Below are 140,916 nucleotides of genomic sequence, written 5' to 3' on the forward strand. Positions count from 1 at the left end.
TCTGTTGCCGAAAAGATGCCGACCGCTTAAAAGCTGCTGACCGATGACAAGTTAATGTTCACTGTCAAAGTGAACAAAGTTCATAAAGACAAAATATTTACCGTAACCACAGAAAAAGCAGTAAGAAAAGAAAGTGTTAAAAAATAAGTTTAAATAAAGTGGAATAAGCTAAGGAAAAACAAGATGTAGGCAGTAAATGACAGAAGAAGATGAAATAAAAACAATAGAATAACAGGAATTCCAACATTTCATATGATTTTAGTTTGAAATTCTAGCATCTATCATATCAAGTCACTTTAAGCCTTTCCTTTTAGATTTTAGGTATGAGGGCTTTTATTGTGAATACATTATTATTAACTTATTGTTATTAAAGAAGACTTTTATTTTGAAAGTTGCAGGGTCATTAATGAGAGCTCATATTAATCTAAATGACTTATTTATTAACTTATTTAATAACATAAATACATCATCGTTCAGAGAACGGCAGTAACCTTGTGTTAGTAAAAGTACACTCTATGGTGGAGGGTGCAGATGAAAAACATGATTTCACAACTCATCCGAGTCGCTTCATCAGTCTGAAGAAGCGACTTGGATGAGTAGTGAAACATTTCAACCTAACAAGAAGGAAGTCCAGTTGCCATGACTCAACTTCCAGATAACTTCCTCTGGATGACTAAGAGTCTTCACTGACATGATTTCCTGAGACAGGAGACTTTAAGAGTCGTCTGTGCTAATTACACGTTTGAGGATTGAAAACTGTGGTCACAGCAGCGAGATATCAAAGTGGGCCCTTCGGCTTGTTGGACAAAATCTCACAAGAAATGTAACATGAGGGGCAATTTAGGGAGCTGAGGGGGACTCCCATCACTGTGAGAAAAGTCTATTTGTCTCTTAGCTTAGACAAATAGGTTTTCATGATCAGGACAAGTATTCCTACACTTAAGTGAAGACATTATGGAAATGACGTGTCATGAAAGTATGACGATACAGGAAGTAAAACACATTTAGAAAGTTGAGGACTAGCATTACTACTAAAGAGGACTAGTTAACGACAGAAGAAACAGGCAGAATAATAATAATAATAATAATGATAATAATAATAATAATAATAGTGTTGCAGCAGATGATGATGCTCCAATAATTAACAAACTGAAATACTGTGTTCAGCTAAATGATGCAGCTCAAATATCTGTGCACTGCTGTCAGTGTTACTCTATAATGAGTCACAGGAGCCTACAAGGACCTTTACATAACATAAGATGTGTTTTGGAGCACAAATGAATGCATACAGCATCTTTACAGAAAAGAAGCACAGCCTTACATTTAGGAAGCTGCACAGTTGTCTGATGTGTTTAAATGTGTGTTTGTCTCGTTTCCCTCGCTGTTTAGAAAATAACCTGCATCTTGGGACGGACTAAAAAGGAAATGTAAACTAAATAAAAAGCAAATAAAAATAAAGAAAAAAGCCTGAGGTATTTCCTAGGTTATTATGTCGTTAATAAGAGCAGAAACACAGGAGTCTGGATCGCAGCCTGGTGCGCGCCGCGCACAGAGCCCTCAGTGTAGTCTCCGTGGTCCGGCCCCCACAGTGACGTCTCCGGGAGAGTGTCGAGCAGACAGAGGAAAGCAGCTTTAATTGCAGGGCAGAAAGAAAAGCCAGCGATGGCTTCTCTCAGGCAGGAGCACCACTATGGGCTCTGCTGTGGCAAAAACAACAGAAACAGCCCCAACAGGACGCTGTACCACGTCAAGCTCACGGACACGGCCATCAGAGCGCTGGAGGCTTTCCAAAACCTCAAGGTACATGTGTGTTTGTTTTTTTATTATTATTATTATTCTCGTGTGTGTTTGTGAGTGAATTGATTGGGACACTTGTCAAACCTGTCGCTTGTGCACGTCTCCTTCGTTTTAAAAGAACTTCTGTTGTGTTTGGAGACTGCGGTTCCTCCGCTTTGGTTCAACTTGAAGTGGACGCGCACTCCGTCAGGTGTGGTGTAAATAATTAAGTGGGAGAAGTTCAAACAAGTTTACAGTTACTTGTCGCTGCGTTGCCTCTGAATCAGTCGGCTACAGTGCTGCTGCTGCACAGCAGACCAGATCTGACCAGACCTGTGACTGTCGGGAAAGACGAGCCCCTCAGCTGTTTGCTGGGAAACATCTGAAGTCAAAGCACAAAGCCTGTAGTGAAGACCGTGAACGCCACTGATGCCCTAACTTTAACATTAACACCCAGTTTACAGAGCTCTCTGAATGTGTGCACACATCTCATTACTTTTCTCTCTCTCTCTCTCTCACTTTAGGGATCCTTACCAAGTGAACCATCCATATGTTTCAAAGGAAACCAAGGGGTAAGTTTCTTTTGACGCCCACTAGTTGTAACTCAGCTCATTCTGATGTTGATGTCAGTCTAACAGCAGATGTTTAAACCTCTCTTTGCAAAGCGGGCGTGCAGAAATGCATGACAGAGCATTAAGCCACTCACTCCCTCACATTTATTCTAATAATGCTGAAGGTCGACTGATTTCTTGGGCTGTCCGCTGCCGTTGGGACACAGTGCTGCTCAGATTGGGAGCTTGTGGCCGGTCGTCTCCGTCAGATAGGAGGCATGCAGGTTACTGGGTCAGGCTGGTGGCTGTGGAGAGGCTTTGTTAGGTCAGTGAGCGGTGTTGGGAGAAGTGCTGGAGGGAGGAGGGAGGCACACACACACACACACACACACACACACACTGACGGAGCCAGAGTCAACAGCGGGGAGAGGAGTTATTGTAAACCAGAAGAGGAGACTTCAGCGACACAAAGTAGCCTCTTCTGCATCTTGTTCTCATCTGGGGGAAAGTATTAGCAGTTCTCCATGACCCCTGAAGTTGAGCCGTAATGTACAGTAAACTGTGAACTATGTGTGTGTGTGTGTGTGTGGACTGCTATCGTGAACAGCTGTGTCCTTGGGGAATACTTTACTTTTCAGTTAATGCTAATTGCGTGGCCTGTTTGGAAAGAGTTGCAACCCCCTCTCCTGTCATGTCAAGATGAGCTGAGTGTTGGGGACTTTCGTAAGGGGGCTGTGGAGAGGGTGCTGCTCTTAGTATGATTAAATGTGTCATCCCGAGGTACTTTTTAACAGTTAACAAAAAAAAAGGGTGTTGCCACAAAGGTATTTCCTTTTTTTTTTTTTTTTTAAAGTATTTCATCTTTAATTTTCCCTCAAGCAAACAAGACTTCCTGTCAGTCATTGTTGTTGAATAATCTGGTAGTCGAGGCTTTCGAAGTAGTCAAGGAAGTGTCCAAACTGGCTGCTGCGCAAACAAAAGCAGTTTCCACTGGTTGAGGGGGGTCAGGTGTTGGAGGTGGCTGGTGTGGGGGAAGCTGGTCAGCTTGGTGTTTTCAGTGAGGCACAGGACATTGACAGCAGTATTTCTGGCATTAAATAAAAAAAGAAACGCTGCAAAACCACAGCTTCACAAACATGAACTCTTAATTAGTTAATGCTGAGAACTAGTCAGCCATAAAACGTGAAATATTTTAAGAGACCTGAGCAAAGCCTGGGCCTGTGTCTGAGGTTTCAGACTGTTAGCTCGAGGGATTGCATCAAATTTCACCCCCTCCTATACGAGGCACAGAGACCTGAAGTTATCAGCCAAATGAATGTTTAGGGTTAATTACGGGCGCTATAATGCTCTTGATTACAGTGTGAAGCATCATGACTTCACTTTGCATTAGCCTTCCCCGTGTCTGCCCGAATGTGTGTTTTTTTTTTTTTTTTTTGGCTTGTGTGTGTGTGTGTGTGTGTGTGTGTGTGTGAAGCTCTGGCACACTTTTGCTGCAGTAATAGCTCGGCTGATGATATGAACTCTGGCCTGCTAATTGTCCTGTCCCATTCTCTAGTTGGAGTTCCACCTTTTTCTCTGTGTGTGTGTGTGTGTGTGTGTAATGAAAGAGCGAGAACACATCAGGCACACCTGTGTTATGTGTGAGAGTAATATTCTGCCTTCTGGTTTTTTTTATGCATGCGTTTTTCTATGTGTTAAATGTAGGTGTGGATCTTAAGTGTTACTCCGATGTGTGTGTTTATGTTGTGTCCTGTGTGTGTGGCCTAAAGGCATGATTTATTCATGTCCCACCTCCTTGTTCCTGTTCTGCCCGTCTGCCTATTGTGCAGCAGTCTTTAGCCTGGCAGCACCAGAGTGGATCCCCTGAGGACCCCATGTGTGTGTGTGTGTGTGTGTTTGGTTTGTCTGTGTATTTTAAAGGGAGAGAGGGAATGGAGAAATCTTTACCACTTGCTTTTCTATCAGCATGTGTGTGTCTGAAGGGTTTTTTTGCCCCTCGTGTGTGTGTGTGTGTGTGTGTGTGTTTGGGCTGCTTATTCAGAGATCCCTAGAGTCCCCTCTGATTGTGTGTTGTCTCTTCTGATTTGAATAACAATGAGTGCGGGAATTCAGACAGTGTGTTGTCACACTGATTGGATCGCCCAATATGAGTGGGGTTTTTTCAGCCCTTACAGTCAGTCCAGATGTGTTGTGGCCTGCCTCAAGGGTTTGTGCCCAACATAATAGAAACTTCCCTGCTGTGGATCTAATGGAGTGGAAACTAAAATGGAGAACACTGCAAACATATTGCATCATAAAAACAGAATTTAAGTTTAAAATGCAGACTTTTAACTCATACCTATTGGTTTTTTTTTACATGGTAAACACCACTGGTATTTCCATTTCCCTAGAAGCTGCGTTAGCAAAGACAGGAAAATGCCCTTTTAATATGTGCATAAATCATCTTGAACAATAAAATTAAAAAGTACTTAACGGCACATGAAAGAAAATAGGCCAATTTAGAATGTTTGCACATGGGCTTTTACGTTGCGAAAGAGCTTTCGCTGCATTTCAGTAATCTGTTTACTGTATATGTTGTGCATGTCCCTCGTGTGAGCTGTGTTTCTGTTCGGATCACATTAGACAGTGTGTGCCCACAAAGAGCACACGCTGTTCTGATGTTCTGTTCTGTGTTAAATACTGGTGGTTAGAGTTTGCAATTCTCCCTCTCAAAAGCCAAAAATGAAAATCTAGCCCAATGGATTACTTTTTTTTTGTTGTTGTTGTTTTTTTTGTGTCCACATTATATAATTATTTAGCGAATGTGAGAGTGCAAGACGAAAGCAAGTGTCCCTCGTAGAACAAGCAGCAGAAGCCGCGGCTCTGGAAAAATGGGTTCTCGGTTCAAATAAGCAGCTGGGAGATATGGAGCACATCTTGGGTCCCCTGAGGAATGTGTCCCATTTCATTTCCTCATGTGAAAATCTGCACCATAACTTAATGAGGCATGAAAGGGTGCTTGTTTCCCCTGCACTTGTGTCATGGGATGGTCCTGCATGTCGACAAACATGGCATTCTCAGCAAGATCCCACCTAGCTTAAGGGGGGGTTAGGAGGAGGGGCCTGTGTCGAGCACAGTGACCCACAATTGGATGAAGTTGACAGTTTAGGCCTCAGGCACCTGCCAGAGATGTATCGTTCTTGGCACTGGAGAGGGAATCCTCGGGGGACGCTTGTAGCACAGCACCTCTTCCTTCAGACCCAGCCTCCTCTCCCCCAACACTGGAGCTCGGAGCCCTGTCCCTCTGTGAAACTACAAATGAAAAGGAATGGAAGGTGATTACAGGCTGGGGCTTGATTACATGCACTGCTTCCCACTCAAGGCAACCACATTAATCACCCAGCACCAGCATGTGGAACTCAGCTAGAGAAGACGCCGCGTAGCTCCGAGCGTTGGCTGATTGACTATAGCATCATAAACACACGCGTGCCTTAGACACACAACATCTCCAGTGTCTTCCTTGGTATGGTTCTCTCTGTCTCTGCCGTCCCTCTCTCTTCCACTGGGCTGCTGATAAAGACGTACATTGTGTTTTGTGCTGCCGTCCTCCATTGTGGAGGGGACTCCTCTTTAATGGCGTGTCAACTTGTGGCCCTGGGAACGATTCAGCTGTTTTGTTTGTGATGAGAGGATAAGATGTAGTGTTTACTGAAGAGTGGTGAAGATGAGGATGCTGGCTGGCTGTGTGTGTCTGTCTCTCTCTACAGCAGTGGCGTGGATGTTTGGCTGATAGTTAGACTTTGGCCTTTCTGCCTCCTCAGTCTTATGAGTGGCAGTAATGCTGATTACACCCTGGTGAGAGGAGCTGGAGCTGAGCCTCTCTTTGCTCACGCTGGATTAACACTGAGACACACACACACACACACACACACACACACACACACACACACACACACACACACACACACACACACACACACACACACACAGTTTGCATTAGCACCCAGCATAGAGTGACTTGCCTCCTGCCGCTTACAGACAGAGGTGGTGGCGACAGGTTTCACTCCCTCCTCCTCCTCCTCCCTGTCCACCCGCACCTCCTCCCTCTCCTCCTATCAACCAGAAAGGGGAAGCAGAGCCATGGCATCCCACTCTGGAGCCGAGGAGGCCAGAACAAAAGACAGCCTGTTTTCAGAAGGCCATTACTCAGGCTGCAGAGGATGTGGAAACAATAGGCTGCATGAGATCTACACCCAGACCCCACATTCAACCAAAAGCTAGCAGGAAACATAAGCCCTGTGCACCGACAGCAGTCTCTCACAGTTTTTGTTCAATCAACTTTATACTTTGATAAAGCCAGGAAAATGAGCATTTCCTGTGGCTTCAACATGTGGAGACATTTATGACAGTTGAGAGTGAACCGTGGCTCATTAAGATAGTGTCGCCACACATACTGACAGTCTTGACTTTTATTATGGCAAGCCTTTAACTTTGCAATCTTTTCAGAAATGGCAGTGTGGGTTAGGCTGTCTGACAGGTCCTTCTCAAGTGCAAATTCAAAATCCTATGCAGGTTAGTGGTGTAGGCTGGTGACTGCAGGCCTCTGAAGATTTCTAAATATTGTAGAAGGTCATACACTACCTCAACAGGCATAAAAACAACCATAACAAAGTAAGAGAGGAATGGAAAGAGAAATAGTGAACCAAAAACAATACACATAATGTGAAAAGACTAATTTTACACCCTGACTGGTGAGTTGGACTCCACTGTTACTGGATGTACATATAATATTCATTACTCTGTACTAGGTACAGAGATGAACAATGTTTTTGAAACTATCCATAACACAATTAAGTATTTAAAAAGGAATTTGTGAAGAAGTGAAGCAAATCAGGGCAGTATCTCACACCTTGCAATGTGTTGACAACACAGAATTAACAAAATGGTGGGTCATACTGTTTGTTTGTTTGTTTGTTTGTTTGTTTGTTTGCATACACTGAAATATGATTTATAAGACCATTAAGAAGATTGGGAGAGAAACAAGCTTTTACTGATTTGCATTTCCTGTGGTTCAAACACTGAGAAGTAGGTGAGAGTGAAAAAAAAACAAAACACATAACATAGAGCGATGTATCCTCACATACAGGTTGTAGAAATATGTGTCAACACGCGATCACACGTATCTTTATGCATGCTAATGTTTCTGGTTTTCTCAAAGAGGTTCCCTTCAGCAGAAATCCCAAGAACTACAAGTACCATCTCCCCCAACCTTAAAGTGCTGCAGCTGCAGAGTTCCCTTATGTAAACTGATGGGGTTAAAAGTTGAACTGTCACATTTATTCAGCCTAATTCAGAATATGATTCATATAGAAAGAACAACAGTGTTGGAAGCCAGAGGGGATGATTTTGTGTTGATCCTTTTGCTTGTGTGAAATGGAGGAAGTGTCACGCTCACTGTGGTTCAGTCGTAAAGAGAGAAATAAAAATCGAGGCGACATACGTTTATTACTGTATAGCAGTTTGAGTTTTGTTTGAGTTCCGTGGACAGATACTGTTGACGGTGACACGCTGGTGCACACAAATGTTTTCACCTAATCAGGCTGATCAGGCCTCTTCATGTTTGATTGACATGTTTCCCCTTTAAATTTTGTCGCACTTGTCAAGGTAGGACAAATTACACCGGTGTGATTCTCATTATGTTGCTGTCACATCAGCGACAAATCAAAGTGTAAACGTTTATACATCATAACTTTCCTTTAGTCTCAGGGTGCACTGAGCCGTAACGGCGTCATCGGCAGCCATGGTTTGCGTTAAGAAAGAATTAATTATTCTTTTCAATATTGTTCCCAAGTGTAAAGTCACTTTAATAACATGAATTACTAAAGAATAGAGCCTTGGTGCAAAATGTATTTAACTACCTTGGTAACTTGTGTATGTATGTTTTGCTGCTGCCGTTTTCTTTCTGCTTTCATTCAAGAATTGCAAAGAAAACGAAGGGATCCACAGATTCCCCCGAATGTTTGACTTGAAAGGAAGACGATAAATATTTGATTATTTATGGTCACTAGAATTCATTGAAGTGCCAGGTCCTTTTGTAAGAGGGCCTGTCTCGGTTTGAGTTGCTGTGTGCCTCTCAGGATGCGCCATGCTTTGCTGCGGGCCCCAGTGGCTGAGAAAGAGAGTGCTGGTTGTAGTTTGCACAGCTGGTGTCTAAAAGTCTGCCCATGGAAGTCCCACTAACCACCACGGCTGGATGAGTGCCAGCAAGTGTTCCTCATTGCTCTGCACGACCGCACAGTCCAATGAACACAGAGCACATAAATGATTAATTATCCTTCCTGTGGAGGAAGATTGGAGGAAGTGTCCTCTGATGATCTCGGACTTAATGGCGTAGGGCTTGTATGAGATGTGGATGCTGCCTTAACAAGCGAAACTTTTTAAAGTTCTTACTTATTTGACACGTTTAATTTTCACCTACGAGTGCTTTACATCTGCAGCTCCTCCCGGCGTCCTCAAATAGACGTGTGAACTCGCAGGATTTCCAGCACTGACAAAAATTATTGCAGCGTAAAAAGTGCTCTCAGTTGTGTAAACTCGCACAGGATTTTAACTTCTAAGTTTTGTGACTTTGAGTGTGTACTTTTTACAGATCGGCCGCCATGCTGTGCTCCTGTAAATTGGCGTCTGTCCAGACTATTCAGCCGTACTTTGCGTTAGTCCTAATAATGTGGCTACCCACCTCACATTTGTATGCCTCCATCCAGCTGTCAAGATGCAGTTTACATGCATGTCTGTCCAGACACATTCTCTAATCCGTTCAACGTTGAGTCCAACAGGACTTTAGTGTCGGACATAATGAAATTCCCTTCAGACGAGAATAGGACAGACATGAGGTCACAGCGAGCTTGACCATCCACCACCAAAATCAATTCATGCTTCAATTTGAGTGTGATGAGTGATGTTTGTAAGGCATTAATAAATAAATAAATCCTCATGAATATTTTGTCATTTTTGAGGCACAAGAGCAACGTTAAAGGATTAATTGATTATGGGAATTGTTTGTGATCAGTTTTGTGTTGGCTCAACACGAAGTGAGTCAACGTCTAAGAATTTCAGCACTCAGGCATTTGATTGTATGTTTGTCTGGTTTCACAACAAATGAAAAGTTTCATAAACACAACGCGGTAATTGCTCAAACTGATTCGGAGGTGTAAGATGATGAGCAAAACAAAGATGAGATGACTTGGTGTTTACGATCAGTATTAATAGGCACCACCAAATACACACACACACACACACACACACACACTGAGACTTTGTAGATTGCATGAAGCACATGCATCATCTTGTGAAAGGTTAATAAAAACACCTTGTGACAGATAATCTTTTTGACGATCCTCCCCAGCGTGATCACGTTGGCTGAACAGTCTCTAACAGTGACACATCGAACATTAATGTAGAGGATTAATGCCCGTGTCATTGAAGGGCTGCTCACAGGCAAATGTTACTTAATCCACCCGTGGAAGCTCGTTTGTATCTTTAAGCGCTATCGGAGCTCAGCTGTGTATAGTTTGTATAAATTCCTGTGGTAACTTTGGGGCTGCATGCGCACACGTGCAGTGGCTTGATAAGAAAATAGAGCCAACGTCTGTGTTGTATCTAAAGTGACTCTTAAAGACTGCACAGTAGTAATGAACCACTCTGCTGAACGTGAGCTGAACACCACAGTTCACAACCTTGTAAAGTTTAATGCTTCAAAATGTCTTACTCAGTCTATAATACCTTCATAAGCACAAAAGGAATTTAAAACATGTTTGAGCTTATCACTCATTTACCCTGTGATCTGCAGGATTTGACTTTAAACACTGAGTCATTACGACATGGATTGTGGATGTGATTACAATTTATTCTTAATCAACATTTTGACACCTAGAAAGCCATGATTGCCAGTCAGTGGCTAGTGGACATTCAGGCAAATATTCAGTGCGTTTGCCAAATTAAGTATGTAGAAACCTCACTGGTTAAAAAAAAAATGTCAGTTTCAGTTTTCTTAAAAAAAAAACAATTTAATATTTTTAAATGGCACAAGCTGAGAAAACATTCCAGTTAAGTAATATTGTTTTTGCTCCAACTTGTACATGTATAAAAGGGAACAACTTGTGCAACTGCTTTTAGCCAGCATGTCCCTAAAAAGCCCATAAAAACACTTCACACATCATCACATTTTCCTGAGACAATCTCTCTTTTGCGGTTTGGGAGATGGTAAATGAAGAACTTCACTACTGTAGAGTCAGACCCAAACAAAGAACTGAAAATGATCATGTTCACCAGCTGGTTGCTAACTCTGCATGGAGCCGAGCTTAGAGCAGGGCTGTGTGACAAAGGGAACTCCCCCATTCATATAACACATTAAGATTACCGATTGCTGATATAAGAATTAGAGCAGCATTAACAAAGACTATGATGTAAGGACATTATACAAACTTTAATATCTTGCACCTCATTTTAATAACAAGGGGAAAAATGCACACTGTGTATGTGACACTGTATACTATGTCAGATTATCCTGTCCAGCCCCTGTAGCATCTGTGGATCCCAGTGTCACTTCCCCACGTACTGGTGCAAAAATGTGAACAGACTCATCATATGGGATGATGGGACCACAACAGGAGGTTGTAAAGGAAATCCTCCCCATGAAAACATGATGCTTAAAGTTGCTCCCCATCCCCGAATAGATGGCACAGCAGCCTACAACATGAAGGATGGGCTTGCTGTGAAACTGCTGACCCCTCGCCACTGTTATGAGGCAGTGAAGAATACTTGTTGTGATCCTCAGTGTGGATCTTCACTGAGACTCGAACTGAGACTTATCGTACTTTGTGTATTCAGTGCAGCTCCTGTATTCATTTCTCTCATGTCCTACAACTCGAGCAGTGCATTTCCCATAACGCTAAATGAAAATACCAATGCAGAACTGAAGTATTGCAGAATTCTGCTCTCGTAAACATACAATTACATCTTTTTCAGTGGTCAAATCAGTGTAGATCCAGACTCTTTTTTCTGATCCTCATTTTTCCTGATCTGTTATTATATGTCTCCGTGTGCGTTCGCTTGTGCATTTGTCTGCCCTGGAGGTTGCAGCCTTGGCTCTGCTGTGCTCCACTGAGTCTGCCAAGAGATCTCATGGACGCCTCAGTGGAGCAGACTCTTAAAAACACTGTTTACCCAAGGAGATTTATTTAAAGTTACAGAGTGCAAAGTCTCACCCTAGATCCTGTGTGTTTGTGTGTGTGTGTGTGTGTGTGTGTGTGTGTGTGTGTGTGTGTGTGTGTGTGTGTGTGTGTGTGAGAGAGTCTGTTACTCTTGGTATTTACCTGTCATCTGGTTTCATGATACTTTCCCAACCACTGAGGTCTCTGACCAACAAATAAAAGTGACTCCTAATATAAATCAGAATTTGAAATTGCTGGTATCAACATTTATGGCGCCGGGGCTTTATTGGTTTCCTCTACAGTGTTAAACATAAAAATTGTCAGTATGGACATCAGATATAGAGTAGGAAGACAGAGTGTGTTGCCTCATTTTGGAAACATACATTTAAATTACGTATATATGTATTATGTAATTGAGTTGTCAGTGATGGTTAAATAGTGGTTGGTCAGAATGCAGTTAGTCCTGTACTGTCCAGTACACCGGTCCGTAACAAGATACAGTTATGAAATTGGGTGTAGTTCCTCAGGGAAATTATGCCTGCAATAGCTGAACACAGCTCTTTATTTACACATCCAGCAGTTGCAGAGCCATATTAGCCTTCATGTGGACTAATTGTAAGTCCAGTAAACACACAAGATGGTCTTTTAGCTCTGTTCTTCTTCTATATACAGATACTAGATTATCACCTGTTAGTGTCTCTGCTGTTGCTCTTATGGAACAGTGAGTGGAAAGTCACTGTGCCAGAGGGAGTCACTGTCAAATCCAAGCACATTCATGTTTGATTGCTTTCTGTATGCATAAGCTTTCCTCTCTGGCTCAGGCACAGTGGAAGATCTGCACACAAGATTCAGTGGCAAGAAAAAAGTATGTGAACCATTTGGGATTTCATGGTTTTCTGCATTCATTTGTCACAAAATGTGATCTGATCTTCATCTAAGTCAAGAGTATTAACAAATATAATGTAACTAAAGTAATAACGCCAAAGAATTCAGATCTTTCATGTCTTTATTGAGAACAACCATGACAATCTCTTAGTGATGGTAAAAAGAAGTATTAGATTCATGAACACAGATGTTAGCCAGTTCCAATGATGCCTTCAAATCTTTGTCACATTCATTAATAAATGTTCGTTGTGCTCTTGGGTCATTTTGACTGGTTGACCACTCTTGACTTGGATGAGTATCAGATTTTATGTCAAATTAATGCAACCATCGAATTCCCAAAGGTTCCAATACTTTTTCTTGCCACTGTATCTACTGATGTCTTAAGATGCATTTTAATCTATTAGGCTGGTGGTTGAATTATCTTGAGACGTTTTGTGCTTCCATGAGGATAAATGGTGGTTTAACAGGTTCACGATGTTTCCTTTTCTACAAGCTTATTTGTATTTTATTAGCCCCTCTTTATCTTTTTCATTTACAAATGGTCAGCATACTATATGATTCATCAAACGCTGTATTGTTGTGCACAGTTAGCAGTGCAGCTTTTGGGAACTACTAGCAAACCCTCCAGCTATTCCTTCTAGAGCTGATAACTACACTGGTCAGAGTTTTTGGGCTGAAAGTTGTGAAGGAAAAAAAAAAAAGCTTCATTGATTTATATTGATTGCAAAAACCATGACTTTGGACAGCCCTGTGTTCCTGGCTGCAGTGCATCTGGCAGCAGAGTTTCAATGAAATTCTGCTGAGCACATTATTACTTTTTTCTACATTTACAGTTTGAAAGATACCAAATGGCGCATGAACTCTTGGGAAACACTGACAAGTCAAAGCAGCTGGTTGGTAACAGGCATGTCCAACAACAATAAATTGTAATACATTTACAATACTTTGAGTGTGTGTGTGTGTGCACACAAATAATGTTTACTGGATGTAGACAAAACGTGGTACAAACACACAGGAAAACGTGGAATATGAATGACTGCATATTTGTATACATGCGTTTAACTGCTTCTTTGCTGTTGCTATACAGATGACACAGCTGTATTTCCTTTTTGAATTCAAATTACACTAATGCCGTTGTGATCACAGTGGCTGTTGTTTTTAATCTATGCTTATGCTTCATATAAGCAGCTTTATCAGTCATTTGCTATGCTACATATGCGCACACATTTGACTTTAGGGGAATCTGACTGTTTTCTGTGGTTTTCTTAATAGTACATCAAGATCCCGGCCCCGACACCAGAGTCACCTTCTGCTCTTCGCGTCTTCTCCTTCTACTTATCCAGCGACAGCAAAGACCAGCCACAAGCCAGCTTTGACTGCATCCATCAGTATGTTTCAAGGTATGGAGTTAGTCAATTAATACCTGCAATAAGAGTAATTATTATATTTACTCTATAAATATTATATCAAACTCAATATCCCAGCTCCAGAACCGGGGAAACTACCAAGAAGATTTTTTCCATGTCAGTCAGCCAAAGTCTTTACTGCAAAAATCAGAGCTCACTGTTTGCTCTACATAGAGTGAGGATGGGGCACATGTAATTTCCTGTGCCTTTCTCGGCTGACCTTCTCAATGCTGAGACCCGTGATGCCTTGTTTATGTAGCTCAGAAAGTGAAGGTTAAACTCTGTTACTGCTCCTCCTGCCAGATGCCTTGATCTGAACTCAAACTGGCTCGTTGTGGAGCCAATAGCAACGGTGCCACAGGGTAGAGTACGATTTTGCTCTCTCTGCCCTCAGCTGTTTTGATACTTTGGAGGATAGAGAGGAGAAATCATGTGTGCCCGAGTAATTGTGTTGTGAAAATAAAAATTGGATGTTAGGCTTTTCTCTTTCTTTTTTTTTTCCCCCCAGTGATATCAAAAACGAAATTTGGCAGCACAGTAAATCCCTGATTTATTTACAGCATTAATGAAGCCCAGGTTCATGTATTAAACTTTTGTCCAAGGTGATCCTTGTTTTGCAAGTGTGCAGGCCAGGAGCAAAGCTAATCCTGGTGGTTTTCCACAAGTCCTGTCCTGCCGTGAACCAGGATATCAGGCTTCCTCACATATAACAGGCTTCAGAGCTATATCTAGCCTGTGACATAACATACAGTAACCATAGAAGTGTCTTAGCTAGCTTCTACCACAAAGGGACGTTATGCCGCATGGACTCCATGCTCTAAGAGTGTTTTTACAGTGTTTACTGTGCAGCAGGAATCCATGCGGTACAGTGACGATGTGTTTATGTTTTGCAGTGACGGTCGCGAACAGCTAGAAGGTCAGGGTGTCATTCAGGACAAGATCACCGTGTGTGCCACTGATGACTCCTACCAGATGACCCGTGAGAGGATGTCTCAGGTGGAGAAAGACAGCTGGAGCCGCTCTGCCATAGAGATCAAACCTGGAGCCACACATCCAAGTAAGAATAGGCTTCGAGTCTCCGTGGAGCAAAAACAGGATCAGAAGATGACACATTTGCAGATTTTAATGGGGAAAAAGCCAAATAGCCTTAAGCTTGGTGAGGGATCAGCAAATTGGAGTGTGCGCACTGATGGCTTATAAAAATAAAAATAGAAATATAATAGGAACTATAAAAGTAATAGGAATGTTTGCCTTACTTAAAAAGTATTGCTGTATTCATTGCTCAGAGCTGAAAACCAGATATTTTCCTGTTGTGATGTGTAATGAAACCAGATGTGCAGGCCCTATTTCTGGTTATACAATAAGACTAAAGGCTAACTCTCGTCTATTATGTTTATTATTTTGTGCCATTTTAGGGTTTTGGTTGACCCTCGTCTATTTCGTCTCTCTTCTCACATCTGGCTTTTGTGTTAAGATGTTTTAAATTGGTCAAAGTCATTAACTTCTGTCTTTAAACAGTCATTTCAGAAAACAAAAGCAGCGGTATAGGAGAAAAAAAACTGCTTGGGGATTTATCAGGGTTCTGTTTGAGTTCATGTGCATGTGTTTAGTGAAACGTGAATCACCAAGGTTAACATACAGTGTAGTCATCATATGAGAGCTGGAACGTAGGAGCTACTATCTTTTTTTATTTTTCCTTTTCTTTCTCTTCACCAACCTTTGCTGTGCTTATGCAATATTGGTCTTGGCTCGTTTCTAGACCCCTATGTCAGTGCTGGAGCTCCAGGGAAGCTGAAACTCCCAGCGATCCAGACCAAATTTAGACTGACATTGTGTAACATCAGGTCTTAAAGTTAAGATGACTTACTGTAATAAATACTGTATACCCAAAGGGAAGCATTTAATTACTGCCCTCTACGTTCCCTCTTTCTGCCTCAGATACTGTTAGTAGACACGGTGCTTATTATCAGGCATGCCAAAACCTATACGGCGTGCATCTGACATTCCATACACCCTACACCACGATTATTACATCATTTAAAGTATTTTTGTCATGAGTAATTGATAATGCATAGCGTTAATATCTCTTGGCAGGACATAGTTTTGTGGTTGAAAAGAATGCCTTCTTTTCCTGTAGCTCTGCCCGACTCTGACCTTCAAAGCACAGATTAACCTGTAATGGGATTAGCACAGAGAGATGGCTTTCACTGCTCTTACATGGCCCATTTTTCTGCAGCAGGGTTGTAAGAAAGGATCAGAGTTTACATCTAAACAAATGGCTATGGGCGAGCACGCACAGGTGATTTAAATATAGAGATTCTTAGGAGATATTTTACGTAATATTTTTCTCATCATCAAGCAGTTATTCCGTCCATGGAGCAAATTCAAATGTTGAAAAGGCAGTGGTGAGAGTTTTCAAATCCGACTGCCTGTCTATTGTGTTGTTGCTGATTTAGTTTGATCTCCTACATAAAAATGTGAAATGCTGTTTTTTAAATGCGTGCGCCACCCTTTTCATGGAGTTCCAGTTGTAAACTGTCTTTGCTCAGGCTCAGAAATCTAATGATATAAAGATTAAGTTTCTCTAAAATGTCAGAAACCATAGAGGATTAAAATTTGTATGGCTTACTGTTACTTAGTATCTGTTACTGTTACTTTGAGAGTGAAGACTGTGTTTTGGACATAAAGACATAATTTGTACAAGTTGTAGACCTCACACCAAACGGCCGAGTATCACTTACATTTCTATAAATTCAGTTTCTCTGTGTGTGCAGGTAAGTGTGTGAAGTTCCAGAAGAGGCCTGCACCTCCTCCAGCGTCGGACAGCAGCTTCTACAAGCAGGCAACCAACAATAGGAGGAATGGTGGCTTAGTCCCACCAACCCATAAGCCCCTGAGAGAGCGCATTATCCACCTGCTGGCTCTCAAACCCTACAGGAAACCAGAGCTGCTGCTGTGGCTGGAAAGAGAAAGAGCCAGCCCCAAGGACAAGGCTGAGCTAGGTGCCATACTGGAGGAGGTAAATACTGTGTGCGTGTGTGTGTGTATCCTCTACAGCGGCATATAAACTGTATAAAATGCTAAACATGGAGGGGATTAATATTTTCAGAGAGGATGCAAAGAACTTCTATACTATTACTAATATTTACCCCCAAACAAATCTACATTTTTTTTTCACCTGGACAAGGTTTAATATAATACATTGAAATGAATTTGACCCAAGATTTGAAAAGTAAAGATCTTCATTCCAGCTTACAAACACACAATCTCATGTTGAGAGAAGCCAGCGGTCAGTTGCACTTGCCTGCACATTTTGGAGTTATTCCTAAATTTGTGTTTTTCTGCTGACGTCATTGATGCGCGTGTTATGCGTGTGCATGAGTTTACTCACTGTTGATAGATTTCGAAGTGTGTGCATACATGTGGTTTTTCTATGTGTGTGTGTGTATGTGTGTGTAATTAGATCAGCGTTGTAATTGTCTCTGCACAGTGTGTTTGCATTGAGGCAGGCTCCCTGTCAGGAGCCCACAGAAAGATAGATGTCCTCTGAGAAAGGCAGTCTGACGAGATTAGAGGGGAGGTTGAAGTCACAAGGAGCAGAAATAAGAATCTCACATGTGAACTGAATCAGAGAAAGAGTTTTGCTTTTCAGGAATATGTATGCACCACTTTGAGCGCGTTCTGGACTACAGTTAGTGACATTGGTTCCGTTTGACTTTCTCGCTATAAATAATGTCTGTGGGTTTAAAAAAAGATACCTATAATTTCTATAATTATGGTATCCGGTTTATCCTGGTAACACAAAGTTGCATGAAACCCAAATGTGATGGTTGACAAAATATGAGCTGTAACGTAATTACTGGATTTCAGAGTTCTTGTCATTTTAATTTAAAATCAAAAACGAATGTCATATATTTTCAAATAAAATGATAGTGGCATGTTGGCATGTGAACATGTTTTCATGTTTCCTAAAACATCAAAAAGAAAAGTAGATAAATCCGAAGTAAATCAGACTGAGAATTCAAGTAGAATTAAAAAACATATATTTGTTTTGTAGGTGTCAAAAGTGAATCCCAAAGACAACAGTTATCTGCTCAGAGATGACTTCTACAAGTACGTGCAGAAAGACTGGCCTGGCTACAGCGAGGAGGAGAGACAGCTGATCAGCAGGCTTCTGGCCAGGTGGGTCAGGGGCAAATAAGATGCAGCCCCCGCTTTTACAATAAACTCAAATGAGCTCTCACGCCGCCTGTTTCTCTGTGACATGGTGTGTGCAATTTTCAATATGTCCCGAATCAACACCAACTCTTTCCAAGTGTTGGTGAGAGCACTGCCCTGACCTGTGTTAACTGTCATACATCACATAATGGCAGTTTATTTTCATTTACCATAATTATTTCTCACAGCTCTCAGCGCACAGCAGATAGCATTTCTGTCTGCCACTGCTTCTCCTCTCCACCACGTCTTCTGTCTTTCCCCACATATCGCTGTGGTGTTACAGGTGCTAATCAACACTCAGAGGCAGAACTTGTCTGTACCTGCCACCCAGGGAATCTGACTTTTCCATGCTCGGCTTCAGTAGTTCTCCTGTCGATTCACATACCTTTGCAGTGTCAACAATTAAAATAAAACATTTCAAATATACATGTTCTTTCTGTCTGTTCGACAGGAAATTGCAACCACAGGGGAGCAACCAATCAAGAAATAATCAAGCAAATGTGTCACTTCTGAAGACATCAGAGGATACAGCACTGCATCACAGCACAGTGAAAAATCCTGCAGTGGTAAAATCCCAGATTGTTTCCATTAACCCTTGAACAAGTGCATCTTTTTATCTTTTTTTTTATTCTGGATTCTACATATGTAATAGTGAATCATTATATATTGACAGAGGAGAGGTTGTGAACTGTATTTTGTGTGTAGTTTGACCAGTTTGATCAGATTTATATGATAGGCTGCTGGTTGTTTGGATGAGAATATTAATGTCTCACTTTAGAGATAAAGGTACATTTCTCTGTTTTTCCTGCTCTCACAGAAACGCCCCGTGCCTTTTGACTCACTGGAAAGTCCAGCTGTTAGGAGACAAAGACTCACTGACCAGAGGTTGCAACAGCAGCCTTTTGTAAATGGACTCTTAGACAATAAAGGAGGACATGCCAGTGCAGATGCTGCCCTCAATCCCAGCTTCCACACAAAAACTGAATTTCAAAGGACAAGTAACCACGCTGGTAACCAAAATGACTCAGCAGGGGGCCACAATGGCTTTCCTCTAATGCACAAACTGTCCAGCACATCTGACACACCTGTTTCAGAGAGCAGAGACAAAGAACCCAAAGGAAGCAGTCACCAGCCATGTCAGGGTGACCCTGATTTCACCCACCAGCAGCCTGCCAACAGCCAGCACAAAAAGAAGAAGTCCAAAAAGCACAAAGACAAGGAGCGAGAGAGGTTAAAAGACAACCAGGGCAGCGATTGGTTGGAAACGAGTCCTGATCTCAAGCAGAACCCAGACAAACTTGACAGTAAGGCCCCTTTTGCTATTCATTTTCTTTCACTGATATCAGTCGAACACAAAGGTGTAGAAAGAGAGATCTTGATCATTTATTAACTAATATCGTCGCAATAGTGACACTTCCAAGACACCCTCGTGTTTGTGCCTTTATAACAGGTTAACCACACACACACACACTTGGAGCAGATGACCAGGGCTGTGTGAGGTCTCTCCAAGCAGTCGTTTGTGTCACAGCCCGCTCGTGCATTTATACAGTATTATCTCATAAGCATGTCTGTGTTTGCTCCCTTAAGCTCACTCTCTTGGGTCCTCAGTGTGTTATGTGGCTGATTGACTCAACAACAGCTCGAGCAGTGCTTTGGGTCTCTGAGCTGAGATGTCTCCTGATACCCACAAGCTCTTAGCTAGTCTGCACACAGGCGGGCAGGAACACACACGTGCATGCAGCCTCACTCACACTGTGGCTTTGTGAAAAACAAAAACACATTGCTTAACATTGAGACAAACTGTCATGTGGATGACTATATCGACTTAACTCAAACTAATGTTTTTTTTTTTTTTACATTTGTGTTTTTCTCCAGATCCTGACATCACAAATGCTGTGGCCCTGGAGGAGAAGCCAGACTATGTGCAGTGAGTGTAAACATGTTCTAAAATCATTTTGTTTTTGTTCTGTGTGGTATAACTAGTGTGGTTTCTATTTAAGAGTTAACATGCGCATGTCACAATCATAGCGATCACTGCTTTTTTTAACTACATGCTTGCTATTTTTTCTATCCACAAGGGGAATTCTTCAAAAAAAATGTTTCATGGTCATGTCACTTGTTTGTGTGTGTATTTTGATGTTGTTTGATATTTAACTAGTTTAACCCAAGTTTTGAGAAACATTGGGCTCCAGGGGTGAAGAGTAGGGATTACCGCTGGAGAAACATTAGTTTTACATGCTGGCTTATGCTGCCATCTCGTGTCAAAAAGAAGCACTGTACAAAATGAGGAAAAAAAAAGATTTAAAGTTAATGCATGGTGCATAGTGATTGTAATCAAGATAATAACATCACACGAGCATCGACACTAATAAATACTAATAAATACTAATTACTAATCTGTGTCTCCTTGTAGCACATACGGCGCCATAACAAGTTTGGAACAGCGTCAGCGGTACCAGGAGGATTTCTGCGCAGAGTACGACGAGTACAAAGACCTCCATTCGCGGATTGCCACCATAACTCACATGTTTGTTCAGCTAGGATCCAAGATCAAGAACCTGTCTCCTGGCACGCATGAATACAAGGTAGATATGCACCTATATTTCACCTGATCTCACATTCAAACACAGACATGTGGCACGTATAGATGCCAACGCAGCTGCGCTTATATTTACAATTTCATGTTTTGTTTTTGTGTCATTCAGATAATGGAAGACCAAATACTAGAAAAGTACAACAAGTATCGAAAGGTAAGTCAAGCTGATGCTGCCATTTTAATGGCAATGCAGGGACGTGGCCAGGCTGTTCTCCATGTCAGATCTTAATAGACAAGATGGCCTGTTCGTTTATTGGGTAAAAATAAGGAAATATGCAAACTTTTTATTAAAATGCTTTCTCCTCTCTTCACAGAAGTTTCCAGGCTACCGGGAAGAGAAGAAACGCTGCGAATATCTCCACGAGAAACTGTCCTACATCAAACAGCTCATCATAGACTACGATGTCTCTCAGGCTTCCACATAGCATCAGCTCTCCCCTGCACATCTCAATCGCATCTACATTTCATATGTAAAATGCAAAGCGGCCTCTTTGCATAAAACAACGTGTGTCAAACCAAGTGTTTGAGCGTGAGAGTGAAAAAAAAGACACAGACTGCTTCTGCTGGGACTGTGACTCCTGTATTTCTACATCTATTTGTTTTCAAGTTATTAATTAGTTAATATGATGCAAATGTTACACTGATGTTAAAGGGAGAAAAGTCCTGGGGTTATGAGAGTTTAAAGTCGGCACAATCTTTGAAAGCATTTGTGCATATCACATTAGAGCGCCTGGCAGATACCCTAATACTCTTAGCCAGTCTTGTTACAACCACTCAGTGTAAGTCATTTTGTTGGAAATACGTTAAAAGGTCGCTGATCTGACTCTAACTTTTTCACTCTGTTTTTGGCGTTTAAGTCGAACATTGCTTCAGGCACGTCCAAGCGAGATTTCACTATGCACCATAAAATGTGTGAACTTCTTCATGCCTATATCAAAGATGCCTCACTAATGATGAATGATTGAAGCAGCCCACAAAGACTGAAATATTGTGATTTCATCTCAGATTCTGCCTTCAAATCTTATTCTTAAAATGGGCTGAGATCATTCCACTTGTCCCCAGTGCAGTTTCCTTTAAGTTTTCAGGACCATTATGCTGCATTCTTTGACAAGATATTGACACTTGGAAAGAAGTGTAAATAATCTCACTCTCCGACAGGAAATATGCTAGGTAAGAGTCAATAATAGATTTAGATCTAGAGTTCTACTGTTCATCTTGCACATTAAATTAAAAACAGCATTTTCAAAGCAGCTGAATCCAATGAAAATTAACTGGAAAAATAATATATGTTAATATTCAAATGAATCTGCTGAAGTACAGTACAATGAGGTATTTGTTGTCTCCCAAATGCACTTGTGTTTATATAAAGTATTTATTTACCACATCCCTTTCTTTTGAATGACTGGTAAAGGGACCAAAAAGCAGCTTTATTGGCTGTAGCAATAACTTGGTGAGGAAAGATGGGTTTCCTCCTCAGAACATTTACGGACATTGCTAATCAGGCACTAAGTCTAGTTTAAAGTATTTTAACCCACTGGAAAGATGTGTCCTTCTCTCGTTTCCTGCTTAGAACTACTGATGTATTTATTTTAGAGCATTGTCCTCTGTCATGTGTTGCCTGTCTCCTCAGTTTGATGCTTCAGATCCTATCAGTTCAAAGTGTTTGCAATCCGAGCAGCTGGTGGAGCGATGGAGAGTTTGTGTGTAGATGACAGATTTACTAACATTGTATGTCCCTTCTTTTTTTGTTTTTCCCTGTCTGACCTCAAACTGTTGTGGAAAGTTAATGGGTAAAGCTTAATCCACGTGTTAAATTAGTGACTACACTAAAAAGGAAAAGAAATAGTAAGACACGTTACTCTAGTAAGCTGCAAAGCAAGTGGTAGAGTGGTATTTGTTCACATTGTATTCCACTGTTGAGTTATTTTAGTTGACAGTAATGTGGTATCATTTGTTTGAGAATTGAGAAACATTAACGTGGGGGCTCTCTAGTGTACAGTCAATGATTTTGGAGTCGCGTCTTCAGCTTCAGGGACCTGTTGTACGTTATAAAAGTGTACATTTGCTGAATCTTAACCAGTTGTGGTACTTGGGTATTTTAAATACCTTTATATCCTTCAGTTTCCAATTAATAATCGGTGCCCTTTTAAGGTGCAGCAGGCTAGTGAAACGTCCATCCAGATTGTAATTGTTCATTATGGTTGCAGCTTTTGTATTGAATGTTATCACAAAGCCAGTGATGTAGGTAGGTAGAAGCCTTAAGATTCAACTTTTATAGGACACAAATCTCCAAACTGCCAAAATCAGCATGGAGTCATTATCCACTCTCATCTGTTATCTGCCTTATGTTAGATGCCACATTTATCCCTGTCTTAGCATTTTACTGTAAATGAATGCCAACCATGGCTTTCTCACACACGTGACTATTACTTTCTTTTGGAAATATTTTATAATGGTATGCACAATTTGATTGGCTATGATGTGTAACGTATTCATTCAGTCAGATTTATAATCCTGGTACTCGTGATGAGGTGTATATCACTCCGATTTCCAGATCTGATTGGAAAAGTGATCTCTGCTATGTTACATACACACAAAAAACATTTCTTAAAATAACTCTGTAGCTGTCAGGTGATGGCTGGTAATTATGAGAAGGTTTCAGAGAGATGGGGTATAATGATGCAAGTGGTTCACCAAGGACCATACTTACCTGTCAGTTTGATGGGCACTGTCATTTTCTCTGGTTATTGAATGTGATGGGGGGGGCTTTCACTGGCCTTTCTTACAAAATCACTAAAATGAACTAAGTCATAATCACACGCTACAGTTAAAGGTTCATGAGGTGTTTTGTTTTTGGACTGGTGCTGTACACCAGTGTGTACTACAGTGTGTGTTTTTTTTTTAATGTACTGCATATCTGCTGAAGGGAAGGTCTGGTCTTAGTTACAGAGGATTGACTAAGACTAAGAGAGAGTATGCATAAAGAACTGCCTTTTACAGCTGTATATTATCTCTTTCCTGTTGTGCAAGGTTCAGATGAATAAAAAATATGAACATGGCTTTTGCTTTGAGGTGTTTTTGTATTCTGGAGTGACTTTTATATGCAGGTAGCTTACATCATTCACAAATAAACATCCTGTTTAATCTTTTATTTAATCACAGCGTTGTTCAGCCCTGCAGGCCTCTGCACTGTTAATCAAACATTATTGACTCCACATGGTGAACAAAACGGTTGTAAATAAATAACTTAATGACAGCACCCAGTAGAAGACATCTTGTAGTCCTTTGGTGTTGTAGAATAACACCCCTGGTTGGTGTTTAACCTTCATTTTCTGAGCTTACATCACTGCAGACTTCTTCAACATGTAACTAACTAGCTGGTGAACCCGGAAGACGCTTCCTGTCAGGACGCTCTGACCTTTGCTGTCACCTGGCAACACTGCGGCCATGGAAACGTTGTTGTCATGACGACCGTGAGACGCTACCCCACCAAGGCTGCTAATGTGACACAAATTTGGGCCAAATCAAGGTACGACTGCTGGTCAACTTTGACTTTTTCGGGTTCCCTGAAAAATAAAAGTTAGCGTTACGCTGTGTCCCGTTAGGTTTCTGTTTAAATCTGTAGATTGCAGCGTTAACAGACCTCTGTCGTTAATGCATTAGCTTAGCTTAGCTTAGCTTAGCTTAGTTAGGCCCGGGCAGCAATATGTCCTCAAACATTAGCTTTAAGTTACTGTACTGTACTTGACAGTCAGTTTAGAGCATATTTAGTTTAGCATATTTAAGGAGTTACATTTCTTATGTGATACTATTGTTCATAAAGAGACACATGTTTTTGTTGATACTCCACAACTTTCATTTGACGAGCTATAGCTAATATTTACTTTTGCATCAGATTCAGCAGGTTACATAAAAAAGTTATACGTTCCTGTAATATTAATGTGTGTTTGTTTATTTTGTGTCCATGAAGGGCTCATTGGACTCAGAAATGGAGGCATCCTGCAAATCCAGAGAGGAAACACCTTCTTTGAAAGTATCTGGTGCAGCACAGGTACAAAGTTCATGACATGAAAGGTGGAAGGTCAAAGACTGGACAAACCATGACTGTTTCTAAACTGCATGTCAAATCAAGTGAAAAGTATGCATGTAGAATAATTACAAAAATCTCCTTGCTACTAATGAAAATAAAACGTTGAATAAATATTGATGAAGTGGTTCCAAATGAAATAGATTCACATATGAATGTTTCACCGTTGTGATTTATTTCTCAGCTTCCAGAGAGCACAAACTGCTTGTCATGCTCAGAAGACGGCAGGTACCTCAGTCTCGGCCACTCCCAGGGCTTGTCTGTTTGGTGCGTGTCTTCTCTTATCTGTGCTGCAGACTGGCTGCAGGACAGATTGGAAATTACATCTATTCAAATGACCACAATGGCTGAGACAGCCTATCTGCTTGGCACTGTTGATGATATGGGTGAGTAGTATGCCTTGGATCAAGCCCCCATGCATCACTTCAGTTTTTGTTATGTGTATCATCCATCTCCAGCGTAAAACAAATATTTCTAATTTGTCTGGTTTTCATCAGGTGACAAATGGCATTTGTACTCTTCAAATGCAAATGTCATGCTCCTCAAGTATTGCCTTTGATAAACTGAAGTGAAACAATAACACTACAGTTAAGTTGAAACCTCCAAGAGGTGAGAAAGAGTAGAAACACGTTCTTTGTTAATATGGTATTATCAGCTGCCTTTGTCTTCCACTGCAGGTGTTGCCAGAATCTTTGCATATCAGTGTGACAGCATTCACCTCCTCAGTGTTATTAACATCATGGTGAGTAATATCACTCACCGTTGTATTTCACTATTCTTATTCTATCACCTCTTGACATATTGAGATACTGTCTGATATTTACTTTTTTTAACCACTGAATATTTCGAATTAGTCACTGAAGACACAACAGTGTAATGTTTTTTTTTTTTTTTATCACAAAACACTATCTATATTTTGGTTGCATGTTATTTATTATCCTTGCATTTGTTTTTTTATAATATACTGTAGGAAGATATCAACAAAAGGAGCGTTTGCTTGACATTTGAACTTTCAGAAGGGGGACATTATGGAGCTGCATCATTCAAATGTAAGTAAGGGCTTTACTTGCTGTTTGAGCTGTTTCGATTATGTGATTTTAAGTATATCTACTCGTAACGGTCTCAGGTAACGGTGCTTTTTGGCTCGAAATCTATCACATCCCCTCAGAAGCCTGGCTGAAAGAGTTAAAGATAGCAGTGTCACAGGCGCAGGTAGGGTGCTACAGTATAATTATTAGGCTGGTTTGATTAGGTTGTTTAATAATATTATTGGAAAGTTAGAATGGATGAAAAAAATGTTTTTTTTATCATTAGGACCCAAACTCCTCTGGAGATGTGGATGTGAAATGGTCACCATTGTCTGTGGCAGCTAAAATCAAGCCACCCAAAATTCCAGCAGGTACATTTTCATTGACATCAAAAACTGTACAACTGTAGCATAATATAATCTAACAGAGCACTGATGAATGTATTTGTCTGTAACTTCACGTCTCTTGTTTGAATGTGTATGTTGCTATCAATTCTGCTGTTAGAAAGTAAAAGCGTGAGAAAACACTCCAGTCGAGGGTGCAACCAGGTCAACAACCCACCTTGTTTCTGATGTTTTGCAGGGACAGGCCTGGAAGGTCAAATAGACGTCTTACAGCCAACAGACTTTTCGACACATTGTTTGGCTCTAGACATAGACACCAACAGCTGTCAATGGGAGGAAGAGTCTTTCAGTACATATGCAGGAAAAACTAGGTAAAAACTAGCCCAAGGTACAATAAACTCAACACAAATACAATCACAATTCACTCGAGTTTCTGTATAATAAATTAGTTTACTGTTTTCATGGTGTATTTTTAACTGGTCTACTTAACATGGTGTATTTGAATGTAAGTGCATATTTTTTGTTGTTGAATGAAGTGACTCCCTCCAATTCAGCCCCTTATTTTCTTTTTAATATATATGTTTTGGCTCTTGGATTTTTTTAGACATTGCACCTTTCACTTTCTTCTGCCTTGTGGGCAGTTTCCTGGTGACTGCAAAGCAGCGTCTCAGCCAGGTTTGTAATGGAGGAGAGGTGATGTTGGGCTCTTCAGTATTATTTGAGTGTTGAACTTGTGAACTTTCTGTATTAAAGCATAATGTAAAACAGTCGTTAGTGTTCACAGACATCCCACTGAAAGTGGGATCAGATCAACAGACGCAGCCGTATAACACAGCTCATTACTGTCTATGGATTTTATCCTGCATATTAAGAGCTTATCATTATCTAAAAGCTATTTTCAAGTCTGCAGTGATAGACCGTGTTACTATTGATCTTACCTTTAGTCTCTGACTTTTTCCGGCAGAACAGCCAGTTGCTGTGTGTCTGTGGTGGAGTGGCAGCCATCATCTACTTCAGTATGTGCTACACAAAGCAGCAAAGAACAAACCAGGTGGGGTATTTATTTGCTTAGAAACAAATGTGATGTGGTTATAGACTGTAATATGTAATATCTTTTTGAAGCAGATGTGGAACCCATGCCAGATGTGCTGTGCCCAAATGCACAGAAAATCCTCTGCTCTGCTGTTAGTAGATGTACCCGATACATAGCTCTTGGACTTGATGATGCGTTAGTGTGTGTCTGGGACAGGAAATCTGGTGAGCAAATCTTATGGTGACATGACAGACTTTGTTTTGTTTTTTTTTGTTTGTTTTTTTAATTATATCTGTATCTATTTTAGCACATTATCCACATGGTCAGAACAACGTGATAAATAGAAAAGGTCAAGAGAAGCTTCCTGATCTAACTTAATTTAATCAGTATCCAACAGGGACATTTCAGCATTGTATATTAAAATATTTCTTCTTTTTGTGTATTTTGGGCCAACAGCGTCAACATTTACCATTATTTTTCATGCACTTCACATTCCCACTGAGAATATTTAATTAACAGGCACTTTTTTACTCTTCACAATTTTACTCTTTAATCCTAAACTGTGTCCAATGAATAACAGACTTTAAATTTGCAACATATTCTTGATTTGTTTAGCTTGTAGTGATTAAACCTCAAATTAGCTTTACACATTTTGAGACATTTTTGAACAGAATGAGGAGTGTGGATGTTGTCCCCCATCATTTCCACTGACAGGGCATAAGCAAGTGATTTCTTAAAGGCCAGTATGAACAGAAGGAACGGTTACAAGGTTGCAAGTAAGCCTTAATGAAAGGTTTAATTCCTAAATAAAAAACACAATACAAGAAGCTCAAGGAGGGTTTTGCTTTATATCCTTGCTATGACCAGTGTCTTCTACATATATATTTGTGCATAATGCTGTATATTTCTGACATTACTGTGCCAATTTGATGACTTTTGAATTTTTTTTACTTAAGCTGCTGCTCTACAATTTGCCATTTTGGAGTCTCACTTCAAGCTCTTTGATACATATTAGATCATAGATATCAAATAGAACAAATAGTTACAATGTGAAAAGTCCTTATAGACAGATTAAAACTAAGACAAACCACATTAGTAGTTTATGAACTTTATCTCCCTTCGTAGCAACCACTGCAAAAACTGACATCTTGAAATACTGATTTATCAGTATTTCAAGATTATTTCATAATCAGTGTTATATCTCTATTTCTGAGTGACTTCACCCCCCACATACAACCTTTGCACAGCACTACACGTGTGTGTGGCTGACAAGCCTGTGTGTGTCTCTTTACCTGTCATTTTCTTGTCTTTCCCTCAGGGTCTCCATTGTCTGTTGTCTTAGTGTCAGCAACAGACAGTGCCTTCCTCAAGATGGATTTTGTTGATTACTGGCCTGTGTCTACTGATGATTGCCAGACTTTTACAACAGCACAAGTTCGTCTTTTAGTGGTTTGTAAAAGTGGAAAAATCCACACGGTCACCACAGGAAGAGGGGCACAATCCTGCACATTGCTGCTCACTGAAAGGTTACCTGAGTGTTAGATTTTCCATATTTTATGTCTGCAATCCTATTGTATCAAACAAAACACTTTATACATTATTTCATATAATTTTACAGGCCAATAGACAACCAAGACCTCCCAACGATCACAGCTTCAGTGCCATTCCTGCAGTGCTTGGTAGGTATACTGAAGTTGTTTATGAAAGCAATATAACATCATCCAAGATACAGCATAATAATTTTGGTGTCTTTGAATCCTGCTGTCCTATTTTTTTATGTCCTAACTAGTCGCTTGTGGTCCAACGAAATGGAAAAATGTTCCTCCAAGATGTCATTAACAACAAAACTGTGTGCTTTTTGGTTCCTCCAAAAACTCATCTGATCACGACTCCCTGTAATCCTGTTTATACTCTGAACTTCAAGCAGCATACTCTTTTCATACGAGGTAAAGCCAAAGCCAAAATGTTGTTGTGTTTTGGTTCATTTGAACAAAACCAAAGAAAGGAGTACCAATGATGGAGTAACAGGTGATGTTGTAGAGAAGTCAGATTAATTTCATATTAAAGTTTATATTAAAGTGGATATAGCAATAGAAAAGCTGCAGAAAAAGGTCAATATAAAAAAGAACAAATACTGTAGTTAAATATATTTCCCACTCAGGTGATCAAGGCCCCGGCAGCACTGCATCTTCTAAAGAAGACGGCCAGAGTCAGCTTTTCATTTTTCATTTTGGAGAATCTGACATCCTTAAGGAGTATATTGTGCCATTTCACTCACCCCAACAACAAAAAACACTGAGCTTTGCCTCTCTGGAGGAATTCTGCAATCTCTACCTTCAGCAAAGGTTTGTATTCTTTTTGTTTTTACGCCTCTATTATCGGAACATGTGGTGTCCAGTTAACTTTGACAGTGGATGTTAAAGTAGTGTCTTGGGTTCTTTCATGTGAAGAGTGCTTTCTGTGGAGGAAAGGAACAAAGCTATAACACAGACATGGAAGCAACTACAGGAATCTGCAGTGGTGGTGCAACAGAGGCGAAGCAGAGCGACAACCAGCTGAAGAACTGCAGCTGTCATATTGTATGTTGGGTTGTTTTGAAACACTGTGTGAATTTATATTCTAAAACTGCATCAGTACAGCAACAATATTATGTTTTTACTTTTATTCTTTAGTAAATGTCTACATTTATTAAGCTACCCATCTAAGTCTCACATTTTGTTAGACCGCCTTTAGCTTTGATTGCAGCATGCATCCACAGTGACATCACCTCAGTATGATTTTGCAATGTCACAACATTTTTTACCGTCCAAAGTTGCATTCATGTGTTAGGGTAAATCTGGACTCATCAGGCCACATGACCTTCTTCCATTGGACAGTTCCTAACCCAGTTTTAGTAGTTTCATCAATCTCCTTAGATGTTTTCTTTGCTTGATGCCAATAATTTGACTCTTCTGAAACAGATTAACATCTTTTTCACGACCACAGGATGTGTCTTCTCACTTAGTTACTACTTAGCTACTCACTGCATCAGTTAGGGTTCAATAACTTGTTGCCAGCTGAAACATAATCATCCATTCAGTAATTATCCAGTGGATGACTCCTGCTTATCCAATAGGCAGTTATTTACCTCGAATGTAACTTCAAAATATTGCCTTGAAAATAATCTATTTGAATTTAGATTTCAATTCAATTCGGTTTATTTATATAGCACCAAAACACAACAAAAGTCATTTCAAGGCACTTCGCACTGTAAGGACTGTAAGACCTTACAAAATCGAACTGTATATAGAATCATATAGAAACCCAACAATCATGTTGGAGCAGCGCTAGGCGACAGTTGCATCTTTGGTATTTCCTGTTCAGTAGTCAGTTCATACTGTGGCATATCTCTTCTATGGTATGGCAACTGATACGGATTTTAATATCTGTGTGAAAGCCCCATTTAAATAAATAAAACCTTTGGGGAGCGTTGATGCCAAAAAGCCCCAAGTTATTCACTTGCACAGGTGCTCTATTCAAAGAGTCTGGCATGTGTTCTGTACCAGAAAATGAATCAGTAAGAATCAGCACCTGTAAAACAGGCAGAAACTTTATTTCCTTGTCTCTCAAGTCTCTGCCTTGCTGTGGTGTTATACTTAATATGCCATAAATTGTGATTCTGTCCCAGGGACCTGCAAAGTTTTACTTTCATTAGCATTTACTTTCACCCCAGCATAAACAGGCAGTGACTGGTAAAAGTACAGGACGCACAGCAGCATAAATGACTTTTTTTGAGTTTATAGTTATTATTTTGAGATTAATAAATGATTTTTATCTGACCTACATTATACCAACATCATGTCTGTTGTGTAAACAAAAAATTATTGAGAAAATAAATGTTACAGATACTGTAAATAAACATTTTTAATATAATTTAACTTTATAATTAACTGAAACTGACTAAGAAGAATTAAACCATGCAGAAAAACGTAGTGAAAGGTAGATAATATATTATACAGTTGTATTTAGATGACATATAGTAGAACATAAACAAAATATTCTTTATTTTGTAAAATGCAAGATAGAAACTGATGATGGATCACACTTAGCTTCTCATTTATGCACGTTTTAATTATTCCACATTATGAACAATCCTTTACTCCATGGAGCTGAGAATTAAATCTTTGCTGAATATCCTATTCGTCACAGAGTAGAAATGGCCTTTTCATTGCAGCAGTGAGTCATCACTGATAATAGGCCGCTGTCTCTTCAGGGATCCACATGAACAGAGAGACAGAAGCATGATTGCATAAGAGATCTGCACATGCATTGCAAATGCCACGGTATTGCTGTGCAACACTAATTTGTTTCCCTCTTAAACATTTCCAGCAGCCATGGATTCACCGTAAACAGATTCACAGTGAATAGATTTACTTCAAGTTGACCACTCACTTCAGTTTACAGAACATTTAAATGCAAATTTACTATACAAGCTTGTGTTATGCTCTGTGTTTCAATGTAGCACAATCAGCAGCCATCTACCCATCTGTTACAGATGTAGTGACAGTTTATATATTTACTTACTACATTGTTTTGTAAAACATGAAAGAAATCCATGATGGCTCACACTTACGTTCACATTTATGTGTATGAACCTACTGTACATGTCTTTGCCCTCTGTGTTTCTAAAGTTAACCAAAATAATACTAGACTATTCAATGAATACAGGATCCCACATCTGAATAAACAGTATAAACGGTCAGGAATCCACTGGGCTGGACTGGTTTACTTCTCTTTCTGCATCATTATATACAGCTAAAAAGCTCGACTCTGCTTTGCTGTGACCATCACCGCACAACATGAACCTCTCCTGGCTGGAATTGTTCACCTCTCTTTTCATGGGCAAAGAGCTGCCACCACACGTGAAAGATCCGGTTACAACTGTGTTGTTATCCAGGTCTGATGCTGTGGTAGCGTTGTAATGTCTCTGGATGCCCTTTCTGAAGTGAATGGTGAACAGGCCGTAGATGACTGGGTCTAGGCAGGCGTTAACGAGACCAAAGATGAACAGAATGTGGGTCAGTGAGTGGGAGACCTTCCCCTCCAGATCATCAGGGAAGAACCAGTACCACAGGCCCAGCAGATAGTATGGCGTCCAGCAGACGATGAAAGACAGCACAATAACAATACTCATCTTCAGAGTTCTCATTCGAGCTCTGGGGATGTTATTCTTTGAACAGCGCAAATGCACTTCACTGGAGGGCACTGCGAGCAGAAGAGATGGCAGATGATGACAGATTTAAAATGAGCCAGAGTTCTGCTAAGCATTGATTCATTTTAAACATACTCTTACCCTTTTTTAGTCGTTTGGAGATCTCACAGAAGATCCTGTTGTAACAGGTGATCATGATGACCAGTGGCAGCAGGAACAGGCAGCAGAAAGTGAACATGTTGTAGGCCGTTTCATGCCAGTGGATGACGAAGCTTCCACGTGTCGTGCACTGAGTGAAGTCCTCAGGATGGATGATGGTCACGTTGTGAAAAAGGAAGATCTGATAACATCCGTTATTATAAACAGCTCAGTCCAAAGAATTCACAGTACAGAAATAGAGGTTGCACGTTTTGAACAGGTCACTTTTAATAAAAAACACATTAAAAGCAGGTCTAATGAAAATCAGTCCCCTGCCCCCTGTCCTTACCTGAGGAACCGACAGCACGATACTCATTCCCCACGCCACAGTCAGCATTACTCTGTTCCTCTTTCTGGCTTTATTGATGGCCAGAGGGTTGAGGATGGCCGACTGCCTATCCAGACTGATCACCACAGTAATAAATGCGCAAGAGTACATAGCCTGCAGTTTGAGAAACATCAGTAGCCGACAGGCGAAGTCTCCGGCGAGCCACTGGACTGTGATATTCCACACAGCATCCACAGGCATCACGATGAAGGTGACCAGGAGATCAGCCACTGTCAGGTTGATTATCAGCACCGTGACGTGGGATTTACGTTTCCCATCACCGTGTGCCGCCCACAGAACAGCCAGGTTGCAAAACGCAGATATGCCACAGAGCATGAAGGTGATGACCACTCGGACTTTTGCTGCTGTGGTGAACGTGGGCAGCTGCAGGGTGTCGCCCTCCGATGACCAGTTAGCAGGGTGTAGGGAGCAGTTGCAGCTGGTGTTCAGCTGGCGGCCCGTCGTCAGGTGATACATGGTCCCTGCAGAGTCACACAGGGTGGTGTTCATTTTCTGAAGATTGCGGAGGAGGGAACATCCTGCTCATCCACCCTGAAGAAGCAGCGCTGCTAACGAGAGTAAAGAATAAAAGAGGTCATCAGCAATGTACAAGAAGGATGAGTCAGGGGCCAACGAAGTGGGAGGAGAAACACAAATGTGCCATTAATGAATAATACAACAGCAAAATGCATATATGGAAGACTCTTTTTTCACATTACCATTCATCATTCAGGTGGACGCATTTAGATATATATTGAGTTACATAATACAAACTCCTCACTGTACAGGTTACTCACGCATTTAAGCATCATTGTGCAAGTTTGCACAAGCTCCTATAACTAATGAAGAAAAAGTTAGATTTCAAACTTTCTGTTAATAACCAACGATGGTTAGAAAAAGAGGAGCACCATCCTCGACGTAACCTCTCATGAATCAAAACATTCACAGACATAGATAGAGATCAGTGATCTCTATCCTATAATCATATAATCATATAATCATATCGATCCCAGGAACTCAGAGAAGACTTTGGTATCAAGTCTAAGGAGAGTAACGAGACACCCGTGAAAGATTTTTGGTTCCACATATGCAGAATTAAATATATAAGATATTAGATGTAAATTCAAATTTAAGTGGAAAAAATAAAGTCCAAAAAAGAAACAAACTCACGTCCATGAGGAAAAGTGGAGACGTGGTAGTTTTTGCCTTTTGCGCAGGTCTCGGATGCCAGATGTTTAGCAGGAGCGGAGCTTCGTCGGGGTCTGTCTGTCTGTTTGTCTGTTTGTCTGTTTGTTTTCCAGATGATGCTGAGCTGCTGTGACTTCATTAAGATTCTCTCATAGCTCCTCAGATCCGATCCAGCGCGTCCTGCGCGCTTTGCAGCCGCTGCGCCTTTATCCACACTCCAAAAAGTGCCGCCGCACAAAATCATTTTCCGGGGTGTGGTTTGGAAATCAACTTCAACTAAGGCAAAGAATATATATGGTGTTTAGTTTTTTCTAAATAACTTCCAGCAAGAAAGAGGTAGATAGAAGTAGATAATTAAAAATTGTTATCATATTGTAATAAATCTATTATTATTACCATTACAATACCTCCTTAGACATCAAACCTTTTACTTTTGTAAATATGTCTTCAACAAAGGCTCCAAAGGTGCAAACATGTTTTGTTTGAAGTGTTTATGAGAAAAGCAGTATTTCTTTTCTGAAGTATACATCAGTGTGTTGTTGTTACATGGAAACAGTAATTTAAGTGCTGCATGTGTTTATCAAACCTGATGCAATGATGTCATTTTTAAAAAGGATTATTAGGTAAGATCTGTAGGTAAGTTTATAAAACTTGTTTTGGTATTTGTTTGTTGTTTGAAATATATATTACTGTTTAAATGATATATGTGCTATATGAAATACCCTCTTACATAAGACATGATTCATATGACAGGACAGAGAGAATCAGCTGCTGGTAAAATAAGACTCTCTCTGATTGGGAGAAACATGACTGCTCTTTTACTCTTTCTTCACTTTCTCTACTGGGTTGCTTTTACAGAGAACATGGTCCACAGTTATTTCTGCTTTACTGTCTTCAATGCTGTTTGAGCAGAATATGAGTAGAAAGTCTGTTATTTCCTCTTCTCTGTAAATATGGAGCTGGTTCCCGCTGCTGTATTATTGTTATATAGTGGTTTTGTGCCAAACTACTTCTTGAACAAGTGGGTACACATGGAGAGTAACCAAGAAAAAGTCTGGCACCCCTAATCAAATGGCAAATTACACTCCAGTTACACAAACCTGATCAGTCATGCTGATTGGTGAGCTTTAGAAGTGCTTGTAAAAGCATTATGTTACCTTTGGACAGAACCGTACAAGCTGTTTTCCATCTTTAGGTTTTGGAGACACCTTCAGTGTTTGTTTTTTCTTTATTATTTTTAACGTTATACAACACTGAACACATTGAAATGTTGGCAGAACAAACCAAAACGTGTTAAATAACCCAGAGTATGTTTTAATATTTGCTTATCTTATTATATTTCAGATTGTCCAAGTTATCTACAAATCATTATACCAAGATTGAATGTCACTGCATTTGAGAGCAGGAATATGTCACAACTTGTTTAAGGAAAAGTCGTGCAAATGTTGGAATGGTAAAGAATAAAGTATTAGCATAAAGAAAATACACCTGGCTGTGGCACATCTTAATATATCGGCCCTGACAGAAGGTGTCTACTTTGTCTAACGAACAGAGATCTAATAAACACGCCTGAGTTAATCTAACTATTGGGCTCTGTTTCCATGGTAATATCTCCCTGAAAGCTGAACACAGGATGAGATTAGGTGGCAGGGATTCACCGATTCACATTCCTGATCCAGTCTGGTTTTACAGATGTAAAAATACAAAGGAGAAAGAATTAGGGCCAAAATGATATAACCAAAGGCCATGGCTGTGTGTGAAACAAAGTGAGGCTGTGACTAGTGTCATGTGTTATTGTTTGACGGACTATGCGCAACATTTTATCACAGCATGAACGTTGTTGTGATTTTCATGCATCTATAAAGGCCAGGGCTGGATCGTGATCTCATTTTGATGAATAATTAGTTATGTGCCCTGAAGCTTTGTGATCTGTGTATTTCAGTGGTTTACCCTCTGTCTACGTGAGTCTGTTATTGAAAAGTGTGTACGTCTGCACCCCTGCAGCACATTACTCTGATTCATTCTATTCTATTCATTTTATTGACGTGCACAGTGCATGTTCGGTGCCATGTGAATACAATGATCTACATGTTTTACACCAAGAAACGCCAGTATTGTTATCAGTTGATATTGTTATTAATTTGCGTCAGGAATTCATTTCAGTTCAAGTCACTTAACAGCAGATCTATCTTCTTAAAAAAAAAAAAAAAATGTTGTATACATTTTTCTGCTCTTCTACTTTGTTTGCTATTGTCATATTGTGTTTTCACATGAAAGCTCGAGACTTAAAAGGTGTGGATTAAAATGCATGGTGAGTCACTAAATTAGCTGCAGCTGAGGTTATTTCCTGAACCTCTGACCTGTTCATTTACTACTTCACAGATTGAACACATCTGATCCAGGTAATCAGCAGTGGGAAAGGCAGGGACGGCCGGCAAAGAAGCAGGACAGTGTGGTCATCACATGCTAATAATCTGCATCTGAGTATGGTCTGTTTTTCATATCCACCAGATGATGCTACTATATGCTTACAATCCTTCAAGCAGAGGGAGCAAAGACAGCAGGTAATCAGGCAGCAACAACAGACTGATCATGCACAATGAACTACAAGTGTGTGAGAAACTCTCCTGACGCCGCTTCCAGCCACCTTTCTGACTCTACTCTGTAGATGTACAGGAACAACATACGACATTTTGATATTAAGAAACACTAAGTAATCTACTTGTAAAGGGCTGGCAATACATGAGCTGTTCCCCTTCCTCTGTGATGTCCTTGTATCCGTGTTGCAGGATCTGTATTGTTTTACTGATATGGATTAACTTCCCTGGTTCCAATTTAACATAGACAGTTATGTGGTGGTCAAGATGCGATCAGGAAGGAAGGGAACATGTTGACCCAGAACATGCTGTTATTTGTCAGCCAAGTCCTCTGGGTTCATTCATCACGAGCCCTTGGAGGGAAGTCGTGTCACATTAGAACTCATTGCTCTCAATTCACACTCAGTTGTGTTTATAAGCTTTAATAAAGGAAGGAGAGTCAGTTGAAGTTAACTGAAGTGGAATAGAAGAAAAGCAAATGTAATAGGCTTTGAATATAAAGATGATTTGTCAAGGAGACAAATGTGTGTTTTAATGTCAAAATACTACTTTAACGTTAAGTGAACACCATTACAGGTGACATACAAATACACATACACAATATTAACACATTTACCTCAGACTTTGCAAGAAAATAATTCATGCAACAGCAAGGTAAAATAAAGCTACAGTAGGATTACAGTTAGAAGGTGCTTACGTGAGCCAGCAGATCTAAAAGTGTCACATTTAAAGCAAAAAACATTGTTATGAAAGGATCATAAGTCAAACAACAGCTGAAGCTCCGGTGGAATCAGGAGACAACCTCCATCCTGACAGACATGGAGAAATCCTGACCTCGCTATAGTGGCTCAGATCAAGGAGCACAAATATTACAACAGCATCATGGCTGCTCTGAAGAAGACAGCAGGAGCAGTAGCAGCATACGTCCCATATAGAGAAGCATTAACCTGTAGTCAGCTGCTGGAGATTCACCCTGACACTCTATCAGCAAGGAAGGACGGTTTTGAACACTAAAGCACTGGTAAAAGAAAAAGGTCAAATTTGCTCTTAATCAACAACATGAAAAGGTCAAATCCAAAAGACAGTTGGACAGGACACCATAACAGACAAGGTCCTGGGAGCAACGTTTGGCTGTAAAGCTGCCACTGACACAGATAATCTGTCAAAGACTGAATCAGACTGGCCTCCATATCTATATAGTGTTTGGCTCGGGGCCTCAGTCACTACATTTTCTGCAGTTAACAGTGGGTAATGATGACCATTTGTACCCTCTACATTGCCTGGTGATTATTCAAGGCTCTTTGGAGGCAGTGTTTTCCTGACACATAGGCTTAAATTCACATTCATTACACTGGTGGCAGCAGTAGGATCAGTCCAAAATGTCAGCGCTGGAAAATAATCCACTTTGACCTCAGACAACCAGATATCTCTCGCTCTCCGAACACAAGTGACTGGTACAGGACTTGTAATCTACAGCTGAACAGTTTGAGATGCTTGTGGACAGTAGGGATGATGTAAATTCATAGGTCTCCTTTAGTCTAGCTGAGCTCGTGAGGGGCAGCTTGTCCCTAGGCTACATAATGAGACAGTCAGGGATTTTAACATTGCACTTGACTGACTGCTAAATCCTACCCCTCAGCAGATTTTAACACATGACAAGGTTTGTCAACTGAAGACCTTTTTATTATGCATATGGGAATGGGGATTTGTGTGACAGGTGGCAAAGTTAAACCCTCTACTCTGGAAGATATTTAACCATGCTGAGTTTATCAGACATTCAGAAAATAGATTCATGATATTAAGGCTCATGGAGTCAGAGATATCGCCTCTGAAAGTATTGATTCCTCCGTCATGCTTCACAGAGCTTGTAAAGCAGACCCTTTCTTCCTCCACACTTTGACCTTTGCCATAAGCCAAAACACACACACATAGTATTTACTCAGACGCAGGCCATACCTTTGAGCCTACTTTGTTATGTTGACTTCTGCACATTACAACCCACATTCAAATGAGTGTTTTCTTCTGTTTGTCTTCAAACAGGAAAGAGAGACCCATCTGTCATTAACACTTCAGAGTTGATGTCAGCAAGTCAGACTTATCAATCACCTGTGAGCCTATCTGGATTCAATGGATTAATCGTTGTTTCATATATTTTCTAATATGTTACGTTGTATTGGACCAACTAATCAGGATGATGTGAAAAACATTTGGTTTGTTGACGTGCATGCTCCATTATCATCATCTTGTTCTTCAATTAGTGCCATCCTAAAAGTGGTGATATTTATAATGAGGATCAGTGTATATGTCTTCTGACTTGACAGTTGTCCAGAAGACAATCACTGACACCTTTTGAATTTCATGAGCTGAAAGCTGTAACCATTTGAATTAAAACAAAAAGAAATTCAACATTTCTCTGTCCATGTCCATCATTTGTCTTTGTTTTGCATGTGTCTTGTGTTATTTGGTATCTGTGGTGAATTGGTCTCATTTTATTAATGGTTTTGGTTGTTGATGTGCACGTATTTAGCACTTGGTGAGTCTCTACAGTCTTTGAACGTCCCCACCCGAGTCCTGATCCTATTTCTCAGTGTTTATTCAGTCAGCGTCGCTCTGAGGGTGAAACAGAAAGCAGCGCGTCAGCAGCGCGTCAGCAGCGCGTCATCGGTCACAAGACAATACAGGAAGTAGCTCTTAGCAACAGCTAGCTGCACTATGACGATACGAGGAACTTAACAGCGGCGAAGAAAAAGTGTGTCGGTGCCAACAGAAGTCAATAAATGTGTATAGTGTAAGACTCTGTACAACAGCGAATGTTACCAGCATGGAAAGAGCTATCAAAGTCGTTATTTTGTCGGTAATTTTCACAGTCTCGCAGGTAAGTTTCGAGTCAATAAATATTGAATCAGAGTGTTACTAGCCAGTAACTTACCAGGCCTGACAGTTTGACTTACCGTCGAAAACCGTGACAGCCATAAGTACTGGTACCTGTTTGACTTATGTCCTCATTATGTCCACAATACACGGAGCTCATATACGAATCAGAAAGAAGAGCTGTCCACTAAATAACGACCCAAATGATTGTTGTCATCGGCCAACGCTAGCTCTAATATTAGCCTCAGCTACCATCGTCCAAGCTTGGAAAACAGAGTTTATGTGCTGCATCAGTTAATATTGATAAAAAAGTACAAAAGAAGGATTAAATTAAATTTTATTCGACGGCGATGAGATTTATTTTAGCTAACTTTTGGTTTGGTGGACCGGGATTTCCCCAATGTATCAAGTTAAAGACAAGGAAGTGGTTTATGTAGATGCGCCAGTCACAGTGCCAGGAGAGAAGTGAAACCAACCCGGAGCAGAAATATGTGATCTATAAACAGCTATCTTCAGACTGAAGAGGCTACTCAACTATTGCAGATGTGGAAAAATAAACTGTCTGGAAAGTCTGAGGACCTAAACCTGATGAGCTCAGCTACACTATTCAGACTGCTGAAAGTACTAAGATGTGTTCAAGTCACTCTGGTCTTTATTGCCCCTCAGCAGGCTTTGTGTTGGGTGGTTGTTCATCTTCCAGAGATGTAATGTTGAAAACATATAAACATGTAACCCAACAGTCATAAAGCACTACATACAATTACATGCAGTTTGGTTTTAATGCTTTCCTAGGGGCAAGACACCCCTTAAAACGAAAGCAGTATCTATTTGAGAGACAAGCACAGACATGGTTGTCAGCAGTTCAACCAGCAACAGAATATTTTCCTTCATTTGTGCTTTAATATGAATGATTTTGACATATATGAAGCATCAAATACATGTCTACTTAGATGCAGCTTGTGTTATCTTTCAGGACATTTTGATAACATTTGTTGCTTTCTGCACTTATTTCGTGTTCTCTCTATCTGATTCATTAACTGGATAAAGTTGGGTCTGAACTTAGTCTAAATATTTTCTTACCTTCCTAACAGATAACCTGCCAAGAAGCAATTTTGCACATTTCAAATGGAGGGACAGAGAGAGAGTACTGCATTGTCCACAATCACTCCTGGACACCTCTTGCAACAAGTCTTGATGATGCTGTAAGTTTTTCAAGGCGTTTTTTAAATTGTTGTTCTGACTTGTTAGTGTTGGGACAGGTAATTATCTATTAATTAACTACTTAAGTTATTTTTACCATTTAGCTGTTATTTTTGAGAATGAGAAAATGCTGGCATTTGTAGCCTCAGTAAAGTTCTAGTGAAGTAACTTTCAATCAGTGACAGCATCTCCAAAAACAAACTCTTGTGTTTTTCAAAGGGAATATGACAGAAATATTAATACTATCCTAATCACATACTGTTTTCCCTTTGGCAGAAGCAGTATCCTCTGGTGACTATGACCTCCACTGTGCTGTGCAATGCCTCAGAGATCACTCCAGATGTGGTAAAGGGCAAAGCACTAGTGGTGATGAGAGGGGACTGTGATTTCAGCCAGAAAGCTCTAAATGCTCAGAATCTGGGAGCTACAACTTTGCTCATTGCAAGCAACAAATCACTGGTGGGTCATTTACATCCCTCTGTATTTTAATGAAATACTTCAATAATTGTTTTGTGTTTTGTCTGTGTGTGGTGAAAGTATAAGCATAAAACAGCATGAATCACACCATAGACTAGTTAAGAAATGTTTTCATTTCTGACAAGTGGGATTAAAAAAATGTTTCACTGTTTGTGTTACTGTGCTTTATAGATCACCCCATCAGCTAATGACTCAGAGTACTCAAAGGTCCAAATTCCTTTGGCTCTCATGAGGTACAGGGACTTCTTGGAAGCACAGCAGGTCAGACCGCCTTTCCTTTTTCTAGTGGTCATGGTTATTGTTATATCTTCTTTTGTGAAGATACATTTTATAAAGATGAAACGTTGTTCATTTAATGTTAAATCTTTGTGCCTGTCCAGGTGTTTGGTAAAGAGATGCAGGTAAGGCTGTATGCTCCACCACACTCCAAGATTGATCCAAGCATTGCAGTCATCCTATTGATTTCCATTGTGACGGTCGTCCTTGGCGGATACTGGAGTGGGGCCTGCGAGAGGTTAGATGTATTGGTTGAACACTGAACACACACACACACAGACACACACGTATATTGAACTAGAGCAAAGATAACAGAAAAAACATCTGTTTTAAAGTTGTTTTAAATAGTTTCTTTAGTGTCTGTGAAGATTCTCAGTCGTCCAGATGGAGTTATCTGGAAGTTGAGTCATGGCAACTGGACTTTAAGTTATTTGAAACGTTTCGCTACTCATCCAAGTAGCTTCTTCAGTCTGAAGAAGCAGCGTTGTTGATTAGCTAGAAGATTAACCAGCAATAAAAACTGGACTTCTCCAAAGGTCATATTTATTGCTGTGCCGTTATATAAGATTGCACTAAATTCCACAGTATATTCTCATTGTGTCATAATGCTGCTTGAATCATGCTTTTTTTTAAAATACAACAGGCTTGGAAAGCACATAAAAACAATTTAAATGTTTATTTTTTTTTCTGTTTGTGGCAGAGATCGGTTGAATAGTTGTGCACCAGGGGGAGGAGGGGGAGAAAGCAAAGCAGAGAGTGGAGAGCTTTCCCTTTACTCTCCTCTCAAAGTGGTTATCTTTGTTGCCTTTATGTGCGGGATGCTGGTCCTTATGTACTTCTTCTACAATGTTCTTGGTGAGTGGGGAGAAAAACGACTCTTGAGCACACAAAGAAGTAAAATTATCCAGTGATGGTGGTTGATGTGCTGTTTTTCTGTGTCTTTTCCTCAGTTTACGTCATTATTGCCATATTCTGCCTGGCATCTGCCTCTGCACTGTTCAGCTGCTTTGATGCAGTGATGGATAAAATTGGTTGTGGCACTCTAAGGTAGGAGGATCTGCTATTACACTACTGTTAGTCAAATATAAAATAGATCGAATCAATTATTAATATAATAAAACATCAGACATATGTGTGTCAATACTATCTAATGAAGCTAAGGGATTATGTGGTAAGGTTTTTTTTGTTTTCTTTACAAATATGTTATTATCACAAGCATTGTGTCCACAGTGGCGAGATGTGAAACACAGTTATAATCTAACTCACCAAGCCACTCTCTGACAGAACATGCCACAGCTGCTAGAGTCTTTGTTTTTTTTAGCATGTTTTCTGTGTCTTCTAGCTTCTCTGTCAGAAATTGCAACATCTCTGTGAGGTCTCTCATATTGGCTGCTGTGTGCATTACCATTGCTGTGATCTGGGGCGTCTACAGAAATGAAGAACGGTACTGTGAAGACACACAACCATAACCTTTATGTCTGTTTTATTCTATTTTTTTATCATGATTATGAAGAGCACGTTGCCATCCGAATTAGGACTGATGTAGAACTTACTTGTGCTTTAAGATAGATTTTAGATATGTGTGAGACAAATCATATGAATTATCTTAAATAAAAAATGTTGTTAAGTTAAAATACTTAATTTAAGAACTTTTGTATCTTTCAGATGGATCTGGATCTTACAGGACCTCCTCGGCATCGCTTTCTGCCTTAACTTCATGAAGACCATTTCACTGTCCAATTTCAAGGTATCACTCATCTTATCATGTGGTTGATCTTAGTGCTTTCTCAAGCACAAGGATTATCTGTACTGTCATTATTATAGTTGTATTTATTGAGGAATTAGCCCATTTAGTACATTTATACTGATGCTTTTATCCGAGGTGACCTGTGAGTGCTGTGGAAAGCAAGCTAAACTATCTAAGTCAGGGAGGAGTCATTTCAAAGTGTATATATATATATATATCTATAAGAAGAAATGTTTGTTTTGTGACATATAATGGCCAGATATGACTAAAAGGGATTATTTTATTAAGTGCATGAAAAGTTGCAACAGAGTACTGTCTTCAATTGTCTTTTGAATACTGGGCGCGACGCTGCTGAGGGAACAGAGTTACAACAAAGTAGCTTGTTCCACAACTGTGGTACACCTGAGATAAAGGTATTAGAATGTCACACACTGTCCCATTGTCCTACATTGAGTTCCCATTTTTTCTATCCTTACAGATCTGTGTGATTTTGCTGAGCCTTCTACTCGTGTATGATGTTTTCTTCGTCTTCATCACTCCTTTCTTCACCAAGGTATGAGTACAGTTATTTCTGTTAATCCCCAGGACTTGAGGGCTGGAATTTCTGGGATACTTGGATGCCACTGATTTCAGAGGGAGATTTCCTCAGTATTTGTGCTTTGATTTTCAACTTTTTGTGGCCCCAAATTTAACTTTTTTCTAAATGAACAACTACGTACCTAATACACCGTCCATCCAAAAAAGTCACCACATTAGTCACCACTAAGCAAATGGGTAAGAGTCTGTGGTCAGCTTAGTACCTGAATATACTGAATGACCAGGTTATTCCATGAATGAATTCCTGCTTCCCTGATGGCACGGGCCTGTTCTAAGATGACAATTCCAGGATTTATCAGGCTCAAATTGTGAAAGAGTGGTTCAGGGAGCATGACACATCATTTTCACACATGAATTGACCACCACAGAGCAACTCCGGATGGGAATACAGTGGCAAGAATGTGAACCTTTTGGAATTTAATTGGAATGTCAGATCACATTTTAGAACAAATAAATGCAAAAAAAACATGAAATTCAATGGTTCACGGGCAGTGTATATCTACCTAACATCATCAAGAGCACCACATATAAATAAATGGATGAGTAACATAACATGAATGCTTGGTGTTTCATTTTCTGTCAACAGAATGGAGTCAGCATTATGGTGCAGGTTGCCCTTGGCCCAGATGCATCTGGAGAGAAGGTAAGTCCTGCTGTGTTGCTTCCAGCCTTTAAGGGGAACTTCACCAAACTGTCTTTGCCATTTGTCCATATATACAGAATAATAATAATTAAAAAAATAATCTTTATATATGGGGAACATTGATGCATCTTTTTATTCTACCTCAGGAATTGTATTTTTATAGTATCCCTTTTTTATTCCTGGGCTTATAGTTTGAAACTTTGAAATATTAAAATTTTTTACTTAATCAAGATACATCATGTTGAAACATCTACTGAATAAGTAAATTGTTGGAGTAGATTTGTGGTAAAGAAAAAAATGTTTCATAGTTTTATCACCTAAAAGCTAAGCTTGGTGGAATTCCTCATCAACTTCACACTGGCTTTATTAACATCTTGGCTGGTCTGCACCGTTTGTTGTTGATACCCAGAGGGGAATGATAGACTGTTTAACTAACTGTGTGCTGGGGTTGGGCGGGCTCTGTCGTAGACGCAAAGTAACATGGTGGAGGTCCCCGCTGAACCCCAGGCGCCTTCTGAGAAAGTAAGGCTTGATTTGTTACCCATGTAGTCCTTTGTTAGTGCTACATCCTGACGTGGGTGGGGAGGGCACATAGATTCTTATGAGCACAATCCCATTTTTAGAAATCTTCTTTAGTTTAGATAAACAGGATTAAAAATATGAGGAAACTTTAGAATTTATTAAAAGTACAAATATTGAAAATCATTAATTATACTAGGAAAACTACAAACGTGTATAATCTAATATATAATAATCTACAGGCTATGTTGGGTGTACCCATGGTTCTTTGTTGTCCATTGTGTTCATGTGTATCTATTATTGTTTATTGCAGTTTTCTTTTTAGTTTGTGATTAAAAACTTGGCATGTATATGTGCTTTTCTCTAACCCTGTGAACCAAGGGTAAAGAAACCCACATGATTATCAGGTGGGTCATGCTAATCGGTCAGATGACTTTGCATGCTGAGCATGCTCTGAATTGAATTAGTTTATAGTCATTGTAATCATTAAAACATGAGTTGGCCCTAAGGGTCTTATGTTTTCAGGGAAAGGTTTTAGCATTCATATTCAAATGTGATTAAAACATGCTGAGACATTTGTTGGAGAATGTTTGCAGATATTTTCTGGGTTCTCTGTTTTACTTTAGAAGTCTGTTCCTGTGTATTTACAACTAAATCATATTCAGCAGGTTGTGCTAAAGTGTGTATGGTATGTTTGTGAGTATTTGTTGAAAGGCTAGCGTTCAAGATAAAATTTTTGCCAATGGCCCATAACAAAAAAGAGTGTTTGTGAACATTTGTTCTTCTGTAAAAGCCCATTAATGGACTTTATTTCAGATAACACTGTTGAACTTGTTCCTATCCATTTTGTCACAGCTTTGTTAAATTCAGATAAATTCAAACACCAAAACGTTTTTCTTTTCTCAGCTTCCAGTGGTTATGCGTGTCCCACGGTTCTCAGCTTGGGCTCAGAACTTGTGTGGGATGCAGTTCTCCATTCTGGGTTATGGAGATATCATTGTTCCAGGTGAGGTTAGAGTATCAGAGGTTACCTAATCTTTCAGTAAACATTTTGATTACAGACAACAGTAGTTATGCTGCATGCAAGTCAGTTTAACTGAAGTATATGAGTACATCTCAGCTCCGTGTGGTAAAAAGCTATGATTTAAAGTTATTTAAAGGTCTACTCACTTTTGTGAAGCCTTTTGAAGACTAGTATGTGTTGCTTTCTTTTTGATTAAAAAATCATAACAATATTCAAAGTCAGAAACCAAAAGACAGCACTGTCTTTGCCAAATGTGTGGGGTGATGTCTGACTCACAGTCTGCAACCTAAATGGTCCAACAGGTCTCCTTGTGGCTTACTGCAGCAGGTTTGATGTTTGGATCAACAGCAGCAAGAAGATCTACTTTGTCAGCTGCTGCATAGGTACATCACAGCACAACATACTTTGGCATTCAAATGTTGCAACTTTGCATTACTGTATGTAGGTTAGAGTAATTTCACTTGCATCTTTGGAAAAAGAAATAAAAACTAATTAAAAAAGGAAAAATACATCTTATGCAATTAGGTTTTTTATGTCTGTTAATATTGTAAGAACAAATGTACAGTATGTTATTTATGTATTATTATTTTTTAGTTAATAGATTTTAGTGTTTGAATGTCAGATTACGGATTAATAAATGAGTAAATAACTCTTTCTTTATTTATCTTTTATTGAAACACTGATGTTCTTCCTTCTGGCCAGTAGGGGGTTTCTGATCCTAATTATCATAAATTAAGCATTCTACAGATTTACTTTCACTAGTTACTGATCGTATTTGTATGTTGTACATCTGTGTTTGTCTTCTTTCCTTCCCTGTAGCCTACCTGCTGGGAATGATACTGACATTTGCTGTGATGCTGCTGTCGGGAATGGGTCAGCCTGCTCTACTCTACCTTGTGCCTTTCACCCTGATAACCTCTGCTGTGGTTGCCGGGTGCCGGGGGGAAATAAAGCAGTTCTGGTCAGGAACCACCTATCGGGTGAGGAGACCCGAGACAACTGAAATAACTTATTGATACTCGATAGCTGTAATGACATGGCCTTGATACTTTCAAACATGCTTTAGCTTATTTCTGAAGAATTGTAGTCCTCCTTTTATTTTCTGAAGCCAAACACAGCACTACAAAGACTTAAGAGCATAGCAAAGGCTTACTGTTAAGATAATGCTCACTGCTCGTCACTTGGAGCACATTCTAAATATTTACTAATATGCAAAAGGCTCAATGCTTTACTGCCAAGCTGTCTGTGCTTAACATTACTTGCATTGTTGCCAGTTTGCAAAGCAACTGTCTTCTCTAAACAGAGAGAAGCCGGGTTCACCAGGCGTCTGAGGCCTTTTTCAGTATTATACCGTAGTGAGCGGCAGCCACAAAGATGTTATTCCTCTCTTGCTTGTTTCTTTACTGTATTGGTCCTGATAAATCAAGTGAATTCAGTTGTCACTGTGACCATATGTATCTTTGAAATCCTTCAACTTAAACTTAAGTGTGGCTGTCTTTTATTTACTGCATGGCATGCAGGACATGTCAGCAATAGTTAATATTTTGAGGTGTCTTAAGAAAATCAATAAGAAACAATTAATAGAATCAACAGTGTTTTATTAATGGACCTTGAGTTGTTTGAAATCACTCAGTTCTCTGCAGCTAGAGATACTGAGTAAACATGGTGCATCACTACACTGTCTTTGCACTGCAGAGATCAGTTTGATGCACTGATATTGACAGGTACTATATTATAGTATATTGTGCTTTCTTTAAATAATTGTTTGCACAACAAGATACTGTACAGTGGCTTTTAAAAGTTTTGAAGATGCCCTCACTTTTTGTTTCACACTAGGTTTTATTAAAAAAAATGTCCATCACCCTTTGGAAACTGTTACTACTTTAGGTGTTCTTGAGAAAGTGTTTTCAGACTTCTCACATGTTAGATTTCTCCACAGATGTTTAATAGGGTTAGGGTTAGCTAACCCTAAAGTTGAACTTCCACCTGAGCCTCAGGTCTTATGCACTTTGAAGCATGGTTTCTTTAAGGGCTTCATCCTTCCCTCAATTCTAATCAATTTCCCTGTCCGAGCTGCTGAGATGCACCCGTATAGCATCATGCTGCCACCACCATGCCTCACCGTAGAGATGGTATTAGCAATTAATGAGCAGAGCTTGGTGGTCAACAGACACAGTGCTTCATGTTCTGCCCAAAGAGTTAATGTTTTGTTCTTTTATATGTCATTTTGCAAACCACGAGCAGACTGTCATACAGTCATACATATAGTATGCTTGGAACTCATATATAGACAGGTGTGTGTCTTTCTTAACTAATTCAGTTTAGTTTACTAGAGACTGATGGGCAAAAATGTCTACGTTATCCATTTAACACAACACAAAGTGTGCAATCAGTGAAAAAGTGTGAACTCTTTCTTAAGCCATTGTATTTGATTTGCATGCTCCTTAGCCTGAAGTTAGTGTGTAAATGTAACTCAAGGTCACATTGGGGATATGACATCCATCATAGGATGCTATAAACAAGGTCAGTGTGTAATTTATTTTATTACATGACCTCCTATCCCACAAAACCCTGAATGTCCTGCAGAGACTTTCTGAGGTATGCTAAAACAAAAGCAAAACCTTTTGGGGTTTTTTATGTTTTGAAAGGTAAAAAGCAGTGGTGTTAATACATTTAAAATATTGTTGCTGTATAAACATAGAACAACTTGGACCATACATTTATTACGGTAAACATGTCAAAGGTACGTAATTGTAGTAGTAATATGTAGTATGTTGTAGAAAAAGTTGAGTTTGAGTTGAGTTGATTGAGTTTGTAGCTGGTTTAGGAAAATGCCTACAACTACCTCACAGTGTCTTAGAGAAGATAGAAGTTAGATATGTATGTGTGTGAGTGTGTGATCACAAAAGAGCAGAAAGAGAGAGAAACATCTGACCTGGCTCTGTCTTCACCAGGTCTTGGACTCATCCAGGGAACCTTTGTTGCCAGGTGTGCTTCCCTCCAAACCAGACCTTTCCCCTCTATCTCTTCTGCCATTTTACAGTGTCGCTTACTGCAGTGCCTTCTCTTCTCTTACCAGCTTCTTTTTATCCCTCTTTTTCTTTGACATTTTAACTCTTGATTTCCATGGTCAGTGTGATTCAAATACAATCTTGGAGAACCTAAGTTTGGACCGATCAGTGTGTGGCATTAACTGGCCACTAGATGTCGCTAGTTGAAAATAAAGAGCTTCTCAGCCACACTCTAAAGTGGTCTTGTGTTAGAGCCATGACCCTGGAATACCATTAACTTCACTTCATTATTTCTCCAGTTTGTTTGTTCGCAGTGTTTTATCTTCTCTTTCTCCACTCATCTGTCTTTGCCAAGTATGGAAATTAATACTCTTACCACTCCATCCACATGTTCATGTTGCCTTCTGCATGTTGTTGCTTGCAGTTAACCTGGGAAAGCTGTGGCATGGATTTCAGGAAATGTTATCTCTGTGGCTTGGTATTTGTAGAATGTACCACACATCTACTGTTGTATACGTAGCTAAAAAAATTCCAATAGAAATTCCATCTTCCATCTTGTTTTTCAATGTCTGTCGTTGGTAAAAGGTTAAACTGAATTATTAACATTTTCCTTGCTGTTTCTTTTTAGAGGGAAGAACTGACCGCTCCATAGCAGAACGATGCTGACCTACAGTGTTGAGCATGAACCCATCTTCTGGATCTTTTTTTTTTTTTAATAAATATTTTAATATTTCTTTTGCAAAACAAGGGAACATGTTTTGATTAACATATTCTTAAAACATTATAGGCTCATTCTGACTGCTGTGAATGGAAGGTTAGTAAATATGTACCAGTACCAGAGGTGTTTTTTAAGTGATTGAAAGGCTTGATATGTTGCAGTTTAGGTTTATGTTCTGAAAACTGTAATGACTTTGCCTTGGTGATGTTTGCATATTGCTGAATGAGAAAGCACTTTATATTACTAAGGCTGACAGTTGTTCCATCTTTCATAGGGTGGGGGGGGGGGGGGTTTAACTTACTTACAGATACAATATGAGAAATTTGGTAACACTTTTGAAGGTTCAGTGTAACCTGTTTGTATGATGTGATTTTTCTTTCATTGCTTTATATTAAATGAACAACTTCTGTTTTTTGCATGTGTATTTTATGCACATTTACATGATGAAACTACTTGATTGAAAAGAAGAAGTAAAAAAGGAGGTACTTGCCTACACCTGTGCGTCAGGAAGTATGATCAACAGTCACAGTCCAGTTGTACAGACATAGTCAAAATTGTTGGTACCCTTCTGTTAAAGAAAGAAAACTTGGTCACTGAAATAATGTAAAACTAACCAAAGTAATAATAAATTAAAATTGACTAAGTACCGTAATTAACTCATGAAATTCAGATATTGTTTTCGAGTCGTAGTTCAACAGAAGCTTTTGAAAAACAAACTAATAAAATTGGCCTGGACAAAACTTTAATATTTAAAATAACTTCTCCATAGGGACATTATTTAAACAAGTGTGTCCTGTAATTAGCATCACAGCTGTCTTCACACTTGTAATCAGTCAGTCTGCCTATTTAAAGGGTAAAAAGTGGTCATTGTGCTGTTTGGTATCATGGTGTGTACCACACTCAACATGGACCACAGAAAACTAAAGAGAGAGTTGTCTCAGAAGATTAGAAAACAAATGATAGACAAACTTATTAAAGGTAAAGGCTGTAAGAACATCTCCAAGCAGCTTGATGTTCCTGTGACTACAGTTGCACATATTACTTTAATGTCCACGGGACTGTAGCCAACCTCCCTTGATGTGGCTGCAAGAGGACAGTCGATGACAATGAAAAGAAGACTGTACCTATTGTGAAACACAAAGGAGGCTTGGTTATGTTCTGGAGCTGCTTTGCTGAAATCTGTGCAGGGTACAATGAAATCACAATATTATCAAGTCATCCTGGAGGATAATGACCCAAAACACACACAGTGAACATCTGTGGAAAGAGCTGAACCATACAGTCTGGAGAAGGCAGAAGGTGCAGAAGTCCTAATAAGAGTTCCAGAAATCGCATGATTACAGCGATGGTCTCAAAACGTTGTGCCACAATTATTAAAGTAGGGGTTTATTTTTGTCCTGGCCTGTTTCATTAGTTGGTTTTCTTTTTTTCCATCATCGTTCTCTTTTAACCCTGGTGATATGACCAGTGAGGAAACTAATAAGGATTTTAACTTCTCATTTCTCAGTTTGCTTCCCTGGCACTAGCTGCTGGTAAATCTGGCATTCTGAGAGACACCTAGAAGGATTTTCATATCAACATGTTTCTATATAACTTGAATATAAATAAATCAAGACCACATACATGTGAAGGGCATTTACTAAGATACTGTATACCTGCAGACAGTTACAGAGATCTCATTTTGCTGTGTGAGAAACATAAAGACATTATATGTAGGTTATTCAATAGTCACTAGTATCAGTTAATACTGTCTAGTTCTTTCATGGATTAATTATGATTGCTTATATTATTGAAACTTGTGATAAAACCTGAATCCTTTTTAGTTATTTCAAAATATATGTTTTATTTAAAACATACTTATAGTGTATTATCTTTCCATGTGGAGGCCAAAAAACAAAGGAGTAAATATGAGGATAACTCAGCAGCTGACAAAAACAAAAAAAGACTATCTTGTCATTTTCATTTTATGTTCAATTATCTCACTAGTAAAACATCAAAAACACATATTTCACAAACAAATAAACTTACTACTACTAATGACTATAGGTAACCATATAGAGAACCATAGGGAAACAAAGTATATGTAATACACATGAGAGAACGATAATTAGAATAGCTCTTTGAACTCTGACCCTATGTGCTGACCTCATATTTACTGAGTAGCCTCCATAATCTGGTCCAGTGTTTGTGCCTTAACACTCTGTGGATCTCTCTCTCTCATAGCTGGAGTCTGCTTGATATCTTTAAAAAAGAGGGTGGGGGGTTCACACTACTCGACTGACTTGACACCCATGTTACACATGCATTATATAGAAGATTTTCAGAGATAGTATTGAACTACTCTGTTTTACTCCCTTTATGACAGCAACTTCCCTTCTTTCAAAAATGTTTCACAGTGTTATAGGTATGGGATGATGTGCTGTATGTAAGTTCAGTTCATAGACTTAATAGTCTGGTAAGATTAGCAGTAGCGACACCTAGTGGCCAGTTTCTGAAACCAAACACTGCTCTGACAAAGTTAGATCCTCCAGGTTCTTAGTATTTTATCACATTAGATGTGGAAATCAAGAGTTGTCTGCACGTCTGGTAAAGTGGATAAAAAGAAGTTGTAGGAGAAGAGAAGGCACTGGTGGAGTTCATTTAATTTTCCAGAATGAAAAACAGGTCAAACTGGAATAGCAAGACGCTCACACGTTTCTGTTTTGTTTTTTTGTGAGAGCCTTCTGTGTGTGTGTGTGTGTGTGTGTGTGTGTGGTGTCACCAGCTTTCTATCAGTTTAATTGCATGACAAGAAAGATGCTGATGACAGCAAAAAAAAAAAAACTATAAAAACTGGCCTACTGTGGTTAAGTCTGCAAGTGGGAAGTAAGTTGAGCTGTCAGGACTGTGCATGAGTCCTGCTCAGAAGTGCCTCATCTGTTCTAATCCCCAGCAGCTTCACAGGCTACAGGGAATAAGTTAAGTGAGACAAACACAGATGGAAAGAGATTAAACACTCCTATACCACACACAGATATAAATGAATCCAGGTTAAATGCGAGTCAATCTTGGATGTATTAGGAATTCACTGCCTAGTTTGGGAATAAATTAAAGACCACTGATCCCTTGTGGTCAGCAAGAGGAGTGTCAGTATTTTAATTAAAATCGACTTAAGCTTATGTGCAATCAAATTCTCCCACACTATAATATATAGTGCATTTAGAAAGCCACTGGTATACGTGTCTTATTAGAAAATATTAGCGCACATTGTTACTGTAGAGCCCATTTTAGTGTCATAGCTGCCCTGTCGGCATGCTAACACTAAACAAAGCAGAAATCACGTACTGTTCGTGTGGTGGATGCATAGTTTACGGGCTGATCGCGTTTATTATTAGGAAGTTAAACAAAGTGCACATGTGCCCGGTGGCTCCGCCTCGGCATGTGACAGTGTGCTGGCTGAGTCAGCCGGCTCGTCATGCAGCGTCAGTCTGGAGTCGCACAATTATGAAAAAGCATCCTTCCGTTGGAGCTGCAGCCGAAGCGGATCTCATTAACGTCCACCGGGCTTTCCTTCCAAGGCTAACCGAGAGCACCGCCGATAGATGGATAAAAGCCACGACGCAGCTCTTCCTGAGTCTCAACGGTGAAGAGAATGGTACGTGAGCAGCCACTTGGCCTCCTCTGGGTTTGATAGTGTCGTCAAATTGGCGCTGACGATCGTCGTGACTGATCACACACACACACACACACACACACACACACACACGCTGCCTCCCCGTTTGTCAGACACCCTGAGATCCCGGTGGCTGAATGTTGGGCTCGTACGGTAATGAGGAAAGCGTTCACGGTGACACATTGTCAAATCGGAAATCCTCCAACACACACACACACACACACACACACACACACACTCTCTCACTAACACACGGGGGTAACGTTAGCAGGCTAAGTAGCTAGCTCGCTAGCGCTAAGCGCTGCCGTTAAGTTAAGCGAAGCTAACTAGCGTGCTAACGCTCCAGCAGCAGCAGCAGCAGCAGCAGCTGGACTGATGTTAGCAGGACGACGGGGACAGAGCTCCCACCACACGTTTCACAGCAGCTGGCTCTTGTTTAACACACACTGGTGCCAGCTGTCTCAGATGCAGTTGCCAGTAACAAGTCAATGCCACGTTGAGCGTCTGCCCAGTCTGTTTAAACGGAGCGCTGTTTTATATACGTGTCTGGATTCAGTGTCGGGAAAAGTTAAGCGCTGTTGAAATGGTGCGTTCATTATCTCAGACTTCTGCTAAAAAACCGCTGGACGCCCACTCGTGAAATGCTCGCCATGTCGGTGGGAGCTAAAAGTCAGGCCTGCTGCAGACACAGTGGAAGACTTGTCTCAACACGTTAGGGAGAAATGTTTTCTTGCTATTCGTGACAAGCTCGGCCTCGTCCTCCTTTTTTTTTTTTTTTTTCCAGGGATTTCCTGCGCAGTCCTCTTCTCCTGGAGCAGCTCAGGCTAAGAGAGCAGGACAGTCATGATGTACACACACCTTATCATCACGGATGACATCTTCTAGCTATTTCTATTTCATGATTTCTCTTGTCTTACTTATTACACTGTGACAAACCGTATCCAGCCCACTATTACCACATATGTCTTGTTCTTTAAGTTGCCACACTGGCCTCATTGCACATGGAGAGATGACTCAGTCCAAATGCATTTACTTATTTTTTTTTTTTTTTTTTACTTGAGTTTAGTTTTTGGCATCTGATGGGCATCTTTTCTGTTGGTATCCACAATGTAAAACCTAAAGAAACACGCTCAGTTTAGCCTACATCAAGCGGTTTTATTTAGCACATGGGATCTTTGTTGGGGACTGGAAGATGAGGAGAAAATCGTTATGCGCATCTGGGATGGTATCAGATCTCTCGCTATGCTATTTCTCTATTGATATGTGTCTTCTCCGTTTTCGAAGCCTTCTCGGTGAGGCTCTAGAGCAGCTGGTGCCTGTCGTTTGCCTGAGTGTAAAGCGATCTTGGTTCCCACCGTGCTGGACTGAGCTGGTCTCACATGCTGGTCTACCTTTTCATGACTGCCATTCTTGAACTTCTGCTGCTCCCAGTGATATGACAGTAAATTAGGTGATTTGAACTTATGTGAGTTGATCTGTATCACCAATCGGTAATAAAGCTTTATTATTGTTAGTCACAATCTCTTACGTAATGATGGGTGTTTGAACTGTCTGTTCTCTATCAGCTTGTGCTTTAGGGCGCTGTGAGCTGATAGAAAATGGTCTTTGTTGTGCTCCACAATAGACTCTAACTTTACTAGAGTATGTGTATGTACATGTGAGTGTGTGTGTGTGGGGCTGTTTGCACGTTTCAGCCTGCAGAGTGACTGTGGCATGCTCTCTGAGCTCTGTTATCGCATGCTCTAATCTATTTGCACCACACACACAAGCCCATTTGAAGATAACCGATAGTTGTTCCACTGACTCTGGGCTGGGCCCTCAAAAAAATGCTCATAGTATTAATGTGTTGATTTTCATGAATTGAGTTGCTCCCCTGTTGTACTCAATATCTAGCTGACTCACTCCCCATTGCATCTCCTCACTCTGCAGTTTTGAGACTTTTGTGTGCTCCAAACCTCTCGAGGATCACTGGAGGGACCGACAACTTACTACACATTACATTTTGCGCCTTGTTGTTGTATAATATTGAACAGAGGCAGGATTTCTTCTAACTTTTTAGAGTAGTACATCTGTTTGTTATTTAAGCAGTAAGGGTCGGAAACATTAACAGATCCTTAATGCTGTCTCCCAAACTTCGTCTGCTATAACTGGGGTTTTCAGACACACATAACCATGAGTACCAGATTATGAGAAGAAAAGAAGTCAGTCCCATGCTTTACTTTACTAGGCTATACGGCTGCTTGGAGCTCAGGCTGTGCAGTCTTTTGAAAGCTGTGCCCTGGGGCTCAACCGTGAGAGCTGGAGAGCTGTCACACCTTGGTCTCATGACTGTATAAACTGACTTTACGTCTGTTTTCAGCCTTCCCGGAATCTTATCTGAAGGCTATAATGAACTCATTCCCTCCATTTAAGATTCATTTATAGGCCTACATGTCGGAACAACAAATATGCAAGAATTGCAAATTGATAAGGCCCATTTGAGTTTCAGGATGGCACTGTGTTGTGTTTTATGGAGCTTATTTTAAACCTACTTTGACCCCATCAAAAAGATACTTATATTTGTAGCATACTAAGGGATTTAGCCTTGACACAGGTTGTACTGCCCTGAGCTGTAAACCTGAGACTTGGATATGAGCCACATTTAGGTCACCAACATCAGGATTTGATTTGCCTGCCTGCTGGGAGTCTTGCTGTTTGGATTTTATATTTGTAGAACATTACGTGGTCATTGTGATTGAAGTGCGCTGACATTGTGTACTGGTAAATCACCTGTTAGCTTCTTTAAAGTGATGTTAGTCACTTCAGAAAGGAAGGCACGTAACCCCACCTCACGCCATTCATTCATTCTTTTTTTGGATGAATTTGCTACGCACAACATTTTAGTTCGTGCAGCCTCCATTAAAATAAATCAAAGAGACATGGACTCTGCAATTGAGAAATACTATTTTGGAAAGCTTGGAAAGGAAAATGTCTGGATTCGTGATGATTCACTGTTGTTTTGACCTCATGTTTGTTGTTAGGAAAACATAACTTCAGGACTCATCTGGCAGAAGAAAGCCTTCACTTTGGATTGGTATCAAATGACTTGAGCATTGACTCGACCCCCCCCCCCCCCCAAACATCTCTAAAAGTGGCACTTTCAATCAAAAATTGTCCATCAAATTTCAAAACCCGATCAACTTAGGATCATGTGGCACCATGGAAAAAACTGACATTTAAAAAACAGGATAATGATTGTGATGTCTTTCTTTCTAGTAGCCCACCTCTGCTACTATAAATAGTAAAACTGCACACTTACACTATGATGAGACTCATAGTATTAGTAATGAGGAAGTTTATGGCAAAGAAAACTCATAAAAGAAGCTTTAGCTGACCTACAGAGGACGCACCAATTTGTTGTCTGTGCTTATAAATGTAATTGATTGAATATCAAAAAGGTTTGTCTAAACATAACAAAGAATGGGAAATTACTTGAAGCTTTGTCCCAGCTACTGCACTTTGATACCAATTTCCTAAAGCAAATAAAAAACAAATAAAATAAAATGGCTAAATTAATTTAGCTCTTTCTGCTTGTTTGCTGGGAACAGCTCTTCTATTTAGCTGCTGTTCACACTGAAGCGCTGACCCCATAGCCTCCTCTCTTTCTAATGGGTAACAGAATTGCCAGGCCAGATGTTCCCTCACCCCGTATTACGTCAGGCAGAGCCAGAGGAGGAATGATGGGTTGACCTACCAGCCTTGTTACATTGTTGGGAAAATATAGGAAGAACTCAGTTGGCAACGTTTCCAAAGTTCACAGTGTGGGTGTTTTTGTGTTTTGGCTGCTGAAAGGAGGAAGAAAAGGCAACACAATGTCCAACACATTGACTTCTACAAACACCCCACATGCATACATGTTTACCCATAAACAAACTAACAGCATCCCACATAGTTGAAATAACTGAGATGGAAAGGTGCTGGGTTATATTTCCTGTAGGAACGGAACAGTCATAAAACCTGGAGCTCAAAGAAAGATGCCAGAGAGGAAGAGGGAGGTAGCGAGGAAGCAGGAATTGTGTTTGTGTGTGTGTGTGTTTGTATGGCTGACATTGTGAGGACCAGCCATGACTTTTTAACCGTTGGAGTGAGGACATTTTTACAAAGTAAGTTCATTTTAGCCGGACCTCACAATGAGAAGGCCGTTTAAAGAGTAGTTTTAGGGTTAAGACTAGGTTTTAAGGTTAGGGTTAGAATTAGGTTTTGCTAGGGTTAGGGTAAAGTTTAGGGTGAGGCAGTTAGTTGGGAGGGTTAGGGTAAGGCACTACAACAGATGAATAACACTATAACTGCCATACACACTGTGTGTGTGTTTTGGCAGGGGCTCTAAAGTGCTTAGTCTTGTATTGCCTGACATTCTCAGGTACCATGGTTACAGGTTAGCCGAGCACAGTCCTCCTTTATCAGCCTCGTTAAAACTTTGTTGGATCAAGACAGCACCACTCTTCCAGAGTTCAGCTCTGAGGTCTTCCTCAAGTCACAGGGTGTGTCTCATGTATATCCAAAGTCATTCAGGGCATTTACATGCACTTAAGTAACCAGATTACTCAAGTAAGATGATTTATTAACTGTCATGTCAGTGAGAAATGTGTGTTCCATCATCAAGTTAGAGGTTATGAGAAAACAACAGATTTCTCTGCTATTTGCACTGACTGGACTCTTTCATAGTCTAATGCAATCCAATACATCAGCTCTGCCATGAATTCTAGTTTTCCAAGATTATAATTTCTCAGTTTTTGTTGAAACTGTCAGAAAAGTGATAATACTACTATATATTTCCAATCAAAGTCATAGTGGGTGGTGGAGTAAATAACCTTATAAAAGATGATTGCTTATAAAAATGGGATGCTAAATTCTCGAGCTCTAGAGATAGCGGCCCACTGTGGAGGGAGTGTCATGGTTCTGTCTTCTGAAACTGTGCCACGAGTTGCAATTTCAGTCTCAGTTTCATTATTTTATCTTTTTAAGTTTTCCAGTAACCAGGATAGTTAAGTACATTTACAGTAAACTCGTTACCCACTCACAACATTACTTGATTTCTTTGAGTAATCAGGTTAATCGAGTGCATAATCTCAGTGACCTGCAGTACATTTCCATGACCGCACATCTTGATAACAGAACCCTTAAATGTTATGTTGGCTGTAAAGTAAAGTTTATGAACAATAAAGATACTAAAATATTTTATAAACTCTTAAACACATGGAGCTGTACCAATAGTTGTGACCCTGCAAGCAAGTGCCATAGTTTGGAAAAATGCAGGTGCAGCTCATAACATTAATTTGTAACACTGATTTAGTTAAAAAGTGAGCATCGACAAAAATACTATTGTCAGTGCTCACTAATTGGCACATCAAAATCTAAACTACCAATTAAGATTATTAGATAGAGCTGTGTTTACCCTGCTATTACACTGGCTGTATGATAATTACACAGTGGTATAAAGCCACTAAGTTCAGATCCTCTTTGACATCCATAGACGACTGCACAAGAAATTAATGTCATGTATTTTGTACTAACGAAATTATAATGCACAAGAAACATAATGTCAGCTGCTGATCAGACTGTGACTTTTGAAACATTAGTATGAAGAATATCTGTCAATATGCACCTCTCACAGCAGGTTTTAGAGCCTCAGGGGAACTGCTAGTTGGATTTTGTTACCTTTGGACACAACCAGGCAAACTTTACCACTATGTTACTTTCTTTTCTTACTCTTCTTGTTTTTTTTTTTTTTAAAATCTCTAAACTGCCCTCTTCCTGTCATAGCTGTGCATGTGGACTTTTTGGGGAGTTCAGGACTATTACTAACCTACCATCATTTTTGTTTTCAACTCTAAATAAGTGTCTTTGATAACTGGGTACTTTTCTAAACTGTGTGATTACCTGAGGTGTTCAGGGCATGATCCAGCAAAAAAATAAAAATAAAAATAAAATAAAATCCATATTGAAAAGAATAATAATTCCTACTGTGAGAGATAATCATTTTAACATGCAGAAAACGCAGTCAGCAGATCATCACCTAGGTCACAGTATATTAAAATTTTCAGGCAGGCTGTTTATAGAATAAAAATCCAGCAAAGACGCCAAACCAGCTGCTTTTGGAGGGAATTATAGGTGTCGGCATAAAAAGCAGTAAGATGGCAAATTAAAGTGAAATCACACTATTTAACGTTTCTGAGATTTGAGACGGTCTATTAAAACCTGACTTCATTTTGCTGTACACTTTTGTCGTTTAACGCTGTATAATGCTTTACTCATACAAATTAATATCTAAATCTGCATAACTGTGGGCTCACCACCAACTGCATGAATCACAGTTGGTGGCGTGTTTTCAGTTGACAACTAGGTATATATCATTGAGGCCTCTGCCCATCCTTTAATCCTCTCGCACACCCCCACCTCCCTCGCCCTTTTCTCAGCAGCCTAGGTATAATATCTAGTTTGTCTCAGACACATTCATCTGCCCCCTGAGTGGCTTCTTACAGATTAACAGTGGATGGAGTTTGGAGGCTGCAGTTGCTCACTGATCACTCAGCTTTTAACTAAGGCCACTTCTGTACGGTAACGGCGTCGCTGCAGACTTGGAGAGCTGTATGGGAATTGCTCTGACATCTTCAGCGACACAGAGACGGAGAGAAGTACAGTGATTTGTTTCTGATGATCCTATGGTCAGGGCTGACTGTGGTTTGTCCAGGAGATGCATGAAGGAGCCTTGGTATGTTTCTGTACAAAGCCCTTAAACACAGAGATGAAGAAGAGGACATCCAGGTACATACTCAGTGGCTTGGTGACACTGCTCGAGCAGTAGAATGACTAGTGTGCTTTGGTTGTTTCTTTAAACCTGCAGTTTGTGGTAGATAGAGTGAAACCTGGGACTCTAGCAATAAGACTGTAACCAATGTATGTCTGATTGTTACGGATATATATATATATATATATAAGCATAGATTGAATTCCAGACATATGATTCTGAATAACAGTGAAAAAAGTTTGGTCCCTAACCTCTGACTTTATCTACATGCAAACGTTGTGAGGATCAGTGCTCCAGCAGAAAATGACTAGTTGGTAACAGCCTGGTTCCCGACATTTCCATCAGGAATAGTTGAAAAGCTTTGGTGTAAAGCAGGTCGTGCTTGTGGTATTTGTAAGTTTCTTTCTTTGTGCTGGGAGAGATTAATGTTGCTAATCTCTTGCGGGTCCCTCTAAGCTATACTGGGGGTACAGTGAGGAATGAGCCTTTAATTGAAAATTCCTGTGACATAAATCCTTGCTTTGATAAAATTGTGATGATAATAATGTGATTATTTTTGCATTAAACTCAGGTTTACACCTATAGCCAGTGTGCCTCTTGAACCACGGTTATACTGTCATGTTTAATTGTTTTATGCATTAAAACTAAGGTATTCTAATCTCATTGAGTTTTATATACTAAATCCTGGATTAAGGGTTTACAAGGGTTTTCCTAACTGAAGTAAGATGTAAACTTACCTAAACTTTTTTCACTTGATTTACTTGTGATTTGGAAACTACAGTGGATGTAGTACCTGCATACTCAGTTACTGTACACAGGAGCATTGCTTTCAATGTCAACAAGTTGATTAGCAGCTTGAATTACTTCAGTGCAAAGTAACAAATTATGCTGTAGACACAACCTCAAGGAGCATCGGTTGCTGTCCATTGCTCACAGCTGTTTCTCTTTTTTTTTTTCACAGTCCCAGAAACCCTGGATAGAAAGGACTTTCAACAAGCGGGAATGTGTATACATACTTCCAGTGTCAAAGGACCCCCACAGGTATGTGCTTAGTGGACTGTAGCGTGCCTTGTGGTGATAGCCATAGAAATGGTGTAATTGTATGGTGCGTGTTAAAGTAGGCCCAAACCCTAACTATTACTCTGCAAGGAGTAAATGAGTCTGTTTCCACATAATTTAATGTCTGTGTCTGTCACTGTAATTACAGCGTTAAAAAGGTGAAGACCAGTGATGAACCTGTGTATCATATTACAGTGGCTTCAGAAAGTAATCAAAACCTCTTGTTGTGTATACTTTTATTTATTTTTTTATTAAAATTGCAGTCACCAACCAGACAAAGTACAAACATCTTTAGAATTAAAACTAGAAAACAAAAAACTGAAGTCAGACCCTTAAGTCATTTCCCAATTGAAACCCCTTTGGCAGCAGTTCAATTTTTGTGTGTTCTTGAACAAGTCTCTACTAGCTTTGCGCACCTGGATTACCTGCAGTATGTCCCATTCTTCTTGCTTGTCTAAAACTCCATCAGATTGATCGGGAAATATCTGTGAACTGCCATCTTCAGCTCTCTCACAGATGTTGTGTGAAGTCAACGTCTGGGCTTTGATCATTTAAGGACAAGTCTGTGACTGTCCTTAAATGATTACAGCATTTACTTGACTGTACAGTATGCTTCAAGTCATTGTCGTGCTGAAAATTGTTACTCCAGTCTCTGGCCACTTTTAGATGTTCTTTCAGTATTTGGCTGCAATCATCCAATCAACCTCAGTTATGCTGTCCCTGTTGCTGAGAAGTGCTCCCACAGCACTACCAAGCTGTGGGTATTAGTCAGATGAAGAGTTCTGTTTTTAGCTCTATTTCTCATAATTTTACTTCTGCTCTCAGAAGTCCTTTAAATGCTTTTTGGTAAACTCCAAGCTGGCTATTATGTATGTATGTTTTACTGTACTCAAAGTAATTTTAATCTTCCAACTACTTTACTGTAAAGGTCTGATTTAGAGAGTGCTGTTGAGGTAGTTGTCCATCTAGCAGGTTTTCCCATATTTGAGTCCAGTCAAGGTGTGTGTGTATGCGTGCACATGTCTTTATTTCCATGTGTGAACAAATTTAGCTTAAATAGTATTCTTGTGAGGACATTTTGGTTATGTGAGGACATTTAAGCCGGTCATCACCAGTTCAAAGAGGGTGTTCAGGTTAAGATGCGTTTTTAGGGTTAAGGTTAGGATTAAGTTTAGTTTTAGGCATTTAGTTGTGATAGTTATAGGGTATGGGGCTAGGGAATGCTTCATATCATTAAGTGTCCTCACAAATATAGTGAGACAATCTGATGTTGATTCATTATATTTTTTTATTGATTGTTCAATTTATCAGTAGAATTATTGGAAACTACAAAGCGGTGCTGAAATTGTATAGAAGGCTTCTTATTGGTTTTGCACACAGGCCACAAATTCACATCATGCTGTGCTACCAGCAACTATAAACCTTCTTCTACTCACCAGGGAACAGACCAAAAAAATACAAAAGCATATAGTACAGGTAGTATTCCTACAGTTATATGTATTTACTGTTTACCAACCATCTTTCTGAGAAAGAGGTTTCTGTTTTTAGTTAGACTTCCAGTCACTTCACCAGTTACTTCCTCTCTTCTTGTAAAGTCACAATGATATTAGGGGCCTTTTTTTTCCTGTTTTCTTTCACATCAATTATTTGCCACTGGCTTTACTTCACTTGCAACAATATGTGCTGTAGCTTGTAGATGATTCAGAGATGTTAGTGAACATACACCCATTTGACCTTAGGACGAAGGCCTGCATGTGACTTTGATCAAAGTGAGAGTCCCCTTGACAGGTTTCATAACTCTCTTGGTTAAAGGCCAGTCTAACTGGGCTGCCTGCCCAACTGACAGATAACTTTCCTTAATGTCACTAAACATCTTTGTCTATCTCTGGGAGCTTCTTTATCACTAGGCAAGATCAAATCAACTGTGCGTGTATCATGTCCTTTACATGTATGTGGCCTGAATTTATTTATACTCAAATTAACGATTGAATGTGTTGATGTTAATTCCCTTCTAGATGCCTTCCAGGATGCCAGATTTGCCAGCAGCTAGTCCGGTAAGTATTTGGTCTTTGTGTGAATGAGTCTGTCACATGTCAGGATTAGCCTGAGAGAGTACATACTAACCGGTTACTGAACACAAGGAAAAAAAAAAAGGCAAGTTCCTTTTTCTCACTGTTAATTTCACTGAACAACAACCCTCCTCAGGAAACAATTAACTTCCAGGCTTTGTCTGTCCGGATGCTGATCCTTCACTGACGTAATTAAATAGTTGAGAAAACACAAACACTTGGGTTTGTGATTAATTGTAATAGTAACACTTGAAGCTAAGATAGACAGATAGTCTTAAAATCTGTGTCATCGCAGTTAGGTTTTTGTATATACATTTTATTTTATTTTATTATCTAGCTAATATGTTTATGATATGATGTATTTGTGCATTTGAAACAATAATGTTGAAATACAGATGTGGGTCAATTACTTTAGGCTTTCTTATCCTGTATGGCACAGTTTGCAGTTTCCAGTGATAGCAGGGAAGACTTAACCATTTCAAAGTGTTACAATATAAAATTCATTCATTCTCATTTGTCCCTTCTTATTATTTTCTTTAAAAAACTATAATCTGACATGTTTTACATAGTTTTTTTTTTTTTTTTGTCATGATCGTATTCTGCTAAACCATAAACTAAACAATGGCTAAACTAAATACAGAAAATGTGTTATTGTACATAAATGACAGTGATTCTGTCCATCTCAAGGTGCTGCTGTGGCCGGCTGGTGCGGCAGCATGTTGGCTTCACAGCCAGCTTGGCCACGAAGTACTCGGACGTGAAGCTGGGTGAAAACTCGACCCTGCCCATGCCTGAACTGGAGGAATGGTCAGTGGAAAAACACACAGAGGAGAGTGCCACGGACGCCTATGGTGTCATCAACTTCCAGGGAGGGTCTCATTCGTACAGAGCCAAGGTGGGCAGCAAATTCCTCTCTGCTGCAGGAAATGGTTTTCATATTAAATATGTGTTTTGTGCTGTATAGTTGTAAGTAGTTTAGTTCAGTTTGCTAAATTAGTACTATTGTGTTGAATTCTGTTTGCTTATGTTGATAACAAAGTGCTAATAGCACATGGAAAAGGATCATGGGAAATCTGTCCTGAGTGTTCTTTACTGATGTCTTCGGATCTTCTAGAAACAATATTGATATTAAAAAGACCAGGATTTTTTTTTTATATTTAAACCAATTATTCTAACATTCTTTTTAAAATGCCTGTGTGTTTTGTGACTTTTCTTGTCTCTGTGAAATGTGGGCAGTATGTACGTTTGTCCCACGACTCGCGGCCGGAAAGTGTCCTTCGGTTAATGCTGAAAGAGTGGAATATGGAGCTTCCTAAGATCCTCATCTCTGTCCATGGAGGAGTTCAAAACTTTGAGCTGCACCCTCGCATCAAGCAGCTGGTGGGCAAGGGCCTCATCAAAGCTGCAGTTACCACTGGGGCCTGGATTCTCACTGGAGGCGTCAACACAGGTATGCAGAACGTTTCCCTGCTGAATGTGTAGTGTGAGGAATTTTTTTCTGCTTTTAACCTTCTACCGGTGGAACTATGGCTAGGGGATAAACCTATAAGGATATCTGTTGGGAAATAACTCTTCGACTGGTCGATATAACTTCAGTGGAACCCATTCCATCCATGTTTTGACGTGAAAAGCCAGTTATGCTAATGTTTTGGCTAATGTCGCCGTACACAGCAGTAGGTCAGGAGCAGGAGTGAGATAAGAGAAAATGCAGACAGACACTGCCCAAGGCTCAAAAGATAATGTTGAGAAGAGGAGCATGTTTTTACAAAGAAAGATAATACCATCAATCTTTTTACCATCTGAAGCAGTACCATCATTTAGAGCAGTCCCAATGCGAGACTTTACAGTCTTTACCCTCCATCCAATTCACTGCTGCCCAGCTCAAGATGATTAATCGCGTTTGAGCTCTTTAACCATGCTCCAAACTCATCAAGTGATGTGTCTGGCAGAGCTGGGGACATGTGCCCCAGCAGAGTTTGTTAAGTGCAGTGCTCAATGAGGTCAGTATCGCAATGGATTATATTCTCTATATGTCCTGGTGTGCTGTTTTCTCCTTTAGCAGAGGTATGACAAACACTGTAGTGGCAGGGAGGCACATAAGGCTCACACTCCATCAGCATGTCTACGCTTCCATCCAGTAAACTCCTTTGGGAGAGATATATTAGCATATTGGCTCTTCTAGATGACTGGGCTCTCCCTGCTTATTCTCTAGAGCTTGTATAGGAGCAAACGGCACAAGTTCTGTCTTACATTTAGGCTCTCAGCTTCTCAGTGAATGTCCAGAAAATTTTACTGATTCAGAGTCATTTCATTTGTCTGCCACCAGCTGAGGGCATCTGCTGCATTACAGAGCTCCTTTGCTCTTTTTCAGCTACAATATAAGCTGCAATTCCAAACATTTGCAACTACAGTACTGGACCTGATGCCAACTATGGTGGCTATTTAGGATTCAAGTATTTCTACTCTAGATTTCTTCTCAATGGCTGTGTGCATCATGTCACCTTCACATGAGGTTGTCATTGTTTCCGTCTTGCACGTCTCTCCTGCCCTGGAGAGAACTCGGCTCGTTATGTTGGGGTTCTCCTACAGGCTCTGTGTAACAGTTCAACTTTGATCAAGTTGGCAAATTCTGACTGTAATGGCTCTAACCTGAATGAAAATAATCTTAACACAATTTTATAGATGTAGTCGCCAAACACCATTTACTTTCCAAATCTACAGCCTTACAAATATTAATTGAAGATTCCTCTAAAATAAAACTCACGCCTATACTGATGCGCTGATATAGCAAATGTTATAGAGCAGTGCTGGTCTCTAAGCGTGTCATTTGGCCAATTGTCATAGTTGAGGTGTGTCTGCAACCATCAGCAGTTAAGTTAAGATGGTGTGGTCTGATCATAGTGTTTAAATCATTACTCACAGGGTCAATTACCCAGACCAGTGATTAATTTTAATGCTCTGGCACTCTGAACAGATAGGATGGTCTCCTGACTCACAAATTATGGCTAAATACATGAGAATTGTGGTTTATAAACAGGACTAATTCCATGACCACAGGTGTCATTTTGTTTACAAATGCACAATTTTTTTTCTTAAACATGATTAAGCATGTTTGATTGCATACTGCAAATACAGTAGAGTTTTCTGCATTAATTTGTCATAAAGTGTGATCTTATCTTCATCTAAGTCAAGAGTATTAACAAATATAATGTGCCCAAAATAATAACAAAAACAATTCTGATCTTTTATGGATTTATTGAGGAAAAACCATAAAACATAATAGTGCTAGTGGAAAAAGTATGTGAACCCTTGGAATCATGACCTTTAAAATTTTCAATTGGAAAATTATTTGGAGGGTGTGGACTAGAGCTACTTAGACGGACCGAAAAAAACTCTTTTTCTACAGTTAGGCCAACAATCTACAAATGGAGACACTTTGGGACTGTGGATACTCAGTATTTTGCAGTATTAGCAAAATGTTTTGTAGACCGTTAAATCTCAGAATTTAATATTTGGAAAGAACACATCTGGTGTAAAAAGGACACAGCATATCATCATGAAAACATCATCCCAGTCGTGAGGTATGGTGGAGGAAACATCGTGATTTGGGCCTGCTTTGCTGCAGCAGAACCTGGCCAGCTTGCAGTGATTGGGGCTGCATATTATATTTCTTTTTACTTCTGACTTAAATGACGATGAGATCACATTTTATGACAAATTAATGCTGAAAAAACACTCACTGAATTTTGAGTGAAAAAATATTAAAAACGTGAAATGTTTATTCAATGATTTGCATCCGTTCCACAGGTGTGGCAAAGCATGTGGGTGACGCTCTCAAGGAGCACTGTTCGAGATCGTCAAAGAAAATCTGCACTATTGGGATCGCACCATGGGGAGTCATTGAAAACAGAAACGATCTCATTGGCAGAGATGTAAGATAAAGTTCTTACTATGTCATTTGCAATAGCACAATATTACGTCAAAAGATGTTTTTTACAGCAAGTTCTAAGAAACATGATAAGCTCTCTATGTAACATAAAAATTGTTTATTTAGCTTTAGTTCTGACTGTTTTTCACTCTCTCTCCTTCCCTCTCTGCAGATTATTGCTCCATATCAGACACTACTCAACCCTCTCAGCAAACTGAACGTTCTCAACAACCTGCATTCCCATTTTCTTCTGGTCGATGATGGGACGGTGGGCAAATATGGTGCTGAGGTCCAACTGCGTAGAGATCTCGAAAAGCATATCAACCTCCAAAGAATACATGCACGTAAGAAAAACAGGAGTTTTAAGTATTTGAATCTTCTGAGTTGCCTAACATTGTTTCTGTGCCACAAAAAGTAAAAAATATCATGGAGTCTTTATTGGTGTTACTCATGTACTGATCATTACCAAAATGGCCCATTACATTATTGAAATATGTGGTTGTTAAAAAACATTGCCAGTCTTTTATTTTTTAAGAAGAGAAGAACTAGAACAAGAACTGGTTATGCTTTGTCAATTACCTGCTAATAGTGTGAATTCTTCACAATATTGTCACTTTTAAATTCCCTGAAGTGTTAACAATTGACAAGTACTCAGAAGTGAGCATGAAGGCAGTAATACCCACAGAGTGGAACATAACTTCACTTCTTTGAGTTTGAGTGGTCACACATCATTGCCCAGAGACAAGGACAATTAATTATTATATATTATTATTAATTAATAATATACATGCAAATGCTGCAGTGATTTAAACTAAAAAACCTATACACAAAGCAAATTAACAACTCCATTTTGTATTTTTCCAAATGTAATTTCCACCTCAGGGGAAAAACAATAAACTACAAGGGGCAAACAATGTTCAAGTTACTCTAAAGGGCATTTCAATTTGTTAAATTTGACTGTAGTCAATGCAGTTGACGGCTTTCTTTCCTCTTGCCAGTTTGTGCTGGTTCTGACAGGTTAATAATGCTGATGTACCCTAGATAAGGAACTTGATGTACTTAAGCTACAAAAATGGGAAGCAAAATGTTCGTAAAATTTCGTGAGCATTTTAGCCTTTTATTTAGCGGTTGGCAGTGAAGAGCCAGACAGGAAACATGGGATGACAGAGAGGGTACGATAACAAACAAATAAGGACCAACCAGACTCTAACGGGGATTGTTGTGGTTATGTGGCATGCCATGTCACCATCCAGCTACCACAGTGCTCCAAAATAAGAAGCAAGTTGAAAGCATGTCGGCCTTGAGGCAGGTTAACCCCGCCTGTGCATGAGATATGGAAAGCATTTAATTAGACAGCAGACGGCCCTGGATCACAACCTTTGCGTGCATATAGTCTAACTGTTCATTATAACTTACCTGTGTTAAATTGCTATGACGTTAGAGCCTATTTTAAAATGCTCACATAGCTAATAACAAATCAAAATTAGAAAGGCGTAAACATTGTGGAGTCATTTTGTCTTTGCCTGGTGGGAACGAGGTGATAACAGTGAGCAGTGTGCTATTATCTCAACCTCTCAAACTGTCACTTGGGTGGACATGTAAAGGGGGAGATTGGAGCTAAATGAAGTAATGTCACATAAACCTAAACTTTTTTGTAGGTATTGGTCAGGGTGTTCCTGTCGTGGCCCTGATCTTTGAGGGAGGTCCCAACGTAATCCTGACTGTGCTGGAGTACCTTCAGGAGAGCCCTCCTGTCCCAGTGGTCGTGTGTGAGGGGACCGGCCGCGCTGCTGACATACTGGCCTACGTCCACAAGCAGACCGAGGAGGGGGGGTAGGACAAAAACACACAGAGGACAAATGTGGGAGGGAGAGAGGCATTGAATGATGTGGTTGGCATGGCAAAGCCATATCTTTACAATTACTGTTTTAGTGGTATTTTTTTTTAGTCAGCAGTAGTCAGATGACAGGAAAGGAGACACAGTAATGATAATTGCTATGAACGAGGAACCTTCATGAGGACTGAAGAAAATGAAATGATGTCAGAGTTTTAGCAAAAGTGTTATTATTTTTCAGACGTGTAGATAAAAATAGTTGAATTAAGTAACTGTAATAATTAACAGTGTTCTGGACAGTGATGTTTTTTCCTTTGATGGCAGCGTCGTTGGTGGCACTGATCTATTTCTGTCCCAGAAGTTTTCAACCACAGCCCAGTCTTTTAAGGGACCCGAAGATCTAACTGTAATCATGTTGTACTGTAATTGTTCAACAGCGGCCTTCCTGATGGTGTGGAGACTGACATCATCGCAACCATCAAGAAAACCTTCAACTTCAGCCAGAGCGATGCCATCCATCTCTTTCAGACTCTGATGGAGTGCATGAAGAGTAAAGAACTGGTACACTGATGCTCATTCTTTTTTAATTACATAGAGTATTATAATCATTTTGCTTCATTTCTAATTATTCACATTTGAATTGCAGCAGTAATCCCACAAAGATTAGCCATTTATTAAAAAAAAAAAAGTCCTGGAAACCAATCATAAAAGCTTGAGTACAAGTGAGAGGAAATATAGAGGCTTTCAACTAAATTAACCATATTTTTCTTTAGAAATTGATGTATTACATTTCACAAACTCTTTAAAACATCTGGATATTGTCTGTGGGAACATGATAATAAGTGCTATCTTGTTTCTTGGAAAACAGATCACTGTGTTTCACATCAGCTCCGAAGAGCACCAGGACATTGACGTAGCCATACTGAGAGCTTTACTCCAAGGTTAGTATATGACTTCTCTCCAACCCCATGTGCCCCCTCACCTCCCCTCGAGGTTGTTGGCATTGGAAGATTAGGATTTCAAGACTTTGTAATGTTTTCATTCTGATATAGATATGCTTTGAGAACAGTGTTCCCCCCTGTGTGCCCTTCTGTGTCTGCTCCTGAGATCATGTTGCCCGCATTCACAGGGCCTCTTTATTCCAGTATTGTCGGTCAATAAGCTGGATGTCTCTCACTTGTATCCCTCCTTCTCTGTGCAGGCTATTCAAGGAAAAGAGTTAAGACACTCTAAACACAAACCGAGGATTGTGACTGAAATGCCCACTTGGGCAAATATTTGTTATTTCAAGTAAAATTAATTTTAGTGAAACTCGGCCTCAAAAGCTCTCTGGGGTAAAAATGCTTTCAAGTCTTTAAAGAAAATTGAGTGCTTCTCAGAGATCTTTCCATTTTACACTATTGTACAATTCGCTTAGCAGGCTGGATGTAAAATGGGAATGTTTAAGGAGTGGGATTAATATTAAATACTGTTAAATGCTGCATATACTGAATTAATCTTTATGCTGAAGAACTGATTTTTATGAAGACTCACTGCCACAGTATGACATTTTCACTGAGATAATGAGATCATGATTCAGATGACTTCTAGAAAATAGAGCTGCAGACTGAACAGGGTTGTATACTGTAGTGTATTCTACTGTGTTTTGCTTTTGTATATATTTGGCTATATTTCTTCTCCCTCTAAACCTGCCAGCTGGTTAATTGGAAATGCATTCTTCAGGCTTTATTTGTCTGGGAATTTATCTCTCCTTGTGTGCTTACACATGAGTCTACCTTTGTATTTCAGGCACAAATGCATCTTCCTTCGATCAGCTGGCCCTGACTTTGGCCTGGGACCGTGTTGACATTGCCAAGAATCACGTGTTTGTGTACGGACAGCAGCTCCTGGTACGTTTATGTGTTTGTTTGTTTGTTTGTTTGTGTGTGTGTGTGTGTGTGTGTGTGTGTGTGTGTGTGTGTGTGTGTGTGTGTGTGTGTGTGTGTGTGTGTGTGTGAGCCACAGCTTACAGGCATATTTGCTTAGCTCAGCAGCTTGGCTTACCCAAAAGGACCCCTGAGTCTCCGCTGACCACAACAGTCAGTCTGAAGAGCCAGGGGACTGCACTTGGGCAGTCTTTTGTGAACTACTTGTCTTGACTGTAACTTGAACCCTATTACAGTTGTCTTTATAAGCTGCTCTCAGCGCTTATGTTTATTTTTAAACTTGGGAACTCCTCGCCCTTGTATGAATGAGAGTATAGATAATATTTATTTAGATTAGATTCTGTGCGTGTATGCGTGTGTGTGTGTGTGTGTGTGCTTGTCTTTTTTTTTTTATACCTTGTATTTTTGGTCCTCTCACTCATTGTGTTTTTTTTGTAAATAATAATTTGCTATAAAAATATGCCTCATAACAGCATGTTTGCATTCTTTTGTGTGTATAGGTGAGCTCTCTGGAGCAGGCGATGTTGGATGCACTTGTGATGGACAGGGTGGATTTTGTCAAGTTGCTCATAGAAAACGGAGTGAGCATGCACCGTTTCCTAACAATCAGTCGGCTGGAGGAGCTCTATAACACGGTAACATTGTGAAACATCATGCACCTGTCACAAAAAAGAGACTAAAAGAGAACATGCCATTTTTCCCCTTACTTAAGTCTTGGGTTTCTTTCATAGTATGCTTCAGGTCATTGTTAATCTGCACTTTGAAGTGCCATCCAATGAGCTTTGCCTGAGTCCAAGTAGATAATCATCCTGCTGCTTTTATCAGCGATCACATCATCTGTAAATACCACACCTTTGGCAGCCATCCATGCCCACACCATGAGAGTACTACAGTAGGCTTCAGAGACGAGGAGTTTTCTTTACATTAGCAGGTCCTTGCACTTTCCAAAATCTTTCCTTCTCCTCCAGGTGCTGCAGTAACCCTCTGCATTGTGAATTCCTCCCCATAAATGTTGACCTTGATACAGATATGCCTGCCCTCTGTGGGCTCATCTGACTGACTGTTGGGAAAGGGTTCTTCTTTACCAGGGAAAGAAATCTTCTGTCTGTTTTTCCAGGCCCTTTGGATTTCCTAAGCCTGCTCAAGCTTTCTTTCTCATAATCTATTGAATAATTGATATGATGTTTTTGGTATCTCTCTGATGGCTATGTTTTTTTGTTTGTTTTTTTTGTTTTGTTTTTTTTTTTTGTTTTTGACAGCTTGTGACTCTTTGGACTTCATATTGACAGTTAACAACAACAACTTCCAAATTCAAATAACACTAGAAATCACATTTTACCTTAGATCTTCTTTGTTTTTAATGAATTAATGAAGTAATACATACATAAATAGTTATGGAACAGCTGAGTAGCCATTTTTTTCCAATTACTTTAGAGCCCCTGAAATCTGGAGTCTGTTGTTCTGTTGTCACAATTCATGGGCCTTGATGTATTGTTTATGCATTTGCTTTTCTGCCTTCTGTTTTAGAAACAACTTCCAAACAACCCAACTCTCCTTCACCTGGTTAGAGATGTTAAACAGGTAGAGTTAGCCCACTTTGTTTTCCTTTAACTGATGTTAGTCTGCTCAGTTTAATTTCATTCATTTGGTTTCTGTGTCTCTTTGCAGAGTCATCTTCCACCAAATTATAAAATCACTCTGATCGACGTGGGCCTGGTTATCGAGTTCCTCATGGGTGGAACTTACAGGTGCAACTACACCAGGAAACGCTTCCGAATCATTTACAACAATCTCCATGGCAGCAACAGGGTGAGTCTGAACAGATGTGTCTTTATAGCAAGCTCCAAAATGTACTTTATGGTGTTTGAAGATGCAGCAAAAAAAGCTACAGTAGCAATTCATTTATTAGACTAATGACTTAAGGCTTTAAATGTATTGTGAAATAAAGTTTATAAGAAACGTTAGTAAAAGAAAATCAATGGAATCTGAACTTTTATTTATTTATTTATTTATTTATTTTCGACACAGAGGTCAGGGCGTCACACAGCAGGTCCTGGTTCTCAATTGAGGAAAAATCATGAGTCTTTCAGCATGCAGGCTGACAAGAAGGAGAAGACCAGACACAACCACTTCATCAAGACTGCACAACCATACAAACCTAAGGTATACAAATTTGAAAACAAAATTGAATGCCTCAGACTTGAGCAGCCCACAGCCATACCCTTCTACTCCTCTCACTGTTCCTACCCTCTGCTTGTAGCTTGAGTCTTCCACAGAAACGAACAAAAAGAGCAAAGAAGAGATTGTGGACATAGACGACCCAGAGACACGGCGGTTTCCATACCCTTTCAATGAGCTGCTTGTATGGGCTGTGCTAATGAAGAGGCAGAAAATGGCACTTTTCTTCTGGCAGCATGGCGAGGAGAACATGGCAAAGGCATTGGTGGCTTGTAAACTCTGCAGGTCTATGGGCTACGAGGCCAAAAAAAGCGACGTGGTGGACGACACGTCAGAGGAGCTCAAGGAGTACTCAAAGTAAGTCAAATATCTATACGAGCTCAGTTTCTTTCAAAACCTCAAGTTAGGTGCCTTGCTCAGTCTGCTGATGGTTTTCAGTGAGTTTGGGACGTTAGCAGTGGACCTGCTGGAGCAGTCCTTCAGGCAGGACGAGACCATGGCCATGAAACTGCTGACATATGAGCTGAAGAACTGGAGCAACTCCACCTGTTTGAAGCTGGCTGTCTCCTCACACTTACGTCCTTTTGTGGCTCATACCTGTACCCAGATGTTGCTGTCAGACATGTGGATGGGAAGACTGAACATGCGCAAGAACTCCTGGTACAAGGTTCATGTTCCATCTAGATTTTATTTTTATTAACTAGTAAAAAGCCAGGGTAATCTTTTTTTGTTTTTGGATTCAGCATTGCTTATAGGGTTTTATTGGATGTTGGGGTTTAATTAGAATTTATAATAAACATGTAGTATACTTTAATATCTTTGTTTGTGGAAGTTTTGGTAACAGTTGCAGTGTTGAGAACAGTTCTCAGTTGCTGGTCGAGTTGCAGTTGATGTTGAAGTGTCGCATGATTCCAGATTTTACATAAAATAAAAACTTTATTTTTAGGGGTTAACTTGTTACCTTAAGTTTACTGCCATGTACAAGGTGCAGACAGTTTCTTCTAGCAGGACCTGTTCTGTGTCAGTCCATTTGAGCTTATGTAGTAAAACACTTGGAATTCATTAGTGTGTATGATTTTTAAAGGGCCTAGTTGACAAATATAAATGCATCCACCCACATAAGGTGTGCGTGTGTGTGTGTGTGTGTGTGTGTGTGTGTGTGTGTGTGTGTGTGTTTGCTCGTCTATAGGTGATTCTCAGTATCCTGGTACCTCCTGCCATCCTACTGTTGGAGTACAAATCCAAGGCTGAGATGGCTCACATCCCTCAGAGTCAGGATGATCATCAGATGACGATGGAGGACAGCGAACACAACTTCCAGAACATAGCTGAAGATATCCAGATGGTTGGTTTTACTTTCTGATTCTATTTATTCTTCTGGTATCTTTTATTTATTTATTTATTTATTTATTTTGATATTAAGGAATTTACTTTAACACTTTTAAAGTGTCCGTGTGTTATAGTTAAAGTAGGCCTTTACTATCCATCATGTTTTTTCTGTTGATTTTGTCCTGCTGTTGGCTGACGGACTTTTTTAACATTTCTGTAGGATGTGTTTAAAGAGACCAGAGCCAGTGACCATGTGGATGGAAAAAGTGACATGGAGACACACATTCGCTCCAGGAACCTGCCGTTAGGAAGGAAAATTCATGCCTTCTACCATGCTCCCATTGTGAAGTTCTGGTCGAACACGGTATGGAGATGACAAGAGAACACACACTAGTTCCACCACTTATACACCCACAATCAATGGGTAAAGAAGTCAGTATCAAGTCAAGCAGTAGCGTGTCATCGAGATTCATTCAGATGGTTCAACTCCATCTAAAGAGGATAAATATTTGTTCTTCAGGAAAGTGGTTGTGACCTGGAATGACAGCCAGTAGGGAAAACAGGTTTGCCGAGTGACTTGAGGTTGTCTCCAGCATGCAGCTATGGTACTAAATAATTAGTAGTTGATCCCTCCTTAGCAAATAAGGCTAATGTGTTGCTAGTTGTTCAGATATAATCATAATGTCACTGAATCGGACATCACGCAGACCATGGCTGTCCCTCAATATCACAAACAGGAGAGAGGGCAAGGTGCAAATTTGTCTTATCAGACACCCACACAGAAAGTAACTAGACACTGCTAATGGAAACACACTTTCTCTGGCTTTGGATATATTGGCAGTGAATGGCTCACACAGTGGACAGATATACATGTATATTCCCACAGTACCCTTCCCACACATACAGGAAAGCTCAGGGGACATGATTATACAACATTGAAAATGCAGTCAGTTTAAATCTCGTTTGGAGCACATTAGCATATGCTTTCCAATAGTGGGATAGCAATGTGATTTATACATTTTATGCATGCATGTATGTATTTATTGTCACATTTTTAGTGAGGCACAGGGTTATCAGTCATCTTTTCTCACATGTTCTTATGTTTATTTATAAACATAAGCCAGAGGCAGGTTCTCAGGGAGCTTGGAGCCTTTGCTGAGAATTTTATTTGCTGAAAATGGGGTGTTTTTCAGGCTGTTCTAGACTAAGAGGTGCTGATACAATCACTGAAACTGCTATTCTACATACCATATCCTGTGCCGACGCTTATCTACATCTACTTTGAACACATGAACTCAGAACTGCAGCAATGACTCACCTGTCTGATGACAATGTCAATGGCCGATTTTCCAAGAGTTCACACGCTGCATGTTAAGGTTCAACAATTTGAAATGGTTGACCTCATCTAAGTGGTACCAAGGACTGGACGTGTATGTGTGTGTGTGTGTGTGTGTGTGTGTGTGTGTGTGTGCGCTCAACTAACCAGCCCACATGGACATTTTCATGCTTTCCCACAGTCTTAGTGTGGTTGACCCAGACTTTAAACAGAAATGATCTCTTTTGTGCAAACATCAATATGGAGTTGATGTAGCATTGGTTAGCTGTATGTTTCTAGTACTAGTTTCTATACAGTATAAACCAGTCTAAGAATCTGTTATACCAGATCTTACATTTTGTCAAACTGCCTTCAGCTTATATAACAAAGTAAAATGTATAACAGTGGCTACTTTTTTTTACCATTCAGAGGTTTGGGATTTGGGATAGAAGTTTGAATGTGAAAATATAGCAAAATGAACAACTAGCACAGTTTTATATCAGGGTACCATGATGAGGTCCAACTCCTTCACATTGCATCGCCTCAAAATATTTCAGGAAGGAGCCCCTCCTTCTGAACTTGTCTGAATTTTGGGGTTGTTTGTCAATACAGGCCAGTTCTCTCTACATCCAACATGTGTTATGTTTTATATATTTACATTGTTCTCATTTATGACATGAGTAGTTGGAATAATGACAGGATTCCTGAGTTTCCTTTATGTATGTTAAAAAATATGTTTTTGGAGTAGTTTGAGTGTTAATGTTGTGCGTGTCCCACTGTCAGCTCTTCTACCTGGGCTTCCTGATGTTGTACACTTATGTGGTCCTGGTGAAAATGCCTGAGTCTCCTTCTCCTCAAGAGTGGGTGGTCATCCTCTACATCTTCACCTCCGCCATCGAGAAAATTCGAGAGGTATTTGGAACAGACTTCTTCAGAAGCACATTTCCAGGCTCTTTAAATTAAAGTTAACTCACTAATCAACACTAGCTTTTTGTACCAGTTTCTTTGTGTAATCCTGCCATCCAGATTAACTTCACAAAAGACCATTTGATTAATCTTTATTATGATTTGACCTCCTCCTCCTCTTTATGTCTCCAGATGTTCATGTCTGAAGCAGGCAAAATAAGCCAGAAGATAAAAGTGTGGTTCAGCGACTATTTTAATCTTTCGGACTTTCTGGCTATAGTGAGCTTTTTTATTGGCTTTGGCCTAAGGCTGGGCAAAAATAATGCCTTCATCTTTGGGAGGACAGTTTACTGTCTCAATATAATTTTCTGGTATGTGAGACTCCTGGATATTCTGGCTGTCAACCAACAAGCTGGGCCCTATGTCATGATGATTGCTAAAATGGTGAGTTCTTTATTAAATACACATTTTAATTAATATGCTGCACATTAGAGGAAACTTTCTCAGTGAGCTCGAGCATCAGATTTACATGCATACAGTCTTTATGCCTAAATTTCCATTTTACCAACTGTGCCATCAGAGACTGAAAATGCTTTCCAGCAGCGTTTTAGTGTGAGAGCCAAATTGGGCCTCCTGGCTTTTTATTGCGTGCTTAAAACAAGACATAGCAGGCTTAGAAAATTTGGCCCCAGGTTTCATGTTTTAGTCTTGAACGTGCCTGAACAAACTTTCATTGTAAGAGGTTTTAAGCCAAAGCAGGTACTTACAAGAAGTCACAACCGTATGTGTGTACGTAGACAGACAAATGTTTTAAAGGTGTTATTTTCTATCCACGTTTTTCTTCAATTGCTTAGATAATGCAGGCAATCCATTAGATTGACATACTGCTTGTCCACTCCTCCGAGACATAGGACAAGAGGCAATATAGGAATGATGTTGTAATAATACACATATACAGACAAGTTTTTAATTTGACGTTTTGTAGTATGAAATGAAAATCTGTAGACAATTAGCTTAGCTCTGTCTAGTTTAACGACTTCTGTTTAACAAAACATCATCTCTCAAGTTTTCCATTCTTTTGTACTAATTTTATTGATATTAATATTAACGTCTTATATCACTACTGTGTTTATTGTACACCTGGTAGAGTGGTGTTGATCTTTTGATCCAGTTCTCAGCAAGAAATCAAACAAGCCTATTTCTTAAAACATTTAAGTGAAGTTAGTTGTAATTAGGGCATAATTGTAAACTTTCATCTTACATGAAACCTTCACAGGTGTCTAGTAGCATTCAGTCCTTCAAAATCACTGTCCTGGGCATTTTAATACAGGTATTATAAATACTGTTTATATAATGTTTTTACCCAGTCCCTGGAATCAGCTGTTGCTTTGAAACAGGCAACACCAGACCAGCTTTATTTGATACGGGATCCTCATGGTAGATGTCTGTTGGCTATCTTGAAAGTACTGTATAACTTAACTGTAATTGTCATAGTATCAGTCCTATATTTGATTCAGTGTGTGTAACATCTCTTGCAGGTGGCCAACATGTTCTATATTGTAGTAATAATGGCTGTAGTGCTGCTGAGTTTTGGCGTGCCTAGAAAAGCCATTCTGTACCCACACGAGGAACCTAGCTGGAAGCTAGCCAGAGATGTTGTTTTCCAACCATACTGGATGATGTACGGGGAAGTGTATGCTTATGAAATTGATGGTAAGGACAACGAAGGGACTAGTGGTAAGGACTGATTCATGCAGAAGTTATAATTTCTTACTGTGTCATGATAGCTGATTGTCACTCAGACCACCCCCTGGAAATCAAACTCGTGATGGTCCAGTCATAATTCCCCCTCACAATTGCAGGTGACTTTGAGGAGCTCAGGGCTTTTTGCTTCACCACAGCAATTAACTGCTGCAACTTATCTATGAAGCGTCTGGATAAAAGGCAATGATTAAGTGATCATCGCTCGAGTCAGGTGCATTTGAAGCTGAGGTGGAACAAAACACCTGGCTGTGCTCCACAACCTGAGTTGACATTCTGAAGTTTTCCGCACCATTTACATTCACCATGTGCTTTATCATTGTGATTCTAACCTTGCACTAGACAATGTGAATAGTTAGATGTTAATAAGGCAGTGGAAGCTTGAAAAGAAAATATTACGCACAAGACTCAACGTGCTTTGGTTATATTTTGTTATAACTGAGGTATGGAAAGTATTTTATATTGAAATATTTATTTTCTTAACGTTCGTTTCTTTCAAATCTGTTCAATTGACTATAATCAACCTTTTTTCACTTTAGTGGTAAATGTTACCTCTGCTGAGGCAGTATTGTTATTTTTTTATTTTTTTGTTATTTCTTGTTGTTGAAAGTTGTAAATCCAGGGTATGTTGAATGTGTATATCGTTTAAATAATAAATTTAGACATTATATCTTGTGTGTGTCCTAATAGATGTCTTTCTTCACAGTATGTGCCAATGACAGTCAAGTCAAAGACCTGTGTGGGCCAGCAGTGTGGCTGACTCCTTTCCTTCAAGCAGTCTACCTCTTTGTACAGTATATACTAATGGTCAACCTACTCATTGCCTTCTTCAAGTAAGTGCACATTTTGCTGTCAATTGCAGCTTTCAGTATAGAAACATATGTGCACTCTGTAACCCAACCATAGAAAAGGGTTTTGGCTTGGGTTGTGTTACAACTTAAAATAAAAATTAACGTTTATTCTCCTCATAATTTTTGTACTGTCTCTTTTCCAGCAATGTATATATACAAGTGAAGTCCATTTCTAATCTGGTGTGGAAGTACCAACGCTACCACTTCATTATGGCCTATCATGAGAAGCCTGTCCTTCCACCCCCCATCATCCTTCTAAACCATATCTACTCCCTCTTCTGTATGTGTAGAAAGAGGAAAAAGGAGAACACATATGGACCAAGTAAGACCACATTACTGTTTCTGTCTTCCACATGGAAATCGCAGACATTGAGAAGTGTTTTTAAATAAACACAAACACTTAAATTGACTGTTTCACATGAAACTAACAAAGGCTCTCCTACAGTGATAAGCCTCTTGCTCTTTGGTGACTTTTATGTTATTTATTTATTCTTCTTTCTTTTAGAACTGTTTCTCACTGAGGAGGACCAGAAGAAGCTTCATGATTTCGAGGAGCAGTGTGTGGAGACATACTTTCATGAAAAGGACGATCAGTTTCACACAGGGAGTGAGGAGCGTATACGTCTTACCTCAGAAAGGTGGGACAGTTGTTGCCCTTCATTAAGGAAAGGTGGAAAGCTTGTAAAATTGTGTTCACAAATGTTAAAGAATAAGGAGTTATTAAATTTATAGTCATATACAGCTGTGGCCAAAGGTTTTGAGAATGACACAAATATTAATTTTCACAAAAATTCCTGCCTCACCCTTGTCAATAAAAGCCTTTTACACTTGAAATGGTTGTGATATACTTTTCTATAACATTTGATAGAAAAAATCTAAATACTGAGGCAGCTAACTTAAATACAAAATTAAAATTTGTGTCATTCTCAAACTTTTGGACACAGCTGTATATTGAATAGCTGTATGCTGTACACTGAAGATGAAGATGAGACCAAATATAGCACATTTGTATCACAATACAATAGATTCTAAGGTGCTATGTTCTTTGTGGTTTAATATATAGAAATAAAAATGACATATTGCCATAGTTGCATGTATTGAACCAGATATCTAAAACTGTAGCCGACTGAAGCTTCTGTTTGTCATTTCCAGGGTAGAGACCATGTGTTTGCAGCTAAGGGAGGTCGGGAACAAGGTCAACTTCATAAAACGCTCTTTGCACACACTAGACTCTCAGATCGGCCACCTGCAGGACCTCTCGGCTCTGACTGTGGACACTCTAAAGACCCTTAGTGCTCAGAGGGCCTCAGAGGACAGCAAGGTCCATAATCAGATCACCCGGGAACTCAGTGTTTCTAAGAATGTGGTCCCCAGCATCGCCCCTGTGGCCACAGACACTGGCCCCATCTCCAAATCGTCCGTGATAGGCAAACGCAGTGTTGGGGCCTTCTTTGGCTCCTCTTTCCCCCAAGCAGAAGCCAACATAGCAGATTCTCTTTTTGGGATTAGTGTAGGTGGAGGGGCTGGGATGGAAAGTAGCCGGAGGCTCGGGCCCAGCCCTGGAACAGGACTGGGGCTGGACCCCAACCTGAACCCAGCACTGAGTCCAGAGAGGAGGGGGTTGTTTAGACTCGGGACCCTTACTGCAGAGGCTGGCTCCTCAGGCAGTGCCAGCTCCAGTGCCTTTGTCCAAAGTGCTGTGGCCATTTTCCCCACGGAGCTGCGTCTTCGAGGCCACTCTCTCACCCAAAGTAAGCTGACCCGTCCACAAGAGCCGGGCCTTTCCGACTCCCCATCCAGCCTGCCCAACGTGCCCTCCCCTGAGGCTCAGTTCCACATCAGCAGCACCCCTTCCCAGCCTAGTGGCTCCAGCCACCCAGAACTTGCCCTAGCTGGTCTTTACCAGCAGCCCCTTCAGCCAGACAGCATCACTGATGAGTTTGGTGCCTTTGTGGGTAAGTATCAGAATAAAGTTGAATCAGGTGCTGGTGACCAGATAAAAGATGGGAATGCAAACTCTTTTTGTGTGTATCCCACTGTTGTTATCGACTCGCCTTCGGGCTCTGTTCGATCTGCCTGTTTGCCTGTTTGCAATGTGACGCCTGAGAATACAGAGAGGTTAGGAAGTGGGAGGAGATGGGGGGAGATGTGGTACGTCAACGAGGCTTTCCTTGATGATGAGAGCAGACCGGGCTCTCTGAGTATTCAGTGTACGGACACTGTCCCACTGGCTCCTGAAGATGAATCACCAGTGGGTGACACACGTGGAAATGGTGATGTCGCTGCTGTGGTATCCAGGAGACCACAGAGAGGAAGCGCAAGTGAATGGACTGAATTGGGACCTCCACTGTCCTTCTATGGGGGGCAAAGTTTGTCAGAAGTTGCCCTTGACAAAAGGAACATGACAAGAGGGCCAAACATGAGAGGTTTGAGTTTCAGTCTGGAGTTGAGGGCTGCAGGGTGTATGGACATGTCCTCCAGATCAAGATCCTGATCCCAGTAAACCTTTAGCTGGAGCTTCCTCTCTTCCTTCTCTGCTCTTTGGACCTTCTGGTTTTATTCTTTGTTCTTGGGTTGTTCTGAGTTCTTCACTGACTGAGTTTGATTTGTTATGAATGAGTTTGTCTTTTTTGAATAAGAATCAGATGTTTGTTTGAATTGTGATTATTTCACCATCGTGGTGTCACCAGATCAGGCCATGAGTTTGATCTTGTTCTGATTGCAGTTGTCTTAGAATTCACAGTGGGGGTAGTAAACACTCAAATAGCTCTTCAAAATTATTACTAACTCCAGTAGTTTTGGGGGGAAATTGCCACAAAGAAATTACTAGGAAATATGAACATTTAAATTTATTATTAGATGTATTTTTATGATATTGCAAATGGTGCTGTTTCAATTACGCTTGTGTGAGCTGACAGTATTGTTTGTTCCAGGACATAAAGACAGTGTGGACCTCCACCACTCCACACCCAAAGACACTTCCAGCAGTCAGCAAAGCCCAGTCATACAAAGCAGATTGCAGGTGTGTGCTTGTATCTATCATTATATTGTTTGATAAAAAAAAGGCTGATAGCATGTACCACTTTATCCATGTCAATCATATTGATATGTAAAATGTTTTCTGCTGTGTGTCATACTTTGTTTTAAAGATTCTCCAAGTTTTTAAGTCCTTGGTGAGGTATTAAGCCACCCCACTTCAGTGGGCTGTATTGTTTATCAGTTAATGACAAAAACACCACGTCACACCAACAGGTTCCACTTTAAAACATTAGGGGAAACCTACTTTATAATTTAGTCCCATTCATATTAATGAACTTACTGTTGATTATATTTCAGAATAATGCTAACCTTCTTACAACATTTTTGTCTTTCTGTCTGTTTTGTGACTGCAGGCTCAGCCTGAAGGTCACGGTTTTATGAGAACAGTCAATTCCTATGCTGGATTTACAGAACTTGACAGAAATCCAGCTTTTCTCCATCCTGACTCCAGTAAGTTCCTAAAATCCTGCCTTTCATTTAAAGTCTTTAAAAATAACTGCGCACTGTGCACTGCAGCCATTAAACTAGCAAATGTATTTTTTGACGTTTGAGCTCATAAATCTCCAGTGTCTCTGGTAAAACATGATCATTCTTTGTGTATCCGTAGCTCTGACAAAGAAGGACCGGAGCAGAGTGTCAGCTGAAGATATCCTTGTCCACGACGATCCCAGAGCTGCAGTACTGGTAAGAAATGTGTCTGTGTTAGTACAAAGTTAAAAAAATACACTTCTGTAGTAGTTTAACCCTTGCTAACTTTATTAATGCCTGTTTCTGTCACTGTTTAACAACACCTCATTTCTCCACCAGGAAAGAGTTCAGGTCAAATCAGCCCAAGCCAGCAGCCTGTAAGTGTCCTGGCCATCATAATGATCCACTACTGCCTAACGTTACAGAGACTTCAAGTGAATTCAGTTTATTTTATGTCAGATTTAAATTAAAGTCTGGTGCTTCTTAGTCTCACTTATTAAAGCACACAGTGATGTCAGTGCATTACAAGTTCCTGTGTAGATTTGTAGACACTGACAATGTATACATGTAATCTTGTGTGTTTTGTTGATTTAATGTCTTTCTGTTGTCTGTGTCTTGTTCTTTGTCAGACGTGCCCCTGGGGACGATGCACTAAATGGTAAGAAATGTACTTTCACTGTTGCAGATAGTGTCTAGTTTGGTTTAGTTCAACAGACTTGTTCTCTCTGCAAATTGACCTTTGCATTCAAAAAGTAATCCATATTGTAACAGGGATCACAAAAACAATTTTCCAGTAAACAACTTGTGTCAGCTTTTTACTGGAAAACTGTTTGTGGTTTCATCGTGATTTGATTTTACACTAATCATTACAGAAAACTGTCTCAGACAATATAAAGAGAATGTGTCCAGGCACTTAAATAATAAGTGTATCTGAAACAAAGAAAGGTTGAAATTTTTTATGGAAAATCAGAAAATGAACAGAGTGAGAACTGTAAACATTTTTCACGTATGTTTCTGGATGACATCTTCACTGTACTTTTCTTTTTCTGTGGCTACAGCTGCAGTTTCTCTCTACATGCCACGCCACAGCCACCTGGGACCCAGAAAGGACTGTGAGTAACATTTTACTTTCTGGAAGTCTCATTGTGCTGTGTGAAATTATTGAGCACAAAATTACAAAATTGTGATAATAATTAAAATTTTTACTGGTTGCAGCTCCACTCTCAACTTTTTTGCACCAGAACAAATGCTAAACTGATGATACTAAAAATGAAAAAGTTTGAATTAAGTAAGAGTGGCTTACTGTTTTTGGGGGGTTTGTGTTGTCCCAAGACAATTAATATTCAAGAAACCTAAGAACCTATCCAAGAAATCTGTTCTATATGTTCTAATTCAAAGACAGAAGGCTACAAATATAAAGAACATTGCAGAGCAAGAGTTGCGTTTCTGTGTTTGTTTGTGTTGTGAGGCAACATAGTGACATCTACTGGTGGATACTGGATGAGCTCAGGAATGTTTCTGTTAAACGAATATGCCCCAACAAGTGCTCAGGTGTAATATGAACGGTCTCTGGAAAGTTTTGAAACCGTACTGTATTTACAGTTCTCTTGTTTTTCTATGTAGCTATTGGCTCCCCTTTCAAGCCCATGGAGAGCTACCAGTACTCAGGTGAGACATAGACTTGAACACATGTACTCTAGGGATGAGGCTAACTTGTGTTTTTCATGGGTTTAGTTGCTAAAATTAGTGACTTTTAAAATTAGTGGATTATTTTGTTTAAATATGGCATGTTATTAAATTTCAGCTGAGGCAAAGACCAATAAATGATGCTTGATAAATAATTTCACTCCTCTCCTGCAGTCTTAACTTGTGTGTCCATTTATAAATGTGTTTATTTATTTTTTTGTATGTGTGTGTGTGTGTGTGCACTTTTTCTCTTCTAGCTGTTGAGCGCAACAACTTGATGAGGCTGTCCCAGAGTATCCCTTTCACTCCTGTGCCCCCTAGAGGTAAGACTGGATCACTGTGCATTCTCGTGTGCATGTCAGGTCTGGCAGAAACGGTGCAAACACTTCTGAGAAGTGACAGCAGGCAGTTAAGGAATGAGGAAGTATGAAGCCAGATAAGAGATGTGCCCTCCCACACTTTAAGCTGTTACTGTTGCTTTACAATCCTCCTCAAGCTGTAAATGAACAACGTATTAGTGGTATGTTTACAGTTGTAGCTGACATTTAATTTAATTAGATTAGACACTTTTATCCAAAGCGACTTACAAATGAGATACAAGGCAAAATATCTAAGCCAAGGAGAAAAACATTAAGTGCAATTTTTTTAATTAATCATTTTTTTATTTATTATTAAGGCTTAAGTGCAGAGAATGAAACTGTTTTCTGCAGATTTTTGAAAATTGGGAGTGAGGCTGCTTTGTATGCAGAGGTTGGTAGATTGTTCCACCATCGCAGAACCACTGAACTGAATAGTTTAGCCTGGGATCTTTTGGTGTGAGGTGAGGGGACCACAAGACGTCGTTCACTGGCAGAGCGCAGAGAATTAGAGGGATTGTAGTCACGGATGAAGGAGTTCAGGTTGGCGGGTGCTGTTGAGTTGACCACTGAGCGAAGGTCAGGGCAGCTGCAGGAAGCGAGTGCAGTGTGGTCTGAAGAGTAAGAGTGGTGTCCCGCGTTCCTTTTTTGTGGGCTGATTAAAAATGATATGTGCTGCTGTATATTGAATCATCTGGAGGGGTTTGATAGTGCATGCTGGTAACCCCGTCAGTAAGATAGACCAGACGAGATATGACCAGGATTTATTAATAAACATGTCTGACGTTTTAAACAGAAATGGTGAGTGTATATGTTGTTAGAGCATTATTGTTACAGACTCTACTCTAATTTTAATCTTAATTTTGATGAAATGGATAGTTTAATTTGACTTTGTTGCACAGTGGCTCTTTTTTGACAGTATAAACACAAAGGCAGAGACATGTGTGCCTTTAACTCATTTGACTGTGTTTCTGCAGGAGAACCAGTGACTGTGTACCGTCTGGAGGAGAGCTCGCCCAACACTATCAACAACAGCATGTCTTCCTGGGCCCAGCGGGGCCTCTGTGCCAAAATAGAGTTTCTCAGCAGGGAGGAGATGGGCGGAGGACTGAGACGGGCCCTAAAGGTGCTCTGCACTTGGTCAGAGTACGACATACTGAAACCAGGACACCTGTATATAGTCAAGTCTTTCCTTCCTGAGGTGGTTCAAACTTGGCAGAGCATCTACAAAGAAGACACTGTGCTGCACCTTTGTCTCAGGGTAGGCAGCACTAATGCATCATCCTGTTGTACTGTTAACATTAGGGGTGATACATCCACAAAAGATGCCTGAAAATAAAAACTTAAATCAGTAGATTTAATTTGCACAAAGAAGGTCGATTTGGGAATAAACAGTAGTGAGTCTGTGTCAGTGAACTGTCCCTACCATTATTTTACTGATCCCTTTTTATTTAACTCTACATAGTGTGTGTAAGTGGTGAGGTCTCTGCAGATGTTTTCTGCAAAACATTGGGATATGGTGGATACTCCAGCATCTGGCAACCCTCAACTTCACACTGTGTTATGCATGTTGACTAGCTGCAACCCAATTGAACTAATTTTATACACTGTCTGGCCAAAAATACAGTGTAGTACATACAATACAGTAATAATTCGTGGAGAACCTTTTTCTTGTATTACAGCATGTATCCACTGTGGAGTTACAATAGGTTTATGCATTGTCACCACAACCATTTCAGAAATGTGTAAAAAATTAGGTCTCAGGCTCCCAGAACTACTTTTTCACAGCTAATTTTTCAGAGCTTAATGAATCCTGTCTTTTTGGAATGTGCATGTGCCGTCAGAAAAGGAACAAAAAAACGTTAAAGGAAAGATCTAACGAGAACATCCTGGTTGTCAGCTGACCTCATTGTGTTGCCAGTTGAAACATATTGATTACTGCAGTAATCATCAAAAAGAAAGCTCTAACAGCTGTTATGTATAAATGTTAGGCGGGTTGAATGTGTGAGAAACACAGACACCTCCGTAGCACTCTATGACTAACATCTTTGTGATAGAACAGTTAGACTGAAACTACTCTGAGTAAAAGGCATGTGACCGCCTGCTTGGTGAGCACAAGGAAAACGGTTGAATAAACTCGCTGGGCAGAACTCTACTCACTGTCCAAACACGAGACCCTGCTCATAGGAATCTGTGTGGTGAAGGATGGTGGTGGCCAACATCAAGGTCCATCTCATCAGCAGTGACAGGAAGCCTGGTCGGAATGAGTGAACCATATAGTTAGGACAATGCCACATTAGGTTTAGGATTTAAGTTTTTGACCATCTTGTTGTGGCCCTGGCTAAGCATGTTCTGAGCTCTAAAAGGACAAAGCTACATCATCTCCCTATGATTTGATTGTCACATCATACTAAAATGTAAATTACATTGTAGTTGCACTTGTTTATTTTGGCCTTCTGATAAAATGATAAAACTAACCCTGCACACTTGGTTTGCAGTATGTGTTTCTGTGGTTTGAACACGTCTCTGCAGCTTTTATACATCGCAGCACTCTTCTGTTTTACATTTAGAAGTGTCAAATCACCCTCTAATGAGAACGTGATCAGTTCGCACGTCACCCAAAATGCAGTGTTTGACAGTCGTTTTTAAGGTTTGTGAAGAGCACATAAGCGTGGTTAAAAACGTTAGAGCCACAAAATGTTTTTGTAAAATGTGAATGTGTTTGCTCATATTAACGCTTCAGTGTGTCTGTATGTAAGAATTAAACTAATGTTACCTAATATGAAATGTGATCTGTTGTTTCCTTGTGGCACTCCAGGAAATTCAACAACAAAGAGCTGCTCAGAAGCTGACATTTGCCTTCAACCAAGTCAGGCCAAAGACAATTCCTTATTCACCGAGGTATGTGTTCATGCAAAAGTGCCAGCAGGAAGCAGACACAGGCCCATTCACACACCTACAGTATCATTGCTGTTTTATGCTTTTCCATATCTCGTCATTATCTGGTGTATGGTGTCCATGGTCAGATTACACAAAGTTGACTTATGTCATTGCGGTTTGACCAGTGATTTACATTTTTGGCAAATCATTTGAATGTTTACCAAATGGTTGCAGGTGCAGCACAGTGATGTAGTGGTTAGCGCTGAAGAACCCGGGTCCAAACCCACAAATCCTGCTCAGCCAGGAGCCTTTTCTCTGGTTACTCTGGCTTCCTCCATATGCATTGAATATTGAAAGGTCGTCTATGTCATGTGGGCCCTGTGATAGACTGGTGGTCCATCCAGCACTGCACTGTGCCCCTTAACCACAGGATAGTTGCACTTTTCACACCTCAAATTAAATTAAACAGAGGTGTGAAAAGTTACAGGATGTTCATCAGCTGGCTCCAGAAGCTAAATAAACTAACAGTAGCTTTACAATTTCACTTAATTTTCCTTTTTATTGTATGAAATGTCAACAGTTTAGCCAGGATCAGACCTAAAATACAACAGCAGAAAAGATGAAGAGTCTCCCCACGAACCTAGAGAAAACACACACACACTTGTTCCATCATGAATTTAAATAGTGGAATTTGCATTAATTAGCGACAACCAGTCTGAGCCACTGTTTAACATTTTAAGCAGGAAACGATTAACCTACAGGCACAGTAGAGCGCAGGGAGAAAGTCCTGTAATGGATCCTGGACGGTGTCGTTGGAAACACTGGAAACAGCACTCTGACTATTAATGCATCTGTTTCTGTCCAAATAACGTAATCCACTGTTGAACATGTGACTGTTGGGAATATTTTTTGGGAGGCTTTCACACACATTAGGCTGATGATTTAGAACTTTGTTGTTGTTTAATATGGATAACAAACAACACAACAATAAAATATGAAATGTCACAAATAGCTGACAGACATGGATTCACTTTAGTGACCAGTGCACTGATATATATTCTGGGAGTTGTTGGATATTATTATTATTCATTCTTCATTATTTTTGTTGTTTGTTTTTTTGCTTGCTTACATTGTGTGTAAAGTAACAAGTCAAGTGTTACGATGTACAGTCGTAAACCAGTCTCATCTCACCTGTTTTCCTGCGTACTGCTGGCTCTGTGTGGACGAGCTGAGCTCTGCCCTCGGTCACAGAGACACAGAGAGGAGAGGCTCTTCAGATGTGCTCATCTCACTCGCTGCTCTTTTTTGAGTGCAAATAAAATACATCCCTGTGACTTGTCACTCGCACTGGTGCACTCAAGTAATTCTGCACATTCATCTCAGTGATTAACAGATGCTTGTACGTGTGAAATCCTCCCAGTGAAGGCTGCACGTGTCTGCAGACACTTTTTATTAGTTGGCCTACTTGACTGTAGACATCAGCCCATGCCAATTTGGTAAAAATAAAATGAATTGTCCATCTGATCAGTCAGTCTCCACTAAATATGATCCCTCTAACATCTCTTCTTGTGGACCTGTGCCCTAACATTTGAGTTCTGTGTTCAGGTTTCTGGAGGTGTTTCTGCTCTACTGTCACTCTGCCGGGCAGTGGTTTGCTATAGAAGAGTGCATCACCGGGGAGTTCAGGAAGTTCAACAACAACAATGGAGATGAGATCGTGCCCACCAACCTCCTGGAGGAAACCATGCTGGCCTTCAGCCACTGGACATACGAGTATACCCGCGGAGAGCTGCTGGTGCTCGACCTGCAGGGTAAAAAAATCTTGGCACACACAAATAATACAATTTAAGATGCAGTGAAGGTAATTTATAGGAGAAGGGGTGTGTGTTTTAAGATGAGAGGGTTGAACAAAGGATTTGTTTGTTGTTTACCTGTGTAGGTGTTGGGGAGATTCTGACAGATCCATCAGTCATAAAGAGTGGTGAGAAGGGGTAAGTCCAAATATTTAGGCTCAAACATATTTTTAACCATAATAGGTACAAATTTCTGAAACTCTCTGAATGATTTTTCTGTCACTTCAGATCTTATGATATGATATTTGGACCGGCCAACCTGGGGGATGATGCTATTAGGAACTTCCGTGCAAAACACCACTGCAACTCTTGCTGCCGGAAACTCAAACTTCCTGGTGAGAGATATTTTACAGCTGCTGTTTTGTCATCATTCCTGTAGAAAATTACTGCTCAGCTGTGCTCAAACACCATCTGTTTTCAGAATTTCCATGCTACTCTGCAGCTGTTGTTGTTTTTACGAAACATTAAAGTTCAGGTCATAACTACGTTTGTGTAGTTTCACATTATAAAGTTTGAATCTGTAACAGAGCTGATGTTTTCTATTCATCAGATCTGAAGAGGAACGACTACACACCAGATAAGGTGACGTTCCCACAGGACGACCCTCCCAATCCAGGGGGAGGCGTCAAGGAGTCCCGCCAATCAATGAAGGTGATGCTGTGATCTGTTTAAACAGAGAGAGTTGCTGTTCTGATCAGTTTTAGTCGAAGCCAATGAACAGAGAAGGAGCGCCCAATCAACTGGAAGAATCACACCTGGTTGCCATGGAAACCAGTGCATGCAGACTGTGTCATGTTTTTTTTTTTTTTTTTTTTTTTTTTTTGTTGGTCTCACCAAGATGCTGTGTCATACACAATTCAACCATCTTAACCTTTTAGTTTTTTAGGACATATTGGGAGGGGGGTGGGGGGGTGCTATTTTTTACTCATTTATGAATATATAAATATATACACAAAAAAGAATATATCACCAGGTACAATATCATTGCAGAGGGTTTATTATTTATTATGAAATTTAGGAAGTTGCCTTGTTTTAACAAAAAAAGAGGAAAAAAAAAGAATATAAGTGCATTGTACATCTGTTACAGCAGCTTCAGAGAGGACAGTCTTCTGAGAATGAGACACTGCAACACTGCAGTTTGCAAACACTTCATTTTTATAAATGTATAAAGACTTGTATCACAGCTTTTTGTCTCTTAGTTAATGGAAATATAAACATGCATTTGGAAATCTTGTAAAATATGGGCAGATTGCAATGCAACTTTTACAGAAAAACACATGTCATTTTATTGTATTGAAAGTGTGTCCACCAAAATATCACCAATAGTTTTTATTGTTACAAAGGTACTATTGCTATATCTTTGTCATCAACTATTGTATGAGCAAATTACAATCTAGTGTATCTTATAGATACTGTTGTCTGGCATGAGCTGAACAGATAAAAATATTTTATTCAGGGGAAGTGACGAACATAAGGGTATTACTGTATACATTTTGTACTGATATCATTTTAAACAAATAAAATGTTAAATGTTAAAAAGCTCAAGTCTCACTGTGTTTAGGAATTTGAACCTTTTTGCAGCCAACAAATTTACATTTAAAGATTTTGTTGTTTTTTGAACTGAAATAATTAATCGTGGTGTTTTGATAGTTTGTCATTTTTTAGCAAAACTGCTGTAAGTTGCTGTTAAACATTTAAATTGTTGCTGAAATGAAGGACTGGTTCTTCATTTGTGGAAAGAGATAGGGAACCTGGTGTTTCACATTCCTCAAATGCTGGTGTTTGAACTCCCACACAATGACGTCCATTGATCTGCCTCTGAACACGCTGACAGACTGCTCACCTGTGTGATATGATGTGTTGGCTGAGCTCAGGACACTGTGCTGTTTGTCTAAAAGGAGAAATGTCACAGGGGTCTGACTGCGAGGTGTGCAGCAGGTTGAGTAGCGGCGGGTAAAGCTACCGATTCTCGGGTTGGTGGGTCATGTTAACCTGCTCTGCAGTAACACTATTTCTTCCTCCTTTTGCACTTTTCAACATATCACTTCAGTATATGAAATAATCAGTTGGGCAGGTGGTCAGTTCAAATGAAGTTATCATGCATAAACTGAACAGAGTGGACGTCCCTCCCACTGGGAGTGGTTTATGAAAGAGAGAAGTGTTACAATGATGTGTGTTTTATGCAGATCAGCTTCTGAGTCAAAGTCTCTACAGGTTTGTACAAACTAACTGCACAGTGATGGCTGCAGTTACCATTGAATACTGGTAAGTTTCTATCTTCATTGCAAACCTCCGTTCTATTGTGCTTATTCATACTATAGTTGTCTCTGACTGGAATGACCCCATTCACTCTGAGAGAGAGAGGTTTTAGATGGCAAATAACGCAGTAGTCATAAGAGAACAGACAGGAAATACATGTGGTTTACTTTGTAGAAGTTTGTCTGAAAAGACTTCCTGTGTATCAGGTGTTTGATATAATGTAATATTTATCTTTAATTAAGGTGAAGTAATGGTAATGTTAGATTTTCAACTCTTTGTTCAACTTGTACATTGAGTACATATTTTACATCATCATATTCATTGCGTCTAGAAATGCAAAACGTGTTTCTGTACATAAAGACTCAAATAACCATGAAGTATGTCTGCATGGTTCACAGTACAATGAGTCGTGCTTTTACTGTTTTGTGATAAAGTAAAGGATGAAGTTATGCGTACCGCTACCAGGAACTAGCCAGTACCATCAGGCAGGTCCCTGGTGTGAAGGTGACAGGAGTGAAAGGGAGGCCAGGTAAGCTGCTTTACCTTTCTCTACGTATACTGACCATCTATGGAGACTGATTTCTGCCAAAAAAATAAATAAATAAAACCACTCAAATGAGTCATCAAGCAAAATAATGAGCTACTGTTTTCTGACACAGTGAAAACAATCAAATTGTGTTTCTTTATTGGTTAGTTATCACATTTACTATATTAAAAAAATATATATAATTTTGTTTTGATGGGAACATCTTGAGTCTGATTGAAGATGCAGTTTTACGTTAAAGACAACAGTCGTTTGACAACCACGAGTGTTAACTGACTAAAAGCTTGTTTTTCTTTGTCTGAGATGATCAGAAATGATGTCGTACCAGTCGACAGCCTCCAGTGCTGCAGGATAATCAGACGCACCATTTGAAGTAGTGATATAACAGCAGCATTAACAGTCACAACAACAATGCATGTGCTATAATTTACATGGTAGAACTTCCTTTTTTTGTATTACAGTTTCACCTGTTCACATTTAGTAGGCTGAAGATTCCCCACAAGAGGGAACCGTTAACTCGTTCTACCAACGCAACCTGTCCAGCTGCAGCTTTTTTATTTATTTATTTCTAATAAATGCACTTTCACTACCTGTGTTTCACCCCCACAGACTCCTTTGAGGTATCTGTGAATGGCGAACTGATCTACTCCAAGCTGGAGACCGGATCATTTCCTGATGCTCAAGAGGTGAGCGTGTCAGTGAAGTAGATTTCTGCCGTTTTTAAAAAGGGACATTTTATTTAAATGGCATAAAGCTCTGTGTTATTGCAACATTTGCACAAGTTGCACTCGCACAAGAAAATACCATGGAAGATTGCAGAGTCGATTGCATTCTCACCAACATGCTTCAGAGGAAATCTACGCCGACTTACTTGAATTTAGTCTCTGTGGTCGTCAGATGTGTGATTTCAGAGAATGTAACATAAGCAAGAGAATTAAACTACATGAATTGCACTAACTTCTAACATACTTGAACATGAACACTTGGTCAAGGAATCAGCAAAGCAATTAAATAAATGGGCAACGTGTGTGTGTGTGTTTGTGTGTGTGTGTGTGTGTGTGTGTGTGTGTGTGTGTGTGTGTGAGAGCAGATGGCAGACACGGTGGGGAAGATGGTCAACGGAGACAAAGTGAAGAAAACACCAAAGAAGAACAAATGCCTTCTCTGTTAGAGGATAAAACAACAAATATGATGATGATAATAATAATAATAATGGTGTCAGGAGAAGATGGGACCGCTGTGTCTTCACTGTGAATCCAGACGGACGATGAGAGCAGCTCCAGGCCCTGATCTGCACTTCTGTTTATGAATGTACACACTCAAATACCCCAGGTGTGTGCACGATGCCAGGCCAGAAGCTTTTCGGCCGACCGGTTTGCTCTTATCGTGCCTGTATTCGGCTGCATTTAGTAAGAAATTGAGAGGTCAAAAATATATTTATAGCCACAATTAATGCATGTACATAACTCCAAACATTGGGTCTGTGCTGTGAACGTACATGGACCCTTAACCTCCTATTAGCTTAGCTTAGCTTAGCATAAAGCCTGGCTTTGTAGTGTTAGTGGGTTTATGTGCTCATGTGTCAATCTTCTAATCTGACCTTCAGCGAGAAATAGAATAAATGTATTTCCTTAAAAAAAACGTAATTCTTAGTGTGGTTGCAGAAAGAATACGCACAACTATGCCCCAAAAAAATACAAGATGACCATTTGCACAGAACCTCAAGAGTCAAACTTGTGTGTTTATAAAGTATTATGAATTACCTAATGAATGCTAACATGCCAGACATATTTTATCTTCATACTTGTTATAAATGCTGTATTTAAAAAAAAAAAAAAAAAGACCTGCATAGTTTTTTTTTTTCACAATTAAAGGACAATTTCACTCATTTCAGCTTGATTCCTGTGGTTCTAATTTTGAGAATATGTGTATGTGAATTGTTTTACATCCCTCTGTCCTCCACACGACAAGGGCAAAAACATTTTTTCACAAATATAATAAAAAGGTTTCTTAACTGCTGATTCACAGGTGTCGGGATCCAAAGTCCTGAACGTTAAAACAGGTCAGTCTCTAGTCAGTGAACAGAGCCGACAGTCAGATACAAGCGTCTACATCAGTTTAGAAAAACGAGTGAATCAACCAGACTTCCTGAACCGATAAAATAAATCCTATCTGAAAGATCATGGTGGGATGGAAATGCATAGCTTCCTGTTTTAACTCCTTTATATTATGTTGGGTTGTTTCATTTACTGCTCTGAATTATTTATTCTGCAAAACAACCAGTAACTATAGTTTCAAACAAAGGCGGTAGAGAACTTTTTTTTTTTTTTATTGTCTGATAATGAAGTATAAGATGAAACTACTCAAGCAGTTACAGCGGCCATGTCCATATAATCTCTGCACCATATAATCCAAAACAAAAATTAAAATAACAACAGATAGCAGCAGCAGGTTACTTTGCTCCGTCGGGGTTCCACCAGTAGAGAAAATATACTATCAACAGGAAACAGATACCCACATCAGAGGCTCTCATAGTTTCACAAATGATGAGAGCGACACTGTCTGCTGTAATGGAGAAACACTCGGCGTGGGAGTGTGTGAACCGTGTGTGTTGAAACGAACCCTTATACCGTGGCAAAAGATCAGTTTCAGTATGAGTCGGGCTCACACACACTCGCCTTCTTTGTAAAGGACAAGTGCGTGACTTAACTTCTTCTCTCGTCTGCTTCTCTGTGAAGCCGTGTTTCCAGTCTGTTGGCTTTAACTGTCTGAATATGCTCAATTGTCGGCTATTTCATGTGGAAATGCTTTTGCGTTTTGATGTAGCATATTATTAGAAAATTGGCACATACAAAACACTGGTCCCCTAATGACTTAGTGTTTATTTGGTAAATATATAGAAACCTATAGTGCTGAAACAGGTAAATAACACATGTAATAAGTGAGTAAATGCAGGGAAACTTTGATTTAATTGACCCAAGTTCAATTGTCCACTATCTAGAAATTAAGATGAATATTTTAGAGTAAATTACCTTGTCTTGTGTAGTTACACCCATCTGTAAAGGCTTTATTTTAGCATTTAGCCTACCTCATACATACCTGGTATGCACAGGAATAATTCTCCTCTAGTATATTTCAAGGAAACTAAAAAATACATACCAGCATTTTATTTGTGTTATCAGCTGTGTTTTTAGTGGTATTTTCCATCCTTCTTTGCAGTGAGCTACTCTCCTTGGCTACGTTTACACGCACACAAGTGACCAGATGACGCCAAAATGTTTACATGCACTTGAGAAACCCAGCTTACTGTAAATCTGCATACACGTCATTTCTCAATCTGAGCATGGCTCACATCTGTGCATCGACTCCCCCGCCCCCTCATGTGTTTGTGTAGGTGGACAGAGGTAAAGACAGCGGAGAGAGACACAGCTGAGACAAGCTGCACTGTGCGAAGGCGCAAGGTGACTAATTTGGATTTTTTATGAAACTTTCATACTGCTGAAGCAACTCCAATTTTAGATACCACTCGTCATCGGAAGCTGACACACACACACACACACACACTGCACTTCCGCTCAGTCATTGGGTTTGTGGTAAATGCGTCATGCGACACCCCGTCACAGTGTCAGTGAGGCAACATCGTGGAAGACAGTGCTTATGTTTGTACAGATGTTAGTTTGTCCTATTTTTAGATGGGTTACATGGGTAATTATATATTGAAAAGGTATAACCTCCTGTAGAACAGAGCAATATCAGTCTCTACCAACTCTTAAAGGCCTTAACACACCACGAACAGATAATGGACTTTAAAATTTGTTAGTCAAATGGTTCAGTTTGCCTTCACTCTGCCAACAAAGTTCTGTTTTAATCACACATCCACCATCACTAATAATATAATATTTAGGAGAGCCTCTGTGCAACATAAAGCCTGTAAATGTTTCTTTTCTCTAAAAGTCAGATGCTTGAGGTTTTTTGCATATAGAAAAAGGAAGCTATACCCAGACCGACATGGTTGGAGATAAAACCATGGAAACTGCCGAGACTTCCTCTTACGCTACAGTTTCTGCCTCCTTGCACAGTAAAGCCACATTTTATTCCATAACGCAGAAGAACATACCTGGTAAAAGTTTGTGGTGATTAAATGGAAAAGAGAATAATCTATTACAGACTATATGGCACGAACCATATTATTAAGAAAAGACTTCCTGTTGCGGTACAGACAAGGTGAGATGATGATTTACCTACTTTCCCAGGAAGCACACAACCATATCTGTGTTAGTACCAACCGAAACCTGTTGCCACTACTTTGATAGATAATATAATATCATATTTTACCTGTGAATTCTTCTGTATTACACATAGTAATTGACCCTCTGTTACATCACTGTAATTTTCATAGATTTACCAGGTAAATTCTTAGTAATAATGACATGTAAAAGAATGGGTTACACTTTGTAACATACTTTTGAGCCACTGACTTACATGAAGTTACTTTCTTATCTCTTGTAAAGTGACTTCAGCATTCGTGTCCTGTTTATATTCAAGGAAAAGCAACCCCATGACATAACTAAGCCTCCACCGTGTATCACAGTGGGGATGATGTTCTTGTCCTGGAAAGATTAATTGTTTCTTCTGTGAACACAACACCTTCTAATTTTGTTTCTTTTCATCCAAAGAACTTTTTCCCACATTGCGTCAGCACGTGCAGCAGTTCAACTCCACCCAGTTTTTGTTTTGTGCATGACTTGTTCAAAGGTGGCGTCTCCCTGCACCTTCAGAGATGGAGCACACTGTCATTCAGAAAGTGATGTATAAGGTGTGACAGATCACCGCTGTATCTTAATCTTGAAATTCAGGTAGTATCTGCTCTGAAGTTTGTTTCACAATGTGAACTCTGTTCACTCAGGGCTCGGTTTCAGGCCACATGCAGGGAGGCTGGCTACAGTACCATGAATCTTTGAATCCTTCCTTATTTCCTCACACAACTCTCTTTTTTTTTTCTTATTCTTGTTCCATTTCAGCTTTTTTCAGGAAGAACCGAACATTGTTTCAGACAGTTTTGACCATGTCTGTAAACAATCTACTGTTAATAGTTTATAACGTATGAGTTAGTATCACTGTATACATGTCCAGGTATGTTGCCAAAGCCCAACCTGGACACATTTCTGAAAATCTACATCTATTCATATTTACAGCAAAACATAACTTTTTTTCTTTTTTTGTTAGGATGTTTTAATGTAGAATTTCTTCTTATTTTAAACACATGGCGAAAAGCCGTTGTTAACCTAAGAAGAAAAACGTGTGCAGTTTTATAATGAATGGTCTATTGTGTGCTGCAGCACAGTGTGTTTAGCCAAAAAAAAAAACACATCAATTTGTTTTGTATTTTAATCCATTTACGTCCACTGAAGAAACATCCTTTAGGTGAGAGACGGTGTCAGAGAGTGTGTGTGTGTGTGTGTGTGTGTGTGTGTGTCCACTTTAAAGTTGACAGGTGTTTCTGTAGATAGTTCGCTGCTCATGTTGTGTAAACAGGTTGATATACTGTATGATTTGGCAACGTACTGTTCCTTTCTTGTCTCTTTTAAACCAGTTAGGTCTTTTATTGTTTGTTTGTTTTTTTGCAGAGGCACAGCAACAGGTGCTCACTTGGTTGATTCTGGTCTTGTGTAGTCCAGCTCTAATTACTGGGTGGCAACAAGAACATAGAGATTCAAATCTGAACAACATATCAACCAATAATCCCAAATACTGTGTTACTTAGTAACATTTTAGACTGAGTAAACGTATTTATTTAAGAAAAAACTGTTAATCTGCATTTCTTTTTTCAATTTAACTTTAGGGTTTACTGCACATTTAGAAACAAAGTACAATATACTGTATGTTACTATATATGAACAGTGTTAATCAAAATTAAATTATATGTAATAAAATAATTATTAAATTCAGACATTCATATAGATAGAAAAATAGTTTGAGTATTTAGTAATCATTTGCAGTTGACTAGGGAGTTGTAGAGTCTGATGTCTGCAGGGATGAAGATCTACTGTATCTTTCAGTCCTACAACATTTTATAAGACCAGAAATTTATTTTTCAAATTTCAAATTCAATGTTTTTATTTAATTACAAAAGTTAGTTTAAGGTTAGGTTCATATGAACGAAGTTGCCTATTTTTTAGTTCACTGAGCACATTTTCCTCCTTTTTCAAATTCGAGCTGTATATTTGTATTATTATTATGCACTAGAAATCTGTTGATGGTCATGAAGTAAGTTTTTCCTATTTCACTTGACATAAACTCAATTGTTTTTCCAAAACACAGATTTCCCTGAATGGAAGTGAGTCATTATGACTTAGCAGATCTCAGGACTGACTGTAACTCTGACTTAGAGCTACATGCTCGTCTTAGGTTAAGTGAATACACTGCAGCTGTGTATGTATGATGGTCAGGAGGAGCACAAACAATTAGAAAATATCTTATTTATGACACTATGTCTGAGCGAGAATCATTTCCTATTCAACTATCTGTGAAGAAAGCTGTAAATAGAACATTCACACTGAAACATGAAACTGGTTTCAGTTCACTCAGTCACAAACAGTGATTGTTTCTCGTTTTATTACAAAAACAGTGACAAATAAATAGAACAAAACGATGTAAAAATATAATGTTTAAGAGATCTGTGGGGGGAATTCCATTACAACGGTTTGTTCTAATAGCAATATGTTTGAAATCAGATTGGTCCCTGGTTTGGTAGATTGAGAAACAATTCACAACATATCAAAGCATAGCACCGTTGTGTGGTCATCAGCACTGTTTACAACAGCTCTGCTGACCGTGTTAAATCACACATTTCACAGGAATGTAGGACAATGAAACAACTGCATTAGCTGTGGATGAGTTAGAAAAAGAGCCACTGCCTACAGTTTCATTTCATATAAATATAATATATTAATTTATACATTATACACTAGCATGGCTCTATAACCACATACACAATTCAGGTAAACACGTGAATAAAAGGCAGCCGACAATTTTAAAATTTAAAATCAAGAGCTGTGGGAAAGTTCAGGTTGTTTTTAGCTGCTAAGCTGACAACACAAACTCAGAACCCTGTGCTTTTTGTAATTAACTCGGATATGCAAACTGATGCCACTTACTCCAAAATGTACGAAGGCATTAAGATAATTTTTACAATCTTAAAAAAGGAGCAAGTGACAAGATGTCAGTTTTGACGTGTGTTTGTGTGTGTGGGGCATCTATGTGCAAACATTCAGTTGGTTATTTGACATCCGACCCTGAATTCACTACAGATTAAGCCTGTTTTAAAGCGTCACTGTTGAAATTCAAATGTCTACTTGATTGTGTCAAATGAAATGAGAACATAGAGACGTTAAGGATGTAGAAGGCTGCGCTAGCGCACCAGGAGGAAGGTGAGTCCCGCAAGACCCACACCAGCAGCAGCAAACAGCGCTCTCTTCATGGAGGAGTCCTGGCTCACTTCTCTGGCACTGCAGGAGAACTTACAGAACCCCTCCTAGAGGAGAAGAAAGATAAGAAATGGTTAGGATGAGAGCATGCAACTTTTTGTTTACTAGCAAGAGGGAATGTTTATGAGCTACTTTCGGTTTTCCCCATATACTGAAAGTTTTAGAGACAAATCAAGTATTAGTTGGAACTTATTTTGGCAGCTAACAGCAGGCTAGCTGACGGCTGGTGGCAATTATACAGTATTTTTTGGGAAATATGTCACAGTCGCTGACAGTCGCTGGCATTTCTCATGGAAAATATTTGCACTTTGAGGGTGCTGCTGCTATCTGTATCTTTTAAAATACTGTACCAGCACAGCAGTTTTTCAAAGTAAAAAATAAATAACGCTGTCAAAGTGCCAAACAGACAAACTGTGCCAGTTTTGAAGAAATTATATAGAAACTGCTGATAAAAGTATTCAAATGTACATGGCTATAAAACTAGTCAGAGGCTGTGGAGCTCCTCCTGCATCTGAATGATCACAATTGGTTTTCAGACGGCCAGTGGCTGCACCTGCTCTCGGCTCCAGGTGTCCTACAGCTGCTTGTTTTTCTAGTCATACCACGCTAACTTTCTGTGCAGCTAATGCCAAATAAAACACTCTGAAGCTTTGACTGTTACTACAAAGTCCATCTGGCTGAGCTGGTTATACGTCTGTTAAAACCAGCTGCCGTCTGTGCGTGTGTGCGCGCGCACGTGCGTGTGTGTGGGTGTTTGGGAGGGAGCCAAGGCAAGTCCATTCACAAAAGCATGACATCCAACTGTAGTTTTGTTGGGTTCTGCTGAGGCTTCTGCGACCTTAGTCTACCCAGAATCTATTGTAACGCTCCCTTTAAGTTTTTCCAGTAAGTGAGCCACACCAAGCAGGTTTAAAATTATCTTTGTCCTTTTGATTTCCAGTGGCTACATGAGCCTCCAGCCCTATATTGCCTGACAACACGGCTTTTGAAGCCATGACAAAAACCTGATCATCTAAACCCCAGCATTGTTTGATCATGTCTCTGGATTTACTCTGTTGAGGTTTATCACGTTGTAGCTCGCATTCCTTACTTCTCTACAACTCCTGTAATCACAGCAGCCACATGAGACGTCTGAATACTTGTCTTGCTGGCAAACTAAAGTTAAAAAAGAGCTTCTAAACTAAGCCATGGCCATATTTTTAGCTGTGTTTAACAAAGATCTGATTATACATACCCTAGCAGGAAGCAAAAATGATCCTATCGAACTAGGTGGTTTCCAGAAGCAGAACAACTACAAACTTTTATGTCACACTGGAAATTTTTTTCTTTTCTCTTTTAAAATGGTGTTATCGTCCAAGATACGATCGAAATACCTCGCTTATCTGCAGGGTTTATGTTGATGCAATCAACGCTACAGTATCACATCTGTGAGTCAATTAGCTCTGGAGGAGCTATGTGAAGACCTACCCATCCATCATTCTCCAGCAGCCAGTCTTTCTTCTCTTCTCCCAGGTAATCAGCTATGGTCTCTGCCAGTCCCCTACATTGTCCAGGCTCCTGTCCTAGTTCCTGCCCCTTCCCAAGGTCCAGCCCCGGCTTCTTGTCCTTCTGCTCCAGCATCTGTCTGGCCAGCACCCCAGTGAAGGTGAAAAGGGAAACAACCCTCCCCCAGTTCATGTGTCCATCTCCCACCAGCTCCTCCATCACCTTCCTGAGGCTGGAGCAGGGGTCCGGCCCGCACTGCTTCAGGAAAGTCTGAGCTAGGGAGTGGAAGCGAACCTGATGCTGCTTCTCCATGTCCTGGGCCAGACGTCTCATGGCAGCGGCTGACTCGCTGGGAGGTGGAGGGGCTGGCCAAGGGCTGGTGCAGCACAGGGACAGGTAGTCCTCTGCCAGAGCCAGGGTGTCTTTCCACAGCCCACACGACATTTTCTACCAGAGAAGGAGGAAAAAAGACGATTCACTACAATATTAAAATAACAGATTATCTGTCAAATATGGCTGATGTGCCAGGAACAAAGAGCCTGCAAAGTTACTTTCATTAATAATCTGCTCATTACATATTCATCACATCATTGTTTTCTTACCTACACAGTAAGATGAAGATTAATTTGTTTCTGTTGACTAATTAATTGACCAATTACTGAAACTGTTTCAATCTTAAACCCATGAATCAGCAGTCAGGCATTTAGCGACGCTAACCTTAAACTTCATGTTTTAGCACCCGCTTTCTTCAGAAATACTAACTTTAGCTGTACATTTACGTAGTTTAAGCTCTGTAAAACAAAACTACGATCATCAGGAGCTGCCCAGTTTTCTATCCGAAACTTGACAGGCTGCGTTTTAAAGGTCGGACAACTATTAGCCGCGTTAGCATTAGCACAATGAAAGACTTTAGTAGCTAGCGTCAACGTTAGCTCCCGGCTAATGCTAATAACACAACCGGCTGTCAAAACTAGCTTTGTTAATCCGTGGAATAAGGTTTTACAGGGTGTCCGTCTGCCGTGTGCCCGGACCGGCAGCTTTTAGCTCCGCTAACACGAACGCAGCGCTGATCTGTCACCGCAGCAATGGAGGACACAAAGGAGCCGAGGCGGTGAGCTCGACGCGTCACATTCAACCCTTCGCCCGTTCGTCCCGCAAACGCGGCCGTGGCTCCACTGGTGCCATATCAGCACAGGTTCACACGCAGAGCCCGATGAAAGTGGTTTTGAGGAGCGCAAAAGGAAGAAAAAGCTCACCCTCCCAGCGATATCAGTCTGCTCTCTGCACATACGGACGGCGGAAGGAGATCCTCGGTGCACTCGCAGTTTCCCCTCAGCGTCCGCACATTTATCCGCTGACTCCGCCTCCAGAAGAAAAAGTCCCCATGAGAGTTGGAACATCAGGACACTGCTGCCTCGATGTTTAATGTCCAGATCTCTGTAGGAAGAAGTGCAAGTGAGTCATAATACAGTTACAGCAAAGATGCTGGCTGACTTTTATTACTGCAAAACTAAACCCTGGTAAAATGAATGAACTATGGTTTTATTCATGACTTGCCTCTATATAATCTTCATGGGACAGAAGACAAAACAAAAACAGTTGGTGCAGCCGTGTTTCACCTGAGCTGCATGAGGATAAGCTCATTTTAAGGCCTCTCGGGGGTCACATCTCGACTCCTGTGACATCACACAGAGGGTTTTGGCTCAGCGACCATCATGAGGAAGTGAAAAAATTCAAAGATTTGTTTGTAATCAAATCAGTGGCAGCAATAACAAGAGGATCGTGTAGGTAGATGCATCTGTGGGGATAATATAATTTTAGGTACTTTCACTATACGTTTCAGTGCCTCTTTATTTTCTCATCCGTCTGCCTCTTCTGCTCCTTCTCTCTTTCGCTACGCTTTCTCTACCTTGGTGTTTCCCTCTGGGTGTTTCCCACCTTGAATTCCAGAAAACGTTTTGAATCTGGGCAAGTGTTAAAAAAACAAAAATACAGATAGGCATGAACCACAAATCCCCTCATTACATATGTTTTTTTGCGGCCATGAGGTGCTGGGAAACAAAAAACAAAAAAAGATTTGATAATCTGATGTAGAAAAAGAACTGGGTTTTAGAAAACGCTCACAAGGATTCACAGGAATATGCTGATGGTAAAATGTAGATAGGATGCTGTGTAGTATTCTTGGTGCCTTCCACAGCAGATCATGAATATTCTCTGGAACTACTGCATACACTTCACCGTTTTCTCCATCCCTAAATGTTTTAAAGAAAATGCATAAAACTAAATCTAAAAAAGAAAATCTAATATCTACAACGCATTTGCAGTTAAAACTTTTAAGCTTAAACATGGAGGTCCACTGGTGAGGTCCTTTAACATTTGAGAATTCATGCCAAATAATGCTGAAGAGACATTTCATATGTGTTTTTAGTATAGACTTGGGGGTTTTAATTTATTAAACCAATTAATAAAAGAAGAAAAAAAGTACAGGACTTGATCTTGATACATCACAAAGACGCCTGGTAGAAAACAAACTGAAGGAGCTTCAGGGCTACGAACAGCCCCGGCAAGCCCACACAGAAACACTTTCACTTTCCTTCTTTCAAATGAACTTTCACAACAAACACACACAAACACTCCACTCCACGCTGGTCAGTTTAAATATTCACAAGTCCATAAAGAAAGAACAATCAGGACCTGGGATATTTACATTTCTCCCCTGCACGGAATAGGTGAAATGCAAATTTTGATATTGAATGTAGGTCAACCTCAGAGCTGAGAGGCTGAAGTTGAACGCAGCCAATAAGTGATCTATTAAACTCTTGGACATCCTGTTGTATTTTCTAGAGACATGTCAAGTTGTCTTTATCTGCTACATATACGCTTAACTACACCTGAATATGAGGTTAGTCAGCAAACAAACTGTGTGGTCCTGTTCTTCTAAGAAAAAAAACAAACACAAAATGCACAAAATAATAATAAAAATAAAACAACAACCACTTAAAATCACTTTTATTTTTCCCACCAGAAATTCAGCAAAGCTGTCGGGGTTGACGTCTTTTGCAGTGGGAAAAATAGGACGACAAAGTTACATCTTCCTCGTGATGAGAGTAGCAGAAGAGAAATAACACAAAGAACGGGTGCAGCTGTACCGTCTGTAGGGCTACATGCAGAGCAGTCACGTGCTGCTGATGTCCACAGGTTATTTGACTTATTTGACACAATTATTTTTATCAATATTAGATCCTAATGTTAAATATTAAACATATTTTGCAATATTACTCACCAAGCTACCAATAATAAATATTAGGAGTCTTGTGTTGTAAATGAAAACTCATCCTACATTTATTTATTGATATATTCTCATTCAGAGGAGATGTTTTAGGTTTTTCTGCTCCTGTGTGTTTGTCACTCTGAAGGTTTGTATGAACACACTCCTACAGCGGTGCTGATGACACACATGGACCTGCAGTTCTGGCAGTCACGTGGTGCTGGTGCTGTCTTTGCTGGATCACAGCAGTGATAAACACTCTAGGCCCAAATCTGCATGAGAGAAGCAAGTAGAGGGTGAAAATTCACATCGCGTGAGGCTGTAAAATGCAAGCATGAGCCTGCAGAGGCCTTCTGTCTTAAAAAAACAAAAACAAATTAAATACAGGCCTTTAGTGATTTTAAATCAGCCGGCTTTGGACCCTCAAAACAAATATGACTAAAACAGCTAAATGGTGACATCATGCTGTGCAGGGGAAGTCCTGCTCACCCTTAAGGTGTTGTCCCACGAGGCCGAGCAGAGTGCAGTGCCGTCAGGTGACACACGGACTCTGCTGACGCGATTCTCATGGCCAAACAGGACGGAAACACGAGTCCCCTTTAATACGTCCCACACATTGATGGTGTAGTCGTTATAGCCAGCAAACAACAGGCGACCTACACATGGAAATTTGCGTGAAAGTTCGTAAAAGAGGAAGTGGGGAAATTTGGAATAAGAGGAAGTACAACACTTTATTGTTGATATTATGAGATAATGATCTAATATTTCCTTGGAACACTACAAAACATGTTGTTAAACTATAGTATTTTCTAGAAATATAAACTTTTCTGGGGAGAGATGACATCTAGAGAAATAAGTTTAAGATCAGTCGAAAGCATGTTTGTTTGTTTTTTTTAAGTCTGAGAGGCATTTCTAATAAATTACACACTCCTTACCACTAAGAGAAAAGTCCACAGTGGAAGCCCCGAATATGATGCTGTCCTTCTGATACACGGCCACTTCACGGTCAGCTCGGAGATCATAGAACCGGCACTGGGAAACAGGACACACAATGGTAATGTGACAATACTCCCTCGCCTGTGAATGGCCTGTGGTGGATACTTTAATAACACTGCTACATGTTATTTTGATCTTATCAGTGTTACATTTCAAATCGTGCATGAAATATATAGACGAAAGTATCAGATCATCGCAAACAGGTCATATGAAGATACTCACTGTGGCGTCATCGGAAGCAGAAGCAAATGCATCTCCACTGGGGTAGTACCTGAACACACCAAAGGAGAGTGTGGTGAGATATGTCCCTGCGCCAGTGAGATCCAACAGTACATAAAAAGAAAGCCGACTGACTGATTAGATTGTTGTTCCTTTAAACCTCAGGGTTTAATAAAGTTGGACCAGATGGAAAACTTGATTTATAGTACCGACACTTGCTCTAGCACTAAAAGAGCATTTACTGTCTCTCATTCATTAAAGACAAAAAAATTAAAGGGTAGCAAACTGGCTCAGATGTCCTGTATGACGTTGGACACGTGTGCAGACATGTGGAAAAAAAAGCGATCATTCACTGTACACATTTTAACAAAGAAGTAGAAGTACCAGTGTTACAGTACTACCGCTTCTGTTGTTCCATTCAGTACGACTACAGCTTTTATCTCATCTCCGTCAAGGAAAATATCCAAATTCTTTGTATTGTAAAGTCAAATATGAACAGTATATGGGTTCTGTCAAACCTTAGAACAGCTACTTTATGATTTTTTTCATAACATCCACGATCCAAGCTAAATATCCGAGTGATATCACACCAAGATGTTGGTGAAGCTGTGGAAGTTTGGCTCCAAAAAATAAATGGAAGGATTCGATCAACCAATCAAATAAACTAAAGAGCTATACGCTGTTAATAAGTTATAATATTCTAAAAGAAATAAGTAGCTAAAAGCTAATATAATACTATATTTGTTGGTTTACTTTACTATAGTAATTATCTTTTTTGTATGCCTACTGGGGCTGGGGGGCAGTAAATTAAAGTGGATACTGTTATTGTGCATGGCACTGGACTTTTTGAGTGGATGCATTTATGCCATTAAATTCTGTTACATAAATAGCATCAATTGTTGAACTCACTTTACACAGTTGACGTCGGACTCGTGGCTCTCAAAAGACTGAATGTTCTGTCCAGAGCGCATGTCCCACACACAGGACTTCTTATCACAGCCCTGATAATGCACACACACAAACACACACACAAGGACAAGTCCTTTAGACCACTTGAACCAGTACAACTAAATGTCTGTCCCCAAACCCTTTGTTAAGAGTAGTATAAAAACATGCAGAAAAAAGGTAAGATGTTAAAAGTAGTAATGAGATGAAAACAAGGGGGAAATATATAGATATATTTTGTGGAATAAATGAGAATAAAATAGATATAAAAAGCAAATCTAATTGTTGAAGATAGACGTTCAACAAAGTAGTTATAAAAGATAAATGTAAACTACGTGAATGAATAAAGTTTAAATTAAATTTGTCCACACTTTACAATATGCGAGTTACTAACAGACAAACACACACTGTCTCTCACCCCAGACACAAAAGTGTTTCCAGTCTCAGATGGGGCAAGGTCCAGGGACAAAACATCAGCGGTGTGACCATGGAAACTCTGCAGCAGCTGCCCGCTCTCCACATCCCATAAGGCACACGAGCCGTCACCACTGCTGGTCAGGATCTATTAGACAAAGACGTACAAATGGACAAATGCACAAAAAAATAAACGACTGTGAAAACGTAAAACCTCAGAAACGTTCAGTATACAAACAATAAACAGATGTATGTTGAAATATAATAGTAAACTTTGACTGGACTGATTCCAGAGAGCTACACTTTGATTTGGTTGTTCTCTCTTTCAGCCACAGTACAGTGAGACTATAACTGTAGCTGCTAGTTTTGCTTCCATTGCTCAGTTTCACAGTAACAACTGGGAAACCGGAGCACTTGTGACTGACTGCTCACGGTGCATCATGGCTTCACATACACAAACATGCACAGAGAAATGTCAAAAAGTCAGTGTTTGGTCTGATGAAAACAGATTAGAGGCACTTAGAGACACATAGGCAGACATCAGAGGTCCCTGCTGGGTGGCGGATTAGAGAGCGCCTGCTGGATGACCTCAGGCACAAAAAACACACTGCATCCTGTCTGCAGTAAGAGGTAGTTCCAGTTTCAACATGAATGCAATTATCACTAAGCCACAATTACCAACACACATACAGATAGAAGTCTGTGATCTGACATAGAGGCTGCGCAACAGTCGGATTGAGCCTGGTACCACCTGCACGTTTCCATATTTTACATACAGCACAAGCAGGGACTTCATTAAATTACCCATTGATCCCACATGTAAATGTCTTTAATTAGAAAGCCTCAAAACTCGCGTGCAGAGACACAAACATACACAGATAACACCACGTCCATTCTAACAGTCCTGTTAGCAGACTTTGAAAAATGGCTTTTATGTACTTTGGCAGTATAATGAATGGAAAGCAGTCTGTCTGAGCCCTCACTGGGATCCACACCTCCGTGTTTTTTCCGAGATCTATTTTAATGGTATAAAGGCTGCGAGCGTGACAGTGTGCTCATGGGCACACGTCTTTGTGTGTGAGATGCAGTGAGAGAGAGGAGACATGTGCTCCAGTCTTTCCCAGATAAAAGACACAGTTTCTATTAATAGGATACAGGACCGTCAGCCCCTCCCCAGCCTAGTTTCTTCTCTGCCCCCTCCTCAGCCCTGCCATCCATCCCCTGTCCTATTCATGCCTTCTGACCCATTGCGGTCCTCTACATTGCTCTGGGCTGGAGTGTGACAAATTATTAAAGCCAAAAATCTGAGGTTCTCCTTTCAACTCTGACCACTACTTCTGTTTTATTCAGCAGATGACAGCGAGGACCTTATGTGACATCTTGTTGGTCTGGGCGTTATGACTCTCAATGGGCAGAGAAGTCCAAGGTTTAAATCTCAGTCTCCAGATATCTGAAGGCAGTTGGGCAGCAGCTGCTTCCCGTGACGAACTAACAAACAGCAAACCTTCACTGGACAGAGGATCTAAGTTCGCCCAGTCAAAGATTGGCTCCCCTGCCTCACGTGGCATTAAACTGGCACGTACCTGCATGTCAGAGTTGGTGAAGGTGCATCCTGATACATAGTTGGTGTGCATGGCGACCGGTTTCTTCTTTGCAGCCAAGTTCTCCGTTTTGTCCAGTGACAGAGGGATCACTGAGCACTTGTTATCCAACCCACTGGAGGAGAAAAATATCAAAAGTGAAATAATGTGTTTCATACTAGTCGGGAGACTTTGAGGAATAAAACATATATATTTTTTTATTATTTTAGATTTTATGTTTGCACACAAGTCAATTAAAAGTGAATTTAAAAACTCTCTGTACTCACCCACATGCCACAGCACAACCGGAAGGAGCATAAGCACATGCCATAACCCATGTACATGGCAGGGTCACCCCATGCTCCTGTAACACACACAAAGACACACACACACATTTAGACACATAAAATGCAAAAGAGAGGAATAATAAAAGATGATGGTGTTTGTTGTGATAGTAGTAAGAACAATGAACTATTCTAATACTGTAACACACACACACGGGGTGTATATTAATAGAGGTTATGTTCAGTGTAGATTAGTCTGCTCCAATACGAGACCTGATGGTTAAACCAGGCTGAATTCTGGCCAACACTTAAGTGCACTTAGGCGAACACGCACACAGGCCAGATGGACAGATAATCTTTATTATGTCCATGGGACTGGGTCTCAGGAGCACAGGGTGACCCACCACCCGCTCAACACCAGCACATATGGTGAAGAGATCATACACACAGCATTCAGAGAAGAAAATAAAAAACATCATTACATAACAAAAAGGAGAAGTGTGTATGGTCACATGGGGCAACTGTGCTTCTCTGGTAGAAGAAAAAAAAAAAGTCCAATTCATTTTTGTTTCAAAGGGAGTTTTGTGGCTGTGTCTACTTCCAGGTGTTTAACTGACCCTTTTCTAAGAAGATGAGTGACGCCTATAGTTGGAATTATGCTTAAGCAGAGAAACACGAAAACTTCAGATCTCCCCTTTAGGTGCTGTGATAAAATCTACATCTACATTTTTTTTCTTACATAATCACTTTCCAGTTAAAAGTTTGGAAGTCATTCTTTCCTTAAAATAATTTAAAGCTCATGGTATTATTTATTTATTATTATTATTATTACTAAGAGTCCACACTCTCTTGCACACACCAACCTTCACTCACCTTATTAAGTGTGAAACCATCCCAGACGATCACTTTTCCATCCTAGATTAGAGGATTATATAAGGACGTGAATTATTATAATAATAATTATCCACACTTGTACGTCTGTGTGTGTGTGTGTGTGTGTGTGTGTGTGTATACCTGTGAAGAGCTGACTAGACGCCGTTTGTCTTTGCACCAGTCCATACACAGCACCTTGTTCCCATGACCCTTCAGCAGACGTCTGGTCTTTATGGAGAGAGCACCCACCACCTCGATCTTCTCAGCCAGCTGGTGCACTGAGGTTCAACCCACAGACATGCACACAGTGAGAGAGTTTCACACCAGAAGTCTGGGTGTGTGCTCTTATTTTGGATATGTGGCTTTTACATGTCTGATCTATCTGATCATGAGTATAATTGTACACTTACATAAAACAGAAAAAGTCAAGTATAACACAGAATACTTCATTGAGTTAGGACGACTATGCTGTAAGTTGCTGAATACTCTACAGGGGAGTGTGTCTGAGGTCAGACAAACAGGTCTACTGTTTCAGTATTCTTATCTTAGTCCCTATGCAGGACATGAAAACACACGTGGACCAGAGTAACACTGACTTGAAGGTTTATAGGGACGTTTGATATTGAGTGACTCTCCTCTGGCATTAAACAGAGACCTGACTGTCCTTCATCCTTACACCTCTTCTCTGCTACATCTGCAGCTGTTAAGCACTGAGTTCACCTGACAAGCTGTTAATAAGTGTTTAAAGTACAGTAAACAATGTGAAGCAGATGTGTTTTTTTTTTCTTTCAGTAAAGAGAAGACATACACACAGTTAAGTTTGTCCAGCAACACTTACACTCCACGTCCGTCAGCTTGTTCCGCTCCTCTTCCAGCTTCTTCTTCAAATTCTCGCTCTCCGCCTTCAGTGTCTGCAGGGTCTCCCCCTTCTGGAGTGCCTCACAAGCCATCTTTGAGAGGAAAACAACAGCACACACACACACACACACACACACACACACAAAGAAAGGAGGAGGGGGAGAGGGGTTGGGGAATAAAAAAGCAGGAGGATTTGGGGAACAGGAGAGTTGTTTGTTTGTTGGTTAGAGGTTTGTGGAGGTTGCTCTCAACAATCAGCGGCAGTGATGCTGACGCTCGGTCACACTCAGCTCCTCTGCTCTGCTCAGCCCCCTCCTCCATCTGTGCTCCGCAGCCTTTTCACACACACTATGAGCAGACATGCGCTTTTACACCAGAGCTTTTAGCTTCCAGATTGTCCCTACGGTCCAGTTAATGGTAGAGGAGTTTACTATTAACATCTTTGCGTCTCTCTCCTGTCTCTCTTTGAGGTTCAGCTCCCTCCCTATATATATATATACATACATATATATATAAATAAAAGATCTAAACATCACCACAGGTTATTTTTCAATCACATTCGATATGGTAACAGATAATAGTGTGTTTTCAGTCAAAGCATGCAGCACGCCTGCACAAACTGTAAGGAGCACACGGCGTACCATCTCCACGCAGAAGGAGCAGTAGTTGATGGCCTCGCTCTTAATGTAGATGTTCATCAGAGGACTGGCGTTCCCGCAGCTGTCACAGGGGCCAAAGGTGGCCGCCAGGAACGTCTGGTCACACATGGCTGCAGATGATCACCAACACACCTGTGGAAAACACAGACACGCAGCCACACGGACATCAGCAGGTAAACAAGCGAGGCCACAGGCCGGAGGTATTTGTCTCTCTTTTGATTTCTGTTTTTTTTTTAACCACTTAGCTAGATTGAGTGTGTTTGTGTGTTTGTGTGTGTGTGTGTGTGTGTGTGTGTGTGTGTGTGAGAGAGAGAGAGAGAAGGAGAGAGCTCGGAGATAAGTAGTTGGTAATCTATCCAGCCTGATCCTTCTCCAGAGCAGAAGAGTGCAGCACAGCTATTCTGGGAACTGCACACTCTCAGAATAATAATGTCACACTTGATAAACAGCTTCCAAGTTCAAGCACATCCACATACTATCACTGTTCGCTTCTAACTTCATCTGAAGCTGTAACTTGTTTCCTAATGATCGGTCTGTTGAGACGCTGTAACGTCTTCAGAAAAACGTCACAAATCTTCAGAAGAGACTGAAGTTCTGCTCTTATGTTCCCACGCAGAGGTTTTCACGGCTCGTTATCTCCATATTCATTCAGCCTTATTTGAAGGGGCTCTATCGAAAGCAGCTTTTACCAGAAACGTTACAGGTCGTACACCTTAAAGTCTAGTTGCACTTACAGACAGATTGTGTAACTTAATCCTATATGCAAACACAAAATACACAATACATTAGTGACCGGAGTCATAATACTTCCACAAATAGCAGCTGAAGAAAAGCTAAATAACAAATCTTACCTCACAGGATATTAGTTTCTCTCTCTCTCTCTCTCTCTCTCTCCGTACAGCAGGTATGTCTCTGAAGAACTAAGTTGAGTTTCTCCAGTGAAGAGGACGAAGAGGGAACAGTAAGCTTCTTAGAGAAGTGTTTAAGCTGTGACTCTGCTTTTACCTCCATAGTTCATACGTCCCTGCAGCATCACAATCAAGACCTGGAGGGTTTCGTTCACAAAGCCAACCACAACCAATGTGAATGATTTCCCTTTTTTTTTTTTTTTTTACTCTTTCACATTGTTGTGGTCAGATTTGAGTAATCCTGTTATATACACAGGGTAGTTATTTGTGTAATCTGTGTTTGCTGAGAGCAAACATATGGTAGAGGTAAAGTTTACTGCTACTTATACATCATGTTGAGTTTTTTTATGACTGAAATAATCTAATTTCATTAAAAACAAAAAACAAATTTGACTTAAAAATGAAAAAAAAAAAACTCCTCAAGACATCAACAGTGCTGAATTCTTTTATTTTACTTTTACAGATTTGACAATTTATTCCAAGTTTCTTAACAGTGTACACATTCACTAAGCACAGCTACCAGAAACTACAAACAGTCCAGTTTGTCAAATGTACACACGGGTTTGAAGAGGAAACATTTGTTGGTACTGGCTTCAGCATGTTCACACCAGTACCACGACAGCTGGGGTGATGACGTATGTTGTTTTTAACAATTGTTAGAGTGGCACAATCACCGCTAGTGCTGAGAAGAACAATGGTAATTTATAATGTCGACATCGTATCACACAACCTACTCTCTCCTTGATGCAGAAATGCAGAGTGAAGGAATGACATTATCTTCTGTTTGAGTGCCCCGGAGAAGCCGAGGGGGACAACTCGCCGCAGCTCGACTCGACAGTATGACACAATGAATGAACAATGTATTTCTAAACAAGCCCAGCCTTCTCACTGTACGCTCTCAATACACCTGTCCAGAAAGAAATGGTGTGAGAAGGCTGGGGCTGCTTCAACGACACCCATTAGCAAATGTGTCTTCTTCCCTGCAGCCTTCTATTAATCACTAGTTTAAATAAAACAGCAGGAGAAATGAATCCACGATTCAGAAAAAGGAAGCGTCCAATTGCACAGGGAATGTGGTAGAGGAAGCTTTCCTAGCCACAGGGGGAATCAAAGGTGGGGTGGGGTGGGGGCTATTTCCTTTTACAGTCCATATCTATCTATTATTCATCTAACTTCCTCTGCAATGTTTAAAAAGTGCATTTAGACTGATCAGCTGTAGGACAAACATCAACATAAAAACAATCCCATTTAATAATTTATATAGTCATTTCACGGTGGAAAAGAAAATACTGCACTGACGGAACAAAACTATTTCACAAAGCTGATAACGTGTGTGTGTGTGTGTTTCATTCAAATAATTCAGATAAGGCTTTGACCACAATGTGCAGCTAAAATCATGACACACTCCAACATTCACGTGGTTGATTAACTCCTTCAACGGCTGCCTTCCCCTTCAGATATGTACATGCACTCGTTACACAGACCCTTAATCTCAACTGTGTAACAAAAGGCAGATTGATCGAAACGTGAGAGCATCTGGATATTAAATCATTCTTAAATACAACTGCAACAAAACACAACTTAACATACCAACTTCTTTATTCCACGTACAGTTTCTTTTCACTGGCAGCTTGAGTGGTCTCCTTCATGGCATTTGATGAGAGACCTAACTTTGATTAAAATATTTTCTATCTCTCAACACGTGCTTTAGTGTGTTTGTTGATCTGTTGTTTCAAAATAAAAATAATATAAAAAGGTACTGAATTAAGCTTTGCTGAACATACACAATCTCCTGGATATGTAAGCACCTAAAAAAGAAAGTAAAATATTATATCAAAGGGAAATGTCATGGTTAAGGGATCATTAGGAAGAATAAGGTTTGCGTGGAGACAACAGGCAAGTTTGGTAGAAAGTTAAGACTGATAGCACAACAGGACGTAAACCAAGAGTGCTTAACACAAGGCAGGGAGGATAGATGTGGTGCAGAACGACATGGGCAGATTTCCTTTCTGTAAAACGCACTAGCACTCGGGGTAATTCCTGGTAACGCGTTTTGCTGGTAAAGCTAAACCCACGCAGGTGAGATGAGGGTGGCAGCAGCAGCAGCAGCTGTGCATGTGGTGCAAGTTTATTACCACACCACAGCTTTACTGACTGACTGATGACTGCGGTGCAGTATCACCCTCAGTGATCAGCTCCATCATTTATGTACTTTTGTGGCCACTAAACACGAAGGCATGGAGTGGACAGGTAGGAAATAAAAGAGGAATCATCCAACAAAGCTGCAGTTCGAGTTCAAGTCAGTGTTACTGTTGTAAAGCTGGATACATCTGAGGCAAACACAACTGCTCAGTGACACATGGCTTTATGATATCACACAACCATAAGAAATGACAATACTCAAATAAATAACGACAATGAAAACAGTAAAACAATTTCAAAGCTCTGACTAGAGCTGTGACCAGACGCGTCTAGAGGAGAAAGCTCTCGCAGTGCAACACCCCCTGTGATACAGCAGTAAGCAGACTTTTATATATATGTGTGTATACATGTAGGTATGTATGTATTTGAACTGTTCATATGTTTGTGTTTCCTGTGACACTCAGCTCTGGTCACAGCTGTAAACAGTGAAGATTGTAGCGGGTTCAACCCTTGGCTGAGTTTAAACCTTGTACCTTGTGAATCTCTCTTTAGTTGAAACACATGCTACACTTCATTAACTTAAGTCGTGACCTAACAAACAACCATCTGTGGCGGCACTCATTAAACTATACTACATATTCTATAGCTGATACTGACATAAATAGTAGGTGCTGGAAATAAACTCAAGCTGTCTTTACAAAGCTGCTCATCCTGGGAAATGATGGTCCCATCCTTCATATCAGACACATTTTCTGCCAAGAGAAAACTATAATCTTATAAAGGGAGGCTGGGAGCTAGCAATAAATAAAATCCATGATATATATTATTCATATTTATATATGTATTTATATATGTATAAATAATATTGTACAGATGATGACTTCTGTCTTGGCTTGACTGTGTTCTGAGAGTACTATGACAAAATACAACTAAGGCCTGGTTCACCTCATGGCGTGGAGAGAGCTCACCTTAGCGTGGTGTCACTAAGCTAGCTTCATGCAATCCAATTTATGCCAAGCTAGACTACTAGTTACTGCCTGTCTTGAGGTCTTCCCACCTCCTTTTGTGCCTGCTCTCGTGTATCGGTACACACATTCTCACTGAAGGACGAGACAATGACAAGAAGAAGAACTACCTTAACCACTAGGTGAAACATGGAGGAGGGAGCTGGGGCTCGCCAGGGTTCATGTCCCTACGACTGAGCCAGGTGCTGATGCAGAGCGAGTGCTGGAGGCATTGACCTGGTCCTGTCGATTCTCTAAGAGGCATGGCGTTTATACAAGCGGTGCTGTGTGTATCTGTGCGTTTTTGTGAGAGGTGCACCGAAGTGTAGGCGTGCTTGTGTTTGTTTTATACAGAGGCATGTTAAAAGGTTTGTGTTCATGTTCATGTCCAGGTTTAGGGATTTGTTGAGAGAACTGGACACCATGAGACTTCAATTAATTATTTTTCTTAATACAAACTGTAATTTATTTAAGTATTTATGTTTATGACGCTCAAAAAATTTGATTCATTGCTCTTGTGATTTTAGTGCTTTGTGGGGAGAAAATCTTTTGAGGCCAGTGGGTATCATGTGACTTGCGCATCCAGGGGCCAGGAAGCCAAAAACTCTGCAGAGCTCAGAGCCGTCCTGTGGGGCCTTGGATTAGACACGGGTGAGGAACCCCAGGTTGAGCGAGCTGGGGATCTGGATAGTTTCCAGGGCGAGGGAAGAAGGGTTGAACGGGAAGGTGACCGGATATATCATCTTTGTGTCCATCAACAACTGAGGACTCTCACAACGATCTCGCAGGCGAGTCTAAACGAAGAAAGAAGTTACAGTTAATATAAAGATCAAATTTAATCATCAGAAAAAGAGCAAAAAGGCAGGAAGTCACATTTTAAACTTTAAGTCGTTAGCACAAGTTACAAAATCGTTGAATGACGTATGTTGTTTTTAACAATTGCTTCTGCAAGAGCTGATATAAATTGTGCTCTGTCCTATTATCACTAAAGTAACAATAAAATAGATGGAGGGATCAACAGATTTTGCAGTAAGTGGGTGAAAACATGCAAATAAATAAATAAAATACATAAATAAAGTCTTTTCAAAAACTACATTAACTACATGAAATGTGTTGTACAATTTGGCAGGTGTAACATGCACTCATATGCTTGTGTTTATGAATAAATTACCTGTATGGTTCGTATGAATGCAACTGACACTCTCTCCTCAAACTCATTGACTGGAGTGTAGAGGTTCAGGACCTTCACAATCTAAAAGGGATATAACACAGAAAGGTTATTCCAACACGGAAACATAATGGAACCTGTATTTCCCTTCAAAGACTTCTGTGTCAGGATGGTTTACCTGAGCAGTGGTGAGAGCGTGACACATGGAGCATATGGCCTCAGCATCCTCGTCAGTTTTCTTCTTCACCTGCAGCAACTGAGCGGCCTGGATCAGAGGCTCCAGAGTCTCCTTAGCTCCACACGTCATCAGACCTTTGTCTCTGAGCCACTCCTCCAGCTGGCTCACATTGTACCTGAACACAAACACAAAAACGCACACATCAGTGAAATGGCTCGTGACTCACAGTGCATCAAAGAGTAACCTCAGCTCTGAACGGTAACGCCGCCTTTACCTGATCTGCATGCCTTTGCTCCATGAGCACATGTCCTTGCGCAGCAGCAGGTTGTTGAGGGTTACTGCTCCGATGATGTAGAACTGCTGCTTCACCACCTGCTTGATCAGCTCGGGGTCGGTGCCGTGCTGACACATGATGGAGTGGAAGGTGCTGAGCTGCCGCAGGATGGAGTCCAGAGTGTAGGTGCCCTCGTCAGCGATACTGGACGTCCGCTTACGGAGACCTGTGGGCTTCACTCCTGACACACCCTGGATGGTCTCATGCTCCAGCATGCCAGAGACTTCAGGGAACACACAGAGTCATAAATGGCATCTGCACCATAAACAAATATGGCTCCTATACTGACAACACTACAGCAGCGTTAGACTGTTCGAGCACACACCTATCATGGGCTGCAGGATGTTCTCCATGCATTTGATCAGCTGCTGGTAGATCTGGATGGCCAGGTCACTTATCACCTGTCTGTACTCTGCAAGGTCAAAGTTGGACAGACTGTGTTCGTTTTGCCTCGTCGTGTTGTGCTTCATGAAGGCCTGTGAAAAAAAAAAAGAGTGAAATTACAAGAAATAAAATAAAACAGTGCAATTAAAACCATCAAACTTTTAATGTGCATCTTTCAGCCAGTCCCACCTCATCTCCACTGTACTGTTTCAGACAATGCAAGAAGCGGCAGGTGTTGGCCAGCCAGAAAGAGACTGTCTCGAAATCATCTCCTCGTTTCTGACAGGAAGATAAAGAACACAGTGTGGTCAGTGAACCTGCTGGTAAAGGGCATATGATCACTAAATCTGTGATGTCATCACAACATCCTATCATCCTCCCTCTGTATGATTTCACACACACACACACACACACACACACACACACACACGCACACAAACCTTTAGGATCTTCTTAATACTGTTGATGGTTGAGGTGAGCAGAGTGCGGACTTTCTGGTCGTCGTTCACATAGTCTGCATGTCTCAGACACATGAACAGTATGTAGGCTGGCAGACCTGGGATCAGATTCACGGCTACGCCACGAGGCTTCAGCTCTGGAGAGACAGACAGAGTCGTGAGCTCAGTGAGGACGGGAAGGTTCTGCTACCACACAAAGCCCACATCCGTGCAACCTTTGGCTCTCAGATCGAGTGGGAACATATCTCAAGGTCTTAACCTCACTATGGGAAGTGCCTTGAGATGATTTCTGTAGTGCTTTAGTGTTCTCTAAATAAAACTGAACTGGATTTAACTGAACGTAATCCATGTGAGACAAAGGTGCAGCATAATGAACATAGGTTGGAAGAATCTGTTGTTGTATCACACATCTATATACAAATCCTCTTTTTACCTGTTGTGTATTTATGTTCTTACCAAGGATGAGGTTCTTGACTAGTTTGAGCTCATCCTCCTTCTTGTACTCCAACATTCCTTGGAAGTCTTTCTCCCTGCGGGGAATGTTGACGGGATGTATTGGCTCCTCCACCATCTGTCCTGGAGATGTTTGGCCTTCGGTTTGACCCGCTGGGACACACAAGGACAAGACAGCAGGAGGAAAATTAGATCAAGCGAATGTGCTTCATCAACCTATTTCTCAGGCTTTGCTGAATGCCCGTACCTCCCATCTCTCCAATCCTCTTGGAGTAAACCTTCAGTTGCTTCTTGAGCTTGCGAATGGTTCGGTCCTGTTTCTCCAGCTGCTCCATTAAATCCTGAAACATACGACAGGATGGAGTGATGAAGAGAGTGGTAAAGGAAAAGACAAGGACAACAGTGAGAGAACGGCAAGGAGAAAAAGAGAGTCTCATCTTAATCAAAAGACCGTCACACTGCTGCCCTCCAGTGGTTAAAAGAAGAACTCCATCACGTTTCCGACGGTACAGATCTAATTCAATATTATTTGATTTCAAATGGAGGGCTAATGCAACAAAAGGCGCATATTAATTATTAAAACTCTGCTGATTATGTATATTTGTATTTTTAAAAAAAATCTAATGAGACTCCATAAATAAGAAATTCAGCGTCTTGTGAGAAAACAAAGACAGAAGAGGGAATTTTCAATCAATATGAAAACTAGTGTGCAGATTGTTTTTTCAGAGGAGAGAAGCTGCAGGACTCGCCGGCTGTTAGGAAAGAAGAAAAGGTGCAGAGCTGCTCCGCTGTGAGTTAGGACACACTGCTGTAGAGGAGTTAGAGCAGCACTCAGCGCTGTGTCAATCAGAACACACAACCGCAGTTAGTTCAAATTCACATGAAAACACACACACGTGCACGCGCGCATGCAGGAAAACACACGCTGTCTCTACATACAACCATCCGTCGTAAAATGATGACTCGAGCCTCTCGAGATGCTGTGGGGTCTTCAGCCATGAGTTCCTGTCAGGTGAAACCATCCACACAAATGAGTGTGTGCACGTGATTGGGTGTTTTAACACATGCACTCTGTTGTGTACGAGGGACTGACACCAACCAACACCACTTTATGTTGTCAGGGCTCTTCTGTTTATCTGATACTTATATAGTTATGTTTCTTCTACTTTTTCTTTCCTTGAAATGTGTCGTCTGTTGTCCTGGGTTCCCTCTTTACGACATTATAGCATTGAAATGAAAATAAAGAAGCTTGAACCTTGTATATGGAGAAATCTGTAGATCGGATTCCTCTGATGGTTTAATTTTTCCATTCTCATTTTCAACACAATACAACTGCATGACTGAAAGAGTGGATAAGCTAAAAATCGTTATAGTTGTTTATCACTTACAAAGAACGTCAGATTGAGCTTTGTGTTTCTGATGCAGAGCAGATCAATACAACAATTCTGTTGTTTAAGAGTAAACGCTGTGGCCGTTTGCAAGAAACACAAATCTTAGTTTATTTAAGTTTAAAACCAATATTTCATCTTTGATATGGTCGCTCTAGGTTTTGCTAACTGGGTAAACATTCAACTGATTTCTACTATGATGACAGCAGCTGGTGTTGAAGCAGATGTGGCTGATGTTTATATTTTAACCGGTACGTAAAACTCTTTGCAATGTGCACTTAAAACAAACTGAATGTATCTGTGTGCATGTGCTGCAGCGTACCAGGTTCTCGTTGGTGAGCCGGGTGATCTCGTGTTGCAGACTGGCTTCGATTCGGGCCTCTGGAGGCAGCTGGAGGTTTTGAGCCAAAAGCTGCTGCTGACGGTTGTTCTCCTCCTTGACATTCTGCAGTTCTCCGCGTAACGCCTCCACCTCATTATCGTAACCTCTCCGCTGAGTCTGCAGTTGGTGTTCCAGTAACCTGGGGGTGTGGGGAGGGAGATGAGACCAGATGGGGAAGAAGGCAAAAGGACCAGGGAGAACCGTGTGGAACAAATGAAACAAGGAACACGGCGGGAGAAAGGATGTGAGGGAAGACATGAAAAATGTGGAGAGGTAGATGAAGTGGAGGAGGAGGAAAAGTTAGAAAGGAGTCAGCACAGCGAGGAGAAGAAAGGACAGCGAGAGAGAAAAAGACAAAAGTTGAGGTTTTCATGACAGTGTGGTGACACAGGACAGCAGCATGCTGTGCAGACACTCATCATCAATCAGCAGCCCAGAGCTCAGCCTCTCTCAACACATGTTTTACTCTACTTCATTTTGAAATCCTGAACTAAGCCAACACTTTGGTTAGAGATCAGCCTCAGCAGTGGAGCAGATAGAGTCGACAGACTCACAGTGTCTATCAGCTTCTCAAACTGTTCCTGGATGTCTTTGATGTCCACGTAAAACATACTAAAGCAGCACAAACGTTTTCTGAAGAAAAGTCAAGGTCATTTCCTTCATGTGTACACAGTTGTAACTTAAGGTGAAGTTTTTAAAGTCTTCTGTCATCAGATATAAGACTGTGAACAATTCTTTTAACTACGAGTATGTAAGCATGAAAGAATTTACATCATTTGACGGTACGCCCGCAGAGAATATTAAGTTACATGTTGCAGGAACAGTTAGGATGCCATCCGTATAAGTGACTAAAACTAGGTTAGTAACAAAATAAAGTGTCAGTCCAAGTTGAAAATATCAGTGTTTTCCATTCCATTTCCATTTGGGAGTAAAACCATTTTCTAAATCTGTATATAATATATACATTTATATATATAATATAATCTGTATACAGCTCTGATCAGAAAATTAAAGTCTTCCAAATCACAAGTAGGCCTAATTTCCAACACTGTCCAAGTGAGAAGAGAAATAGCAGTACACATCCTTTACTGTGAACAGGCGAACACATCATGCTCAAATGCACACTTGTGTCTGAAACACGGTAACACCTGATAGTCTCCTTTAAGCCCTGATTAACCAGCCACAGCTCTCCGTCCTCATTCAGCTTATGGAAGTCTGGAGCGGCAGATCTGACCGAAACACAACACAGAGGGACGTGAACAACACAAGAAGAAAAGAAAATGTGGGATGGTTGGGTGGGAGGGGAGGTGTCTGCATGATGATGTAAATGATAAGATGCCTACTTTAATCTGAGGAGTCTGGATGTTGATGTGAATGTAAGAAAGACTGACCTCATGAACATTATCGTGGTAAATTTAGAGCGACAGCATATCTTACATCTGAGATAAATGTGATTGTGGAACAAAAGCTTCCCTTTATGTGTTGGTGCCACTTTATTTATATTCTCAATGTATGAATTCCTTTATTTAATCAAGCTGGTAGTGAGTCCTCTCATATCTACTGTATATTTTTACTCTATTCTTATACTACTGAGTGAGGGAGCTTCCTCCTGTTTTTAATTAAATCTATCAGATGAACTCTAATGTCAGTGAGGAGCATCATGGGAGAAAACAGAGGGATGAATGCAGTGATGCACAGCACGACTTTTTGAGAAGCTCTAGTCATTATTAAAAAGTTTGGAGTTTGTTGTTAGGTTACACCACCATCAAGCGTAACAGCCGTCTTAATGTCTGTGTGCAGTATTTCTAAGTGAGTAAGAGGAGCACTAATGAGTACAGAGGAAAGTGAATTAAATAAACTGGTTGGCACTAACAAATCTTTTTAGTGTGTTTATTTTAAGTGTGCTGCACATCTCTGCTTTAACAAACATGAAAACATAATCAAAAACGTACAGTAACAGGGTGACTTTATGCAGTATTCATGCCAAACTCATTCCATAAAGCTGAGCAGGAGGCCTCGTACAACAACCCTGCAGCATCACTGCTGTATGTGTGTTAATAAAAGTTAAACTAGAACAAAAGGTTGTATCCCTGTTAACTGTTAGCTCTGACATTTTCATGCTTTCATGCCAGACATCAGCTGCTTCAGCGTCTGCACTGTAAATGTGAAGATAATCAGCATCTCGAAAGAAAAACCACAGCAGTTGAAGCAACTGGAAACATCCTGCGTCTTTATTGAAACTATTTAGAGCTGATATCAGTTTACGAGACACTTGCTGAACTCATGCTGAACTATTAAAACCCATGCAGACCTACCTGACCTGCCTTTAGTGAAATTAGTGACACTGCTCCTACTTCCGTTAGACCTAAACTGTAGCCAGACCTATCGTATTATTCCTCATGCTGTTATGGCAGAAAATGTCTCGCAAAGCTCCTCAAGCTTTCACCAGCAGTGCAACGTGGCGTCAGCTCTTTCAGCTTCAATAATACGAGTCACTTGTGACTTTTTCAACCCTGTTCAGTGACGGTGTGGCCATGCATGCTCTGTTCCATGATGCATAGGCCACGTCTCAACTGTTACCTCAGCCTACTCAGGAGATCACTGACTTCCAGTGGCTGACGCATGAACCTGGGAGATCTGCACGGGACAAAGAAGTGTTCACAAACATCCCATACACACACATGCATGTACATGCACACACTGATCATCGTATTTACAATGGACACGGCGCTTAGCAACTAATACTTAGGTAACGAGTCAGGGCACAGAAGAGTATGAACACTGATGGAAGTAAAGACATGAACACGGGGAGGACAACTGGCTGTAACAAAATACCTGTTGGTGTCTTTGAGGCCTATGTAAGCTTGCTTGAGCTCATCAGCGTCCTTTAGTTTGGACACATCCTCAACAAAGATAGACGGTTCAGTCATGGTCTCCTAGAAAAAAGGTGAAAAGAAGGATACATGAGAAGAAGAACACCACATTTACAGAGCTGTCACAACTGTCTCATACGCCACATTGGTTAGTTTATGAATGAAGACAAGTGAGTCAATGGTTCCACTGTTGTGAGCCGTCAGCATGAGTGTTGTTGATGACTCCCTGACCGTAGCTGCTGGCTACAACTGTCCTTTTATTCTGACAATCATCAGCCAGTCAGTGAAACAATGACAAGCTATCAAATAACACTTCAGTGATAACTGTTTATCCACCGGGAACAAGACCTCAGAGCAGGGGCCTCTTTATCTGGGTTTCAAGAGAGAAGAGGTGCTTGTATGAGCTCGACGGGGCTGAGAACTGAGTACTGATCAGCTGATAAGTAAACTGGGCTTGAGGGTAACATGGGTTGATCACTTTTGACCAAAATCTAGATAGTTTTTTATATTGTTTAGTAAATATGACTCTTTAATATGAACAGAAGAATCATCTTCTATGTATAGTGATATGCAGGTTTAGAATTAACTTTATCTGCTAATAGAAATTCATATTATCTAGAAGGCTGCAATTTCAAATTCAACTAGCAAAGACCTTTCATTTTGTGGCCACATACACCCACCACACTGAATGCATTATCTGCAGTGTTTACAAGGATGCAGAATGGTTTCTGTAAAATTGCCACTGAGCAAAAATCTCCATGACATTTAGTGCAACAAACGGTCCATAAATGCATACAGCCAAAAATGACAAGACACATGGGACCAGCTAAGGACAAAAGCCTGAAGAGGACAGAGCTTGTGTGTAAAGAGTCTTACGGTCTTAAATTTTGATGTGTTGCTTTTGTGAAAACATCTTCTACTAAACTAAATTTCCACTACTAAACAACCACAAAAACAAGATACTGTCCCTCCATAGTTGTTGTAGTAACTGTTAAAGGATTGTGTCTATTACTTTGAGTATAATCTGAGAAGTGCTGGTTAAGGGTTCATCTCTGTAAGGCTACATACCAAACTGATCAGGCTGGATCAGATATTTGAGTTTGGTTTGATACAGAGGACAGAAAAAGAGTCATGCATGATTCAACTTTCCAACTGTACCTTCTCATCCTGTGGGAAAGCATGAATGTAGGAGAGAAGGTGGAGACATGAGAGTTAGACAAAATGAGGTACAGTGAAAACATTTCACATTCTTTCCCCCAGAATCTGAAACTAACACAACAAATGTTCATCAAAACATTTTGTTTTTTGATGCCATCGGTGATCCATTACCTGGAGGACTTTTGTCCTCCTGAACTCTACTGCACCTCTATGTTACTTGTTTGCTGCTTAAACTGTCTATATGGGGCAAGAGGTATCACTCTGTAACACCTCTGAACAACCAGAGAAGACTGGGCCTCTCTCTAGATCCAAAAACTCTTAAAACGAGCTCAGATGTCTTCTTTAATAAAATAATCAGCTGACCTCGCAACAGTTTCAGATGTTCATATGTCAATAAATCGAGACCAACTTTTAGTTAAGAATCTAGAGTTTCAGACTTTAGGATATACAGCTGAGCTAAAGTCAGTAGCCTGATAATGTGTAAATTCAATCATATACCACACTATCAGTGTAAGTCTCCTTCTGCTAAAATAAACTGTATTTATTTCTACTATTTAAACTGAACATCTTTGGCTCAAACTTTGGACCTAAATAAATTAACTCTTGCTTGTTGGAATGTGCACCAGTGTCACTCATACCCTGTCGCAGGGTAAAAACACCGCACAATTAGTGAAATCTCTTTAGGTCAAGAGGAATTTCAGCCTGATCCATATGTTTATTTTGAGGGTATGATACTAACAAAAACAGAAAAGCAGACTGATGAAAACACACAAATGTAAGGACGATGAAAATCAAGCAGGGTACTATTCTGGGCTGAGGTTTATATTTTGAACCCTGACACACGACACAGCCTCACTGGATGATTAGGCCTTAGGTTGCTTTCTGACATTTCCTGTTTGGATGCTGATAGGATAATGAATGCTGTCTCTACCTTGTGGTGCATGGCTTCCTTCTGGCTGACCAGCTGGGAGCGCAGGATTAGCACCTCCTCCTTGCGGACTTCCAGCTCCTCGCAGGACGCATTGAGCTGGTCCAAAAGCACATTGTAAGCTGGAGAGCCTGGGGCCCCTGCGGCTGTAGCTGCATCACCCAGAAGGCTTCGTCTCATCTCTGCCAGGTCATGTTTCAGCTTCTTGTTCTCTGACTCCAGTTCTTGACGCTGAGAATCGAAAGTGTTCAGAGTCAGGTCAAAATAACAAGAGTCAACTGTGTTACTGAAGATACAGCATAAAAAAACTGTAATGCGGTGTTTTGTTTAGCCTAGAATCAAGTCATTGTCTGGAGTCAGTGGAAGAAACACATACCTACATTTCTAATTTACTCTCTGACAGCTTACCTTGAGGGACTCGTACTCCAGCTCTGCCCCGCGAGCCTTTTTAAACTCGGCATCATCCTGAAAAAAATCACAAAACATGGTCATTAAACCTGTAATACATAGTGTATAACCTACCATAAGCAATAACATACTTGGAGTATTAACTAATAAACCATTTACTATAATGATAAAACATCTTCACTTTTATTAAAACAGAAATGAGAACTGTAAAATATGTCTTTATTTGTACTTGGACTGGGTTGCTACATGCTTATCGGTGAATTTATCATACCATACAATCATTTTCTGGAATCATGGATTTTTTTTACTGTGGATAAACACACTAGAGTGGTGCCTATAATACTACATAATATGTAATCGTCAATAATGTTGCAGGATTCTGAACTCAGTTTGGCGGTCTGTCCATACCCTGGCTCTAGCCCGCTGAAATTGCTCCTCTTTGTTTTCCAGCTCGTCGCGCAGTGACTGCTTTTCTTGTTCCAGCTCTGTGAGACGTTTCTGCAGCTTGAGGGTGAGTGAGGTGTCTATTCCTCGCGTCACATCCTGCATGACATGGAAATGTTAGGAGAGAACTTATCCATTGAATAGCTTTTTAAAAATGTCAACATTAAAAGAAAGGTGGAAATAAATCAAATATCATCATATTTTCAAAAATATTTCATATTACTTCTATCACATCAGCCAACAATGTGCTTCATTTATCTGTCAGAGGTCATTTTGTAACAGTGGAAACAGTGCGAGAGGCCTCTTATTTATTGAGTACTGCATGTTTAACGACAACTTGCTTACTTCGCTGGCACGGGAACCTTCTTCCAATTCGGTGTACTCTGAGTTGTAGGTGTACTCTGATTCGTTGCTGCTGTGGGTGGAATCTGTTCTCCTGTGGCCAGGCTTGGAGACGTTCTGCACATTAGAGAGAAGGAAAATCTGAGATTAACACCAGAAAACATGCGCTGCTACTGTACATGAACCAAAAGCTGAATGTTACCACTTGTTTTTCCGGAGTGGTAAAACATACTTAGTGTTTAGAAATATGAACAAACGTGTTGTCCTGGTGTTTTTAATAAGTAAGTTAATCCTCTCATAAGTAACAAATGAATGAGTGCGTGTGCTATTCACCGAAGAAAGAGCAATCTCCTCTTTCAGGTCGTCGTATTTCTCCTCCAGGCGAAGGTGTTCTGTCAGGAGATTCTGGTAGCGAGATCGTTCCTCGTTCAGATCCGTCACCAGTTGCTGAGTCTCCTGTGTTATTGCACGGGCCATTTTCTCTGAGGTAACAAACCATAAAAGAAGTAATAAGAGACACAAACATGGCTAGATGCATGTGTTCTGTCAGAATGATTTATGTGGTGATGTTTATGTACCTGTCATCTGCTGACTCTGTTCCTGAATCAACCTGTTCAAGTCGTCTTTGTCCTTCTTCAGCAAACCATTCTGATCCTTCAGCTCGGAGACCATCTGACACACACACACACACACACACATAATTAAAACACATGTTGTGTAAAGCCGGTGACTGTCAACAAGTGTGAAATGCTTTGTTAAATTCACACCAAAGAAAAGCGTGACATGTCACACATTATAGTAACTCTTTAAAAAGCGAAAAGTTCTTGCTAATTCCAAACACTGTCCTTCATATTAAGGGGCAAAAAAGAGAAGTGATTATAAGTAAAAGAAAGTGTAGTGGGTTTGCCAGTCAGTTTAATTGTTCAGACAAGAAGCACAAACACAGTTAAGTGGCTACCTCACTACCACACACGACTCTATCTGCTGCGCTCACCTTCCCTCGGGCAACTCTGCCCTCTGAGCTCACCACGTGCCCTTTTGTCCCTGGTTCGCTCTGGCTCCTAAATTGGGGAAAAACTGTTTTCCTCTGATGCCAATATGCATATTTATATAAATACAGCGTTTGGTGATATGCTGAATATTTCCAGGGAACTACGGGACACTCTAATTATTAGGAGCCAGTTCTACTGTCTTTAGTTTAAACTAACTTTTGAAAATTACAGTCTCACTAAAGTTGGAAAGCTAAGTGGAGGAGAGAGGGCAGGATTTTTGAGGAAAGAAGCCACTTGATTTAAATTTTGAATTCTGCATCAAAAAGGGAATTTTCAGGAAACAGCTACACAAGTAAAATATATAACTTCGGACTGCATTTCAAGCTGGGATAGGATACAGGTAAGAGAGGTAAAAATACATAATAGTGGAGACGGATGGAGGAACATAAAACACTACATATACACTGTGCCCACAGAAATGGTGGAGCAGCACAACAACAGGTAAAAGGGCAGATGTGTTTGTGGAGGGTTACGGTTACTTACTTTCTCCATCTCGTCTCTGTAGGTCTGTGCCCAGTCCTCGATTGTTTTCTTCTCCTGCTGAGTGACAGTCAGTTCCCTCTTCAGCCTCTCCAGTTCCTCCAGCAGTGATGTCACCTGGTTGGCTTTGTTCTTGGCGTCCTCCTCCACCCCGCGCAGCCGGTTCAGCTCGCCGCGCAGCCGCTCGCTCTCTGCTCCGTAGGAAGTCTCCAGACCAATAAGCTTCTCGCTGATCACACGGTTTTCCTTGTGCTGAAGGTATGGGATAGATGGTGACAGGAAATTGAAATACTCTGAAGTAGTCAATGAATAAATGCTACTCCAAACTATACACGTACACACACACACACACACACACACCCACACACACACACACACACACACACACCCCTACTGTATACAGAAAAACAACAATTAAAGAAAGGAGGTCAACATCTCACCTGGTCGTCGACCTTCCTCTGCAGCTGCATGATCTTGTTCTCCATGCCTTTGTTGAGCTTCTTGAAGTGCTCCACTGAGCGAGCTTCGATCTTTAGCTTCTTCAGCTCGCGCCTGGCCTTCATCCTGCGGATGCAGCACTGCAGGTAGACGATGGAGTGAAGGCAGCGCTTGTACCAGCACCGAGCCAACCACCCCCGAATACGCTTCTGAATGATCACTGCCTTGTGCTCCCGCAGTAGCTACAGAGAGACACAGACATGGAGGGATTAGATTAGATATTTTACAATATGACGAGCAGAAGATGACCACGTAATATCTGTAGTGCTCCATGCTCTGTGTCTTACCGCCTTGTACTTCTGCCGGGCAAGGTAAGCTCTGAGGATTGTCTGCATGGCCAGAGCAGCAGCCTGCTTCTGCCTGTAGCGCTTCCTCTCCACAACCATTCTCTGGTACTTCTGGATGATGGTGGCGGCCTGAGTGCGCCGCAAGAATTTGGCAAGGCTGAGAGGATTCAAAGAGAGGGTTAAAGTAATGACAAAACTCCACTCTCAACATGAAACTATACTTACAACATTACAGTTCTACTATTACAGCCCTAAAGGCTCTTTAACTGACTCACCAGCGAGCCTGGTATCCTCTGGTGAACCTCTGGATGGTGATGGCTGCGCTGCGCATGCGCAGATACTTCTTGCGTGCGAGCCAGCAGCGGATGGTTTTCTGGATGCGGATGCAGGCAACACGCAACTTATCTGCCCTCAACTTCTCCAGATAGGCAACCTGGCCTGCTCTGAAGAAGATCTTGGTCTTACCAAACTGGTATTTGTCCTTGTCCTGTGGGATGATAGGAGCAGAATTCACAGGTGAGACAGAGGCTATTTATCATATATATAAAATATATATTTTTTGTATTTTTAAGACGAAAAATAAAAAACTTAGACAGTCTGACCTGCACTAGTTTCTCAAGAACATTTCTACAAGTCAACTTCTTATCTGGGAGCACGTCCTTCTGCTTCATCAGCACTCTGTAACGACTGAAGAACTCCTGGTACGTCCATCTGAGAAACACACACATACAGTCAGAAGACCATAACCAGAGCATTTTACTGCTTACTGTTTGTTGAAGTAAAACTGTATATTACAGTTTAAGTATAAGTCTATAACAGCTTGTTTCACTCTGGAGACTGGATAAAGAACTACCTGTGCAACGAATGAATTAATTTTAACATTACATATGAAACTCATGTGAATCTGAGAGTCAGTACCTCGACGGGAAACCTGCAGCAGAGATGCGGATGGTTTCCAGGACACCACAGGCTCTGAGTTGCTGAACTGCACGTTTGGGATCAAACCTGCCAACAACAAATGATCTCAAGCAATATGGCCACTGTGATTTACACCTGAGCTAATACTGCGACTAAACTTGATCACAGTACATGATTCAATAATGGAAATAACCTAATATCAATTTAATTAATAATTAATCAGGAATGTGTTACTGGTGGCAAAAATAACTTGAGACCACATCTTCAATTTTGTATATAAAAAAAAGAGGGTGACCCAAAAAACACGAATAGGACACTCACGAGAAGGCCAGCTTGAAGTCATTGGGTTTGATGCAGCGGACGTAATGTGGAGTGGTTGCATTTAAAGTTTCCATCAACATTTGCAGAGAGTTACGGAACTACAAGAGAGGATTATCAGGATCATCAACAACAACAACAGCAGCATCGGCATCATAGCCTTTGTACTTTTAAAACTAATGCATGATTTAAAATCATTGGATTTCAATTATTGTTTCAAATGTTGTTCAATATTGTAACAATTTAGCAGAGAGGCTAATAATTAAAGTGTTTAAGGAATAATTCAATAGATTTTCCTCACGGTGTGATAATTTACAAAGATGAATGGGATTTGAGAAAACATCAGTCTATGAATATCAATCCTTACTGACACAGGAGAGAGACACTAACCTGGCAGCCGACTGTCTTCTTGTGTTCTTTGCTGCTTGTTTCCCGGCTCTTGCCAGGTTTGATGCTGAGACGGGTCCGGCCTCCGGTCCCAGGGACCTGACCGGTGGGGCTGGTAGCTTTCAACTCATCCTGGAACAGCTCCACCAGCAGGTCAAACTGTGAAAGGCACCAAATACAGTGAGAAACATCACATTTGAAGGCGATAGCTTTAAGCAACATTGATTTATAGGTTGATGACACAGCACTGTACTGTGAATAAACTGTTAAATTAAACTTTAGTGCGGTAACCGTAGATCTCATGTAAGTACTTTCTAATGGTCTCTTCTTATAGCCATGCATCTGAATTATTCATACTTACTGCGTAGGGCATATTAAATTACAAAACAGGATGACCATTATGTTCTGAGCGTTCGCCACAAGCCTCAATCATTTTTGCAGAGAGTTGAAAACCATAACATGGATGATTTACTTCTCTAAATTATAAAACATATGACCTAAAAATCTAATGATCAAGTGAATAGACTTCTGATGTGAGAGATAAGTAACACAGAAACAGCAGAGAAGCGGTCTGACATTTAAAGTAGACGAGTGAGTAGAGGTCATGGTGATTAGCGTTTGTTAAACCTATTCACTGTCAGAGTTGTTGAAATAATCTAAAAAGCGATGATAAAAATAATGAAGGTTACATTTAGTCAGATATGGCAGTATGCTGTTACCATATATGACTGCATGGCCTTGTTCTGCCATGAAGTTTGCCATTATGTTCCATATAACACAGAGGTTATATGAGGAGGATGCTGTGTTATGTGTGTGGGTCCTCCTGCTGTGCTCAGAGCGTTGCCATGCTGCTTCTCTTGCCAGCGTCATTAAGCAGGACAGCTACAGCCACAAAGGCCTTACATGCTGCTCGCTCTCAGCATCATTCTGAAAACACAAAAATACCCTCCTTCCTTTGTCCCTTGTTTTATATCCGATCCCCCTTTTCTCCTCCCAGAGTGCCCTTAGTGCTCTCCATGCAGCAAACAAAGATGCATACACACACAAGCACAACTTCAGTCTCCTTGGTGCAGTTAGAGTGATAATAATATCAGTGCCAGAGAGAGAGAAGAGAAAAAAAATAAGAGATAAAGGAAGAGCTACAGGCGGTCCAGCGTTGTAAGAACGCTTCTGTTTACCTTCTGCTGGCAGGGAAGGGTTGTCATGATGAGGACAACACCAAACATACATGGACAACAAGATGGAGACACAGTGACAACAGAAACACAATGACATTAAAATAAGAGTTTACAGAAACCAAAATCATTATCAATCCCATCAAAAACAGAATACACATCTACAATTCAAACCAAAGAGGAAAGAAAACCAGGCAGACTGTAGATGAAGATGAACATGGGACGAGCATGAGATGATGATTTTTGATCAGATTCAAAATAAAAAACCTTTGTGATGCATTTATGATGCATCACACCTACAATAAGATTTAGAACACAATGTCTCTGGTTGAAAGACAGCCAAACAAATAAGGCTCGCGTTTGCTCTGCAGTAACGTTGATCATGTTTCTCCACAGTGAGAAATGACTACATCAGTCATCTGTTTAACACACCACATGGATCAGACTTAGCAGCCGGCAGATTAATGTAAGATTCAGATGTGTGTCGGGGGTGCTGATGCAGTTCTGAACAGTGTGGGTACTGCTGGCATACACAGCCATTAGACACTGGAGGATTTAACTGTTAACTTTTGAGATAGACATGAGTCGGATATAAAGAATAGAGAGTGTGACTTTGATAAACACATCCTCTTTATCCTGGATGCATCGTACATAGAGGAAAAAAGCAGTCAGGGTACAGTTGATGAGATGTGCTAAGGCAGGAGGTTCTGTACAACAACAGCTGGAGTTCTGCAGAAGGGATACATGCCAACGCTGGGAAAGAAACACCAGTGGTGCATCCTGGTGAGCTGCTGGTTTGTGTTTTCAGGACTTCTTTCGTTCTAAAATATTCTCAGCACAAAACACAACTGGCTACGACAAGTACCACATTTAAACTTTAAATGTACACACACACACACACACACACACAAATAACGATGGGATAAACTTGGCACAGAACTAAAAAGAAACGTAATTAGACTAAATCTCATTAAGTTGTCGTTACCAGTTAATCTCAACTGTGGTACAGATTTCCACGGCCGCAACCACACTGTGTATTTCAGTGTGTCTGTGTGTTAAGTGGTTGTGTTAGAGGTTAGAGCAGACAGTATTTTAACCCTTACCCAGCTCTGCTCTCGTTGAAATCTATAAGAGAACAGTCGAAGGCTACTGTGAGCATTTTAGACGAACACAGTCTTCATCATAGTCTTGAATTTACATGTGTGCATGTGGTTTTGTGAAGGCGAGGATTTAGACACTTATATCCCTTTTGACCCAGCCAGGTTTTACACTCTGATCCTGAACCAGGACACACACTCACACACACACACACACACACACACACACACACACACACACACACGTGAAGTTCACTGGGACTTAACAGCACGTGTGGTTATATGTGTGCAACAGTGTGTAGAGATCAGATGCCACTGTCATATAAAGATTTCCAGTTCAGTATCCTTCACTTCCCATATTAAGCAAAGATTGTTTAAAAAATTTGTGACATTGTGTGTTATAAAATTATCATCAAACTGTAGAAGTTGTTTATGTGGTATTCTCAAAACTTAGATGTGAAACTTATAGTAAAAGCTGCTGTTAAGAAACCCCTTTCCTTCGTGGGTCATGTTTAGCCAGTGACCCGGGCTTACAGTGTATACATGTGCTTAACTATGTCTATTATCTGGAAACAAAACCTGAACAGTGACGACAAAACTCAACATTGTCTTCATATCACCAGAGGGGGGCGCTGCTTCCCTGAGCTCACTGGTTGTCTGTAAACAATTGCCTATTTTTCCACTGGGACCAGGTGCCGCAGCTTCCATGTTCTTTGGATGGAACTAAGACAGTGGATGATTTAATATACTTGTATCTATACTGCCTCAGTATGATCTGCTTCTGACTTGCTCTGCAGACCATCAGTGAACCTCACCTTGCTCGCCTTCAGCACATTGATCTGTTCTTCATTCACTGTGTCTTTGTTCTTCTCCAGAAAACCTTCACACTGGTACTCGACCTGTGCAAAAACACAACAGCACAGCTTGTGTTACACCTGGCAAGACATTATGCTGGGATTTCTTTAGGTCATTAATGTCTAATAAATTACAGTTTACCTGTTCTTCCTTCTATTTAATAATTTCAACATGGATGGCAGGATGCTGGGATTTTTTAGATTATCAGTTCATGAGGGCATGAAAAGTCTGTATTCAGCAGACTGAAACGTCTTTTAAGTATATCTGCCATTTGTTTAGATATGTTTTCATAGCTTGGTCAAAATTGGTCAAGTCAAATCGAGGTCAGATCTATTATTTCTAATATTTGATTAGATATCTCTCCAAAAGAGACCATTTTAATATCAGGGCACATCAATAGAAAGCCTACACTGGTCCTTTTTGAAGCTAAAAAGACAACACAAAACGCTAATCTGCCACACCAACACTTGTTCGCTCATTTATTTTAAAGCCAAGTAAAGACCAATAATTTTGAAAATACCAAACTAATAAATGGAATGACTCTCAATTAAAGCACATATGCAGCACAATAATGTCAGTCAGACCCACCTTGTCAGCAAAATGTTGGATGATGAAGGCGCGGTTGGACATACGTGGCTTCTCAAAAAGGGAGCAGGTCTTTAAATGAGTGTTGTACAATTTTTGAGCCCAAGAATCATCTGAACCTTTAGGCATCTGGTTTACACAGGGGGGAGACACATTGGCAACAATTAAGGAAACATACAGACATATCAGGGTGCTCATTAATACACTGTGACCAGTAAAACAGAAACATGTACAACAAACGTTTTATATCCCACTATATTTATTGAGGAGTTAATAGACTGCATTGCATTAGACTATGTTTCTATTTGTTCTTGTTACTCAGTGTGTCCAGTTTTCTTCTTTTGCTTTGCCAACCTTGCAAAATTGTTAGGAACATGTGGCCCACCTCAAAAGTAAACAGCTTGTTAAATGACTACAGGTTAAGAGCCACAGGGAGACAGATGTATAGATACAAGCATACTGAACCTGACACTGAAAGCTGGTGTTCTATATGACTGTAACCACAACATTAACTCTGAAGTGACACTTTTACAAATAAATAATAAAAAAATATACTATATATTATTATTAGAAAGAAGGAAAATAGTCTGAAAAGTTAAAAAACAGTGACAATAAATAGATTTCACTGTATAAACTGGAAAGAAGAAGAGAAACTTTTGCTCAAACTGTGGTCACTGTTTCACTCTGGGTTTTCTTCCTGCATGTGAACTGTGACAGGAAATGTATGTGCAGGTGGTGTGAGACTTGGGTCTAGTGTGTGGTGGGAGGCTCTCACAGGTCGACTGTCAAAAAAAGTACCTTGCACTCTTCGTCCAACAGATCCAAGATTCCCATCTTGGCCTCAATGAGGTTGATGCAGGGCTGATTGTCATAGAAGTCAATCAGAGTCCAGGGGATCTGCTCCTTCATGTACTCCTCCTGCTCCAGTTTGAACACATGCTGTGCACACACAGTTAGGGATTTAGTTTCACACTGTGCAGCTATACCAATAAAAGAACAATTCTACTAATGATAATGATTATATTCTTGACTATGACACATGCTGCTCACCATGTTGAATTGTTGCTGGAGTTTCTCATTTGCGTAATTAATGCAGAACTGCTCAAAGCTGTTGATTTCAAATGTTTCAAACCTTTAGGAAAAGACAAACATGTTACCTGGATGAATAACCTGCTTTGAAAAATGAAACTGCTGCTTTAAATGATCAAGTTCATAAAGGTAAAGTTAAAGAAATAAACACAGTTTTCCTTTGTTTTAATCCCACACACACAAAGACAGACAAATGTGCAGACATACCCGTAGATATCGAGAACCCCGATGAAGGAGTGCTGTTTAACATTGGTGATCAGAGCTTTGTTGACGTGCTCTACGATCCAGTTAAAGAGTTTGGCATAGATATGTTTGGACAGTGCATCACGGGCGTTAGTAGCCTGCAGACGAGGGAGGGGTTTGATATATGTCTCTGTGGCTGTCTTCAGCTTTCTATGGCACAGCCACTGGGCCATGTCCTGATAGGTCACGCCCACCAGCTCACAGAACGCCGTAAGGTGACGATTGTTGGGCTACAGAAACAAGAACAGATTTCAGTCATTAACAGTAGAGGCCAAGCATGATGTCAGCTAGGAAAATGAAGATTTCCTCAATTGGACACATTCCCAAAATATCAATTATTATTTAAGAGATGCACATGTTCATATATAAACTCTTAATTCTTCACTGGAAATTTCTCTTTTATATCTCAGTTTTATTTATCTCTATTACAGACTAACACTGTTCACTCTAGTAGTGTGGTCGATCTAAATGAGTGCATAATGTCACTTTGTCCTTTTATAGATCAAATAATGCGTTCAGAATTAATTATAGGCATAGTCTAACATATTAAAGGCCATCATGTTAATGTTACTGGTAATCTAAGCCTTTAAACCACACAGAACTTAATATTATGTCTTTTTGCTGCCAGAAAAACGCTAGAGGACATTTGACCATTAAAACACTTTAAACTGCTGGTGAAATGAGTCTCAATTTGAATGTATGACAGAGGAGTGAAACCGAAATATGCCTGCCATCTTTCAAACAAATTTCAAAGTTGTCACGTGGTGTGATGGAGACAGAAATTACTGTACTGAAAATTTAGGAACCTGAAAAACTGTATGGCCATCATTCCTCACTAGGATCAAATGAGTTTTAGGAGGTCAGCTCATGTTTCAACACACTGTCATGTAACAGCACTGCAGTTCTGTCCTGAACTTATAAAGTGTCCTTACAGGAATGAGGCTGCTGTCTGAATCTTTGTCCTTTATCTCCACATTTCCCAGATGAAGAATAGCAGCCAAAACCTGGAACAACCCCATCTGATAGGACTCATTAATACCTGCAGAGTAACACACACACATACAGGACACTTAATTTAGTAACACTACCAGAGTTTCAATAACTGTGGTAACGCTAATCTTAACTGCGTCTTTTTATTTTATACTTTTCTATTAAGCATCTGACTTCTGTATTAGAGTTCCCACAGCTTCCACAGACACAGTGTGAATATTTTTACATGTTTATATGTGTGTATTACCGAGCAATGTGAAGGCATTGCGAGTGGTGCAAAGCTCCTTGGTGTCGTCCACACCGTCAATAACGGGGCTGCGGCCTTGCCTGGTGTACAGGAAGTCATTTGCACTGCCTGGTAAAAAAAAAGTAAATAAATTCTCAAGCAGAAATGCATCAGAAACTAACATATACCAGATCAAAGGAAGAGTAAATGTTAAATTTACTGTAGGAAATGTCTAAGCAAGAAATATATGGTCATCCTCAGCCAGGGCTCAGGACAGCCTTACAAGTAACCATAACAACCATCCTGATTTGTCGCCTCGCTGTCAAGTAAAACAAGGACATAAACCATAGTGGCCAGCAGATGTTCAATGTCAGACGCCAGAGGGTTTTTTAAGTGGACATAAAACAGAGATAATAAAACACAGAAGGACATTTTCTTCTTTATTCATAAATCAAACTCTCAAACCCAGACTCCATCAAAGTGATGTGATTTCTGAAAGCAGTCCTCTTTCACTCTGAGACACATCATACAGGATCGTGCAGGTTCACAGTCCTAAGACAAAACTCAACTCCAGGACACGACTGTGTAAGAATGACATTAGCTCAACTGCACGCTTCACACTGAATTAAGACAGGGCGTGTTGCCTGGCAATAAGAGGCATTGACATGCCCTCTCTATTTAGTGAGCCAGGAAGTCAGCAAGAGAGGAAAAGACAGCAGCTGTGTGTGTGTGTGTGTGTGTGTGTGTGACAGAATAAGACACACACAGTGAGAAAGAGCCAACTGAGTGGCTCTTATGTGACAGTGCCAGCAGTGTGAGTATATGTGTGTGTATATGTGTGTGTGTGTGTCACATGACTAGGACGAGCAGGTGCAGGTCCACAGTGGGAGCGCTCTGTATGGGAGCCTGTTCAACCACACAGTCGATGAGTTTAATACGTCTATACTGATATAAAATCTGATGCGTGGCAGTTACTGTTAGTGCTTATTGAAATGTGGAGGAGGCACTCTTTATATCCTGCTTCTATCTTGGGCCCACAGCAGGATCATTTGCTGTTGCCGTTAGTGTTTAAATATGGTAATACTGGGATGTATAAAGCAAAAGACAATAGCAATTAAACTTTAAATGTTTTTTGCCTGACTGAGCCAATGAGTCACTGAGTTGATGTATTTCGGTGATCTGGCAGGTTTCCTGCTTTGCTGGAGCTGCAGTGGCTAATGCAGAGGGAAAGCCCAGTGGCTCTCATGTACCAACAACAGACTGGCTGGAACTTATGGCTATTATTTATTTGTAAGTTAACCAAAATATTAATAAACTAATAAATAAATAAGTTAAATAAATAGTACTTAAGATGAAACAATATTTAATTGTCTCTGTGCTGCAGTGTAATTTATCACTTCTGTCTGTCATGATAATGATGAGCGTTTCCCTCTGCTGCAAGAAAGTGAACCGATTTTCAGCTACTGTTTATGTTATTTATGTGTAGTGTGAAAGCACTTAAAACGAATGCTCAGTTGTGCAGATCTGTGCATGTATAGTGTTTATGTGTGTGCAAATATGTGCAGGAGACTTACTCAGCCTCAGAGCCTTGAACTCTGGCAGATGGGATGATGCACAGAGCTGATAGAAGATGTGATAATTCCTCTCTTCATCCGCCTGGAAGAAATATGAAGACATTAGATAAATGCTATATGTATACATGATATCCACAGATTCATTTTCAGTGACAATGAAAACCTGTTTAAAGGATATCACCTGTGTGCTGGTGAAATATGAAAGGCCTTCATATGAAAGGAAATATGAAGGCCTAAAACTCTAAAGTCTATTACCTGTGACCCGCATTGGTGTTACTACACCCAAATACAGAATGCAAACACACACCTACTGTATAAATGGGTGTTACAGCAGTCAAGCATGTGAAAAATGTGATTACATTTTTCTACCAGCTTCCTCATTCCCCAACGTTATTGTTTATGAGAGCAGAGTGTCTGAGTGTGTTTGTGCATGTGCGAAGAAATGAAATATCCTCTTTATCTAGACACTGCCCTACTGGCTCCACTGGTGAGCAAACACACCCTACAAAAAAGAGAAAAAGTAAAGCTTCCAGGCTCATAAAGAGCTTTACAGTGCAAAGATAAGAAAGATAACAGGAGTGATGCACAATGATGGTGTGCTTAAACATTCGAAACATTGATTTGGTTTCTCTGATCCTGATATTTTTAGGGATGTGAAGTTAACAAAGAGCATTATAAGTTTTCCCCAGTGAAGAGATTTGTGAAATTCTCTTGTTATGAATTCTTCTTATTATGTACTGAATCACTGAAACACTTCTAATATGTGGGATCAGTAACAAAGCCTATGAGGTATTATGCTGTGTAATCACAGTGAAAGGGCGATTTCGTTTAAAATTTAAAAGACAGCAGGAGTCACAGATATGTAAGAACACTATCTGGCCTATCATAGACCTTAATGTATTACTTATGGATCATCTTGTAAATACATCACTACTGACAGCCTAAAACTAATCAGAGTTCAAAGGAAAGAAAGAGTGGATGTGACAAATGTGATGACGACATAAAGATACTACTCAACAGACCATTCAGACAACTTCAGGTGGAACTGAGGTAACATGGCTAAAGGACACAGGGTCATTAAAACCTTTGTTGTGTGATGATTTTTATAAACTTTTGAACTTTTTATTTATCAGTTATGTCTGTAGGAGGTGTAAAAAATTTGATAAGTGAGGGACTGAATGTAAGTCAATGAAAAATCCTAATAAGTATCTCTATGTGTGTAATGGAAACATGAATGTGCATTTTTGCTCTCACCTGAAACACCACTCGTGATTTCTCCAGCAGATACGTCCTCATGTTGGCACCGATGATGCGGTAGCGGCTGTCAAAGCCAATCTCGATGTATTTACCAAAACGACTGCTGTTGTCATTTCGAGTGGTCTTTGCATTTCCAATGGCCTGAGTGACAGGAGTAAAAAACAAATGCTAAAACACACTTTACATTCTGAATTTATTTAGAAGCAACAAGGCTTAAAATATGATATGAACAAAGACTGAGAGAGAAGGAGGCAACTAAGTACTTTCAAAATTACAGTGAAATAATTTTTAGTTAATATGGTTAATATAGTTTTCACTTTAACAGTTTAGCATTTTGGAAAATGTTTCTTTCTTTGTTTTTTTAATTAGATAAAAATATTAAAATACAACCACAACCACCAGGTAGCTCAGCTTGGTATGAAGTCTAGAAACAATGTGAAACTGCTACCATGACTATACAACACAGAACATGCTAATTACGGTAATGAATTTTAGAGGTGCTGGTAGAGAGATTGTCATCTTCAGACACCAATGCTTGCTGCGTCCTTTACTCTTTACAATTCAAAGCTAAAATAACTGGTATGAGTGTGTGATCTCAATTTCATCGTCCAATTCCTATAAATAAAACATAATAAACTCTTTGTTTAAATGTATGTTAGGTGACAAAGGTTTTTTCTAAAGCAGTACATTTAGCTGTTTCTAAAACTATTAGAGCTTAACTCTCTTTAAGTATAGGCTGAACCTGAACTAGGCTGCATTTTATTTGTGGTTAGTCCACACCTGACAAAGCACTGTTATATTTTAATGGATCTATGTCCTTCCATATAAAATAACTGGATCAATTAAATGCTGACAGACATTTCTTGCTGAGCTACAATACGTCGGCAAAGACATCATCTGCAGTCAGCAGTCTTAGTCCAATGGGCAGGACTGATCAATGGCCCCACTAGGAATTGTGAGTAGATGGGTGGGGCCACATACAGACACAGATTTAACTTGTGTGTGAACACACAGGGTTCTTGCTGAGTTAAAGCCAAACAGTCTTTGACTGCAGACAAGGATACTTTCAGCGGTGTGGGTATTTCAATCTCTGCCTGCATCAGCCAAACACACACTAACACGAAATACACACACAGGGTTTGTGATGTTGAAAATGCTGATGCAACCATCTACTCTGCGTCCAGGCTTAGAGGCTAATGTGACATCACTGCGACGAAAGAAAGCTTTCTATTCATTCTCCCAGTTCGTTTCTGATTGGTTCGAGGTGAAAGTGGCAGCTGGGAGGAGGACAGTGATGTTAGCAAAGAGGCTAAAAAAGGATGGACAGCGTGGGGGATGACAGGAGAAAGAGGGGGAAGAAAAAAAGATAGCAGCATATGGACCCAAGAGCGCTCTCCAAACACCTCCTGTCCTTATGACTCTACAGTAAGAAATACACAAATAGACACATGCTTAAGGATAAGATCTGTGTTAGAAGCGCAGAGAG

General features: G+C 40.3%; 8 protein-coding genes and 1 long non-coding RNA gene across 22 annotated transcripts in view; 5 read left to right on the forward strand and 4 right to left on the reverse strand.

Annotated features, from left to right (window-relative positions):
• The first annotated feature begins 1,615 nt into the window (after window positions 1-1,615).
• Window positions 1,616-23,676, forward strand: LOC113174825 (RNA polymerase II elongation factor ELL-like). The gene is made up of 12 exons (XM_026378979.1): window positions 1,616-1,800; window positions 2,301-2,348; window positions 13,676-13,803; window positions 14,703-14,866; window positions 16,584-16,828; window positions 17,867-17,991; window positions 18,479-18,593; window positions 18,845-19,331; window positions 19,903-19,954; window positions 20,441-20,612; window positions 20,733-20,777; window positions 20,938-23,676. Exons 1-12 carry the CDS (start codon window positions 1,663-1,665, stop codon window positions 21,046-21,048), a joined length of 1,830 nt encoding a protein of 609 aa, XP_026234764.1. The 5' UTR covers window positions 1,616-1,662; the 3' UTR covers window positions 21,049-23,676.
• A 398-nt stretch (window positions 23,677-24,074) lies between these two features.
• wdr93 (WD repeat domain 93) lies at window positions 24,075-29,957 on the forward strand. The gene is made up of 16 exons (XM_026377554.1): window positions 24,075-24,152; window positions 24,594-24,674; window positions 24,895-25,096; window positions 25,388-25,452; window positions 25,681-25,759; window positions 25,837-25,922; window positions 26,025-26,109; window positions 26,321-26,453; window positions 26,687-26,757; window positions 27,047-27,133; window positions 27,208-27,339; window positions 28,434-28,641; window positions 28,734-28,794; window positions 28,905-29,061; window positions 29,277-29,460; window positions 29,566-29,957. The coding sequence occupies exons 2-16, from the start codon at window positions 24,612-24,614 to the stop codon at window positions 29,672-29,674; spliced, it is 1,722 nt and encodes a 573-aa protein (XP_026233339.1). The 5' UTR covers window positions 24,075-24,152; window positions 24,594-24,611; the 3' UTR covers window positions 29,675-29,957.
• Window positions 29,958-31,194: 1,237 nt separating this feature from the next.
• Window positions 31,195-33,392, reverse strand: LOC113173948 (putative gonadotropin-releasing hormone II receptor). The gene is made up of 3 exons (XM_026377553.1): window positions 32,794-33,392; window positions 32,448-32,646; window positions 31,195-32,359 (listed from the first exon to the last, which is right to left on the reverse strand). The coding sequence occupies exons 1-3, from the start codon at window positions 33,340-33,342 to the stop codon at window positions 31,854-31,856; spliced, it is 1,254 nt and encodes a 417-aa protein (XP_026233338.1). The 5' UTR covers window positions 33,343-33,392; the 3' UTR covers window positions 31,195-31,853.
• Window positions 33,393-39,289: 5,897 nt separating this feature from the next.
• Window positions 39,290-49,976, forward strand: zgc:123258 (PA_hSPPL_like and Peptidase_A22B domain-containing protein). 4 transcript variants are annotated; one of them, XM_026378343.1, is made up of 17 exons: window positions 39,290-39,492; window positions 40,580-40,690; window positions 40,965-41,147; window positions 41,337-41,426; window positions 41,546-41,679; window positions 42,142-42,296; window positions 42,392-42,488; window positions 42,784-42,885; window positions 43,107-43,188; window positions 43,667-43,741; window positions 44,372-44,428; window positions 44,897-44,950; window positions 45,854-45,953; window positions 46,274-46,354; window positions 46,791-46,951; window positions 48,926-48,959; window positions 49,611-49,976. In XM_026378343.1, the coding sequence occupies exons 1-17, from the start codon at window positions 39,439-39,441 to the stop codon at window positions 49,646-49,648; spliced, it is 1,608 nt and encodes a 535-aa protein (XP_026234128.1). In that variant the 5' UTR covers window positions 39,290-39,438; the 3' UTR covers window positions 49,649-49,976. The 4 variants fall into 4 exon arrangements, with proteins under 4 accessions (XP_026234128.1, XP_026234131.1, XP_026234129.1 ...); XM_026378346.1 differs by lacking the exon at window positions 44,897-44,950; XM_026378344.1 differs by lacking the exon at window positions 48,926-48,959 and having other exon boundaries at window positions 49,611-49,721.
• A 3,166-nt stretch (window positions 49,977-53,142) lies between these two features.
• On the forward strand, window positions 53,143-91,115 carry trpm7 (transient receptor potential cation channel, subfamily M, member 7). Of its 2 annotated transcripts, XM_026378947.1 has the most exons (40): window positions 53,143-53,334; window positions 61,101-61,180; window positions 63,214-63,252; window positions 63,955-64,162; window positions 64,504-64,717; window positions 67,075-67,199; window positions 67,368-67,539; window positions 68,854-69,028; window positions 69,467-69,590; window positions 69,898-69,970; window positions 70,818-70,918; window positions 71,455-71,589; window positions 72,482-72,535; window positions 72,623-72,763; window positions 72,983-73,117; window positions 73,215-73,489; window positions 73,571-73,799; window positions 74,322-74,477; window positions 74,682-74,825; window positions 76,560-76,688; window positions 76,875-77,126; window positions 78,221-78,395; window positions 79,150-79,276; window positions 79,438-79,616; window positions 79,800-79,932; window positions 80,447-81,249; window positions 82,228-82,316; window positions 82,687-82,783; window positions 82,941-83,017; window positions 83,141-83,178; window positions 83,431-83,459; window positions 83,860-83,913; window positions 84,425-84,469; window positions 84,745-84,810; window positions 85,821-86,104; window positions 87,662-87,744; window positions 89,329-89,534; window positions 89,663-89,714; window positions 89,805-89,911; window positions 90,127-91,115. In XM_026378947.1, exons 1-40 carry the CDS (start codon window positions 53,332-53,334, stop codon window positions 90,237-90,239), a joined length of 5,721 nt encoding a protein of 1,906 aa, XP_026234732.1. In that variant the 5' UTR covers window positions 53,143-53,331; the 3' UTR covers window positions 90,240-91,115. The 2 variants fall into 2 exon arrangements, with proteins under 2 accessions (XP_026234732.1, XP_026234733.1); XM_026378948.1 differs by lacking the exons at window positions 74,682-74,825; window positions 76,560-76,688; window positions 76,875-77,126; ... (17 more) ...; window positions 89,805-89,911; window positions 90,127-91,115 and having other exon boundaries at window positions 73,571-73,792; window positions 74,322-74,447.
• A 628-nt stretch (window positions 91,116-91,743) lies between these two features.
• On the forward strand, window positions 91,744-94,220 carry LOC113174807. The gene is made up of 4 exons (XR_003299915.1): window positions 91,744-91,841; window positions 92,270-92,364; window positions 92,989-93,065; window positions 93,470-94,220. It is a non-coding gene; the product is annotated as an uncharacterized LOC113174807 (long non-coding RNA).
• A 4,728-nt stretch (window positions 94,221-98,948) lies between these two features.
• Window positions 98,949-102,766, reverse strand: bcl2l10 (BCL2 like 10). 2 transcript variants are annotated; one of them, XM_026378901.1, is made up of 3 exons: window positions 102,608-102,766; window positions 101,334-101,798; window positions 98,949-99,913 (listed from the first exon to the last, which is right to left on the reverse strand). In XM_026378901.1, the coding sequence occupies exons 1-3, from the start codon at window positions 102,749-102,751 to the stop codon at window positions 99,791-99,793; spliced, it is 732 nt and encodes a 243-aa protein (XP_026234686.1). In that variant the 5' UTR covers window positions 102,752-102,766; the 3' UTR covers window positions 98,949-99,790. The 2 variants fall into 2 exon arrangements, with proteins under 2 accessions (XP_026234686.1, XP_026234687.1); XM_026378902.1 differs by lacking the exon at window positions 102,608-102,766 and adding an exon at window positions 101,954-102,591.
• Window positions 102,767-104,227: 1,461 nt separating this feature from the next.
• gnb5b (guanine nucleotide binding protein (G protein), beta 5b) lies at window positions 104,228-112,334 on the reverse strand. Its single transcript, XM_026378899.1, has 13 exons — window positions 112,299-112,334; window positions 111,430-111,579; window positions 110,769-110,880; window positions 110,072-110,208; window positions 109,931-109,972; window positions 109,061-109,137; window positions 108,777-108,909; window positions 107,198-107,341; window positions 106,744-106,835; window positions 105,838-105,886; window positions 105,555-105,651; window positions 105,109-105,275; window positions 104,228-104,891 (listed from the first exon to the last, which is right to left on the reverse strand). The coding sequence occupies exons 2-13, from the start codon at window positions 111,553-111,555 to the stop codon at window positions 104,880-104,882; spliced, it is 1,188 nt and encodes a 395-aa protein (XP_026234684.1). The 5' UTR covers window positions 111,556-111,579; window positions 112,299-112,334; the 3' UTR covers window positions 104,228-104,879.
• Window positions 112,335-112,796: 462 nt separating this feature from the next.
• myo5aa (myosin VAa) overlaps window positions 112,797-140,916 on the reverse strand; it is a 42,114-nt gene continuing 13,994 nt past the window's right edge. Inside the window, exons 6-44 of one of the 9 annotated variants that reach the window (XM_026378205.1) lie at window positions 139,428-139,571; window positions 138,174-138,255; window positions 136,621-136,728; window positions 136,316-136,422; window positions 135,348-135,613; window positions 135,102-135,183; window positions 134,850-134,990; window positions 134,055-134,180; window positions 133,427-133,510; window positions 131,518-131,520; window positions 130,343-130,498; window positions 129,956-130,053; window positions 129,635-129,721; window positions 129,319-129,427; window positions 128,992-129,203; window positions 128,717-128,873; window positions 128,372-128,611; window positions 127,935-128,183; window positions 126,978-127,071; window positions 126,733-126,881; window positions 126,403-126,516; window positions 126,022-126,156; window positions 125,614-125,670; window positions 125,209-125,436; window positions 124,278-124,286; window positions 123,082-123,182; window positions 122,827-122,883; window positions 121,395-121,475; window positions 120,187-120,385; window positions 119,416-119,481; window positions 118,724-118,817; window positions 118,480-118,629; window positions 118,006-118,160; window positions 117,755-117,844; window positions 117,507-117,657; window positions 117,122-117,404; window positions 116,848-117,022; window positions 116,673-116,753; window positions 112,797-116,295 (exon numbers count right to left, since the gene is read on the reverse strand). In XM_026378205.1, coding sequence (XP_026233990.1) covers window positions 116,143-116,295; window positions 116,673-116,753; window positions 116,848-117,022; window positions 117,122-117,404; window positions 117,507-117,657; window positions 117,755-117,844; window positions 118,006-118,160; window positions 118,480-118,629; window positions 118,724-118,817; window positions 119,416-119,481; window positions 120,187-120,385; window positions 121,395-121,475; window positions 122,827-122,883; window positions 123,082-123,182; window positions 124,278-124,286; window positions 125,209-125,436; window positions 125,614-125,670; window positions 126,022-126,156; window positions 126,403-126,516; window positions 126,733-126,881; window positions 126,978-127,071; window positions 127,935-128,183; window positions 128,372-128,611; window positions 128,717-128,873; window positions 128,992-129,203; window positions 129,319-129,427; window positions 129,635-129,721; window positions 129,956-130,053; window positions 130,343-130,498; window positions 131,518-131,520; window positions 133,427-133,510; window positions 134,055-134,180; window positions 134,850-134,990; window positions 135,102-135,183; window positions 135,348-135,613; window positions 136,316-136,422; window positions 136,621-136,728; window positions 138,174-138,255; window positions 139,428-139,571 — 5,073 coding nt within the window. In that variant the 3' untranslated portion in view covers window positions 112,797-116,142. The remainder of the gene's footprint in view (window positions 116,296-116,672; window positions 116,754-116,847; window positions 117,023-117,121; window positions 117,405-117,506; window positions 117,658-117,754; window positions 117,845-118,005; window positions 118,161-118,479; window positions 118,630-118,723; window positions 118,818-119,415; window positions 119,482-120,186; window positions 120,386-121,394; window positions 121,476-122,826; window positions 122,884-123,081; window positions 123,183-124,277; window positions 124,287-125,208; window positions 125,437-125,613; window positions 125,671-126,021; window positions 126,157-126,402; window positions 126,517-126,732; window positions 126,882-126,977; window positions 127,072-127,934; window positions 128,184-128,371; window positions 128,612-128,716; window positions 128,874-128,991; window positions 129,204-129,318; window positions 129,428-129,634; window positions 129,722-129,955; window positions 130,054-130,342; window positions 130,499-131,517; window positions 131,521-133,426; window positions 133,511-134,054; window positions 134,181-134,849; window positions 134,991-135,101; window positions 135,184-135,347; window positions 135,614-136,315; window positions 136,423-136,620; window positions 136,729-138,173; window positions 138,256-139,427; window positions 139,572-140,916) is intronic. The other 8 variants (XM_026378206.1, XM_026378207.1, XM_026378208.1 and 5 more) reach the window with 8 other exon arrangements.

Source organism: Anabas testudineus, chromosome 3 (assembly GCF_900324465.2).
Source record: "Anabas testudineus chromosome 3, fAnaTes1.2, whole genome shotgun sequence".
Classification (NCBI taxonomy): Eukaryota; Metazoa; Chordata; class Actinopteri; order Anabantiformes; family Anabantidae; genus Anabas; species Anabas testudineus.

Coding starts and splice junctions, on each gene's coding strand:
- LOC113174825 (XM_026378979.1), top strand. CDS start 1,663: ATGGCTTCTCTCAGGCAGGAGCACCACTATGGGCTCTGCTGTGGCAAA. Junction 2,349..13,675: donor GTTTCAAAGGAAACCAAGGG/GTAAGTTTCTTT, acceptor TTTTCTTAATAG/TACATCAAGATCCCGGCCCC. Junction 17,992..18,478: donor ATCAGCAGGCTTCTGGCCAG/GTGGGTCAGGGG, acceptor TCTGTTCGACAG/GAAATTGCAACCACAGGGGA.
- wdr93 (XM_026377554.1), top strand. CDS start 24,612: ATGGAGGCATCCTGCAAATCCAGAGAGGAAACACCTTCTTTGAAAGTA. Junction 25,097..25,387: donor TGGCACTGTTGATGATATGG/GTGAGTAGTATG, acceptor CTTCCACTGCAG/GTGTTGCCAGAATCTTTGCA. Junction 27,134..27,207: donor AGCAGCAAAGAACAAACCAG/GTGGGGTATTTA, acceptor TTTTTGAAGCAG/ATGTGGAACCCATGCCAGAT.
- LOC113173948 (XM_026377553.1), bottom strand. CDS start 33,342: ATGAACACCACCCTGTGTGACTCTGCAGGGACCATGTATCACCTGACG. Junction 32,647..32,793: donor TCGTGCTGTCGGTTCCTCAG/GTAAGGACAGGG, acceptor GGATGTTATCAG/ATCTTCCTTTTTCACAACGT. Junction 32,360..32,447: donor CTCCAAACGACTAAAAAAGG/GTAAGAGTATGT, acceptor TTCTGCTCGCAG/TGCCCTCCAGTGAAGTGCAT.
- zgc:123258 (XM_026378343.1), top strand. CDS start 39,439: ATGGAAAGAGCTATCAAAGTCGTTATTTTGTCGGTAATTTTCACAGTC. Junction 40,691..40,964: donor CAACAAGTCTTGATGATGCT/GTAAGTTTTTCA, acceptor TCCCTTTGGCAG/AAGCAGTATCCTCTGGTGAC. Junction 46,355..46,790: donor CTTTGTCAGCTGCTGCATAG/GTACATCACAGC, acceptor CCTTCCCTGTAG/CCTACCTGCTGGGAATGATA.
- trpm7 (XM_026378947.1), top strand. Junction 73,118..73,214: donor CACAACCATACAAACCTAAG/GTATACAAATTT, acceptor CTCTGCTTGTAG/CTTGAGTCTTCCACAGAAAC. Junction 76,689..76,874: donor CCATCGAGAAAATTCGAGAG/GTATTTGGAACA, acceptor TTATGTCTCCAG/ATGTTCATGTCTGAAGCAGG.
- bcl2l10 (XM_026378901.1), bottom strand. CDS start 102,751: ATGTTCCAACTCTCATGGGGACTTTTTCTTCTGGAGGCGGAGTCAGCG. Junction 101,799..102,607: donor AGACTGATATCGCTGGGAGG/GTGAGCTTTTTC, acceptor CTTCTCTGGTAG/AAAATGTCGTGTGGGCTGTG. Junction 99,914..101,333: donor TGCTGGAGAATGATGGATGG/GTAGGTCTTCAC, acceptor CTTCTCCTCTAG/GAGGGGTTCTGTAAGTTCTC.
- gnb5b (XM_026378899.1), bottom strand. CDS start 111,555: ATGTGTGACCAGACGTTCCTGGCGGCCACCTTTGGCCCCTGTGACAGC. Junction 105,887..106,743: donor TCCGACGTCAACTGTGTAAA/GTGAGTTCAACA, acceptor TGGTGTGTTCAG/GTACTACCCCAGTGGAGATG. Junction 105,652..105,837: donor CTGCTTCCGATGACGCCACA/GTGAGTATCTTC, acceptor CCTGTTTCCCAG/TGCCGGTTCTATGATCTCCG.